Consider the following 144,179-nt stretch of genomic DNA (forward strand, 5'->3'; position numbering starts at 1 on the left):
GGGGCCCTTTCTGCAGGTCTGGTTATTTCTAGCTCAGAAATTGACTTAGATTCAAGGTACAAAGAATATAGAAGATCCTTCTTAGGTACAAGGTACAAGGTATAGAAAGCAACCTTTCCCTCTCCCTTCACTCCCTCCTCTTCTTATGAACAACCTAATACTTAGGTTCGTTCTGGGGTAGGGGTCTATAATCTCTCATGAAAGCAATCACGCGAGGTCCCATCATGCGAGACATCATCTTCTCCATCATATTTTGCATACATTGCATCAAGCAGGGCATACAGAAGCAGAAAAGCAATAGAAGCATTATTGGACCTATCACCATGGTAAATATTCTCCCCATCCATCCACCTGGGAAGATGCCGTCCAACCAAGACATATCCCAGCCCTCCCAGGTTTGTACAGGGACATGTGCTACCTTTTCAATGCTTGCTGCCAGATCACGGATAGCCTCGCCATGGTCTGAAATGTTGAAGCAACATGCTCCACATGTCAGGTTCAGGGCAGCACAAAAACCTCCTTGCTTAGCTAAAATGAAGTCCATTCCCAAACGCAATTGGAGAATAGCCGTTCGGGTTTCATCTAGCTGGGTGGCAACAAGGCGGAGGGCGGTGGCTGTGGCATTGGCCACAATTTCTACCACTGCCTGGAGCCTGATGATTCGATTGAGATTGTAAATGGGCTCTCTGGCGCCTGCTACTAGCTCATCGGGGTTCCAGGAGGCAGGATCATAGTGGGCGATTATCCGCTCAGGTGGCCATTCGTCCTTTCCCCAGGTTTGTTTACTACCCCCCGCGATGTTGGAGATATCAGCAAAGCGGCGGGTACGATGGGATGGGGAAGAGGGTATCCACATTGGAGGTACAAGAAATGCTGGAAAGCAGACACCATATCCGTTCTGTGGATAGAGGTGATAAGCTTTTGTTCCACAAATCCAATAAATATTACTGCCGCGCTGAGAAGAGGTCCAGCTGGCTCGAGAACCTCCCACCATGAGTGCAAGGTTAGTACAAGCCCCGCCACATTCAGAGATGTCCAAAGGACTACTACATGTACAGTTACATGATGACCGTCCTATAAACCTCGTATAGTTGTAGACGGCATTTCGGGTTTGATTAATACAGAACCATCCAGAGACCCTATAAACTCGTAAAGGAGCTGAATGGTTCCAATAAGGAGTTGGGCGGGATGGACTATATGTATATTGGATCTGAGAACGATTGAGGGGTATGGGGAGCATGGGCATTCCTCCTCCTCCATCTAAGGGTCCAAGGGTACAAACTAAACAAGCAGTTTTATTTGCTTCATGGGCTACTATTTCTGCCAATTGAAGCCACTTGTTATAGAGACTCTGAGCCCCTTGTTTTCTCATTTCCTGTGTGGGGAAAATGCTATTACGATTTAAGACCTGGAAGCATTCGGCCTTGGGAATAGATTCTCCCATCATAAATAGGAGAAGGATCATCAAGGGGATGGAGGGGGGTCGCTTCCTTCCAAAAAAACTATGGCGCTCGTGCCAACAGAAATACGAGAGCATCCATATGACAAAGGCGGTACATATCACTCCTACCCACCAAACCCAATAGCTCCATGGTTCCTCCCACCAATACTCGGGGTTCATTTCTAGTTTTCTTTTACAGCTGAAGGGCCCACTGATACTCGTATTCAATTATTTCCTGGGCCTCAGGGGTAACTTTCCACTTCTCTGCTGAGGCACCTACTATACGGAGCAATTTCCCTACAATCCCTTGTGGGTGGACTGGGCTCTCGTGTTGTCTCTTCAAGATATTATACCCAAAAGGGGCTCCTCCCTCTTCATATATCAGCATGCACCCACAGGAATATGTCCACCGCTGCAATGGCCTGACACTTGGGGTGACTATATCAAGGGGTTCCGGACCCAATACCAAAAGTCCGATTGGTGCCTCTGAATTTGCTGGAGAGCAAGTTTCTACGTTGGGGACGCTGCCCGCGGGCGCCCCTCCCATCCAATTCTTCAGCCGTGCGTGGAGATATCAGCCTCCGGAGTGATATCAGCAGGGCGGTTGTCTACCGGGCGTCTGGAGATGGTCAGCCGAAGGGAATTCTCTGGATCTGGTGTTACTGTCCAGTCTGAAATGGCTTTCTTCACTCGAGTATGGTGGACCCACGGGGTGATGCCGGCAACCTTCACAGCAGTAGGGGTAGAGAGTAGCACAGTGTAGGGTCCCCTCCAGCAGGGCTGTAGGGGGGCTCGCTGCCAGTCTTTCACCCACACTTCGTCACCTGGCTCGAACTGATGGAACGATTCAGTTAACACACATGGGGTGCGAGCCTGGGTCCACCTGTTGAGATAAGAAAGAACTCGGGAGAGTGACTGTACATAATTATTCAATTGCACATCTTGGCTAACATATGGAGTTAACATTCTAACATATGGAACTGGTCTCCCAAACATAACTTCAAAAGGTGACAAATGGGTCCGTTTTGACGGGAGACTGCGGACCCTGAGTAATGCCAAGGGCAACATGGTCACCCAATTAGACCCGGTCTCCTGTGTCATCTTGGACAGCTGATTCTTTAGAGTTCTGTTCATTCTCTCTACTTTTCCAGAACTCTGGGGTCTATAAGCAGTATGCAGCTTCCAGTTGATCTGGAGCGCTTTTGCCAGTCCCTGTAGGACTGCATGAACAAATGCTGGTCCATTGTCAGATCCTATGGACCTTGGCAGTCCATAGCGAGGGATGATTTCCCTAAGCAGGCACCTGGTTGCTTCAAGTGCCTTTTCAGTCTTTGTGGGCCATGCTTCAACCCATCCGGTGTAGGTGCATACTGCTACCAGCAGGTAGCGGTGCAGTCCACAACGGGGTAATTCAGTAAAGTCCACGACAAGATCTTCCATAGGTGCAGTTCCACTGTGCTGAATCTCTGGGGGAGCCAGTGGTCCGGCTCTAGGATTATTCTTTTGACACAGCAGGCATTTCCTGGAGATCTGGGCTGCCAGTTGGTAAAGGTGGGCTATATAGAAGCATTTTTCCAGCTGCTTGGTTGTAGCATCTGGTCCTATGTGGGTTGAATCATGGTATCTCTGAGTAACCTGCCGAGAAAGGGACTCTGGAATCCATATCCTGTCATCAGGGGTAAGGTACCATCCTTCGTTGGACAACGTCAACCCCTGAGCGTCTGCAGTGTCCCTTTCCTGCTTCGTATAAGCTGGCTTGTCAGTAGTGCTTAAAATCTATTGCACCCTGGTGCCTGTTCCCGGATCTGTCCATTGAAATGCAAACAGGGGCTGACTTTCTTCTGCCAGGCGGCAACAGAAGAATGCATCCTTCAAGTCCAATACGGTGAAATAACATGCGGTGGGAGGTATTAGACTCAACAGCGTGTAAGGATTGGGCACATTGGGGTGGAGGGTCTCCACGGCCTGGTTGACTAATCTAAGGTCTTGAACCGGGCGGTACGAGCCATCTTCCTTCTTCACCGGCAAGAGTGGGGTGTTCCACTGAGATTGACACTGCCTCAGGATGCCATGGCGAAGTAACCGTTCCAAATGTACCCATACTCCTTCCGCAGCTCTTTGGGGGATAGGATATTGGTTCACAGCCACAGGGTTGGCGAATGGCTTGGGCTTGACTATTATAGGTGGGATGTTCTTTGCCATTCCGGGCGGGTTGCTTTCTGCCCATACACCAGGGTTAACTTCTTGCAGGAGGTCTTCTGGAATAATCCCCTCCTCTTCTTTTACCATCATTAAGCGCCAGTGTTCCCTCAAGGGTACCTCTAAGGAGAACTCTCCTGCTTGCCCTGTAGTCATTGTCACTTCTCCTGTCGGTTGGAAGGAAAATGAAGGGGATGGTTCGGTTCCCTGTTTGTATTTTGACCATGGGCTCACGGGAACCTAAATCAGCTGGGCCCGGTCTGTCCTAGTATTCTTCCTCCTCCTCTCTCAGGCTCATCGCGGCGGGCTGTCTTTGGGCTGGAGGGTGCCAGGGAGGTCCCTGTCCACGTCCTCTACCCCTGCCTGTATTTGCAGATGTCCAAGGTCTCAGTTCTTGTCCAGGTCCCACGGGGATTGGGCCTGGGATTCGCTCTCCTCGTCCTCCTCCACCTGAGCCTGTGGGCATTCTCTTTTCCAGTGCCCTTCCTCCCTTCTCATACCATTTAACACATTCTGGCGGTAGGTAGTGAGGATGTTCTGGCCATCAACAGTCTGATAATTCCAATTCGGGGTGTTTTCTGGATATCCTGCTGCCATAGCTGGATCCTGCACTCCCTGCGCTCTCAGGTGTGCTCGGGCTTCATCATGGATTCGCCTAGTTTCTTCTGTGGTTAGCAGCGCATCCATCAAATACTGCACATCATCAAAGGTGGGATTATAAGTTTTAAAAATCCCTTCAAACAGCTTTATGATCTTCGCTGGGTTTTCCTCAAAGGATGGGTTTTGATTTCTCCAGTTACAGACATCTGCACTTGAAAAGGGTATATGCTGGACCGTGTAGGTCCGTTCTGCTTCCGCTCCATTAGCCCCTGGAGGTCCTGGTGGGTCATAAACCCTTCGGAGGGGCATTACTCTGACCCCACCCTTTTTCTGTGCCTCATGGGACTTATGGAAGGCTGCCCTGGTTGCTGCTTCTATCCATTCCCTCTGCCATTTCTTCCTTTGTGTTGAGGAGCATCCTGCTGCAGCCAACACGTGGGGGCTAACATCCACTTCTTCTGCATAGGGTTGTACATACTGTTGCAATCTCAAAGACTGATACTGAGTCCACTCTCTTCCCTTCTTTGCTAACTCAACCAATCCCTTTACAAATTCCTCATTATCCTCTTCTTCCTCTTCTGATTCGTTAGCCTTGGGGGGTTCAGGCTGGGGGCTAGCTCCTCCCGGTGCCTGGGGGCCTGGGTCCAGGGGAGGGGCAGTTGGTGGAGCATAGGGTGGAGGTGGTTTAATGACTTCCCCCTCCTCTTCTTCTGGGTCTGGTATCACTGGGGGCTTTTTCCCTGTCGGTCGAACTACACAAACTGTACTTTGTGGGGCGTCGCCTCGGCAGGCTTTCAACCACGATGGGTTCTTTTCTACATTGGTTTTCCAAGTAGAAATGTAGGGGATCTGGTCTGGGTGGACGTTCAAGATATTTTGATACAGTGGGTTGATTAGTTGCAAATCAAAGCTCCCCTCCGAAGGCATTTGATTCCCCAAGCATCATGCTTTGTGGCTGCTTTCCAGTTGTTTAAAAAAACACTCCAGAGGACTACATTGGCTTGCCCCAGACCCCATTTTCAGATATTCTGCTGCTAACAGGTTGTAAATTCTTTCACTCTCCACACACTACAACCCTACAATCGCTCGGCCAAAGGGGACACTAAGCCCTGGCCCACACTTGACAATTCAGTCACTAGAGTATCTGACAGGCAACATACAACATACAAAACACATCAATATAATTTCAACATGTAACACACTAAACACACCAAAATAATTTCAGCATGCAATACACAAGACACACCAAAATAATTCCAGCATGCAATACACAAAACACACCAAAATAATTTCAGCATGCAATACACAAAACACACCAAAATAATTTTCCCCTCTGTTCCCCTTTTTACCAAACCTTCCTGGTGGCACACCACTGCCACGCCCTTTTTTCCCTTCCTGGCTGCACCCTACTGCATAACCAGGTGAGGCTGATCAGGCCTCCCTCTTTTCCCTTGGGCCCACGCCCACGCCCTTTCCCTTGGGCTTACCGTTTTTCTGCTGCAGATTCCCTTCCCTGGCCAGTCCTCTTTCCTCCCTCAACCTGGGTCCTTGCTCCGGAGCGGTGTGGCTGGTTCCCCCCACAAATTGGCAGGGTGCGCGTGGAAGCTGCAATCACCGATCCGAGCTGTCCACCAAGGTTGAGCCTGGCTCTCCCCAGCCCTCTGAGGTGGGGCAGATTCCCGGCCAGGGAACCAAGATGTAGGCTGAGCCTAGTCCATGCCAGGGAATCGTTGGCCCGCGTCCTCAGATCCAGAGAGAGAGCAAAAGAAAGCACCAGGAAAGATCCTTCTTTGGAGGAAAGCAGTTTATTCTCTGTGCACGAGAGACAGCCAGCAGAATAAGTTCTGGAAGACTGGCTGCCCAGAAATACGCCTCTGCAGACTTTCTTATACCTTGAGAAAGCTCTCTCCCTCCTCCCCCAAACGCCCTCCAGAAAACTTCCCCAATCAACTGGAAAGTTTTCAACTTATTTTTAAAATAGCATGGCATGTCTACATTGCTAGCCCCCCTAAGCAGCCCTCCCTATTTTCCTTATACGTGTCTTTCTTAGCGTCCTGCATCCCCTCCTCCCGTCTCCTTCGTATGTGTCTTTCTTATCTTGCATTCCTAAAGTAGGAAAGCGAGGGGCCCTTTCTGCAGGTCTGGCTATTTCTGGCTTACAGTCTCCTTCATATGTGTCTTTTTTATCTTGCATTCCTAAAGTAGGAAAGCGAGGGGCCCTTTCTGCAGGTCTGGTTATTTCTAGCTCAGAAATTGACTTAGATTCAAGGTACAAAGAATATAGAAGATCCTTCTTAGGTACAAGGTACAAGGTATAGAAAGCAACCTTTCCCTCTCCCTTCAGCACCACTTTAGCTAATGGGGCCTCCCACTGCCACTGTGCTGCCACCGCACGATTTCTGTTCTCATCCTGAAGCAAAGTTTTTAACCTGAGGTACTATTTCTGGGTTAGCGGAGTCTGTAACCCGAGGTACCACTGTATTCATGTCCTGACATCATAACATGGAGCTGAGGAAAGGAATTAAACCATGTTGTGATATCAGAAAATGGGTATCCTGCCCTAAGTCCTATCTACCACAGCCAGCATGACCAATAATCAGGGATGATACGAGTTGCAGTCCAACCACCTTTGAAGGCCCACAGATTCCCATCTCTGTTATGGAGGGGGAAGGGGGAGCTGAAAACACATTTTCAGTGGGAGCTGCCAATTCAGTGTAATGTCCTATATTTTTGTGGTGACATGAAAAAGTCATAGATTTCTCATCTTACGCCTCTGCAGCAATAGACTAACAACCTAATTATGGGATCAATCATCTTTATCAGCTGCTTTAAAAAAATGATGTATCGCTAATGCCTTTTACACTGGACTGATTCCCATGTTAAATACTTTTTCCCATCCTGTTTCTGACGATGATAAGATCATTACTGTCAATTTGTAACTAGGCTGATGTTACATCACTTCACCTGTTTTATGTTATTGGCTGCAATCCACAAACCAGAGAAGTTGGCTACTTTGCTTTGAAACAATTAATGCATGTTTTATTTTATTTTTCAGGTACGGGAATTATTCCTGCAAACTCTTGTTGTGACCCTGATAGCTTGATCTGCAGGCATTAGCAGCTGATGTTGCTTATTTCCATGTTATTAAAAGCTCCACTTACTGGTACAAGTAGCAGTTGAAGGCACAGGAGCAGGTCAAAGTACTGTTTCTGCTCAGTTGGCAGCTCTATGTCAAACATGTGAATTGCGAAGCCCTTCAGAATTTTTTTACGGTGCTAATGAATCAAACCTGTGTACTAAGAAACAACATTTAACCACTGATATACATTGCAAATGGAGTTGCCCTTCTCTGTGTCCAGACTATGGTGGATGAATGCGTAGCTGGGAGAAAACGACAAAGAACCTTTACAGTGGCTGCATCCATATTGTGGAATAATTTGTCCCATTCAGTTACGGTAATTTGAACGCACATACCCCTGCCATTTGGTAAATAATTTTCTGTTCTGGCAAAGTTCTGAGGTGAACTTTATTTTCTTTTAATCTCCAGTGTGTGTTTCTACTTGGTTATTATCCAATGTTAGCCATACTCAGAGCAGACCCCTTTAAATCACTGGACAAGAAATTTAAGTCCATTAATTTCCGTGGATCTATTCTGAATATGATTGATGTTGGATATCACCCATTGTATCTTGTGCACTGGATGAAGTCGGTTTATTCACTAACCTGGGAGTAAGCTCCATTAACCTGTTCCAGCTGTGACAACAAGACACTGGATCCCAAACTTTTTAGAACTCACAGTGGTGGATTTATGGTCGCCTTACTTCGACAGCAAGGGGGGGGGGGAACCCTTCAGTTGTTGCTGGACTCCAACTCACATCAGTCCCAGTCAGCACGGCCAGTCATCAGAGATGGTGGGATATATAGTCCAGCAATATTTGGAAGGTCACAGGTTTCCTTCCTCTGATCCACACAATAATAAATTAATACCTGGATACAGAGGACTCATATGTGTAAAAGTATTTGCACAGTCTATTTAATGCATATGCAGTGTGTAAATGAAAATGCAAGTGACGTCATCGCTGGTTTTCCCAGATACGGGAGATCACTAAATGAGGACGGTATGCAATGTACAGATGCAAAAAGAGATGGAAAGTATCCTATGCAATTCACCATACTACATGCAAAGATCCCACTTGAATCATGTTATGTTTATACTGGGCGTGAACTTGGTTTGCTTTGTTTACAGAGAGAAACATCTGGTTTTAGTTAGCTTTCCAGACAATGCTGGCCAAGCATTCTTCAAGCCACATAAAAACAAAAAGACGCAACAGTCAACACCCCTCCCCCATTAAATCAGTTGCCCCTTACAGAAAGAAGGAGACATTTCAGTGCTCTTTTTGGGCAGGGCAGATTCATAACTATCAGGCCAAGCTCCTTCCTTTAAAAATGTCACCACTGAGACAAATTGAATCTAGTTCAGAGAGAGCAATAAAATTTCTTTTGTCCTAAGGCAGGTTTGTGCAACATAATGGCCGTATTCAGATAAGTTCTACACAGAGCAGATCCAGTGAAATGAATGGATGTGAGTTAGTCTAATTTCAGTGGGTCTACTCTGAGTAGGACTTACATTGGGTACAACCTACACCCTTCAGATTATGCATGTGCCAGCCTAGGTTATTCATCGCAATCCACTTGAGTGGGTGATATTTAAGACCTCTGCTTTTACGTAGCACTCAGGCCTGCTGGCATCCCTTTCAGGAAGCCATATGGAAAAACAGGGTAAAGTGTGCCTGTGCATGCGTGCAGAAAAAAGTCTGAATTATTACAAAGCATTTGTGGGGCAAAGACTTCATGCTTGCACTAGCCTACCAGCCCTTTCAAAGGAGACAGGAGTGGTCTCTGCATGAGCAGATTCAACTCCTGTGGTTTACAGCACAATCCTGGGCACATTGACTCAGCAGCAATTGAAGCAAATAGTCACTTCATAGCAGGGGGTTTGTGAGGAGGGGAAAGAGAAGACAGAGTAGAGCCACGGAAGTGTTGTGCTACTTACTGCTCATGCCTTTGTTCTTTGTGGGAAAGAATGGGAAACATCAGGTCTTGGCCCTCAGGCCCCTGGGATTCTCCACAGGCCACACCCCTCACCAGCCTTGCTTGTGTGTTTTTGCCTGACCGGATTGCGTCCTGGAACTCTGATCATGCCTCTTGTTTGCCTCAATGGAGGACACTAAAGGGTATGTGGAAAGCAGCCTATTGCACAAAGGGAACATTTGCATGCATTGCTCTGCCCATCATTGGCATGTGGCGCCTGGAAAGATTTTCAAAGAGCAATGTGGCCCCCAGGCTGGGGGTGGGGAAGTCCCCGCCTCTGCCTGTGCGTATGGGGAGCCTGCAGGGACTGTGAGTGTGGGTTATTCCCACTCTTCTTTTTAGGATTGCTGTGGGCAGTAGCTGTTTGGTGTGCTCAGTATATATCCTGGAAGGCAAAAATGCACATGAACATTTGGCCAACAGTTGCAGTGGATGGAATCGAGGGCCTTTGCTTTTGTCAGCAGAGAGCTTCCCTGCATGTGGGGATGACCTTTGTTCTCTCTCTTTGAGAAAGATGAGGGGAAATACACCCAAACTGGAACGGGTGGCAGTGGCGTAGCGTGGGGGGTGCAGGGGGGCCCGGCCGCACCAGGCGCAACATCTGGGGGTTAGGGTTAGGGGGCACAAATCCACGGGTTAGGGGGCGCAAATTACTTGCCTTGCCCCGGGTGGTGACAACCCACGCTACGCCACTGACGGGTGGGTTTTTCCCTGGTTACTAGTAACCCTACTGACAACTCACTGTTGCATGTTCTCATCTGGTATTTCTTCCAAGAGGGATTAATTATCATAGTTCACTTGAGCAAATCATATGCTCAGCTCCTCTGAGTAATGCAGCAAATTACTGGAAAGAGCCCAGATGTACTAGGATTCTCTGATTTAACCACCAGACAGGACACTGGACTAGACTGGGCATAACCTTTTGAGCCAAAAAAATGCAGCGCCCTAAATTGTAATTTTAGGAAATGCTGAAGCAAGGCTTTCATCCTATATGGAGCCCAAATTTTCAAGATGCTTAAAGGAATAGATTATTTAAAGAAAGAAACGAGAGTGGAAGTTTGCAACAAGTGTTATATTGCAATGCGTTGCCTGCTATTGAGCTGTAGAAATTACATGAATCATATAATGAATCATATTATATAGCAGGACTATCACGCCCTGTTTCTGAGTGTTGGACCAGATGATCTGATCCAGCAAACCAGTTATTATGTTCTTGTCAATGTGCAAATCCTGCTTTTGTTGGGTGTTGCTATGAGGTAAATTAGTATCGCTCAGCTTCGGCCTTTTATTTGTAAAATGGGAATACAGTAGTCACACAAACTGTGAATAGAGAGGAGATTTGCTCTCCATTTCATAATACAGTCATATCTTGGTTTTCGAATGCCTTGTGACCCGAATGTTTTGGCTCCCGAATGAGTGTTTCGGTCTGCGAACTTTTTTTGGAAGCCGAACGTCCGACGCGGCTTCTGCGGCTTCCAACTGAGTGCAGGAAGCTCCTGCAGCCAATCAGAAGCCATGCCTTGGTTTTCGAACGTTTTCAGAAGTTGTATGGACTTCCGGAATAGATTCCGTTTGAGAACCAAGGTACGACTGTATTAGAAGTCAGGGACATCCAGGGGAGCCGAATGTTGGAAGATTCAGGACAGAGAAAATAACGTAACACAGTGCATAATTAAACCATGGAATTTGTTCCCACAAGAGGTAGTGATTGGATCACCATTGGCATGGTGTGCACTGATGATGATTGGACCACAAGATTAGCAGGCACTATGCTGAATAGCTTCAAAGGACAAATACTGTAGATATAAGGATAAGGGTATTATTAGTGGCTACTAGCCAGTTCCAGCCTGCCCATGAGGCAGACTGAGGCAGCCACCTTGGGTGGCAGAATACCAAGGGGTGGCCTCCTGCCGCTGGCACCACCATCAGAGAAGCAAAGAGATCTAGTGGTGATGGCAGCTTCTGGTGAGATCTTGAGGAACTCTCACAAGATATTGCAGAAAGTTCTTCCTGATGTTTAGTTGGAATCTCCTTTCTTGTAACTTGAAGCCACTGGTTCAGGTCCTACCCTCCACAGCAAGAGAAAACAAGCTTGCTCCAACTTCTATGTGATATTCAAATGTCCTTTAGAATATTTGAAGATGTCTATGATATCTCCAGTCAGTCTCCTTGTATCCAGGCTAAATATACCCAACTCCCTCAACCATTCCTCATAGGGCTTGGTTTCCAGACTCTTGATCATCTTGGTTGCTCTCCTCTGCACAATCTCCAGCTTTTCCATATCCTTATGGACACCCAGAACTAGACATAGTAATCCAGGTGGGGTCTAAGGCAGAATAACTTCCCTTGATGGGGACACTATACTTCTGTTGGTACAACCTAGAATAGCATTAGCTTTTTTTGCTGCTGCTGCATCACACTATGGACTCATGTTAAGCTTGTGGTCTTCTAAGACCCCTAAATCCTTTTCACATCTACTGCTGGTAAGCCAGGTGTCCCCCATCTTGTATCTGTGCAGCTGATTCTTCCCATGGGTGTAGCCAGGGGGGCAGGGAGGGGCAGCTAAATAAATAAAAATCACTAAAAATACATAGCTGAGGTTCTGCCCTCCCCAACAAAAGGCATGCGTCTCCCAACGAAAATCCTGGCTACGGCCATCATTCTTCCTGTTTAAGTGTAGAACCTGACATTTGAACCTATTGAAATTCTTTTTTGTTGGTTTTGGCCCAGTTCTCCAACCTGTTAAGGTCCTCTTGAATCTCGATTCTGCCACTAACTAACAATAATAATAATAATAATAATAATAATAATAATAATAATAATAATAATAATAATAATAATAATAATAATTTATTTATACCTCGCCCATCTGGCTGAGCTGCCCTAGCCACTCTGGGCGGTTTCCAACACTACTACTGTACTACTACTACTACTAACAGTAATAACAACAACAAAAAGCAACAAAAACATTTATAGTAACACTCAGACCCAATATAAAAAGTCACAGTAACTTTAAAACAAACAATTTATATCAATTAAAGCCATAATAAATTCAATAACCCATTAGAATCCAATAGTAAACAGTAACAGATACGCAGTTTCTTCTGTGGTTTTCATCAGTGCATAACTAACTAACTAACCACCGATTGCGGGATGTTGGAGGGGAAAGCAAGCGGCAAATTCGGAGAGGCTTTTCCTTTCGGATTATTGAAAGAGGTGCTATTCCGCACTTTACGGTAGGGGCGACCCTCTCGCTCCTCCCACCCACCCCCTTCCCTCTCTCGGCCGCCGCAATCGCAGCCGGGCTTAGTGTGGCGCTGCGCGCCGCCAACTCTCTCTCCCTCGCTTTCGCGCGCGCGCTTCCAGGAATGCCCCGGGCGGCGAGAAAGGCGCTTTAGAAGATGTCCAGGCTGGAGGCAGCTTGCCGTCGGGCGGGCGGGCGGCATGGCGACGAGCGGCGAGGCGGCGTCTCCCCTTTTGCACGGCTGAGGCTCTGAGGCTGCTGCCGCCGCCGCCCGGCGCACAATGAAACTCTACTGCAAAGTGGTGGCCCTGGCGCTCTGCCTGGCGCTCCTGCTGCTGCTCTACCTCTTCGTGGGCAGCGACGCCGACGAGCCGCCTTTGAAAGCGGCCGCGGGGGGAAGCCGCCCGGCGCGCGCCTCCTCCTCCTCCGGGCCCGGCGGGGACTTCGCCCCGGGGCGCTTCCGACCCGTCCAGGCTGCGGAGCGAGAGGAGGAAGAAGAGGCGGCGGCGGCGGCAGCAGCGGCGGCTCAGGCTCAGGTTTCCAAGAGGGAGCCACGTCTCCACAGAAAAACGGGCAGGCGCGGCGCTGCCCGAGGGAAGTTTGCGAACGTGAGGTAAAGCCTTCAAAAAAAGAGGCATTTTTAAAATATGCATTATTATTTTCAATGCATTTTATGTATTTCTCCACTACTGTAATTGCATTGTCTTCTGCATGCTCGTCGGTCATGAAACACTCTAGCGATCTGTTTTTTGGCTGGGATGGGGAGTTTGCAAAGATGCGGCGGGGGGGGGGGCGTTCTTCAGTGTCATGTGGTCTCGCAGCCTCGGATCCTGAGAAACCCGCGAAAGTTTCCTTGGATTGCAAAGGGAATATAAATCGGAAGGATGTTCGGGATCACAGCTCTAAAGGGCTGCTCTTCAGGGCGCAGATTAGCAGGCGGACCTGATGCGCCTTCTGGGTACCTAAGGAAAGGTGTGAAAAGGATGTTCTGTCTGTCTCTGTCTCTCTCTCAAGCACACACGCTTTATATATAGCATGCACCGACACTTACAAGGAGCAACGATTGGTCCCGGCAATGCAAATTGTATCCTTTTTTACACCTACCTCACATTGCTCAGTTGCGTGCCTGCCAGTTTTGTAGTTTTCTCTGGGCTGCTTCCCATGACCCTTGGGGTTGGTGTAGCAGAGTAGTGCTGTCTGAATGGTGCTCCTACTTTTTGGGAGACGATGATAAGGCTGTTGACACATAGTGCTGCACACTTGTGCAAGGAGTAACACAGATTCTAATGTGAATGGAGTACAGTGGTACCTCGGGTTACATACGCTTCAGGTTACAGACTCCGCTAACTCAGAAATAGTACCTTGGGTTAAGAACTTTGCTTCAGGACGAGAACAAAAATTGTACTCCAGCAGCGGGAGGCCCCATTAGCTAAAGTGGTGCTTCGGGTTAAGAACAGTTTCAGGTTAAGAACGGACCTCCGGAACGAATTAAGTACTTAACCCGAGGTACCACTGTATATGGTTGGTGAATTTGAAAAGTCAATGCAAGGACTGAACTCCAAAAACCGGAGTACTGATTGAATGTGCTATGACTGCCCATGCGTTGAATGTGTATGATCATGTGCAGTGTTGTGCAGAGATTGGACACAGTCCTTTTCCTGCACACTGCTTAGGTATATTTTGCTGAAATGACTCTATAGGTACCACACAGGACAGTGAAAGATGCTTTGTTCTGTGGGATCTTACCATAGTACATGCCAAGGGAGGAATGATGGCTTTTAAAGATGCAATCCAGTTATAAACCCATTTACTGAAATGAGAGATAAATAATCTGCCGCCTCAGCCAACAGTGATGTTGAAAAATAGCCCTTTCCAGAAAGACTTCCTGGATCAGCAGCTGAAGTCAACCTCACTTTTAATTCATTTTGTAGAATATTTCTGCCTTTCCCTGTTTAGGTTTGCCTTATTTTTGATGGTTTTGCTACACAGCCATGATCTTCATATAAGGGCAGGTGGGCAGAATGTACACTTGTTACTTGGGAAGGGTGGTATGCAGCATCTTCAAGTATATACTTGTCCCAAAATAAACACTGGCAATTCATTTCACAAATGCTACTAACACATGTTTCTGAATGTCACGTGTGAATCAGCTTGCAGTTCCGAGTGGAACTTCTTTTGTGTCTGTTCACTAGTTCAGCAAATTTCCATTCCCCAGAGCAGAAAAACTTCTGGGGTAGGGTTGTAGGAAGAAAAAAATATTGAGGTTTCCCAGTTCAGTTTCTTTCCCTTAGTTTTATTGGTTTTATATGCGTTTCCATTTCCATTTTCTCATTCTTGAGCCTGGCGAGTCGATTGATGGCTCTTTTAAGATAAGCTTCCGGCAGAATTTTAAACAGATTCTTTAGGCGGGGTGGAATTATATTCTCCTTGCCTGGTTTTCTTTTGAAACAGTCATGGCTAGACTTATGAAGATAATGTTAATATTAGACACAAGAACACGGGCTATAAAGATTTTTTAAAGTATTTCACACAGGCCTGTTTCAAACGGAAAACAAAAACATTATTGTCTGCCACACGATGAAAATGTCTGGAAGTTAAATGCACCTTTCTGTATCTATGAAATCCAAGTAGATGAGTCATTAGAGAACTGGGGTCACCTCTCTAATAATAATAATAATAATAGTAATAATAAAGCAAAGACGGGGGCCATTTGGATATGGATAGTGGTTCTAGCAGAAGCGGGAGCATTTCCCCTTGAAAATCATGCACATAGCCCCCAAGTTGCTATTTTAGGGGGAAATGCAGGTTACAAGCTAAATTTATGCTGTCCCCCTCCCCATCGCACAGACACGCTCTAGTCTAGTGCATCAAAGTGAAGGTGAGGGAGTCATGACAGGTGTGTGGCTTTAATGTTGCTGGTAGAATAATAGGAAGCTGAATAAAACACCTTTAATCCAGACATTTAATTAAATGTGTGTGAACTGCAGTTTGGAAAACATACTGTAATTTGCTACTTTTTCTTTTTTTTTTTAAAGGTGAAACTAAAATGCTGGAACATAGCAACTTTTTAATTCACGAAAGTATAGATAATTGCTATGTGGTGTCCCTGAGCTGGGAAGCTGCTCTCCCATCCCTTTTCTAGCTCAGTGTGACCTCATCTATCAAACAAACCCTGTGTGTCTTTGATTCATGATTTCACAGAGATGTTCTGAATGAAAGACTGCCCCATTCTCCGAGGTCTTATTCTTCACCCTATTAAAGCGGCTGGTTTCTTACCAGCATTGTATCTGATTGTGAGCACGGGATGTTTATTGTGACCGGGAGTGGATCATGGACTGAATTCAAATGGGTGTATTAAGGCAGGATTATCTTCCATTAGCAACTACACCTCCTGAAGTCATTTTTCTTCAGAGCATATCTCTTGAGTTTATCGTGGACAGTACCAAACAAATGAGAAGCAAATGTGGTTAAAAACTCCCCTGTGAATGGATAAGCGAGGGTGCGATAGTTAATGCTGGCTATAAAAGGCTACAAGGATATGGCACAAAGGCCCCTATGCCTACAGAATGTGACCCAGCTGTGCTGGCTGGGGCTGATGGGTATAGAACACCTAGCAGTAGCAGAACTGTGAGAATACCCTGGAGCAACACTATGGCACCTTACCCTTCTGTGCCAAAGCAACTGTGCCAATGTAGCATCAGAAAGAGGGTGAAGACATGGTGGGTGGAACCGGGGAAGAGACAGACTTGTGCCTTCCCTTGAATGAAAGATGGGGTATACATAACAGAGCAAATAAATAAACAATGCATAGGGGAAGGGCCACAGCTCAGTGGTAGAACATCTGCTTTGTGTGCAGAAGGTCCGGGGTTCAATCCCCGGCATCTCCAAGTAGGCCTGGGGGAGACACTTGCCTGAAACCCTGGAGAGCCTCTGCCAGTCAGTGTGGACGGCACTGAGCTAGACGGAACAATAGGCCTGACTCAGTGCAAGGGAGCTTCCCGTTTTCCTTTGTATATATGCCTGGCCCCAGGTTAGGAGCACTTAGATGATAACCGTGGTGATGGGTCTGTTGCTGGCTCCTGTCTCAGGTTGTGTTCCTCTCCTCCCAGTAATAAATAAAGGAAGCACTGCACCAAGCAGCATCTCTCCATCTCTCTCTAGAGATGATGCTGGAGCACATTGCTAACACTTCTCTGCCTAGAACGCCAACAGCCAACAGTCCCACTGCCAGAGCTGGGAATGACGGGACAGAGCACCCCACACAGGTAAGCAAGGGAAGCGGGGCGGGGGGCGGGAACGTGGGGCGGGGGGCGGGAACGTTCTGCAAAAAGCGTATCCTCTGCAATCGTATGCCCCTTGCTCCGTGTGAATATTGTCTCTCGCCCAAGCTGTGCAGCTGCAACGCCGTTCCCCTGAACAGCTCAGAGCTGCGTCTGCTACATGGGGCAAGTGCTCACCCACCCCACTCCCTGCTGGCAAGCTCTCTGTCTGTGAATGCGAGGCAATCCATTCCAGCCAGTGCCAGCCAAAACACTCACCATTATTTTGGCCTTGCAAGATCACTGCCCAGATGCATGGTGGAGTAGAGCAAGCTGTTGTCATGCCATGCTCCCAGGGGTCCACTGCAGCCCCAGTCACTGTAGACTGACGCATAAGCACTCAGGGGGCCCTTGTTTCATTTTCTCTCTCGCCTCCATGCATTTATCCATTGTGCATCGAAGGCTGCTACTATTCCTGCCTGTTTTGATTGTTACCCTCTCTCTGCCTTCCCTTCCACAGGACCTTCTCCCACACGCTGCTTTGTGCAGACTAGGATGGGAGACCCACCTTGTTTCCAGCACTAGTGGCCAGGATGCACCCAGGCAGCTTTGATAGCTGTGTGACACCTGTGAAGGTGCTCACAACATAGCGCTGCAGCCACGAGGGACGTGGCTACCATCTGCCCTTTGGAGAGCCACCACACCAAGGCACAGGAGCCCTACTGCAGCGATTGGCTGGCAGCCCTACACCTGTGTACCTTTCTCTCTTGGCATTTCCTCCACCAATAAAAGCTATGACTTTGCCACACAACCTTGCTTCTTTCTTGCCAGGGACCCCTTTTCCTCGCGAGTATGACCTTTGCTCTGTTAGCCTCTGAGAGGGGGAGTGGATAGCAAGGTGGATGATTTCTGGGCTGGTGGCCCCTCCATGCTGTGTTGACACAGGCTGGTTTTACTGTGAGGGGGCAGCAAGCACAAGTGGGGTGGCCGTGCTGTATGGGGTGGTCATTTGGGAGTGGTGGAAGAATTGGTGACAGAGAGAGAGAGAGAGAGAGCGCACAAAGGGAAAGGCAAAATAGCAGGAGAGGTTGACCATATGGATTGCCAGGTGAGAGGAGTGGACAGAAAGGGCTGTTTGTGCCCTGTCTCATGCCTCCAGATTGCTAAACAGTGCCCCCATGGCTTGATTGTGACTGAGTAGTAGGTGTTCCCTTTTTGCCTTTTGGAGTGGCTATGATTGCTGGGTGCATTGGCGGCCTTGCTGCGGACGTTGGGGATGCTTCTGTTGAGATCAGGGTGTTCCTTTCATCCTGTTCAGGATGAGTGCAGGATAGACGTGGCGCAGGAGTCGTGGCTGCATCTCCCTCCCCCGGCGTGTTGGAGTACAGAACTGCTCTCCCAAGTCCCCCCGCATAAATGAATACAAACAAACTGTTCCAAAGTTTGATTTTATCTGGGTGTTATTTATTTACAGAAATTTCAAGTGCTTCTTACGAAGTCTTTGTTGGCAGGCGCCGTTCATCAGTGGAGAAAGCCTCAGAATAAAGAAGCAGGGATGCGGATTTTTTCCAACTCTCCCATCTTCTTGCGCTGTGAGAGTTTTTGCCCAAATCTTTATGGAGCAGTAGCTCATTCTGCCCACAGATCCATTGATTAAAGTGAGAATAATGCTAATGAGGGACACAGAGAAATATATCCTTTCAGTTATTTACGGTTTTCATATCAGTTAAATATGCATATATAAGACTAGGGAGGCTGATGTATTAATGGAAGTCAAGAGTTTTAACAGATCTGAAACCTAAGCTTCTCTGACATGGGTGGGGAAACTGCGGCATGCCGGCCAAATTAGACCCAGCACATGTTCCAGGTTGGGCCATTTCCCCCAAACCACACCCACCTACCATACACCTAAAATATCGAATTATAGAGTAGGGAGGTCCCACAAGGGTCATCTAGTCTAATCCCCTGCAGTGCACGAATCTTTCACCCATCTGGGATGAAGAGTCTCATGCTCCACCAACTGAGCCATCCAGCCTGATCAAATGATTGCTGTGATAACCCCTAGAGAATCCCTTCCATTGATTGCAGTCAGTGAAGCAGCAGGGACAGCAACAGGAATGCAGGTGGGGAAGAATTTAGGGCTAATTTGATTGAATGTGGGCTGGAACTCATTTTAGAGCTGGCTCAGGAGCAGCAAAAGTAGTGACTCACTCTCTTGGCTACCATTGCACTGGCTTATTGTCATCTTTTTCTGGGTAGCTGAAGAACACAAAGTAAATCGGCTTTGTGCTGGAAGGAACGAGTACTTGGTGGCCCTCTGCAATATATTTGCGTGGCACTTTGCCTATAAAATTGTTCACATCTGGCTCCGATTTGGACGCCACAGCATACTGTATTGTATAACAGTCCCGGGAAGCGTCCATGGCTTCTCCCTTTTGCAGTTGTTTAGATGAGTTTCAGTTGCTGCAGGCTGGAGATAAATGGCCAGAGTTTGCACAGCTGTTTATCCAGTGACCTGTTCTTTAGAACGTTGGCCATCCAGGCTAATTTTAGTTTGCTGGGCTGAGTTTTATGGTAAATCCTTTAGGGAGCAGTTGGGGATATTAAAAGATACGCATTTGGTGGTTGCTAGATCAGGGCTATCCCTTTATTGATGTCTTCCATAGGGAACTCCTTCCCAAGAGGAATGTGCCTGGCAAACTTGTTTGTAGGGAGTTTTTTAAATACAAAAAGGAGTAGAAGAGCTTTGTCTTCAGCAGAGCTTTTGTGGCCTGGACGAGGTGCTTATAGTTCTGTAAGTTAGTGTACATTTTGCTGAAAACTTGTTGATTCTGTTGCTACTAAAAATGACAGTCAATTGCCTATTTTAAATAGGATTTCATTGCATTAATTGAGCTATTTATTATTAAATAGTAATAAAATTTTATTTATATCCCGCCCTCCCCAGCCAAAGCCGAGCTCAGAGAGCGGCTAACAGCAGCAAAAGTAACACAGTTTACATAAAATCACAATCAATTAATTGAAATACATTCTGAAATCAATTCATTCTAAAATCAATTCAGAATCAAATTAATGGCAACCATTGGGCTAGACTTCTATGAGGATTACCAAAGGAGAGGGTCAGACTGTGCCTTGGCCAAAGGTGCTTCAAGAGCCCATTGAATGAATAAGAACAGAATGAACAAGTGCATGTAGTTCTGCACAGGTATTAAAGACCGCAATCCTAAGTATTAAAGACCGCAATGCTAAGTACACCTAACCTAGGGATACAGTGAGGCATGCTTCTAAGTAAGCATGCATAGGATTGTGCTGTATGTGTCTTCAGCCTAATATTTCAGTGAGATTTAAGAAGATGAATGTTATATAAAGCCACCTTGAATCAAGTCACCCTTAATCGCAAGTACACATGGTTACGGCTCGGCTGAAAGGTTTCTAGGGCTGCCTTTTGGCAAATAAGCACTGTTTTGTCTGGATCTGGAGTAGTTCAAGATTGACAGGAACCAAGCTGTGCTTAAGGACTGAGTGTGGTTTATCTAACCCTCCTGGCAAACAAAAACATTGCCTCATGCTTGGTCTCTTGCCACAGAGCACACACTAGGTGAAAATAATCACATAGAGTTGCTGGCAGTGGTTGGTCCACCTGGAGGCTGAAACAGCTTTTACGGCCCTTCCTGTTGCATATTTGGTGGCCAAGTATCAAAGTGATATTCTTAGGAAGTGCTCCTCCAGGTCTTTAAGCAGTGTTGTTTGAAGTGCTTAACACACAACTGCTGTCTGTTGATTAGGCTAGCAGCCAGTTTGTATCTTAGGAGATACTGCCTAATAAAGATGCTCTTCAAAGCCTCGTTTGTGTAACTTAATTCTTACCCAACCACTATTCCCCCCACTACTTTATGGTTTGTCTGCTCTACTTCCTCTCCCAATATACACCAGTGTAGGCTCTTGTTTATGGGATGCTATAAAAGGAGCACAAAACAATAACCAAATATTCCTGTTTATGTAATCTTGCTGAGTTTCTCCACCAAGGCTGTTCTTTGCTAGCTATGTCAACTCACATTCCAAAGGAGACTAGCAGCCTGGTTTTAATCACGCTTATTCAGAAATCTCACCAAGGGCCAAACCACCTGTCCTTGTCTTTCTCTTTCCCCTCCCCACAGGGAATATGAAGGGGGTGAGGGGAGCGGAAATCTGAAAATGAACACAGAACCAAAATATTAAATTCTCCTTCCGCTGTGGCTGATGGTTGCTCCTGTTTCTTTTGGCTCCCTCTTATTAATTGCATTTTTATTGTGTATTGTATTGTATTTTTTTCTAATGTTTGAAGCTGCCTTGTGAAAAGCAGAGTTGTATTTACAAAATAAGATGCTCCCACCCTCCCACAGAGCGTCCCTTCCATAGTCTTCATCCCACAGGGATGCTATTCAGAAGGAGAGCACCTAACCCAGTTCAGGTCTCCAGTGTCCATTGGAGTACCTACGGGTTGACCAGGGGCACAGGCCCAGTGGGGTGCAGAAAACATTCCTCCCCACTCTGGCTAGGAGCCAGCCCACCCACACTCTTCCTAGGCCACTCCCCTGCAGCTCTGGGTGGCTGGGGGAGGCGTGCAGGCTCCTTGGAGTGCCTCAGCAGAGGAAGCCAGTCGCTGGCGCAGGCTGTCACAGTAGCCCTGCGGAGTCATCTGAGAATTACCAACTCCCTCATGCTTTGGGTACTTACTTGGAAACAAGACATAGATGTGCAGAGAATGGAGGTTATTCCATAGAACAGAGCTTTCTAAACTTTTCATGTTGGTGACATACTTGTTGGTGACACAGTAATTCAGTTTTACTTAGTGAACTAACCCCTTTCCAGCCTCGGGAAGAGCACGCGGAACATTCACGTGACACACCTACACACTGTAGCCAACACACTAACGTGTCGCAGAACACAGTTTGGAAAGCTCTTCCACAGGACTTACCTCTGTCCTACTTCTGAGGTGTTGAGTCAAAGCCAATTTAGCAAGCGGCTGAATGAACTCATATGTTCATTTTAGTTTATTCCCCGTGTTAACCTCAAAGGCTTGTGGTAGGTAACAGAGAAAAGAAAACTGAAGATATCCCTTCTTAATTTAGCTTCAGCCTAATTAAAATAGTCAAAAGTGTGACAGATGTTATGACCTGCAGGTTTCTGCCTGGTTCTTTGCTTCCCAAACACCAGATGGAAGAAGAGGGCAACATCAATTTATCAAACAAACAAGCAAAAAAGTAGGAGGCCAGAAATAGTGCAAGCACAGCCCATTTATACATTTTTTATAAAAAAAGTAAAGCTGATCTGTAAACAATATGATGATTTTTATACTGCTCTGCAATAATGCAATTATCACAGTGGTGAATGAAAAAAAATACAATGAAGTTTGTTGGCATGCGCCTGTCTCAAGAGAATGCACCGAAGATCCATGCGCCTCAGCCTCTCTGATGTGGTCCAAAGGAAAGCAGAACGATACATTTGGCACCAGCTTGGCTGCAGGAGTTGCCAGAAGGAGGCGTGCAAAGCGTTATTCAACCTTCTTAGGGAGTCCTCCAGATTTGTGCAGGTCTTAGCCTTTTCTCCAACTGCCCCAGAACAGTGAAACAAATAATTTGCAACCTGAAATGCAGTAGTTTGGTGCCCAATTTTCCCCCAATCGAAAGGGTTATCCTCTGTATCAAACCTAAGGGAGAAAGTATTGAGAGTGGTATTGCTCAGAGGGTAAAATCATGTGGGCAGTGCAATTTAAATTGGAATGCAAAGTGCTGCAAACACACAATAAACTCAGGTGTGGACAAGTCTCAATACTTCCTGCTTAACTCTTTGTTGTTTTGGTGACAAACTACAGTCATACCTCGGGTTGAAGTTGCTTCAGGTTGAGCTTTTTCAGGTTGCGTTCCACGGTGACCCGGAAGTAACGGAACGTGTTACTTCTGGGTTTCACCGCTCGCACATGCGCAGACGGTCAAAATGACGTCGTGCACGGAAACGGTGAATTACAGGTTGCGTTCACTTCAGGATGCGAATGGGGCTCCGGAACAGATCCCGTTCGTATCCAGAGGTACCACTGTACATGCTTTGTTAGTCGTGCTTTCAAAAAAAGTGTGCTTAGCCTTTTCACTTTTATTTTGAAACCAAATCTGACCAGGGGGCCTAATCCAGGCATAGGCAAACTCGGCCCTCCAGATGTTTTGAGACTACAACTCCCATCATCCCTAGCTAACAGGACCAATGGTCAGGGATGATGGGAATTGTAGTCCGAAAAAACATCAGGAAGGCCGAGTTTGCCTATGCCTGGCCTAATCCAATGCCATGCCCTCAATCAGAGGCCTATACTTGGTTTCCTGCCTTAAATCACTCCCCTAAGTGCTATTGTATTTGCCCTTGAAGATGCTATTTGTGACGTGTGTGTGCTGTGGCCATTAAATACTGTTTGTTGTGTTAGCAGTGGTGGCCAAACTTGGCCGTCCAGCTGTTTTTGGACTACCAATTCCCATCATCCCTAGCTAACAGGACCAGGGATGATGGGAATTGTAGTCCCAAAACAGCTGGAGGGCCAGGTTTGGCCACCACTGTGTTAGAATACGTCTAGTCTGTGGCAATTGCATGTTAAATTTCAAAGTTGTTACTGTGTTTTGTAGTTGCTGAGGGGAGCCCTTAGTATTTTTGTGTGTGTGTTCTGGTTTGGTGAAGTGGATTAGTTTTGTTTCTTATGAGATATGCAGAGCAGCATTGGCTGCTTGTGCTACATCTTTTGTGGACGGCAGAGTTGGGAGCTGTGGCTATTTGTTGTGGTATTTTGTAACTGCTGCGTTTCGGCTTCATATAGCTAGCCAGGCTTCTGATCGATGTATTGTCACGTGTGGTGGGAACTGATTTCACAGTGTCTTAAAAGTCAGCAAATGTGTTTTACCTGCCGGTACAAAAGAGGGCGATTACTCATCCCCTGGTTAAGTTCATTTTCAGTTGTTCTCAGTTTTGCCACACCTCAGTCAAGCTAGCTATACCAGAAATCATTGGGGGGGGGGCATAAATTAAACCCATAACAGTTCTTAGAACCTAATTTTAGCAACCTTTTCTGATCTTCCCTGGCTTAGCACCAAAGCTTGCCTTGCAAAAATAAATGAGGCGGTGGAGAGCTTGCGCGTTGCCCTGTGAAGTCCTCTGAGGGTGAATTCCAGGGAATCCCCCTCCAGCCCACTCAGCCCTGACACAAGAAACATGGAGTGCCAAGAAAGGCTGCTTTGTTGAGGCTGACAAAGGCAGCTTTGTGGGTGGAACAGCTTTGTCTTTATCTTCTCTCTCCCATTATCTCTCCAGATCATCCTCTCTCTGCCCCTGTCCGCCACCCTCTGGTTTTTCTCTCCAGCACTCCCAGTATCTGTACCCTCCCTCTGTTACAAGTCAGTTCCTTACAGCTTCTCTCCCATCCATCCCACTTCCCTTTATCTTCTACAACCCATCTTCTTCTGTTTTAGGAGAAATGGCAAGCCTGGTGGAGTGTTGGTTGCTTCGTGCTTCACGGAAAGCTGCACTGTTTGCAGCTGTGCGGGCATTTGTCGGGTTTCACATTATGCAGTATTCCTTGTATTCTGTAATTTCTGCCTTTCGGTGCATTGTTGCATCGTGAATTGATTTTTCCTTGCTAGAATCAAAGAATCATAGAGTCATGGAATTGTAGAGATGGAAGGGACCCCCAAGAGTCAAATAGTCCAATCCCCAGCATTGCAGGAATCTCAGCTAAAGCATTCATGACATATGGCCATCCAACTTCTGCTGAAAAACTTCCAAGGAAGGAGAGTCCACAACCTCCCAAGGGAGTCTGTTCAACTGTCGAACAGCTCTTACCATCATAAAGTTCTTCCTGTTGTTTACTTGGAATCTCCTTTCTTGTAACTTGAAGCCATTGGTCCAAGCTCTACCCTCCAGAGCAGGAGAAAACAAAGTTTGTTCCCCATTCTATGTGACAGCCCTTGAGATATTTAAAGGTGGCTGTCATATTTCCTCTCAGTCTCCTTTTTTCCAGCCTAAACATACCCAGTTCCCTCAACCGTTCCTCATAAGGCTTGGTTTCCAGACCCCTGATCATCTTAGATGCCCTGCTCTGCATACATTCCAGCTTGCCAATATCCTCCTTAAATTGTGGTGCCCAGAATTGGACACGGTATTCCATGTGTGGTCTGACCAAGGCAGAATAGAGTGGTACTTTGACTTCCTTTGATCTAGACACTAAACTTCAGTTGGTGCAGCCTAGAATAGCATTGGCTTGCCCCCCTGCTGCATCACACTGTGGACTCATGTTAATCTTGTGGTCCACCAGGCTTATCACCTGTTGACTCCTGAAGCTAGATCCTTTTCACATGTACAGTGGTACCTCGGGTTACATACGTTTCAGGTTACAGACTCCGCTAACCCAGAAATAGTGCTTCAGGTTAAGAACTTTGCTTCAGGATGAGAACAGAAATCGTGCTCTGGCGGCGCGGCAGCAGCAGGAGGCCCCATTAGCTAAAGTGGTGCTTCAGGTTAAGAACAGTTTCAGGTTAAGAACGGACCTCCGGAACGAATTAAGTACGTAACCAGAGGTACCACTGTACTGCTAGTAAGAGTCCCACTGCTTTCTGCATTAGTTGTTTAAAAGGAAGCAAAGCTCTACAACTCCCAGCCCTGGCAAGCCATCAGGGCTGAAGTTGGCTCCAATGCCAGCTCTGTGGCACCAGACCCAAAGAACCTGTGGCCAGGAAGACAAGAAACCCCCTTTCCACCTTCTAGTACTTCAGGAGCAGAAGGAAGCACATTTCCACTCTGGAAAGATGCCAGGGGTAGTTTCTCTGTGATGCACATAGTTATTTTATTCCAGACTGGACCAAACTAAACACTATGTTAAGTCCCTTAAAAATAAAAAAGCAAATAGCATCAGTGGGCGTGGGAGTGCAGGTAATTTTCAGAATCACAGCAGGTGGAAAGGGGAAAGTTATTATTTATTACATTTTATTACCAACCTTATACTCTAAGGTCCTAGGATGAGTTACAACAATTAAAACACAGCAGTACACAAAAACGTTTTAAGGTAACTTAAAATTACAGAAAAAAGGTGGGTCCTAAAAATTAATGTAAATGATTTAAACCTTTCTTCTCTGATGCAGCCTATTGAGATCAGTGCGGGTTTTTCTTTCCCAGGACTCAAAACAAAAAGTAGTATTTTCCAGGAGTTCATTGTGCTGGGATGCCACTTTTGATTATTCAAGGCTATGCATAGCGTTAGTGTCCATGCTTAAGGGCTACATTGGTGGCACGAAAACACTCTTAACATCGTAACATCAAGGTAATGAACAGCTGGAGTTTTCTACCTGCTTCGATTGTAGCACGCAGGGGCGAGCTATATCAAAGCTTTCATTTTCTGTGTACAGCATGATTTAATGATGCAATTAAGAGTAAGCATAGGAGAAGTAGGCAAAAAGCAGTGCCATAAGAAAGGGGAAGGAGCACAATCCATGCAAGCAGCCAATTATGCACTTTAATAATTCAGCGGGTTTTGTACTAATTGGCTGGAAAGTAAATACTATTTGCATAAGTGTAGTGTGCCATTATTTATCCACTGCAAGAAATTGAGCTTTAATTAAGACAAAAGCCCGTGGACTTTTCAGCAATTAATGAAATATATTGCGTTCTTGAACCAGTCAGGTACCAAACGCTTGTGTCCCTTAAGGCGCGAGAAGATTTATGTTGCAATACAGAGCAGCAGCTATTGCATGCAGACTTCATTTTAGTTTGGGGGGGGAGAAGGGGGGATCCATTCCGCTTACAAATGAAGTACCCTAGTTGCTGGACTCTTTATATCCTTGCACCAAGGGAGCCATGATTCTGTGTTGAGAATAAATTGTGCAGATGGATGACGTTGTTTTGCATAACATAGTTCCAAAGAGCATGATCGCTCTTTGCATTTCCACGTAATTTTGAATTTGGGGGGAAATGGTGGTGTGGAGCAGGAGGAAGCCTTTGTAAGTAGCACAGAGGTAACAGAGAGGATATGAGGGAGGGGGGAAGTGTGATAGAAAGCCATGGAAGAAGTAGCTATCCTGGGCATATTAGAAACCCTGTCTTCTGAACACTGAGGCCTTCGGTTTACATTCACTTTGTTTTAGGGATAGTTTCTTAAGAGTTCCCACATTCTCTTTTTTGTACAATGCATCTGTTCTTTCTTCCCGTCTTGCCCACTTACATGTTGCCCCCATTACAGGGACGGTTATATCTCAGCTGCTCAGTCATTTGTCACATCTTGTTATTCATGAGTAAACGATGGGTAGCTAATCTGTGGAGCGAACAAGTAGTAATTTTGAGAGCTGAGTTGTTGGCAGAGTGAGGATTGGAGTGAACAAATGACTACTCTTGAGGCATCAAGAGGGAATCAAATAAGTAGGATGCAAGTCAGAAAGGTTCCAGTGGGGGTAAGCGTGGACCAATGGGACCAAATAGTATGGGAAACAGTCATATTAGAAAAACTAACCAATAAACTGAAACTGACACAGGGTCAAATGGAAGAAGACACCTTCACCCCGGTATGGCTCCTTTTTATCACGTACACAGCCCAACAAGACAGGAATCCACCAACAGCATACAAATCAATATGGCTAACCTGATTAAAAAACACCCACCCACCCCACTCACGCATGAAAACAGAGTACACCACAGCCAATCACAAACAAACAGCCACACCCTAGGCCAGGGGTCCGCAAACTTTTTCAGCAGGGGGGCCGGTCCACTGTCCCTCAGACCTTGTGGGGGCCAGACTGAATTTGGGGGGGGGTGATGGAAGAGCAGCACGAGCCCCGGTGGCTGATTACCTGTGTCTTGAGAGCGGCAGGGGCTGGTGGCGGCGAAGGGGCGATGAGCGGTGCGAAAGGCCTGGCTCTGGAGAGGGACTGCTTAAAACTGCACTCGGCCAACTGCAGCTCAACAAAGCCCAGCCCCCTTCCTCCTCTAGGCAGGGCAGGGGGAAGCCAAGAGGAAGGGGGGAGGAGGCGCTGGGCTGGATCCAGAAGGCAGTTGGGCCTGATCTGGTCCGCAGGCCTTAGTTTGCCAACCCATGCCCTAGGCCAACCCCAGCCTCTCTCACCACCAAAGGAACACAAGTGAATAGTAAAGAGAACCTGCACAAGCAACGCTGACACAAAACCCCACACGTACAATAAGTAAAACAGAAACATTGCCACCCGATCCCACCCCCACCCACCATGGCCCCCTCCACCTCTTCCCCCCTTTTCTGTATAAAATGTAACTTTGCACACACTTTTGTAAACCAAGAAATCTTTAATAAAAAGACACTTTTTTTAAAAAAAAAGAAAGGTTCCAGTGTTTTTGTGTTACGTCCTCCTCCTCCTCTCATGGTTGCAGGAGCTCCGGAAATTCACTCCAAAATCTCCTGGAAACTTGTGCCTGCATGTTTGCAAGCGTATCTCTGCAATCAGAAAGGGCTGCTGACCAGATGTGAGAGTCCATTCGGCGTTTGGCACCGGCGACGCTTCCTGTAACATTTGAAGCCACCCAGACTCTTACTTGACAGCCAGAGTTACATTTCTGAATTTGCTATTTGAACCTGAAACTAAAACCAAGCTGTACACAAGGAAACAATTGTGATGATGGAAGATAATAAAGGAAAGATTTTAGCACCTTAAAACTGATTACGTCACATGATTAAAATTACCCCGGCAAGCTCTTCGAATCCAGTCTAAGATCACAACTCCCTTGGAAAGTGGTGGACACTCCTTCCTTGGAAGGTTTTAAGCAGAGGTTGGATGGCCCTCTGTCATGGATACTTCAGTTGAGATTCCTGCATTGCAGGTGTTGAAATGGATGACCCTCTGGGTCCCAACTCTACAGTTCTCTGATTCTTTTTATATTTGCAGTATTGTGCTTATTTAATATAAAACCTCCAAAGATGATTATTTTTGTCTCACTCAACTGCATTTTTTAAAATGTATATATTTTTAGGAGACCAAAGGACCAGAAGCATTCTGCAGCCCCGCTCTCATCTCCACAGTGGATGCATCTTGCGGTTGTAGCATGTGGCGACCGGCTGGAAGAAACTCTGGTCATGCTGAAATCAGCAGTTCTCTTTAGCTACAGGAAACTCAAATTTCACATCTTTGCTGAGGATTCCCTGAAACCTGAATTTGAGAGGAAAGTGAGTCCCCTGCACTATTTTCTTTCTTTCTTTCTTTCTTTCTTTCTTTCTTTCTTTCTTTCTTTCTTTCTTTCTTTTTAAAGAAACACCAACCAAATCTAGATCTTTGATTATAAGCTTGCAGATTCACTTGGAAATGCTCTGACAGCCACAAGTTAATGAGCGGATAAACTCTTTTCTAGTGGTAAGCCCTCAATAAAGCTCTGCCTGAGTAAGAGCTTTGTTTTAATTTGTTTGACTTTGTAGCGCAATAGCATTTCCCACAAAACAGCCTCTCAGGAATTCTAATCTCCCTCACTTTCCTCCTTGTGCTTTTCAGCTACAGGAATGGCCCCCTTCGTACACAAAGAAGTTTGAATATAATGTCTACCCAATCGCCTTTTCAGTGGGAAATGCTCAGGAATGGAAAAAATTATTCAAGCCATGCGCAGCCCAGCGGCTCTTTCTCCCGGTAAGGCACTTGGGCAAAGGCCACAACCCTAGCCCCACTTACCTAGGAGTAAGCCACATCAAATTCAGTGGGACATTCTTCTGAGTAGATATGCTGAGGACTGCAGCCTAGGGTAGCTGAACCCAAGAAACTGCATTGGCCTTAGAAATGTTGAGACCTCCCTCGCGCACAAATTGAAATAGTCTGTTTGCTTGCGGACCTGTCAAACAGCTCCTCCTCTCCCACCGTCTTTCCAAAAGCCCAACAAGGTGCCAGTCTCAGTTATGTTTTGTTTCGTTTTATGTTGGGGAGCACTTAAAAAGCCCCTCTTCTTAAGGCCCTGGCAGGTGAGGGTTTTGCTCCACAGGAGGGCAAACCCCCTGCTGCGAGTGACCAGTGCTTCCTTCCCAGTTAATGCTTATTTGTGTTCAGTGTTCAGGTTTTTAGCATCATGGCACTAACACTCACCTGCTATTTACTGGGACATGAAGAGAAACAGACAGCAGGCAAGATTGAGGTGCTTTCAGCTGTAGCAGAGCTGGGTCGCAGAGGCTGACAAGCAAGCTGGCAGTAGCCAAAAGACCACCTCCTTCCCATAAGACCCCCTCGGGCACTAAGGTCAACAGATGGGAACACTCTTGGTTCCATTCACCCTCAGAAGCACCTCATTACACTAGCATTTGACACACAAGAATTATACGGCACGATTGCATCTTACACTTGCAAGGGTTCCATATATGTGCAAACTCAAAAAAACTCAGACCCAGGGGATTCTGGAGCTGGTGTTAGGTCCCTGGGGATGCTCTTGCAAGATCTCACAGGACCATCTGAGATTTCGTGGGAGCATCCCAGACTTGGCATGCTGAGAGGGCCTTGCTTGCCAAGCAAGGTGGAGAGCTTAAAAGCCCCTTTATTCTATGCTGAGTTTTTCTGGAGCAAAAAGAGATTTTAAGCTCTCCACCTTTCTTGCATTTAATTTGCATTTTTTTCAGTCAGCGGTCCTCAACCGCTATTGAAATCGCGCGAGTTAAATGTGCATAAGGCATGATCACACTGTATTTTCGGGAGCCACCCTGTGTTTTTTTGTGTGTGATTGAATTTTTAATTGCAAGTTTCGAAACTGCATTATAAATGGTGGAAACCTGCCCTGGTCCCTTAGGGCGAAATAGTTGTAACAATAGCTAGTCTGTAACAGTGCTCGTCTGATGTAAAGATCTGGGACCACACATCACAGGAGCCGGAGCCAAGACTTAAGGCTAAGTGGCAGGGCCTAGGCCAGAGAGCACGTAACCCAGGCTGTTCTTTCTTCCAGCACTGATCTAAAACCTACTGTGATCTGAAACACTCTGTTGTTGAACAGAGCACTGCTGTGCTTCTGAGGCCATGCACTCCAGCAAGATTGGCATGACCCCTGCTGTCTCTGGGATTGATGTGCGGCGAATATTTGACACCTAGAAAAATGTTGTACAGTGTGCTCGGAGTATGTATTTGGAAGCTTCCAGATGGAGCAGAGGTTTCTGTCTTCTTCCTCTCTTTAATCCAGCTGAGACAGCTTCTTAGCCCCATGTGTACACGTCAAGGCAAAACAAAGACGAGTAAAGGCGAAACAGCAGTCTTTTAATCTGGCCAGTTCTGTTGCTGCTTGCTACACTTATGTGGACTTGCCTTGCCCAGCTTTGGTCTTCTGCGGGCCTTTTTTTTAAAAAAGGGGGGGTATGGAAAACAGATGCTCCACCACTGAGCTACAACTCTTCCCCACAACCTTAAGTTTAACCTAAAACTATTGTGACAAACCTGCAAATTCTGTACCTTGCTAGCAGGCAGATGCTCCAACTTCTCGTTAGGCATAGCAAGCACGCAGCAGCAGCAGTTTTACACGTGATGCCTGCCCAAGCATACAGAGAACATCATGAAGTTATTAACTAACTTCCTCACTGCAAAACCTGGAACTGGATCCTTATCAACAAACACCACCTGGGATGAGTTGTAGACAGCGCCGGTCATTCCCAGGATGTATCTCAAGAGCACAAGCTGGCTCATATTTACTATAGAGAGCAAAAAGGTCCCAGAACGTTGGCATACTGCAACCAGAGATGTTTTCTTCGAAGAACCGCGGCATCAAATTACAGTTTCAGCCCATGTCCTTGCTTCTTGCTGCTTGTTTCAAGGAACGGTTCCTTCGTTTTGAAATAATAGTGTTAGTTGCCAGTCAATAAAAAGCACAGTTTGTTTCTCTCCCCTCCTCCATCCCTCCAGTATACTGTAATAAGTACTATGTGTTTTCTGACAGACATAATATGTTATTTTCTCACAACATAGCCCTTATTTTGGAGCTCTTTGAGTGGCAACCCTATCACCAGCCCATAGCTATCATATGTAAAGATGGGAGTGAATTTTGGTCATGCCTGCCTTTTAAGCAACAAAAGTCACAGATTGGTTGCCAGTGCGTGGAGTTAAAAAGAGGGGGTGTCCTCTGCTTATAGCAGCATTGTGACAGGGGAAATATGCTTTCTTCTGTCCCTGCAGCACTGCAGCAGGGAAAGTCACAGCTACTGACCCTCTCCCGTCATAAATCTGCTAAAGGCATATAAGAGCTTACCCTCTGACCAGGAGCAAAGGAACCCGTGTCATGGGGTTGTTTTAATTTTAGCAAAACCTAGTGATCTCAGAGTTCTTAGCTCTTGCTTGGCCAAATCTTTGATTAACTGGCTCTCATCCAAGGAAGAGTTTGGCCATTCTAGGAGGGGTTCGCCTTAATAAACCCATGCTCAAATACCTGTCCCTAAATTGCCTAGCCTTAAAGTTCATCCAAGAATATTCGGCTAGCCTCTAATGATGGTGCATTTAAAATGGGGTGGGGAATGGTGATATTGGAGAAGCCACGATAAATGGCAGTCGTGACTTTACTAGAAGTTTTCTAGATTCTGCTGCAACAATACATATGTGTTGGAGAGACTGGGAAAGAATCTGTGCAAAATAATGAGGGTGTGGGGAAAGCTGTGAAAGAAGCGCAATTTGTAGTTAGAATTGTGTGGCAGAAGTGACACCATTGTCATAAGTGGAGTAAAGCACATTGTCTTAATTGCAGCTTTTCTGTAGAAGTGTCTCCTGTATAGAACACTAACTTACTCTACCAGTTGTGGAGCATGTGCCGCAGATCAAAAACAAAGCCAAAGATAAAGCAAAGTTTTTTTAAAAAACCAAAAATGCCTCTCCATATCCATTAAATAGGCTGGAATATTTTCTCCAGAATAGGTTGCCTAAATTATTTATTGATGCATTCCAATAGTCTGGATCAGGGATGTCCAACCAGTAGATCGTGATCTACCGATAGATCCCTGGCTGATCCTGGTAGATCACTGGATCCTTATCGTGTACAAAAAGTTATGAGGAAAAGCTTAAAAACACTGTGCAGTCTTCCCCCCCAAAAACTCAATAACCCTGGGCAATCCACCTACCCTACACACGCTCCTCCTCCCTCTAATGACAATGGGTAGGTCACTGCCAGTTTTTTTATACTGGGAGTAGATTGCAGTCTCTTGGGAGTTGGACATGCCTGGTCCATATCTTCCAATAAAACAGATATGAATTTTATTTAAGAGCCAAAGTACCGTTTACATATTTTTGTTTATTCCAACCCTTTTCTCCCTGCCCCGCCCCCACTTTCATGCTTGGAAGCTTTGGGCAATAATATCTCGAGCACCTAATTGCAGAAGTGGAAAATGCTCTTATTAAATTTGAAATTCAAATACTGAGACCTCAAGGGTAATCTAATGACAATCAAGGCTTTTCCTCTGCTGAATATGTCCCACGAGTGTCTTTTTAGCAAAATAAATGTGGCCACGCACTTGGAGGCATGCTATTTTTATGCCAATTTAAAAGTGCATGGGTTTGTTGTATGTCACATTCTCTTCTTCCAAGGTGATATACATGGTACACCCACTCTCCCCGTTGCTGGTCTGGGGAAGAGTAGGAGACTTCCCCAATAGCACCTTGTACACTGCATAGAGTGGGAATTTCAACCACGGTTTCTTCCCACTCCTGAGCCATTCTGCTGTCCATCGAATAAGAGAGTTTTGTGGGAAAGAAGGCAAACAAAGGGAGGGATTTTCTACATCATTAGGAGAGAAGGAAAGTAAAATGGGAAAGAGACACTCTGCTGCTTTTGAAGAAATATTGAAACCTCCCCACGCAAGTTTTTTTTTTAATAATGCAATTACTGAAATTATGAATGGATACGTACAGAACCAAGTGTCCACAAGAGGGCACACTGTGAACAAGAATCAACAGCCTGGTCGTTATTATCCCTTTCGAGATATCCAGGTAACTCGTGCTCATTTCCATCACTTCCAAAGTTACTTTGAAAAGCCACTTCCAGTCAGAGTAGACAGAGCTGCGTAGATGGACCAGAGTTCTGAATATGTTCAAATAATTATCTTTTTTTTTTTCTAATTCTACATTCACACCACACAGTGGATTCTGGCTGTTTAGCAAGGTTCTTTTTTTTGGAGTAATTCATGTGATCAGGCAAGCGGTGGCAATTATCAGAAGGCAGCCTGAAAATATGAAAATCTTTATCACAAATGTACCTCTCCACAGGGTGGTCTTTCCCTTGCTTAAAATGAGGACCACCATTTAAAAACCTACTGTGCAGCCAAGCTGTTACCTGGTTATATGAGTTGGCTCCATCGTCTGTCAGTACAAACTTAAACTAGTCTTGTCCTTTTATCAAATTTTTAAAAACGTGTTTTGTTGTTTATTTTGATTTTGTTGCTATGAAGCTTCATGATGTGAGATTTACTTTTATTATTTCTTGTTGGTTATATTTAAAACCAAACTGTAAGACAGAAATGCTTCAAATGAAAATCAAGAAACGTTCCCTGTGGCAGACCCCTCATTCCACCATCTTCTCATGCTCCCTAATTCTCTTGAGCGCCAGAACATAGTAGTTGGCTCACTTCATCTAGTTGACCCTGAGGAGCTTATTTATATTGAATGTCTCTATATTGAGCAGGAATTTGGATCAAAATGGTATTTTCTTTTGTGTCTTGCATGTATACACAGAGTGAATGAGTTCTTGGCCTGTAATCTGTCTTCTTTGGCCTTCCTGACTTTGATGCCTGTTTGTTTTTCCTTGCACCCTTTACCTTCCAACCCCAAAGACGATTTTAAAAGATGTAGATTCCCTTTTGTATGTGGACACAGATGTCCTATTTTTGCGACCCATTGATGACATCTGGGGCTTCCTGAGAGCATTCAATTCCACGCAGCTGGCTGCCATGGCTCCAGAACACGAAATACCAAAGATTGGCTGGTACAGTCGGTTTGCTCGCCACCCATATTATGGAGTGACTGGGGTAAATTCTGGAGTCATGCTGATGAATTTAACCCGTATTAGGAATGCCCAGTTCAAGGTAAGAATGGCTTTTCATTTGTTTGTTTTGTTTCGGAAACACTTTTCTCTCCCACGCCAACTGGGGATTGGTTTCTACTCCTGCGTGTATAAAACTTCTTCACGGTTTTATACAAATGATTTCCCACTGACTGAAAATCCAGCTTGGACTGTTGTTTTCTGAGGAATGTGCTTTGACTGACAGAATCAGTCCACCAGCTTCTCAAATTGGCCCAGAGTAGCATAGCCAAATGATAGTTAACTTGAGAGGCTTGTCATTGTAGGTCTTCAAATGCTGTCACACTGAGGACATCACTGGTGCGCCTTTGTCACTACTGCTGGTGCGTTTCACATCTTCCTGCCCGCTCGATTAAGAATGGGCACTATCCAATTAAATTGTTGCATGCGTGGTGATTTCTGAGCGTGCCACCAAACTTCCCCTCCCTCTGCTCCCTTCTGCACCTCACCCTCCAAATCTAATCTAGGGTTCCCCAAACCTCTGGGGCAGCTTGGGGCATGGTGCAATGGGAGAGGGAGGAAGTGACGGTCTTTGAAGTCGTTCCATGTGTGCAGTGATTTAGTTGCCTACAACTCTGCATATTCTTCAGGCAATGTTCCTGCCAATTATTGAGTACCATCATCTCAGAGGACTTCAGGTTTCATCCATGGATGCAAACCTTCCTCCAAAAGATTGCAGAACCCTCAGATGTGACCTTAGTACTGGGGATCATAGGAACCTGCCTTATACCAGGTCAAGCTGTTTGTCCATCAGGATCAACTGGGGAACAGACTCCCTTGGAAAAGTGGTGGACTCTCTGTCCTTGGAGGTTTTAAGGCAAAGGTTGGGTGGCCATCTGACATAGCAGCTTTAGTTGAGATTCCTGTATTTAGGGAGGCTTTTAATGTTTGATGTTATTGTGGTATTTTAATATTTTGATGGAAGCCGCCCAGAGTGGCTGGGGAAGCCTAGCCAGATGGGCGGGGTATTAATAATAATAATAATAATAATAATAATAATAATAATAATAATAATAATAATAATTATTATTATTAGACTAGATGACCCTTCCAACTTTACACTTCTAAGTCCAGTATTTGCTCAGACTGGCAGTGACCTTTCATAACACCCCCTATTCAGTTCTTTCAAATGGAGATGTGAGACTGAATCTAGCCCTTCATGAAAAGTACATGTTTTGCCACTGAGCTGTGGCATCTTCCTGTAAAATTATTAAAGCTTCAGTAAAATAGCAGAGCTCCTCTGGAGGCTTTTTCAGGACCCAGTAGGGACCACCTGCTGAGCCTCTCTGGCTTTGAGCCAACTTTCTTCTCTATGAAATGGTAAAGTAAAAGGAAGGGCTCATGCGAATGTTGACATAATAAGAGTGAGCAAGTGTATTGTGTTCAAGCTCTGTTGCTTCATGTTTTCTTTAATTGCATGCATGTAAATCATGATACCACTTGGGGCACAGAAAAAGGAGGTTCGAATCCATGCTTCTGAGTGCTTTTGGATTTGATGGCTTTTCAGGGTCAACCAAATGAATGGTCAGTTGAGGATATGGAATCACATTATCTGAAGGGAGAGCTTGCATGCTGGCAGTCTACACGGTTCCCCTTCGCTGGCTCCCTGTTCCAGCATGAAGAGCAATTCTTCCTTTCTGTGCTTTTTGGTTCCAGGAACAGTGAGAAAGGTTGCTGCTCAGCGCTGCTACGCCTTCCTCCTGCTGTGATTTCTGCTGGTTTCTACTTTTCTTTTTTTATCGTTTATTCCTGCCTTTCAGAACAGCATGATACCGACAGGCTTGACATGGGAGGAGATGTTGTACCCTTTATACCAAAAGTACAAAAACTACATAACATGGGGAGACCAGGACTTGCTCAACATCATTTTTTACTTTAATCCAGGTACACGTTACACAGACTGTATATTATAGGCATGTGTAGATATATTATTGTTGTTGTTATTGTTGTTATTATTATTAGGTCTCGTTGGAATATGTGACAGGGTGGTGTGTATAGACTCTGCCTCATTGGCCTGTGCTGCCAATCCTGTGGATGAGAACAGATTGTGATTGTTTTATTGATGGAAAGTGATAGACAAACACTTGCATTAAATAAATAATTCCCCCTCACCCACTTCATGCATTCTCCACTTAGAATTCTTCTGTATGGTAGCTATAACCATGGTGCGAGCTGTTAGCTGTTGCCAGGCTCGAGCTCAAAGGCAATATATTGCCATGGTACTATAGAGAAAGGAAGGGCCCTGGAATGACCATCTTGCTGTGTGAGTAGGGCGAGGAAGTGATCTACCCCCTTTTTGGGGGTTCAGGTCAAAGTTGTAGGGCTTTTTTTAGGAGGGAGGAAAGCCCCATCTCTTTAGGGTGCAGGGCAAAAATGTTGAGCTTTTTTTAGGGGAGCCAAACTTGTTGAGCTTCTTTGGGGGGGGAGCCACTGATCTACCAGAGACGTCCAGTGATCTACCGGTAGATCACAATCTACCTGTTGGACGTGCCTGGAATAGCAGACACATGATTCGTTTCCAAATTGTGTAGCTTTCCTTATTTCAGAATTTCTGATAACATTTTGAAGGTTTTGTGTTTCGTGCCAATTTCTAGATGTTGATTAGTAATTGCTGTCACCCCCCCCTTCTTTGCTCAAATTGGGCTTTCTAGAGTGTCTCTATCTGTTTCCTTGCCAATGGAACTATCGACCGGATCATTGCATGTATGGCAGTAACTGTAAAGGAGCAGAGGAAGAAGGTGTTTCTATTCTACATGGGAACAGAGGTGTCTACCATGATGACAAACAGCCTACTTTCAAAGCACTCTATGAAGTGATACGTGATGTAAGTGTTGTCCCGCCCAGGGAGACAGTCTCATGCCATGTTCTGACATGTGACATGGTGCATCTAGTTGTATTACCTTATGCCTTGCATTTCTGTTTTCCTGCAAAGAGCTCAAAGCAGCATAAACGGTTTCTTCCCCCACTATTTTAGCCTCACAACACAACCCTGTGTGATGGGCCTGTTTTCACAGCAGGCAGTTTGTTGTGGAATAGCAAAACTTTTATATATATATATATATATATATATATATATATATATATATATATATATATGGGTACTTGGTTAAAAATCATTAAAAAGCATCTTCTTTGTGTTTTCCCCCTGCTCAGGTTCTGTTCTCCACCTCTCCCCCATCAGTAGTTCAAAAGACCCCTTATTTATCTAAGTGGAATAGTTGTGTAACTTCCCCAGATGTAGATCATGTTTCAGTTCCACCTGGGTTATGGCCTGTATAGATTGCGCATTCGTTTTTTCTAAATTTCCTTCCAGCCATTTCATTCACCATGCTCCACAATCTCCTCTCTAGGAACCAACTCTGCCGCTTTAACTCCTCACTTTCCCAACAGAGTTGCCTTTATTGCCTTTTCTTTTCTACCCCCCACCCTTCCCAGTAAGAGAGGGGAATCATGATCTGAAGCTCATTGAGCGGGGAACTGAGTATTTAAACCTATTCCCACACACAGTGGAGCCAGTACAGATAGACCCATGTTCTAGCTGCAGTGCAGCCCAGTAGCCTCACCAGCCTCAACATGCAGGCCTAGATCCAAAAAGGTCGAAACTCAGTTCAGTATCTGCAGTAGCTTGAGATGGCACCACACCAACTTAGACAGATTGTCCAAATTTTTAAGTACTGTGGTAGTAAAGTGGGAAGTAGGATGAGAGCTATTGGTGACCTTTTTTTGAGAGGGGAAGATGTTCAGGTTAAGATATTTGTGACAGAGTGAATCTCTCTCTCTCTCTCTCTCTCTCTCTCTCTCTCTCTCTCTCTCTGTGTGTGTGTGTGTGTGTGTCTGTGTGTGTGTGTATAAAATTCAATCTCTAGCATTTCACATTGCAATCCTGGGATAGGCCTTTCCCTAAGATCCTGTACACTATTGGTCAGAATTGATAGAACTGATAAATAGACAGATAGTGCAATTTGGTGCAGAGTTTCTTATATTTTGATCAAGAAGTTTTTTTTGGGGGGAACCCTCTTTTGGAGCTGGTAACTCTGTACAGAATAGGGTTGCATGAGAGGGGAGCACAACAGCAGCCTGTAATATTATCAACTTACCACTGCATTGTACCACAGCATGTCTTGACAGTCAAACTCCCTGCCTCCGCATTAAAATTTATAGGGAAAACTCAGCAAAGCAATGATTATCATGGATATTACTTGTCTGTCTTTTAATCCTTTTTCTTTTGTTCTTTAGTTTCCCTTTGAAGACAATCTCTTCCAATCAATGTACTACCCTCTCCAGTCAAAATTCCTTGATACTGTACACACTTTATGTGGGCGAATTCCTCAGGTTTTTTTGAAACAAATTGAAAGAACCGTGAAGAAAGTCTACGAAAGCCGGGTGATCGTTAACGTTGGAGCCAACTTCAGATTATAAGTGCAGCAATGTATTTTGATAGAGTTTTCACATTCTTATCCAGTCCTCCTAAGGGACATTAGGCTATTTTAGGCTGCAATCCTATACACACTTCCCTGGGAGCAAATCCAACCTAACTCAGTGGGGCTTACTTCAGAGTAGGCATGTATAGGCCTGTGCTGTCAGACAGTTTGCAGCTTGAGCAAAAGTGCCAGTTGGGGTGTTCGTTTATTGGTTTGGTTTTAATGGTGCACACATACAGTTCACGAGGTTGATGATAATGAGAGTGGACATGGGTGAAAGTCTAGGAATTTCACTGGAAGATGTCGGGATTTTTCCGCAATTGATTGCTAAAGCACAGAGTCTGGACGTGTCCCATTTCAGAATATGCAACGAAATGTTAATGTTCATGAGGTAAAAAAAAATTTAAATTTCAGCTGCCCGGGAAAATGAATGCCTTGAAGTAGGTAGAGACAGATATTGGGTGAACCCTGAATTTCTGTGAGAAGGTCACTTTCTTCTTCAAAGTCATTACTTTTACTTGAAAGAAATTCTGTTGACTATGTTTACAGGTATCACTTCAGTTTTACAGTGGCAGAAGAAGGAAATGCATTAACTTTTCCTCATGTAATGAACTCGTTGCTCTTATCTCTTTACTTCCTAAGATGTGTGGGGAACCTTTGGCCTTGCGGATGTTGCTGAACCACAACTCCCATCATCCCTGACCATTGGCCATGCTTGCTGGGGCTTAAGGGAGTTTTGGTCCAGGAAGATCTGGAGAGCCAAAGGTTCCCCATGCTTGTCCTAGATCTTACCAGTATTTTGGACCTTGATACTTCCCTCACAAACATCTTTCCTCCATTGTGGTTACCAAAGCTAGTGTAGGAAGTACCCATGAAATGCTAAAGTTTGTTAAGTTAACAGACTAGCACCAGAGCCAGCTACAGGGAAACAGTTTTGCGGCAATAACCATACCATAACAGCAGTCTTATCAACTGAGCATTAATTAGGATCAGTGTGCAGGCTGCTTCCTTTGAGCTGAACATGAAACTGAGGGAAATTCATCCTGGCTGTACGTTTACATTGCACTGTTATATTTGAGACTGAGCTATCTATCTTCTCTACAGCAACAGGGGAACTTGCTGCTGCAGAAGTGCACTTGGTAGATTGTAGTTAGAGGTCACAAGCCACTTGGAACATCTTCTCTGCAAGCCTCAATGGGTGAATTGAAGATGCATAAAACCCTTGCTCAACTCCTGTGCATTTGATATTCATTGTGGCTGTATAAGGGGCAGTTTATGAACTGTACAAAAATTAGGGGTAGAGTGGGAGAGATGTTAGGTTAGTAACAGATCTTGAAACAGGCTGATGGTTTTGCCTTTGGGGTTTTTTAAAGTAAGCTGTAAGTAGATTTCCTACTTGTCTAGGCCTGAGGACTTGGATCTGTTTTTCTGCTGCTAATAGCAAATGCCTACTAATTGCTATGGCACCAAGTTTAGAGAGGCCAAGACCACCTGCTTTTGGTTGCTTTTGCCATGCCCAAGACCCCACTCCCCCACAGACACATTTGTCCTCAAAAGTCTATTATGGATACCAGTACTGTATAAATTTATAGTGCCTCATTGATTTTGGATACAAGCACTCTGATTCAGCAGCCGTCTTCCATGCACAGAAAACTGTTAATGACTTCTGCTACACAAAATAAATAAGGAGCTGCTCCACTGTTCTTTCTTGCACACAGGGGATCCTGTGTAGGAAGTTCCTGTGCGTGGGTAACAAATGAGAACAAATGGTAGAATAAAAAGGCAGTAGAATAGATTCATCTATACAAAGTGTTGTCCATGTGGAAGTTGCTGCAGTGGCACAGTGCAGTACAGCTAGTCAGTCTGCATTGCCGCACTGCCTGTGCACATCTCAAGGCTCGTTCAGACCTGGAGAAGGTGAGCAAGCCATTTTCAGGGTCACACATATGCAGCCATTTTGTTTAAAGCATCACCAGCATTCGTAAGTCTCTGGCTCAACCACCTTCACTAGCGGATGCAAACTTCAATGGTGCAAAGAGGAGCATTTCCATGACTACAGCACCAACAGTGGTAAATAAATGAACAGTGTTGATATTGCAATATACGACACTGTTCCAGCACCATCTCTTATCATTTCATAGTATTTATTACTTCCCGTGGGAGAAATAATAACTTACTTTCTCTCTGCCAGTGTTTACACCACTAATGAGAATAGCAGGCACTGTTTCCTTGCCACATGTAGGTAAGATTGTATATAAAGGACCAAATGGGAAGTCTGATTAGCTATTTGTTAAGGTGGCATGGGACTCTTTGGTCATGACGCAACACAGAGTTAAGTGTTCCTACATTCATTAATATCGATGGGCTTCAGCACACTTATGTCTGTGACAGATTGTGCCTCACCTTCTTGGCAACAGGTGAATACAGCTGTACTTAGGAAGCAGAAGGCTTGCAGTGCAATAACAGCCCCATTCTTGAGTGAAAACGCAGAATGCTGTCTTTCACAGAAATAGGATTGTACTGTTCCACCTGTAGAATTTGAAGAACTGACAGAATGTCTGCTGTAATTCTCCCCTCAGCCACCCCCATGCATACTCTGTGCCGCCCCCAAACCTTCTCCTGAAGGTTGAAGAACCCTTCAGAACAGATTTGGGTAGATGATGTTCCGTCATGCAATTAAAAATCCTTCCAGTGATGGAACGTTCACCATAGTGCTACATTGAATACAACCTCAGGTTACTAAGCAGGTGTCTTTTAGAGATGTCCGATGTAGCATATGGTTTCAGAACAAATTCTGAATATGTGCAGTTTCTTTGTGAAAGGGGTTCCTGTTACCCTACGTATCTTTTAAGATTTCTGTGTGACACCTGAGAGCATGTCCATGTTTCAAGCTCTGAAAAGACCTTCAGTGTGTTCTGAAAATTCTGAAGCCTGCCATGTTTCAGGTAAAATGGTCTACAACATAGAGGGAGAAGTGTAGTACAAGTAACTGCTACATACACAAACCTAGCATTTGATTCAGGCCAGTCTGACAAATGTGTGTGGTAATCTGATCTCAGTCTCTGGAGAGGAGGACAGGTATGAAACGTCTGCTGAAATTCGGTAACAATGCTGGTCATAGGCCTTCTGCTTTCAGAGTCAAACGTTTAAGTCCTTTTCGTGTATTCAAATATCGAGTTCCAATTTCATGATTATGGTAAAGTAAAAGGGGTAATGAAGGAAGCAAAGGGCTTGAGTTGGGTGTGGAACAGGGATGGGTGTGACCCTCCAGAAACCGTTGGACTACAACTCCCATTATCCCTGACCATTGATAATGCTGGCTGGGGCTGATAGGAGTTGGAGCCACCAATATCTGCCTGGCAACAAGTCCCCTGCCCCTGTTGCAGAAGAAAGCATTCTCACTCCTGGTGCATAATAGATTTTCAGAAGCTGCAATGTTGTTTTGTATTTTGTTTTTTGTTTTTTACAAGGAAGCATATTTTCTCCAATGTCTGCCTTTGGTATATGAAGGATTTGGTTTAACATTAAAAACCATGCTGCACAATATTAATGAAATTATGCAAAAGAAATTGTTTTCCATATGCATTTTATTTGGGTTGGGAGGGTGTAGCCGCTAAAGTTCTTAAGGAGTTTTTTATATATATATTAAAAAAACAATTATATAAATGTTTACTTTTTTGCATAGTAATTTATACTTTGCTGCAATTTATGGCACTATATCACATTTCTGTTTTTAACAATAGCTTGTTTTTGAAAGACTTTTATTAACATTATGCCATACTCATTGCTGATTTCTTTGAAAAGTGCTTCACTTATAAAATACTGGACATATACAGTTGTACCTTGGTTCTTGAACAGAATCCATTCCGGAAGTCCGTTCAACTTCCAAAAACATTCGAAAACTAAGGCACGGCATCCGATTGGCTGTAAGAGCTTCCTGCACTCAATCGGAAACTGCGTCGGACGTTCAGCTTCCAAAAAACGTTTGCAAACCGGAATACTTACTTCTGGGTTTGCGATGTTCAGGAGCCAAAATGTTCGGGTCACAAGGCGTTAGAGAACCAAGGTACAACTGTATAAACCTCTTATCTCCATGTAGTATTACTATATTCTGAACTAGAATAATATTGCCAGAAGAGTGTTTTCCACCTATTGTGATTTAGAAGGAGGAGGCATCATCAGAATGCTTACTAACCAATCCAGAAAAGGTTACAGTTTAAAAATAATTCCAGCAAATGCATCCATCCATTCCAGTCTTGTTGCGGATGGGCTTGTGATGAAGCCACAGTCTGATTGATTCACCACCTACCTACCCATGAGCCATTCATGATATGATGAGCTCACTGTGCATTAAATGCAGTCAGTGAGTGAGCAGCAAAATGCTAAGTGCTCAGTGGTGAGCACATATTTTATGTGCAGAATATCTCACGATCATCTCCCCGCATGTTAAATTAAAAGGATCCCAGGTGACGCCTTTAAGAACTGTCAGTCAGAATAGGTGGTACAAGGCTAGACAGATCAATAGCCTTACTTTACGCATTCACACTGCACACCTCCAGGTGCAAAAAAATGACAAACCAGCATGTTAGCATGTGGCGCGAACAATATAATATAGCCTTGCACTCTTTAAATCTTACCTATGGAAATAATTAAACGTACAACCCTAAGCATCCTTATGTATGCAGATTTAATTCAGTTGGAGCCACTGTCCAGTCTTGGGCAGAGTTAGGCGTGGTTCTTGCTTTCAAGCTTAGATGTGCCTAATTGTGCTGTCAAGCTGCAAATATGCTTATGATTTCAGCAACTGCCCAAACCTTATCTCAAAGGGTTTGGCCATTCAAGCTCAAGAGATCCTGTCGAGGGCAAAAGAACTTATTTAGCATTAAGCTAGTGCATAACTAGCTACCTTGATCTGGGTGGCATTCCTCCAGTTGCTTTAATATACTCAGCTAGACTCTCTATGACCTCGCTGGATTCCAAATCCCCAAGTACGAGTTGATGGAGGTTTGCCGAGCAAAAATTCCTGCTTTCCCATTTTCCCTGGTGTAAAACACAACACCTTAATAACTGTGCCGCCTCAACACTTTACATAAAAATAACCCCTACAGTCCAGACTTTTGAGTAATATGCTTAGGAATTGGGAAGTCCAGTCATGAAGTCTAGCATAAACTTTGTAAGCACAAATTATTTGAAATAATTTACTCAAGAATAGTAGTTGAGCAGAACTGAAATATTCAAGGTGTTTTAAAAAAACATTCTGCCAAGGTTGATCAATCAATTAGAACCCTGGTCTTATGTAGCGATATGATTGCATGTGGAAAAACGATACAGATTTCAATGGAAAGCAAAAAATGCTAATTGCTTTGTGTATGTATAGTTGCATAAGGTATGTCTATAAGGAATTGCAATCAGTGTCATTCTACTTAAGTGTCTTGTATATTTGTATTTGACAAGTGCACCAAATTTTTATAGCTCCTAAGGAGATGATTACAGTGCATTTCTAAGTCATATGCAATTTTAGGCTTACCGTGTAATTAAATGAACTTTTGAGCAAACCTCATATTTGAATAGCCTCTTTTTTTCCCTAGGAAAGAAAATTAAGTCTTCCAATAATCAGGCTGCCTATGTATATGCAAACATAAAATTGTCCTATCCAGATACTCCCTTTTAAAATGGGACCTAATTCTTGATTTTAGTCGTTACCTGAAAAGTGTTTTATTGTTTTGTTTTTGAATATGCTTTTTATTAAGTTTTCATTTTAGATACACCAACACCAACAAACATATATATCAAATCTTTTTACATCTATCTTACTTTATGCTCCATAGAGCCATTGACTTTCCTCCTTCCCTTCCGCCGGTTTTCTTATTCCAATCTTTAATTCACAGTTTCATTAGTAAAAGACTAAACCATGACATAGGATTTATTTCAGTCCTGCTAATAAGACATGAAAGTGTTAATAGTGTAAGCAATCTGTGCAGTAGAACATACAGTGAAAGGTTCTTTACGTGTAGGCTACTAGAGAGTGTAAAGAAACAAGTCATAAGAAAGGGCAGAAGAACAGAACGTACAAGCAGAATGCATGATGCATTCGCAATATAAAGCCTTGCATGTATTTCAGGCTGTAGCACAGACTCCCCTCGTTATATGGAGGCAAAGTGTGAAGCGTGATCTCTACACTTAATCCCTTCTTGGGGACCCATCAATGCTACAGACAGATTAGATTTTACATGGGGGGAAATTAATGCCTGATTGCTGTGATGCCACCAGCCAGTATGCTGGACAGAGCCGTACTCCTATTCAAAACTGCAGGTGGGACTTCTGTGGCCAGAGCGAATGCTTGACACTTGGCCAAAAGCAATATTCCTCCCTTTGTTTTTATTCCTGCAGCTATTTGGATCGGCATTCGCCCATTACCTTCTGGCTGTCCCTTTCGCTGTCCACTGTTTTTCAAAGATACAGGGCTGAACAGAGCACGCCATAGGGTTGCCTCTAGACAGGTCCAGACTTGTGAGACTAGTGCAGAGTGTACTTGGCTATTTCCCATTCAACTGTGGGACATTCTTGCATTGAGATTGCCTACAAATGTTAATCAATACTTATTTACCTATTTAAAACACCAAGTACCAGAGCCTGCGCTATCAATATCCATAACTTGTTAAGGACAGCATGTCCCTTGGGCAAATGAGCATTCAAACCATATTCAATGTTTTTGTTGTCGGAACTGCAAGATGCACGCTCTAAATTTGGATGAGTTGGGCAAGCAGCTTGCACAGTTGTGCTGAGGAAGGAAAGATATTGAGCAGAGGAATGTGTATCTTGGAACGGGGGAAAGGAACAACATGTGGAAGAGCAGAATACCCGGTTTTGTAGGATAACTAGATGGAGGAGAGCACCTATGCTCACATTTGCTATTGTGACTTCAGAGTAGTTGGAGATAGGGAACTTAACTTGTGGCCCTCCAGAAGTTCATGGATCATGGAAGGGATCCAGCAACTCCCTGCACAGCAGGTATAGGTAGCTGGGATCAAACTTGCAACCTTGGCGTTGCCAGCACCATGCTCTAACCAGCTGAGCTATCCAGCTGTTGTTCCAGAAAACATGACCAACGGTCAGGGGTTGTGAGTTGTAATCCAAGAATATCTAGAGAGCCACAGATTCCCCATCCCCAATGTGTAAAAAAAAAAAAAGCAACTAGCTACACACACATCACAGAAAGATGCCCCTAGAGAGAGATTCTAGGGAAGCAAAGCCGTGTGTGTGCGGCTAGCTTGGAATGCATTTTCGCCAACAGCTAGATTTCTACATGCAGGGATTTTATTGTATTTTTTTTTATTGAGTCTTTATCTGAAGTGAGATACCCAGATACAGTTTTTCCACCCCGGTGTCTCCTTGCCCAAAAGAGTACACGAGGATGGACTGGAGAATTAGAAAGGCTCTAATTTAACTCCTCTCACATTATTTACACCTCCTTGGGGAAGTTCATCTCGTAGTTTGAAAACCGCTGACCCAGATCGAACCATCCATTTCCCCCATGTATCTATTAACTATATTTCATTTCCAAGGCAGCCTGCGTCTTAATTCTGCTAATAGTATATCTTATTTTTCTCCTAGTCAGTGCTAATACATGATACACATGTATCACTTTGTTTCTGTTGCAACCTATGGTCAATACAAAATGAATTGCTACAACTGCATTCATCGGGATGAGATTTAAAGCTGCTAAATTGTACGGGGTGCACACAGCACTCCATTTACCCTGGACGGAATTGCTACAACAAGCTGCCTGTATTGGACAAGTTATGGTCGCTGGAGATGTAAATAAATTGCTTAGATGAGCCTTTTTTCTCATTACACCATTGCATCTTCTATCATTATATTCCATGTTTCTGTATACAGTTCATAGATGTGGGAGACAGCATTAAAAACAGTGACAAGAGAAGAAAAACTGTTAACAGTTGTGTTCAGTGACTTCTTATCTTGGAGAAGTCCCCCTCCAGGTAAGAGTCCACGTGAACATCCAAGAGTGAGCGATAGCTGATGCTAATGTCTGCACTCAAAGCTACCAGAGCTGGGGAGGAAAGGACACATTATTCAACTTTTGTGACAAACACAACATTTCTGCTCTTCGTGCAAAGACTGGACTAGATCCATGCCCTTTGTCAATTTGCCATTGACTACTAAGGACCTGTACACATAGCCAAATAACACTAGTCTAGATGACTCTATTTCTGTTCTATTTTTGTCTGAGCATTGGTCCATAACTCTTAGTGTTGACAGACCAACTCTGGCATCTGATTAGAAAAGAAGGTTTCTGCTAGTTAGGGTTGCTGTAGGTGAAACATCAAAAGAAATAGAAAATCCATAAATTTGGTTTATACATAACATTTACTAGGATATATTACAACAAAGCAAGCTCATATACATGGAAAGAACAAGAAAATAAACCATTTCATAGACCTGGTGAAACCTTCCAAAGGATTAAACAAGCATATAAATATATTGCATTTTGTGTTGCTGTTTTTTATAGACCTCATTAAAAAGTCGCAAACATAAACATATACTAGGGGCTTAGACCTTGCCATACCTCTGTGACTCACCTGGATCACTCATTTGGGCGGTCCATCTGCTTGCCTTTCTTCCCTCTTGTTCCTACCTCACTTTGCCCTGGGCTTCCCACCTGCATCTCCACCCTCTGAGTGTCTCCTCCTCACCACACCTGTATGTCTTCTCCATTCTTCAGTTCCCTCCTCACCTCACCTAGAGCTGCCTTTCCCTCCAGATCCCTCCTCCTCTCCTTACCTGGGCTGCCCACCCAATGGTCTAGCTCAGGGGTAGGCAACCTAAGGCCTGTGGGCCGAATGCGGCCCAATCGCCTTCCTAATCCAGCCCGCGGATGGTCTGGGAATTAGTCTGTTTTTACACAAGTAGAATGTGTCCTTTTATTTAAAATGCATCTCTGGGTTATTTTTGGGGCCTGCCTGGTGTTTTTACATGAGTAGAATGTGTGCTTTTATTTAAAATGCATCTCTGGGTTATTTGTGGGGCATAGGAATTTGTTCATCCCCCCCCCAAAAAAATATAGTCCGTCCCACCACATTGTCTGAGGGACAGTGGACCAGCCCACAGCTGAAAAAGGTTGCTGACCCCTGGTCTAGCTACTAGCAGCTTCTCACCCTGTAGTTTGCAGCGCCACCTGTCTGTGGCCAAGCAAACTGCAATGTGATGGCATCCTTAGAATTTTATATATTATAGATAAGGTATCTGTTCTGAACCACAGGCCCAAGGGATACCAAAGAAAGATGTCAAAAACAGCAGAATTGTGTAAGCTTAAATCACAGTGTGCAGAGCCTCATTGCCTTTACAGACGCAGGGCGGACACTGCAACAGTGAGTGTCAAATCACCCCCAGAAATCAAGCCACAGAATGATCTCATTGGTTCTGACCTTTGGAAAGTCCCATTGTCAGCCTGAGAACTTTTCAGATTCTTAATAATAGCTGCTGCAATAGCTAGCATCCTTGCTGGGCTGACGCATGTGAGTTTGGTAACCCGCAAGGAGATTGATGGGGCCTTAATCCTTACTTTCCAAATGTGGCTCATGGATCATGACTGAAACTGGGCCTCAAAAAAGAAGATGAAAAAAATGATCACAGAATACGGCTGGTTGCTAGGTACTCGTTGGGTTTTGGTCATGAATGTGAATTGCTGGGCTCCAAGCAGTGAAACATGGATGCATTATGGGATGCCAAGTAAAGAAGAGTGCTAACTTATTACAGTGTGTCAATTGCAAATCCCCCAAACTGGAACCTCCTCAAAACAAATGCTAAAGTACTGTGTACTTTTGTGCCAGGAACCCTACTTTTGTGCCCTCGTAAGCATGTATTGACAATATCCAGCTGGTGTTCAAAGTCTTGGAGTAGGGTAGTGAAGAGGCCATGATTAGAGGTGGCAGGTGGGAATAAACATCAGAGGGGAGCCAGCTAGCAGTTGAGATGCTAAGGTGAACCAAAATTGTATTGCTGGCTAAGTTCAAAGAGTGATTAAAGGTGTGTTTGCTATCACTTCCATCATCTTTTCTACACAGCATCATAATGGCAGCCTAGTTGTCCAACATCTTCTGAGGATGTAGCTCCATCATGACTTCTGCCCCAAACAGACACAATTCTCAGCATGCAGTTGTTGGTGAGGGCTTAATATCTCCACACGGCCACCACTTTTTGGGAAAAGAATAAAATATATCGCTGCCATAGGCAGACCTCTTTCAGTCCATTGAAGGAGTTAATGAAACCCAGACAGATCTACGGCATGCATGCCTAACATTGTTCATTGTTTGCTGTTGGGTTTTTATTGAGATTTAATGCCTACTTTAATATTTATTTGATTTTAGACGTTTCTAGCATTTTATTCTGTGAACCACTTTGGCATCGTTGGATGAGAAGCTGTCTAATATACAATTATAAATAAATACATACTAAATAATCAGAAAGAAAAACCAGGCAGTCCCTGTTGGCCCTGGAGAGATTTGAAGACACAAAGAGGAATGAATGCTGAGGGAGATTGCGAAGGGCGATGCAGGTAACTGCTGGCCCCTCCAGTGGAGCTTTCTTCACCCATATTTATGGAGCAGAGGACTCTGGTGAGTGGGAAAGTGCCCTTTTTTGCTTTCTTTGCTCCTGAAATATCTCTGTACAGAGCAGAGGTTTCAAGAAACAACCAAAACCCTTCACAGCCAGCATTCCTTTCATTCTTCCCCCAAATAATCCCGGGAACTGTAGTTCACCCTCATAGAGTTACAATTCCCATAATCATAAACAAACTACAGTTCATTGGATTCTTTGGGGAAACCCATGTGCCTTAAATAAAGTGTTTGAATACTCCTTTGCCTTTACAGAGCTTGAGCAGTTCCGTTCTCTGTTTTCCCATACCCTCCATTATATTTTATTTTATCCCTTCTTCCCACCCCCATCCCCAACAAATATCTTATAATTCTGTGTCTCTGCCCTCAGTCATAGATACTAGGTTAAAATCCTAACTTCACTGACCTCAAACTAAGCACCGCTGAATTCAGTAGTGCTTGCTTTCAAAGTAGACATGGTTAGACGTCTGCTGTTAAATGACAGATAAACAGTAAAGGTAGCCATGGTAGTTCATAAGGGGGTTGGTTTAAATCCACAGTTGGGCAATACATTTTTTGGGACCAACCAAAATTTCACAAAAGAGGGACAAACTTTCACGTTTTCCATAACTTTTCATAAGGCAAGATATTACAGAAGGTACAAAAATTAGGCTGAGGTAATAGTTGTGAGGTTCAGCTTGTAGACTCCATTTCAGGTTGGAGATTGGAAGCTGAACAAATCCCTCCCAGGTGCTAGAGATATCAGGTAACACCTGGGGTTCTGAGATTAAGAAGCAAAGGCTGCTCCCCATTTCTGAGAATTAAAAGTCTGGGTTGTGGTTGTCCACATAGTTTGCCCACATTCTGGTTCCAAACCTTCCTCAAGGCAGAGATGAGAAATCCAGGATTTTTGCATAGGTGTAACTAGGGCAAGCATGTAGTCCTCAGGCAAATGGCAGAAGCAAAGTCCTTGTCTTTGATGGTTAATGGGAGTTCCCAGAGAAGGTGAGTTATCTTAATATTATTTTGTCTTTATAGGCTCAATTGCTGTCAGCATTCCCTTCCTGGGCTATTTCTTTTTTTTTATTTAAATCTTTTTGTTTTAATTTGTGCAGGGATGCTTTCAAATATGCAGAAACTATTACAGTGGTGCCTCGCAAGACGAAATTAATTCGTTCCGCAAGTCTCTTCGTCTTGCGGTTTTTTCGTCTTGCGATGCACGGTTTCCCATAGGAATGCATTGAAAATCAATTAATGCGTTCCTAGGGAAACCGCTTGCCAGGCTGGCGGTGCGGAGAAGGGCTTTTCTCCGCACCGCAAGCCTTCAGGACAGGTACGGGAACAGAGGGGAAGGCGCGCAGCGCTTTCCCTCTGTTCCCGGGGCTTGCGTGGGAGGAGGGTTTTTCCTCCCCGCCGCCAACATTCAGAACAGCATTCTGAATGTTGGCGGTGGGAAGGAAAACCCTCCTCCCACCCCAAGTCTTCAGGAAAGCCATCCGATGCCGCGCGGCGGGAGGAGGCGTTCCCCCCCCGCCCGGCATTGGAGCTTCGTTCCGATGCCGCGCGCCGGGAGGAGGCGTTCCCCCCCGCCCGGCATCGGAGCTTCGGTCCGATGCCGCGCGGGGGGGGAGGAGGCGTTCCCCCCCGCCCGGCATCGGAGCTTCGTTCCAATGCCGCGCGCCGGGAGGAGGCGTTCCCGCCCCGCCCGGCATCGGAGCTTCGTTCCGATGCCGCGCACCGGGAGGAGGCGTCCCCCCCCGCCCGGCATCGGAGCTTCGTTCCGATGCCGCGCGGGGGGGGGAGGAGGTGTTCCCCCCCGCCCGGCATCGGAGCTTCGTTCTGATGCCGCGCGGCGGGAGGAGGCGTTCCCCCTGCCCCGCCCGGCATCGGAGCTTCGTTCCGATGCCGCGCGGGGGGGGGGGAGGAGGCGTTCCCCCCCCGCCCGGCACCGGAGCTTCGTTCCGATGCCGCGCGGGGGGGGAGGAGGCGTTCCCCCCCCGCCCGGCATTGGAGCTTCGTTCCAATGCTGCGCGGGGGGGGAGGAGGCGTTCCCCCCCGCCCGGCATCGGAGCTTCGTTCCGATGCCGCGCGGCGGGAGGAGGCGTCCCCCCCGCCCCGCCCGGCATCGGAGCTTCGTTCCGATGCCGCGCGGCGGGAGGAGGCGTTCCCCCCCCGCCCGGCATCGGAGCTTCGTTCCGATGCCGCGCGGCGGGAGGAGGTCCGAGGACAGTGGGGAAGACGCGCTGCGCTTCCCCGCTGTCCCGGAGATTTCCCTATGGGCTGTCGTCTTGCGAGGCAAGCCCATAGGGAAATTCGTTTTGCGAAGCGCCTCCAAAACGGAAAACCCTTTCGTCTAGCGGGTTTTCCGTCTTGCGAGGCGTTCGTCTACCACTGTATTTGTGGGTGTGCCCATTTTACTTCCAGATCTTTATTCAAGTTAGCTATAGTGGGATTGCTGCTAAAAAGGTGCTGGTTAATATGACAGTTACAAAACCTGGTTTTGTTTTTTTTAATTAGGTGGGGGAAAGCCTGTAATTTCATAATGTTCTCATATACCAAAGTATTCCCACTCCATGGTCTGAACTAAGCAAATCTTTAATTCACTAACATTTTTATAATACATTTTTGTACCCTGGACAGCAATTGTTCCTCTCCTTATTGGACATTACTGAAGCATAATATGCGCTGTCACCCGGAAGAATGCGAAAGATGGATGAGCCTTGTCAGTTACTTCATGGAATGACAAATTGGCTCTGCCCTCCTGAAAACTGGGGAGATGGGGTGGGGAGGTTTTCTCCATCAGCCTGGAAGATGTTTGAGAAACTACTGCCACTTGAATTGTATGATAATAATCATTAAGGTGGTTCAACAAAGACAGGCTATCATCTCAAGGTGTTATCTCTAATTCTATTCAGAGACACGGTGATATATATTAACACTTCAAGGACAGTTCGTGGGTGTTTTTTTCCTGTTTACATCAGTGGTACTACATTTGTGTAAGGGAAGAAGTGGAGCCCCCGCCCCATCCGCAACAAAAGTGGAGGGGCAAGGGAGAAGATAAGCCACAAGCTGGTGTTTTAAAAATTAGTTTATTGTGTGAAAAAGCCACCCAGTACATATGGGTTATTCTAGTCACCTGATAAAGCAACTCAGAGTACATATACAGAGTTAGCTGGTGTACCAGAGTAAGAAACGTGATGGTCCTTTTTCCTTGAAAAAGACCTTCAGTAAAAACATATTGGGCAACCCAACTTAGGCTGCAGTCATGGTCCCATTTACCAGAGACTCTTGCTGGCATCCAGCTGTCTCGAGAAACAAAGGAGTGCACCTACAGGGGTGAAGTCAAACTGCTGTGTCAGGCCAGGGTGCAAGCCTGGCAAGTGTGTATGGAGATCCTGGGTTGCTCAAACAACAAGAACCACCTGCCTCAGCTTCGCTGATGTGGTCCAAAAGAAAGTGGAGCAACAGCTTGACTGCAGGAGTTGCCAGAAGGAAGTGTACAAGACACCATCCAACCATCTTGGGGACTCCACTCTGTATTTGTATAGGGTTTACGCTTTAACCTTTTATTCTCCTGAAAAGATCCTGCAAGGCAGCAGAGGTTTAGGACTAGAGTTTTCCTTCTCCTATGTGGGTTACCTTCCCAGGTTGACATGCCCCATTTGCCCCTCATTTCCCTCTACAGCACATGCAGAAACCACTTATTGACCATTGGACCCACTACAGTGGTGCCCCGTAAGACGAATGCCTCGCAAGACGGAAAACCTGCTAGACGAAAGGGTTTTCCGTTTTGGAGGTGCTTCGCAATACGAATTTCCTATGGGCTTGCTTCGCAAGACGAAAATGTATTGCGAGTTCCTGCGTTCCCCCCCTTCCCCCTTTTTCCCAAGCCGCTAAGCCGCTTAACAGCTGATCCGCTAAGCCGCTTATCAGCTGATCCGCTAAGCCGCTAATCAGCTGATCCGCTAAGCCCGCTAAGCCGCTAATAGCGCTAATCCGCTTGCTTCGCAAGACGAAAAAACCGCAAGACGAAGAGACTCGCGGAACGGATTCTTTTCGTCTTGCGAGGCACCACTGTATTGTCTCATCGGTTCAATCCACCGGAGCCTGTCTTTACATGCAGAGGAAGTTCCTAACTCACTGAGGGTTTGAGACCCATCAGCTATCCTCACTTGGTTTAGCTGGCCAGCCAAAGCTGTTTCCCCGGGTGTGCTCACTACCACATGCTGACACCTAGGAGCTACAGGTGAGAGCTGAGTACAGGGTGGGGACCAAAGGTGAACAACTACCCCAGAAGGAGCATGATGTGCCCCCCTAGGCTCCACTGAATTCAATAGAACCTGCTTCTGAGTAGGCACAGATAGGATTGTACTATAAATTACCAATTTCAAGCACTAGCTTGCCCCCCCCCTTTCGGCCTTACTAAATTAAAATTACATGTGACCTGCTATTTTGTCTTGGCAGCAGGATATGTGGATTTTACCTCAACAGCAAAGTGTCACAAGCACCATTACACAGATGTAGGGGACTGCACCAAAGCCACCAGAAGAGAATCCATAGAGCTAGATGAAACTAGGAGGAGGTTCCCCTCCCCAGTTATAAGCAAACTCTTTTGATGTTGGAGACTTGCTGCTCTCATGCAGGGTCTCAAGAAATTATAGGGCTCAATGGAAATAGTAGGAACCTAATTCAGTCCTTGCATATGTGGAAGGTCCCATGCTGTACTTGGAAGAAAACTGTCCTAGGCCAGTTCAGGTCTAAGATCACTAAAGATCTAATTGAAGCTTCATTACTTAAAGCAAAGCTGTCTGTGCCACCACTCAGCTAACAGACAGGGTCTCAGATGACATCAGTAATGCTTGTTGTTGTTTAGTTATGTCCGACTCTTCGTGACCCCATGGACCAGAGCACGCCAGGCACTCCTGTCTTCCACTGCCTCCCGCAGTTTGGCCAAACTCATGTTGGTAGCTTCAAGAACACTGTCCAACCATCTCATCCTCTGTCGTCCCCTTCTCCTTGTGCCCTCAATCTTTCCCAACATCAGGGTCTTTTCCAGGGAGTCTTCTCTTCTCATGAGGTGGCCAAAGTATTGGAGCCTCACCTTCCAGTGAGCACTCAGGGCTGATTTCTTTAAAAATGGAGAGGTTTGATCTTCTTGCAGTCCATGGGACTCTCAAGAGTCTCCTCCAGCACCATAATTCAAAAGCATCAATTCTTCAGCAGTCAGCCTTTTTTATGGTCCAGCTCTTACTTCCATACATCACTACTGGGAAAACCATAGCTTTAACAATGCAGAACTTTGTTGGCAAGGTGATGTCTCTGCTTTTTAAGATGCTGTCTAGGTTTGTCATTGCTTTTCTCCCAAGAAGCAGGCGTCTTTTAATTTCGTGACTGCTTTCACCATCTGCAGTGATCATGGAACCCAAGAAAGTAAAATCTCTCACTGCCTCCATTTCTTCCCCTTCTATTTGCCAGGAGTTGATGGGACTAGTGGCCATGATCTTAGTTTTTTTTTTATGTTGAGCTTCAGATCATATTTTGCACTCTATTTTCACCTTCATTAAAAGGTTCTTGCAGTCTACTATAAATGTGGTCCTACTATAATTGACTGTGACCAGCCCCTAAACTATGTGTATATGTTTCTGTGTGTGTGTGTGTTATGAACTCAAAGGTATGAGAGGAGACAATTCAGCCCCTGATGCAATCTCCATGGTGCTGATCATAAATGTGTTGTTTGTGTGGAGTGAAATGGAAGGCACTGTGGTATAAATGGGGCTTAATTTGATACTGGGATGCACTGGAGCTTAATCCAGGGACCTGTTTTCTTTAAAAATGCACAATAACGGCCTTCCATTTATTATTGATTTTAAACAATCAGTCAGCACATTTAGGATTGACAGTAGGATTTACTTATCAAGGGATAAGAGCAGGATTTACATTCCAAGGGTACTTTACTTTATCTCTGTCCATCACAGTCCATAAGCTCCGATGGTTGTTATTTTAGAAATTAAGCACTGGGTATATAAGAAGGTTATTAAAGCCTATCACCACAAATCAGAAGATGTGGCAGCAAATCTGTGTCTGGCTTATACCACCACAGGCTAACTTGGGACTCTCTTTATGCAATGCTATTTCATACAAAAAAATAACTGCTTATGGAAAATAGACTGGCAGGCTGATAACCAGACTAGAACCGTTCTGATGACATTTTCTGTTTACAGACTGACAGACAGACAGGCAGACAGACGGACAGATACTGTATATTCAACCTGAATAGGCAGAGCTGGCCCAAGACAGTTTGGCCCTGGAGGCGAAGGGTGAGTGAAAATCTACAGCAAGAACAAAGGGAATACTGGGATCTGCTGCCCCTGTGGATCCTGCCACCTGAGGTAGTTACCTCACCTTGCCTCATGGGTGGGCCAGCCCTGTGAATCCACTCAAGATTTACAACCTCATGTGCCTGCCAACTAGGCCTGAGTCTGATATAGCGAGGGAGAAATAGTAATTTACAGAACCCTTTCTTGCCTCCATAACTACGATATGAAATAATCCTCTTTCCAGCCCATGTTATAGAATTAGCTGGATGCTGTAGCTGCTATTCATCAATTTATTGCCTTTCAAAGCACATGGGGTGTTGTTGTCTTTTTATTTTACTCTCAATACATTATGTATTTTGTGTTTTATGCTGCAAACCTTCCTGTGGTCTATTGATAAATGGTGGTATATAACAAAATCTATCTCTGCCCATCACAGGCCATTACACAACGAAAACAAATTACAAAAAATACTGTGTGTATGTCTGTGATGAGTCTCACTACTCAGCACCATTCATGAAACAGTGAACGAATTCCAGGTATAGAATGATGCAAGAACTGAAGTTCAGCTGCCCTCAAGTTTTACAACTTTATAGACTGTCTAAATACCGTAATTTTAGCGCCATCCAGCGTGAAATCCCCTCTCCTGTGTAGCTCCGTCCTTAATCTGCAAGGCGATGCGCCATTATATTCTGACGGTTGTTTTATTTCAGCTCACGCAAAAAACCGGGACGAGCACATGTGGGTGCTTTGGGGGGCACCGAAAGGGGAAAGACCCTTGTCTGTGAGGTGGGGTGGAGAGGGGTCGTGTCTCATAGAGAGGCCGACGTAACGCCCGACGCCACCCCGCACCCAAAACACTAGCAAGGCGGGAGAGGCGCCGAGAGAGAGAAAAGCCGCACGTTTGCATCTCGGAACGTGACGCAGCCGGGAGAGTGGGCTGGGCCAGCCGAAGGTGAAAAGCGCGCCTTCCGACCAATCCCAAGCCGAGCTGCTTTGCCGGCGATGCGGCTCTCCCTGCTCGGCTGGTTTGCCCCACCCCCCCGGCTGGGCGGTGACGTCATGACCGCGGTCCCTCCCCCGCCTCCTCCTCCTCCTCCCCTCTCGAGCGCGCCCCCGCCCCGGCGGGAAGAGGAGAGGCTCGTTTCGGTGCGCTTGCGAGAGGGCGTCGGGGGCGCGCACGGCGACGGCCTGGGCGCCATGTTGGAAGGTTGCTGAGCCCGGCCGCCGGGGTTTCTGTGTTTCTCTCCGTCTCTCTCTCTCTCTCTCTCTCTCGTCTCTGTCTGTGGTGGAGGCCGTCGCTCCCGCGGCTGCTGGTGCCTGCTTCCCGTGAGGGCCCGGGGGGCGGCAGGAGGAGGAGGAGGAGGAGGAGGTGGTGGTGGTGGAAGAAGAAAAGGAGGCAGCAGCGGATCATGGATATCGAGAGGCTGCAGGAGGCGCTGAAAGGTGAGGGCTGCTTGTTTTTTGATGGGTTGGGGGGGTTGGTTACCCCGGGGTCACCTAGGGAAGGGGTGACCCCGGGGTAACCCACCCACCCACACCCCTCAGAAAACATGTAAGAGGTTGTAAAGGAAACCCTGAGGGAAGAGAAGGGGAACGGGGGGGGGGCAAGATGACCTGTAAAAAAGGGGGGGGGGAAGCTGTGTGTGGATGTGGAGGAAGTCTAGTCAGAGTCTGATCAGTCTTGCTTTCCAGGCCCCTAATTTCTGGGGTGAGGGTGGTGGTATGGGGATCCTGAAACGACCCAGAGGTTTCTCTGTCTCCTCCCCCCCCCCGCCTTCCTTCTATCTTGATTCCCCCCTCCCTTAAAAAGGCCCTCGGAGATCCCTCTCCACTCTCAACGTGAACTGTTTCTTCTCCACAGTCCGTGGCCCCCAATGGATTCCCCGTTTCCTTTCCCTTTCCCATTTCCTGTTACTTTCTGCTTCCATAATCCCCCAGCCCCACCTCCAACCCCACCCCCAAGAAATCTCTGGTTTACACTGGCTACAGCTTTCACCTCACCTGAGGCAGGTGGCCTAGTATGAGAAACCGGCTTTGAAAGGGAAGTTGGATATGAACTTTCCAGTCATTGAAGTGTATATGTTGTCCTTTGGAGGCCTATAAGGCCCTGGCCTTTTGTGTGTGGGAGTGAGTGTGTGTTTCTTTTGCACCTTAATAACCTTTCTCCCGTTTTTCTTTACCTTTTTGCAGATTTTGAAAAGAGGGGGAAGAAGGAAGTGTGTCCTGTACTGGATCAGTTTCTTTGTCATGTTGCCAAGACTGGAGAGACAATGTGAGTGATTTTTTTAAATTGACTAACAGCTTCTTGGTGTGGTTTTGGACATGACAGAAAGTTAGTAACCAAGTGTTTTTCCATTATAGGAATACTTAATCAGTTAAGTTTCTACAGAATTCTACACTAAGAACTCTGCAATCTGAGTTTCTCAAGTTTTTCTGTTCGGGTAACTTACTTCCAGACTTAAAAGTTGCTGCACATTCATTGAAGACTGAGAATTATCTAAGTCCCTGTGCTTCCTTATAGTATTGCTTGTCAGCCTTAATTGATCCTACTGAGTACATTAAGCCTGCTGTTTTTTCCTTTTAAGAAGACAACCATCCACACTTCTGACCTCTGCTTTTATAGTTAGAAACCAGAAAAGCATGTGTTTTGCAACCAGTTTTTGGAATTGCAAGTTAATGAAAAAGTACAGACGTTGGGTCTCAAGCCTCTTCTAAGTTTGGTTCAACTTTTCACACAAGGAGCCCCAGTGTGATGCTTCCTGCACACAGCTGTACACAAATGATGGCTTTCTGTTCTTTAATAGCTCTTGATTCACTAGCTAGCATGAGATACTGTTTCCCCCCAGATGGTTGTAATTGTGCATTGGGGCAGTGCTGGCCCTGTTTGGTAAACCCAAATAAATTTTGAGACAGTTCTACTTTAGTTACCAGCACATTGGGAGTTGTTCACACAGTAGCTGTTTTGTGCCAGTGCATCTTGATCCAGAAGTGTACTTAACCACACTTCCCAAGCCTTTGTTGGTCACCTTCAGTCCCAAGGCAAATATCTATGCTTTTCTGTTGGTCTGCCTTTTTCCTCCACACCACTTCCCTCTAATCTCTACGAAATCAGGGAGCAAATCCCTCTCTACTAGATAAGATATCCACGATTGCCTCTGCATAGGTTTTTTTTAAATGAATAAAATGTTTCTGAGCAGAATTACAGTTGTTTATTTGTTAAGATGAGAATGCCTACTATTATCTGAATTGCTCTTATTTGCCCAGGAGGATAATTTATTGGCAGCCCTCCTTCTCTAACCAGCCCTTTGAAAGGACATTTCTTCCTCCCAAAATGGCTAGCCATGTGCCTGGGATCTACAGGACTGAGATTCCAGGTAAAACCAAGTGCTTGGTTTTCCCAGATCTCTCAGAACAATACTTATTTCATACTTGTTCATATCACCCCACACAACCAGGCAGTGGCTTCTGTTCTGGTGGTCTCCCTTGTATCCCTGTTTTATCTCGTACCTTGTACCAACTTCCAGCCCTGCCCACTACATCAGTTTCCAGAAGCAGTGAGGTTGAATTTGGATCCCTTCCATTTTAGAGAGTGTGGGTAGTGGAGATTGGCATAGTCCTGTGCATGGGACAGCATGCAGGTCATTTGTAGTAGTGTAGGGTGCCAGCTGCCCAGAGCACTGAAGAGTCTTGTCAACAATGCTCCTGGACTCTCCTGCTTCTCTTTAAGCCGGTGTGATGCAAATCCCTGCTTCTTATACTACTTGTGGCACATATGTCTGGCTTGAGGCAATATGGTCAGTTGTGTGTTATTTAATATCTAAAATAACATATTTATTGTTGTTACTATAGTGTCATCACTCTGCATGATCCTTTATAAAGTACAAGTCCTTGTCCCAAGGGGGTTACAGACTAATTCAGGACAAAGGGACTGTAGAGGAAGAGGCAGTAATTAATTGACAGTAGGATTAATTAGAGGAGAAATAAATATTCCATGCATAAGGGTAACAAGAAATAAACTGGGAAATAATTTGATGGTGCACAATGCAGACAGTGAAGAGGTGTGGGGCAATGCCATGGTAGGATTTGAAGATAAATATGAGAAGCTCATGCTGGATACCAAGAGAGTACAGGAAGTCAGGATAGGAATTTAAGAGGAGCTTTATGTGGTCAGAGCAACAAGAAAGGTGAGGGGTGGGTGGGAAAGATGAGACAACAGAAGACTAGAGAGGTGTTAGGACCATAGGAAGTTGCCTTACACAGAGTCACACCATTGACCCATCTTGCTCACTACTGCATAGGGTTTCAGGCAGCAGTCTTTCCCAACCTTTCCTGGAAATGCCAGGGATTGAAACTGTCTTTCTACATGCAAAGGCTCTGACACTGAGCTGCAGCCCTTCCCTAAGGCTGCAGTAGAAAAGATGAGGAAGCACAGTTATTTAACACACTTTTTATATATCTTAAGTTTTTCTTTCCTGTATTTATTATTATTATTATTAAAGTTATAGACTGCTTATATACTTCACTTCTCTAGAGCTTCCCTGACTTCCTTATTGTCTCACTCTTTAGCATGAAGGGGAAAGGTCTCCAGTGTGCACTGTTAGCGAGTACTAATTTTCTTGCTCCCAACCTATCCTAGTGGGGGAGGGTAATGCAAGATGCAGGCTTCAGCAAGGAATGTTTATTTCAGTGAGTATCCTTTTAGAGTTTATGTCTAGCTTACCAGAAAAGCTTTACTTCCCTTTGTGACTGGTTTCTAGGGAAAGCTGACGTCATCAGTTTTATTTGGCTCTTTGAATTAAAGGGTTCAAGCTCAATAACAAAAGAAAGTTGCTCATGTCTTACTTTAATATATATTCAAACTAAACTACAAAGACATTATTTTTCTATACTTAGCTTCACCAGTTTAAACTTCGTTGTTTTGTTTTTTGTCATCCTTCCATGGTTAACTGTTGACAGTGTCGCTTGCAGGATCAGTTTAATGCAATGGATGCCAGACAATTATGTCTCTACTCATGTGATGAGTCCTCCTCTCACCCCCCAGGCATCCTTCCCAAATCATCTCCCATGGTTTGGAGAACCTTCCAGAGCAGAATTGTATGGATGTGGAGAGGAGGACAGGGAAGTCCCATTGCAGAAGCAGGAGTCATAGAAGCATAGAGTTGTAGAGATGGAAAGGTGGCTCAAGGGTCATTTAGTCCAACCCCCTGCAATGCAGGAAACTCAATTTAAGCATCTGTGACAGATGGCCACCCATCCTCTGCTTAAAGCCCTGCAAGGAAGGAGAGTCCATCACCTTCTGAGGGAGTCTGTTTCTGTTCCACTATTGGAACAGCTCTTACCATCAGAAAGTTCTTCCTGATGTTTTGTTGGAATCTCCTTTATGGTAGCTTAAATTCATTGGTTTGAGTCCTACCCTCCAGAGCAGAAGAAAACAAGCTTGCTCCATCTTCCATGTGACAGTCCTTTATACATTTGAATGTGATTATCATATCTCCTCCCAGTCTCTTCTTTTTCATGCTAAACATACCCAATACTGAATTCCCTCAGCTGTTTCTCATAAGGCTTGGTTTCCAGACACTTGATCATCTTCGTCACCCTTCTCTGCACGTTCCAGCTTGTCAAAATTGTGCCCAAAATTGAACGCAGTATTCCTGGTGTGGTCTGACCAAGAATGGTACTATTGCTTCCCTTGATTGGAACATCATACTTCTGTTGATGCAGCATAGAATAGTATTACCTTTTTTATGCTGCTGCATCACACTGTGGATTCATGTTAAGCTTGTGGACTACTAAATCTCACACAATTTTGCATATTAGCCAATGTCTATTAAAATTTGTGTCAGTATGATAGAATGGAACAATGATTGTAAAAACTTGCATACAGGCAACCCTTGATTTGTGCAGGGGTTATGTTTTGGGTCATTTTGCGCAACGGTGGAGCATGTATAAGTTCACTCATGATGCCCCTTTTCCCTGCCATTTCTATGTTCGCAGCAGTGCACATGTGCACGGTCGCGCGTTATTTGAACGCACACAAAATGATCATTGCCCTGTATTTCTTATTTATATACTTAATAGTAACCTGAATCCTATGTGGCCTTTCTTAACAAATTTTATTTGTATTTGCTTTAGTATCAGAATTAGTCCTCTTGAGAGTTTGGCTTTAGAAAGTTCATATCTAGCATCTTAACATTTTGGTAACCTTAGACTACATTAGCTTTCAGGATAAAATGCCAGGACATATTTTCAGGATTATTGTTGTACCTTTTTAATGAATATTAGCCTGTTGGTTGAAAGTCCACTGAAGTAAGAAGCACCAGTATTGAAAGTGTGGCTGTTAAGTTTTTTTGTTTTAAGAAACACTTGAGAATTTCCCGATAGAAAAATGTTCTGTTGATGGTTGGCACATATACAAATGATTGTATACATGTCAACCATGAAAAAGGGTTGTATAATAAAAGAGGTGGCAAACTTGTGCCTTATAGACCATATATGCCCCTCAAGACATTTTCAGTGGACTGCAAAGACCACACTTTTCTTTTTGATTTAATAATATGGGGGATGTGAGTGGTTTGTGGCATTATTTGTGGGTCTTACAGTCTTAGCTAAGTGCCCCAGTGCTATTTTGTGCTTTCCTCTGTTTTCATTCAAGCTTTCCCCAAGAGTCTGCTCTGATTTTAAGTGGTAAACTTCTGTATTCACAGGATTTCTTGAGCCCTCTTGAACACAGCACACGGTCGGTCGTAGCCTTGTCTTTGGTTGTTTCCAGTAGCTGCAATGTGGGGAGGGGGCAGCTTGGAGCCCCATCATGGCAGGATTCCATTCATTCCCTTTTCCCTCCTCACCATCTGATTCAGTGAGCAGAGACATCCCCTTTAACTGCACAGGGGGCTGCATTTTCTCCTCCCTCCCCCGATTTCTTTAGTGTAGCCACCAATATTGTCACCACTGTTGTACCAAAGGAAAGGTCACTTTTTTTCTTTACCAGTGCTCATCAGGGCAGAAGGATTGCAGAGACCTCGGATCTTATAAATCCAATGCTACCATGCTTAGTGGCCATACTGGGACCTCCTTGAGACTTGGTTCTTGAACCTTGAAGATATTGGCAGGAATACAGCCAGTAAAAGTGAGGGCAGGGAAGCATAGAGAGAGTAAGGAGGCAGAAAGTGGGGAGGAAGTGGGTCCTGCTGAGGGATCTGTTTCTGCTTGCTTGTTTCCTTCCCCCACCCCCTGTGTGTCATGTCTATGTGCTATGTGGGTTGGGGCATGTACACATGAGATATGCATGTTGGAATGAAGCCTTTGAAGGTGAGGCCTGTACTTTGAAGTGAAACAGGCTAGGCAAAGGCTTGTAACCTCACTGAGAATTGCGTATCTGTGCTGCAAGCGTTCGTAGGATGAAGATGTGCAGTTCCCTTTCAACAGTTTGAATAGGAATGTGTTGTATATTATTAGGTAGTACATTGAATAAAAGTATGGCCTGCTTTAACAACAGATAATGCACTTACTGGTTTCCATGGGTTAATCAATTAGGAAAAATGATTGTTCTGGAAACTTGGTGGGGGCATAGCAAAGCTTGAGGCAAGACCTGTTCATAAAGCCAGTTATTGTCTGACACAGAGACTTCACAAAATTAATGCTTTGTTGATGCTCTTGGTTAGACTTGTACAATGCATTCTGTTGTGCATTCTGCAGACATTTTGAAGGAAGATAAACAGATAGTAAATGTGTATGTTTAACTGTGGTGTTAAGCCATAACAACAATTCAAAAAAAGTACAAAATTTCAGTCACTCAGTTTAGTTTATTTGGTCTTCAGACGATAAACAGCAGATACAATACAGTGTTAAGACAACCATAGGGAAGAAACACAGCATGAATGCACACATACTGTGCCTTTAAAATAAGAGTATAACAAAATCCACGAGCAATCAAAAGTAGTTTAAAAATGCAGACATCTTTAACTCTGAAAACATCTAGCTGTGGTCTAGTTTTAATGGCTACAGCCAGGGACTTTGCTATATTTTCATTAATTTTGGGGTTAGTGCCTGTCATTAAAATTGAAACATAACATTCATCTGAGTTCCCCAAGTGTAAGGAAAGTACTGGGGAGATAGAGTAGGAGTTTATATTCTTATAAACATTACAGTACAGAAGAGCATTGGCCATGTTTCAGCTGAGCCAGTTTCACAAGGACAAACTATTAAATGCCAGGGCAGCATGATAAATCAACTTTCGTAACTGTTTATGGTGAAACAATGGATTTTTCATTTCTTATATATTGTATTGAATTACAACTTGAATTCCAAAGAATTCAAATTATAGTGCAATAAAATACAACATAAAATATTAAAAAGCTAAAAATACAATTTAAATGTATATGAATTTAAATGTGATGGATATTCCATGTCCTGTCTTCAACCACAAATTCATATACGGTACATGTCATTGACCACTGAATGAAACTGGTTGGTCACTGCTGGTCTTCAAATCAGTTTGCAAACCCCTGTGTAGATCAAGGTACAGTAGTGTGCAAACCCTTTTTGCCAGAGCTAATGAATTTTGCAAGTTAATAGCTAGAAATTTAATGTACAGTGGTGCCTCGCAAGACGAAATTAATTCGTTCCGCAAGTTTTTTCGTCTAGCGAATTTTTCGTCTTGCGAAGCACGGTGTCGGAAAAGTTTTGGAAAAGCTTCAAAAATCACCAAAAACCTAAAAAAGGCTACCACACCGCGTTCTATGAGTTGCTCCTCGAAGTCAAGTCGCAACTGTATTAACGGTGTTAAGAAAAAGGAAACAAACTTGCAAAAAACGCAAGACGTTTTCGTCTTGCGAAGCAAGCCCATAGGGAAATTCGTCTTGCGAAGCAGCTCAAAAACCGCAAAACCCTTTCGTCTAGCGAGTTTTTCGTCTTGCGAGGCATTCGTTTTGCGGGGCACCACTGTAGTTGTTTCTTTTTCTAACCCAAGTGTCAGAAAATGGGATAGTGAGTAGCCAATGGTATGAGGTTTGTTATTAACAAATTTCAGCCAAGAGCAAGCAAAATTAGTAAGCAAAGCCAGGGATAGGTAACTCAAATGGGTTGAGGATAAATATAGGTGAGGCCAGTAACATATTACAAGGAATAACACTAATATTTCCAAAGAAAAAATGCCTGCCTCAAGTTGTGCTTCCAATGTAGTTTTACATCTAGCTGCACAGAAGAAGCGTCTTTTTCAAAAAGTGGTTTGCCTGTCTTTAAGGATCAATTAAGCCCTAGTATCCAAAGTTGATAATCTTGGTAACTGCTTTGACTTAATACAACTTCAAAACTGAAGGTATATGCTGTTGTCCTGAAACCTTAAGAGCAGTACTTCTTTAGGAAACTTACTATGAGTTTTTTAAAAAATGAACTGCTCCCCCCCCCCCACTGTTTCAAAGCAATACAGTGGTACCTCTGGTTACGGATGGGATCTGTTCTGGAGGCCCGACTGTATGCAGAAAAGTCTGTAACTGGAGGTGCCCTTCTGCGCCCGTGCAAGGCACGATTGAGTGCTTCTGCACACACACATGTGGCACGCAGATCGCCTGTGCGCAACGCGCAGGTCACTTTTGTGCATGCTTGTGCTCAACGTGAAGATTACGTATCCAGAGGGATACGTAACCCGAGGTACCACTGTAAAACATATGCAAGCAATTAGCCTTCATAGGTATCCATTTAACTTTTTTTTTTTTAAGACTAAATGGGTGAATCCTTTTCCATACATAATCAGTTATGTAGACACAGCCCCCAAAATTAACTTATTCCCTTGGAAATTATAGTAGCTCTCTTATCCTCACCTGCATTAGTCATTTGTGGAACATTGTGGTTAGAGTGTTGGACCTGGGAGATGAGGGTTCATATCTCAGCTATGAAGCTCATTGGGTGATCTTGGATTTTCAGCCTAGCCCTACCTCATTGTGGGGATAAAATAGGGAGGAGAGCAATCTATGCAAGTGTGAGCTCCTTGAAGGAAAGATGAATTATAAACGTAATAAATAATATTTGCCTGGAAGTGTATGGAGGGAGCAGGGGATGGTAACATTTCCAATTTCATAAAGCTTCTTTTGTTAGAAGATTCTCACATCCCATGAATGACTAGGTTGGTGTGACTATTTACAAGACTGCATTTAATTATTAAGTATCTTAGGCAAGCTAAAGTTCATATGTGAAAGTAGATAAACAGGACTTGAGCTGCCAAGTGTTGCAAAATTATGCTCCCTAGGAGTACCTGTTAGACTTACAACTCCTTTCAGCCTTTGCCTATATGACCAGTGATCAGGAATGAAGAGAGAGTTGTAATCTGAAGCATTTGGTGGGCATCATTTTGGGGAAGCATGCAGCACACGGTGTAGTTTAAACTTGCTTGATTTCTTTGGCAGTGTAAACATTATTGCTACCAAAACAATAGATCAAAGCTTCATGCATGAGGACGTCTCTCCTGTGTGCATAATAATGTCTTTGGGTTCTGGCTTTTAACTACAGGATCCTTATTTGACAAGGTTTCTTAGAAGATGATTATCCAACTTGGATGCAAAATCTGTATTGTCTTATATTATTTATTGAGCTTATAAACCACCCTTTCTTCAAAGGAATCCCAGGGTGTTTTACAACAGCAATTTAAAACAATAGGACAACATATGCAACGAAAATCCAGTAGCAGACATGATACTCTAAAACTTTGCAGACTCTAAATTAGTATCACCAGAAAAGGGTGAAAAATTGTGTTTCGGTTGATTCTGGAAATCCATGAAAATTGAGGCTAACCATACCTCCTAAGAGGAAGGAATTCTGTAAATGGAACGCTGTCACAGAGATGACCCTGTCCTGTGTCACAGCACAGTGACCTATCCCCAATTAAGGGCACAACAAGAAGGGCCACCTCTGCCAATCTCGGAGGATATCTGTAATTTCATTTTAGAAACTGAAAGTTTGGATCACATTGAGATATCACTCTGCTTTTTGGACAATATTGGGAATAGCTCAGTCGGTAGAGCATGTGATTCTTAATCTCAGGATCGTGGGTTCACGTTGGGCAAAATATTCCTGCACTGAAGGGGGTTGGACTAGATGATCCCTGGGGTCTCTTCCAACTCCATGATTCTTAGGTCCCATGGTAGCATGTAAAACTCCACATAATCAATAAATAACAGTAGTGACCATGTGGTTGATGGGGGCAAACAGGGTAAAGGGTGTGGTTTTTTTGGTTACTTTCACATCGCTTCAGATACTTTTGTATTTGATGCAGAGTAACTTTTCTCTTATCGTGAACATTTTTTCAGCTGAACTGTTGAACAGCTTCCATTATCAAATTGTTGGTTTCTGATAATGAGCATATGCTTTTTAAATGTACTGTAGTTTTTTAAAACTTAAAATGTTGCCAGTTTGCTGCTAGTGAAGCATCAGTGCAGTTCTTCTAAATTGAAGGCTGTGCATGTGGGGAATGTATTTTTAATCTGTCAGTCTGTTTTATCAGCCACATTATTTCAAGGGAATGTGTGAAAGGCATGTCACATTTTGTGCTTTTATGCACTAGAGGATTTCCTTGCACATAAATGAGCCTCAAGTGATAGATGCTTTGAAAAAGCGAACAGACCCAATGCTTTTGCTGCTGTTTCAGAGCTGGTTGCTGTACCAAACACTATTGAAAATTTGTTTTGTGGAATTTTTCATTTTGGCTCTTAATTCTTATTGAGGAAATAAGAGCATTGTAACAAGTTGTTCTGATTCACACAGCTTTCTTTAAGTATAAAGGCATTTTCACAATCTTTGAATGAAGTTCTTGTTTGTACCGGAAATAAAACTGCATGCCTGGACATGTCAGTGAGTTGAAGCTCTGCCCAATTTTATGTTCCTTGTAGTTGCACATATTGTGTCTTATGTTCCTTGTAGTTGCACATATTGTGAATTATAGAGCAGCATGTGACAAAACACGAAGCAATCAGAGCACCTCTCGTGTCTGCTAATTTAGTTGCATGCTAATTCATTCTCTTTCATTCTCCTGCACTTATTTGACTCTAAGAATGAACATGAACAACTTGTCTATCTTGTATCTGTTTACTTCTGTTGTTTTTTTTAACTACTGTATTTTAACTATCATGTTGGACTTTCAATGTACTTTTCAATGTTTGTATATCCAGATGGGTCAAAATTAACTGCCAATGGTGGGTATTTGTCAATTTTACGTTTACTTATGCTGCCCAGATACTATTGAGTGCAGTTATGAGTTCAGATGTTGTGAGAAGACACCTTAATAGTGTTTTTTTTAATTGACTGGCAAGTTTCCTTCTGCAGGTTCTAGCATGGAGCTGGAGATACATTTCAAGTTGTACTTGACAAAATTATCCTGTTTGAGCAGCAGAACTTCCTCTCTTCATGTGGCCTCCCCCCCCCCCCCCGATCTTATTTGGAGGTGGGGGGGACCAGGGTATATTGGGTGGATGAAAGGGAGGGGTTCTGTTGTGCAAGTGGAAATTGTTGTGGCAAAAGTACAATTTCATTGGATACAGCCCTTAGTGGTTTTCCTTATTTATTTAACACGTCCTTTTCCCAGTAAAAACTTGAAAATAAAATGCAGCACATAATAATAATTTTCAGTGCATTTTACAAGAAAAGTTTCTAAGCAACTTATAAAGCATTAAAATTTCAAAGATGCCCTAAATGTTTTAAAAATACAAAATATTAAGAGTGTTTATCAACTGACAAGACAATAACAATGAAAAATATTCTTCCCTATCCTACTTAAAGATTAAAAGAAACCCTACTAAAATCAGTTTGCCTTAATTCCTAGTATTGCTTAAGTTGAGGTACTATTCTGCCTTAAATGCACAGAACCCATGCATGTGCATGCAGTACAACAGGCCATCTTGTGATCTGGGAAGTCTGCGCATGCTTCCTATGTGCACTCAGAGGTTCTCTTACAATCAGGTAGTATATAAATTTAGTTAAAAAGAAATCCCCATTTTGCCTTTTTCTTCTCAGCCTTGTTACATTATAATTATTATGTTTTAGTAGCTGTTGTTATTTATAAGCTACCCTTCAAACAAGGATCACAGGATAGTTTACAGTATAAAAAGACAAAATATGTAACATAGTAGCAAACAGCAATAACACACACACACACACACACACACACACAGAGAGAGAGAGAGAGAGAGAGAGAGAGAGAGAGTTTAAAAGGCCACCAATTGTTTAATTAGCCAAAAACCTGGGAGAAGAGGAATGCTTTTTCTTGGCACCTAACGATAATTGCTTGGAGTACACATTATCATCATTATCATTTACTTGCCCTTCACCTTAAGTTTCCAAGGTGGGTTGCAACAATTCAAACACAATATTGAAAGACAGTTCAAACAACTTAAACCTGATCATGCGGAATAAGAGGATTGTATAGGGATGGGGGAAGTATGCACAGATGTTTCATTGTCTGGCCTTACATGCTAGGAGGGGTGTGTGTGGAATAGAGCTCTTTTAAGCTCAGTGGGGATCCTTCCACACATGGGCAGAGATTATCATTAATTATCACTCTAGATACTTACTTTACAGCATTTTGTTTGCTCTTATCCTTCCATTGGATCTGTTTATGCATTTTATGAAAGCTTTAATCAATTGCAGTAATTCATAATTAGGTGTAAGAGAAATTACCACAGAACATATGCATATTACTGAAAAAATTGGTAGTAGTAATAGTACTATCTAAAGCTCATGGATTTGGTTCCATTTGAAATGATCCCACATGCTGCAAACACTGTCTAATCAGTGCCTGTATGTCTGTGTTCCTGATTACCCTTTGTTCCAGAAATCACAGTTGCACTCTGACGTTTTCAGCAGCTAGTGTTAATTTTTAATCTGACCCCCCAAAATATGTGGTTTTCTCAGATATTGTATGGCAGTCGCAGGTGGCACTGTGGTGTAAACCACTGAGCCTTGGGGTTGCTGATCAAAAGGTCGGCGGTTCAAATCCCCACGATGGGGTGAGCTCCCATTGCTCAGTCCCAGCTCCTGCCAAACTAGCAGTTCAAAAGCACACCAAAAGTAGATTACCGTAATAGGTACCGCTCCTGCGGGAAGGTAAACGGCGTTTCCATGCGCTGCTCTGGTTTCAGTGTTATGTTGCGCCAGAAGCTGCTTAGTCATGCTGGCCACATGATCCAGAAAAACTGTTTGCGGACAAACACCGGCTCCCTCAGCCTGTAAAGCAAGATGAGCACTGCAACACCAGAGTTGTTCACAACTGGACTTAACTGTCAGCGGTCCCTTTACCTTTACCTAGCTGGTGTTGAAGGGATTGTAGATGCTCATTCATACCTGTAAACTGCTTATCCAAAATAATTGGTATTAATAAAAATTGTCTTAGCCCAGTCTATTAAAAATGATAATTTAGATAGTCCTTGGTAATTTGCTTCAGTTTCTTCAATCTTTGAACAAGGAGGCTTGTATTAATGGAGTGTGTCCCAGAAATGTGAATGCTGTATTTGGAAAGTTAGTTCTTCCCTGTTGTCATAGATTTCATGCATGTGCACAACATGTGAAACAGTAATTTACCGGTAATTTGGACAACTATATTTGGTGACCAATTTTGCAGGCTTTTATTTCCAATCAAATAAAGTAATATCCCTTAAGCCAGTGAACTCTGAGTAACTTCATTAATCTATTCTTCTTTGTCAGGTGATTTGCAGCCTAATTAAGGTGCTACTTAGAAATAGTGGCCACTTCTGTCACAGTGGTTTCCCCACTTGCCCCAACACTTCAGAAGCAGAGAACTCTGGGGCTCAGAGATGAAATATCACAGTATTGTTTGAGAAATGAGGAATTTACCATGTTCACTAATAGCACCATCACTTTAAGCACAAACAATGATGAAAGTGACTGTTTTGCAACGTAAGGGGGAGTGACTGAAGAGAATGTTTAATCAGTTTTGTCATCTAGGGGACTAAATCCTTCTGGTCAAGAATCTTTCACTGACAACAAAGAGACAATTCAATTTAAAAAAGAATGAAATTTGAAGAAGCTGGCTCAGATAAGAGAATGCAGAATATCATCTGCTGCCACATTTTTTGTTAAAATAAATAAAATGACCAGCATGTGCAAATTCTATCCGAGTGGCATCTCAACATCTACAAGAACATATAGGGAGATCACAATTTAACTTGTTTGCTTTAAAATGCTTGTAAAATGACTTGTTAAGGTGGTTTAGAAGTCTGTCAATTGGTGGGAATGTGTTAGAACAAGGAGATGTAAAAATCTTAAAACTTATCTAAAGATATAATAAGCTCCTGTAAGACTTGATGAAGGCACATGGGGTGGATTCTCCCCCCCCTCCACCCATCAGTGTCTAAAAGACAGTTGAGGGTTGTTACGAAACTGAAGAGACATTGAGGATTCAATCTGAATAAAAAGGCTTGATTGCTAGAGTATTGGGGATCTTGTGATAAACTATCCAAAGCTGTCAATATAAGGGAGTAGTTAATGGAGCCTTTGTTGTGGCTGTACTTCTGTCTCTTGCTATTCTACAGATTTCCATTGGCATATTTATTTTACTTGCACACAGCAATCCGTAATGCTGAAATGAATAGGAAGCCTTCCTTCGCACAGGAACTTCTGCACATCATAGCACCAACGTAATTTTTAAAATCAGGATGAATGAGAATCTAATCTTTAGAATAGATGGAAATGAAAGCAGTTACTTGATAAATGAGACTCAGTTCCCTTTTTCTAGGATGAATGAATTACTACTAATTATGGTGCCAGCCCAATATTGTTATAAGTGGGAAATATGTCGAGCTTTTTTAAAAGATGTATTTATTATACATCCTCTAAATGGGGCTCCAGGGGCTCTTATGTAAAGAGGCAAATTGCTACAGCTAAAGATTCTTCCAGACCGCTCACTGGATCACTGCTTTCTTTTAATGCTGTGTGTAAAACTGTTTACACAATATGTTGTGTAAAGAATATAATACCACAAATTATACTAGCTAAGATACTTTGAAATCCTGAATTCACAAAAGGTGCTCAGTAGTCACTGCCATATAATCCAACTTAACTGTTGCCTGCCACTCTCATAGACACCCACCAAAAGGTGAGAGACCCCTGACTCCCAATTCTGCATGAAGCCTGTGGGGAAAGGGGGGGGGTCTCTCACTTCTAAGTAAACTTTAAGGAAAGGCAGAGCAAGCAGGCTTGCGGGTTTCCAATCTTTGCTGATTGCTGGTACAAGTCACTCTCACTTTGAGTGATGACAGAACAGGACAGCCAAATTTTGGGAATCCCTGCTTACAATACAAAGCAAACATCCAACAGATCAAAGTTTTAAAGATATAAATACTCTATACCTGCCTTGTAGAAGAAGCTGTGATGCAACTCTCCTACCACTACTGAACAGGGAAAATATTTTATCTGCTAGTGAAGACAAAATTACCTCCCCGCCCACCCAAAAAACCACCTTTAATGTGGGACGCCCACCTTATTCCTGTATGAGATTATGATGATTTCATCACCCCCACAAAATAGCCACAGATCTTACTGTGGTGATGAACAGATCCCTGGCAAATACATCCACAAAAATACGATCTTGGTGGTAAATAGCTCTTTAGACAAATTGTACATATTTTTAATCTGAATAAATTAAAGAGGAAAAACTAAAAAGTTAGAAATGGATCTAGTGGCATAGTTACAAAGTATCAGCATTCAGAAAGTTCAAATAAGATAAGGAATAAATGGTGGTACCTCGGCTTAAGAACTTAATTTGTTCTGAAGGTCCGTTCTTAACCTGAAACTGTTCTTAACCTGAGGTACCACTTCAGCTAATGAGCCCCCCCACTGCTGCTGCCATGCCACTGCTGCACAATTTCTGTTCTCATCCTGAAGCAAAGTTCTTAACCCGAGGTACTATTTCTGGGTTAGCGGAGTCTGTAACCTGAAGCGTCTGTAACCTGAGGTACCACTGTACTATTAAATGTTGGAATTATATGTGCTGAAATATACTTGACTTCTCTGCTACATTATTTTCATTTTTCTTCCATGGAACTTGAGGATTACCAGGCAATCTTCCATTCATGCATTGACAAAACCAGATATGCTTAGCTGCTTCATCACTTGCCTTCTGACGATGCCCAGAAACACTAAAATTAGTTCTCTGTTGGTGTTCATTTAGATCTGGATGGGTGGTTCACAGCAGTTCTTGCTTCATGCTTCCAGGGTTCTGTGGTGTTGATTATAGTTTGGTAGTACTTAATGACTTTTGATGTATATTTCAGCTTTTAGGGAAAAATGAGAAATAATAAAAAGTTGGCAGATATTTTAAATTGCTTGCACATCATGAAAATATGGGAAATTAATACAGATCATGTGACTTGCCCAAAGACTGCCACAGTTACTCTGTAGCAGAATCATTAGTCTTTTACCCGTCTTTCACATCCCACATCTAAACTTGACAATTCATTATCTATATATGCTCCTCTTCACCATAGTATGAACTGTATTCTGTATAGGCTTTACCCTGAATCTTCTCACTTATCACATTAACTTTGACCATGAAAACCATTGCATTCTTCCATGTAAAATATATATAATAGAAGATAACTAAAGAAGATATTAATGTAAAGCATTTTAGGCTATTTTCAGGATTATAAAGAGCAGATCTGCTGTACTGACATGAGGCTGAAAAATATTAGTTATCTGGAAAATTAGCATTGCCAATGACAAATCGTAAGATCTAACCAAGTGAAAGAAGCTTCCCAACTTTTCATCTTAGTAACTTGTAAGGATAGCAGTAGGGCTTTCCCCATAAGATAAAAGGCAAATAAGAAGGAACTTTTCAGTCTGTAAAATTTAAATGAAAAACTTAGAAGCCTCAACAGCTTAGAAGCCGGGGGTATGCCCACACCCTCTCCTACTGCCACCTCGTTACCCCAGTTGCCTAAAGAATAGGAGAATAGCAGGATGACAAGGCTCATTGTATGTGCAGTGAAACTTAGAATTTTCTATATGCATAGGATAGCATCATGCATTATGCATGATCTGGCCAAACTTGGGGATAACTCTGAAAAGCAAGTGTGGTACACAAAGAATTTGTGCTAATTGTTTTTGCATTAAAATATAGCCCTTGGTTGCTGAATAAGCTACTGTACTGTTTTCCATGCATTCCTCTGAGAGGCTGGTTGCAGCATTGTTGTGATGAAGCCATGGTAACAAGAAGAATGAAAATGTCAGTAGGCAGAATCAAGTTAAGGGTGAAAGTGGCCAGCAAGGAAAACAGTCTCTCAATCAAACTGATAAAACCGCTAAGCTGGTTTAAGCTCATGCTGGCGCTGACAATAGCTAAAAGTTTACTATCTTCTAATCGGTTTTTGTAGATGTTAGTGTTTTGAGACAAGCTGGATTACTTTTGATGCCTTCTAAAAATGCATGTTCTAAAAATATTGCTGCTTTCTTGTAGTTGAGTCTTGTGTTGCATAAAATTCACAAGTTTGTAAGATCATGTGCCCTTGCACAAGTGCACCACAGGTGTTGGTGCTGCCCCAGTAGAACACACCACCAAGGCTTTTGCATGGGTGCAGCAACCTGGTTCGGTTCACATGTGGACAAAAAGTGGATAGACTGCCTCTTTCCTTGTGGGACTGCAAGTATGATGCTAAACACAAGTGCCAGCTGCTCAAACCAGGCATTTATTTTAGCTTTGAAGAGGCTGGTATATCCTCCTTCCTACTAGTTGCAGAGACTTAGGAGCCTTTTGATACGCAAACTGCAAGGGAAAAATCAGTAGGCATGTACTTGCCCCAACACTACCCTTTCCCTTACAGCCTGAAGGAGATAGAGCAAGGATGGGGGAATCTCTGGTCCACAAGATTGGCAGGTGAGTATGGTTCTGGGGAACAATCAGCTGTCATCAGGGAACTGTGATGGGTGCTGTTTCGCCAACACAAATAACTTGGAACATATTTTGGGGGTTGCAGGTAGAGGGAGTCTTCCCGGACTCCAAAGCTTGAACCTTATAAGTATAGCACAGGATAACCACATGGGGGAACGACAAGTCATACCACCTGTTGGATAGATTGCCTGGATTAAGTAATTCATCAGAATTCACCCAGAGTGGGTCTAAACTCTGGCATGAATGGCATTGGGTAGGTATGCTTCCCTATGCCACGGATCTCCAGAACAGATACAGCCAGAAAAAGTAATACTGGGTTGGTTCACAACATCTGATAGAAGTTAAAAATAACCGTCTTGATTGCTCATCTGCTTAGCTCTGAAAAAGGTTCAGTTCTGACTCACGCTTTAGAAATTAAATGTCTCATTTTGTGTGTGAATAAATTACATGCAAGGTAAATATGCAGGTTTGTACATGTTGAATTACAAGTATATATGAAATTGCTTTTCAGCATTAAAAACCTAAGGCAGGTAAGTAATGGGGTCACAAAGAGTCAGACACGACTAAACGACTAAACAGCAACAGCAACAACAAAGTGTCAATGGGGAAGATATGAACATAAAACCTTTTAAAAAATACTTCTGTTCCTAAGTGTTTCCGGCAACTGGATAGCACTTTTTTTTTTTTGCATGATGAAAGACCAAATCAAGTTAAACTGCCTAGTTTGTCTTCAAAATAGGAAACCCTCCTAATTGCTTCCTACTAGATAGACATGCTAACAATAGTCTTGCTTGAGTACCCACTGCAGAGTGGCCACTATTGAATTTTCAGCTTTTATTGCCTTTTAGCTTCTTTAACAGAAGGTTTTTGGTTAATATATTGTACTATGAAGGTGGCAATATCTTTAATAGGTTCCTTTTTCTGTACTTTTACGAGAAATAGCTTTGCTAAACATGAGACAAGCTAAATTTTGAAAGTTGCGATTTCCATGGCAAAATCTACATATTTCTTCAGAGTGTTAAGAAAATCACATGAAAATTAAAAACAAAACAAAACATTTTCTCATCTTCATCTAGGTCTTGGACTCACAGCTCAGATGAGCTATGCAAAAGTCTCGGAAGTGTGGTTTCTAGGGTTCTTGGAAGCTGTACATTCCCTGACGTAGCTATTGGGGGCACAGCTCAAGGAAAAAACATCTGAGATACTTAACAGAGCCCTTAGAATTAACATGGTTTAGTAGTTTAGTTTACTAATACAGGACATGAAATCTGATTGCAATAGAATTAAGGAACCAGAAATAATTTCCAATTCAAAATTTTCCAGAAAGCTCACATCACAGCTTGCATTCCTTCTAGTCCATGTGATCACCTATTGCTCAGAACTTGGATGAGAAAGACAAAAATTTGAGGGCAGAGTCAAAAGTACATAGAAAAGTTTAGGGGCTTTTTGACAAAAGCAAAACTTAAAGCTGTTCCATCTTTGAAGAACCTCCAATTTCTATTTTAAAAATTTCTCTTTTTAAACTTGGGTGATGGCAGAAAGGTAACAGGCAGGTAGTATTTATCATTGGATATATGATGTATGAATATGTATGTGTACAATGCAAAACTGCTTCCGTATTGGTCTGTGCATTAAAAGTTCTGTAATAGGTATGACTTAACCTGTGGCCCTGAAGATGTTGGATTTCAGTTCCCACCACCTGTGTAGCATTGGCCATACTTGCTAGGGTTTGTGGGAGTTGGAGGATCACAGGTTTTCAAACCATGTTCTAAAACATTTGCATCTTACTCTTGAATGAGTCAACTAACTTTTTCTCGGAGAAGACCCATTGATATTACTAGATCTAGGTTAGCCATGGTCATTAATTTAAACGGTCCTATTCTGAGTAAAGGTTAGCTGAACACAACCTCTTGTTTTTATCTGGCCTTCATTGTCTTTTATCTCTTCTTAGCCATAGAGTGAACAGGTGTCAGTGCCTGCCCTTATTATGCATCTCAGATGCTCACTTCTGTGTATGAGGCAGACACACCAAGTGGCAGTGAGCAGCAGAGGTGGAAAGAGAACCTCAAAGAGCTCTTTGCCTGTGGGTTGGCCTGCTCAAGTAAAAGTGGATGAACTACCTAATAGGAGGATATACTTAAGTTGGGTGTTGGTGGGGATATGCTAGATGGAAAGACCCTGGAAGTGAATTGAGACATGGGTTCTGATTTAGCCATCCATAATTTAAAAGCTAGCTCTACCTACACAAGAATAAATGACTCATATCTAGTCAGGTGATTCCCCCCCTCTCTTTGTAAGTACTGTGTGCTTTAGTTGGTTTAGTTAGCTTGAACGTGATAAAATAGAGACAATAAACCTTCCATGTTTTCTCATATGTTAGAGAATATGCTTTGTGCTGGGCTAGCAGGCACAATTATTTGAGGATACTTGCGTGCATTATGGTTGAAAGTCAACAGAAATCTTAATTTGGGCTGTTCCAGGCACAGGGAAGTAGATTTTCTGTGACATAATTCTACAACTGGTGTCTAGATTAGCTGCCAGTTGCAAGTGTGATACTGGAGATTTATATCCCTTATGAGAATTCAAAGTGGTTTTCAGTGAGAGAATACATTAATCCCTCGTTCAGCTCTTCTTTCCACTGAGAGTAAGGACAGTCATGCCCCTCTGCATACCAACTGGTCTTCAGCTGGATAAAATTCATGCATCACTGGAACAACAAAGGAGCTGCTTCTCTGAACCTGCTCCTAAACTACTCTGGTAATGCCTGAATGGAGGAACCACATGAAAGGTCAAACAACTTTGTGTATTGTCATTTGAATATCTGGAGTAAACCAAGCTTGACTGGGGGGAAGTGAGTGGTGGACAAGAGTTTTATTAGAAAGCAGAAAGTGCCCTTTGACTTGTATCCCCCTCTTTGTGTGCTAAATGATGAATGCATTTGCGTTCAGGATTGAGGCATCCCTGCTTTCAAGTCTTATTTGAGCCTTGTTTTCATCTGATGTTTGACCTTATTTCTCTTAGCAAAATTTAATACCACTACCCTTTACTATCACTTGCATCTTCATGTAATAGTTCTGGTTTTGGGGGCATAATGACGAAACCTGCCCTGTTTGTCAGTGATTTAAATTTGGTATTATGGCTCAGGTATAACAGAAAATACTTTTTATTTAATCACTGCTTGGAAGGCAGCTATACTCACCACTCTACCCAGGTTCAGATCTAACAATCCATAGTTTAGAACCTAGCCCTACCTACACAGGATTGAATAAATGGCTCAGATACCTGATCATGTGATTTTCTCTCTCTTTCTCTCTCTCTGTTTGTCTTGTTTTGCCTGCAGGTATTTTTAAAGCTAACTGTGCTGTGCATGCTTTATTGCTTTAATATAAATATGGTTAGCATGTGGTTTTTTGTGTGCTGTTAAGTAAGCTGTGTGTGTTTCTTTTTTTAGGATCCAATGGTCGCAGTTCAAAGGCTATTTTATTTTCAAATTGGAGAAAGTGATGGATGACTTCAGAACTTCTGCTCCTGAGCCAAGAGGCCCTCCTAACCCCAACGTGGAGTATATTCCCTTTGAGGAGATGAAAGAACGTATTCTGAAAATAGTCACTGGCTTTAATGGGTATGCAATCTTAGATCAAACCTCACTTGTTGTTCAGACCGCATGATTTATTATCAAACTTAGACATTCTGTTTCTGTCCTTCATATTGTAGTAATTTTCTGCCATATGTTCAGCAAAATGAATAATTTCTATAAATAAATGTTTCTTGGCAAAGTTCAAACCATTGTGGTAAGCTTTCTGAATTGTCCTCATGCAAAAATCACTTGCTTACATTCTTTCAGTTCATATCAGGCTCTTCAAAGGTTGCGCCTTCTAATTTGCATGATAGCTTTTAAATAACTTGCTAGATGACTAAGTTCCATGTGAACCTGCAGTGAGGACAGAATAGGAATCTAAGCTACTAATTCTTCTAGTTAGTATTGCAGGTCAGAAAGCTCTGTGTTCTTTTCCACTACAGCTCAGACTATGAACATAGCTTCTGAAATTCACTTGGTTTTAGTTCATAGGAACAAATGCAGGAAGCTACATTATACTGAGTCAGTCAAGCTCAATGTGGCCTGTGCTGACTGGGGAACTTCACAGTCATAGAATCATAGAATTGTAGAGCTGGAAAGGACCCTGAGCATCATCTAGTCCAACCCCCTGCAATGCAGGAATATGAAGCTGCCCCCTATGGGGATCAACTTTCAAGTTTGGTATTATCAGAATCATACTGCAGATTGAACCTGAGACCTTGCTAGGCAAAGTGGGTGCTCTACCAGCGAGCTGCTGCTCTTTTAATGATTTTGTGCCTGTTTTTAAGGCTTGCATGTTCAGGTACAGTGGGCTGGTGCGGACAGAATGCTGACTTCATGTTAAGTGTGGTTAAGAAATAAGGAGACAGCCCCTGGACTGCGAGTCTCTTGCCCTTAGCTGTGGTTAAGCAGTTTTTGATACTACTAGGCACAATTAAGGTTAAGCAGGATGTCCTCTAACCTCCTCCAACCTCAAACAATGGGGTGATAATGGTTAGTCAACCCCAGAGTAGACCTATTGAAGTCTGTGGACTTCTATTGAAATAAATGGGCTTCTCTGGTTAAATGAAACCCAGACTAATGTTGGTATCAGTGAGCAGCATAAACATGGTTAAGGGGTGGGGGTGGAGAATGTTTTGTGAGGAAAGAGCAGGTTTCCAGTATTGGCTCCCAGTTGTTAGTGCAGTTACAGTGGTACCTTGGTTGTTGAACTTAATCTGTTCTGGGAGTCCGTTGGCTTCCAAAACGTTTGGAAACCAAAGCACAGCTTCTGGTTGGAAGCCTGGGAAGCTGTGCCGGATGTTTGGCTTCCAAAAATTGGAACACTCACTTCCGGGTTTCGATTGTTCGGGAGCCGATTTGTTTGGAAGCCAAGGCATTTGAGATCCGAGGTACGACTGTATCTTGGAGCCAGAGTTGTTGTCTCTATACCAGTCATTTGTAGCAATATATTAAGCATCTCCTTGAATAGTATTTGTTTGCTTGAGGTGTTCAGATGTTTGTGGCAGTTGAAGCCAAGTTAAAACTGAGCTTCTCAACCTATTCTCTGATTTAGAAATCCTTCATCAGTATTAAATTTATTCGACCATACTAGCATTGAATTCTGTCCACCAAGAACACCATCATATCCAATTAATATTGCAGCTTCCTGGCTCAGCAAATCCAAATACCAAAATATTTTATTGCAAATTCTAATTGGGATCCCACTGGCTTAGCTCAGTACTGGAATTATTATCTGCCCTTATTTAATAGAAGAATGGATCTTAAGGCATCCTATAATGCGCAAACTCAGAAATGCATGAGCCTTTTATTGTTCAAAATTGGACTGTCTTGCCATAAGACATGAAACAGTGGTTAAGAAAAACTCGTGTTATTTTCTAAAGTATTCTTTGATCTTGAAATTCAGAAATTTTAACCAGCAGAGGGAATAAGATTCTATAAAACATAGCCTAGAAGAATTATAAAATTCAGAGCATTTGGAACTGTGCAGCTAACAGTGTAGAGTTTAAAATAAATATTATAGGGCTAAGTTTTTCTAGGTTTTTCATGAAAGGCGCTGACATCCTTTTTGCAACCCTTCCAGAAATGTAAACTCATAAAAAATAATATTTACATTAGGATTTTGGGAGTTGTACTGTGCCACATACATTAATAATTGGACACAAGTTATTCAGTTCTTCTACATTTGAGATTTATATGGAGAGAGAGAGAAACATGCTTTGAGTGATTTGGTGTGGTAGGCATTAGACAAATGTAACAATTTTTTCTTGCTTTTATTCAGGCTGCAAATAGCTGATTGCCAAGTAATTCTTTCTCCTCAGTTTTAAGCAATATGGCTTACACTTTCAAAGAACTATGACATTCAGATTGCAGTCTGCTGACATCTTATGACACTTAGGAGTCCAAAAGAAATTAGCAGTTTTGATAGACCCAAATTCCATTTTCCCTATTAAACTTTGGAGGAATTTTGTGCTGTCTTTAGAACTAAAGTGGTACCTTGGTTTGCAAACGGCTTAGTTGTTGAACAAATCAGCTGCCGAGTGCTGCAAACCCAGAAGTGAGTGTTCCAGTTTGCAAACGTTTTTCGGATGTCGAATGTCCAATGCAGCTTGCACAGCTTCCAATTGAGTGCAGGAAGCTCCTGCAGCCAATCGGAAGCTGCACCTTTGTTTTCGAACAGTTTCGGGAGTCGAACAGACTCCTGGAATTGATTAAGTTTGAGAACCAAGGTACCACTGTATAAACACCACTTGCAATATAAGAAAATTGCGAAGATTTTTGGATCCAGTGACTCTGCCCTGTGTAGTACCATTCTCTTCAGGGTCTAATAATTTGAGAATTGTGTTGGCACTAGTATATAAACCTTTGTCATGTTCTTTTTTTAACCTGGCTTCATCCAGCTCTCATTACATATTATTGCTGACCTTCTTTTAAAAATGTTAATCTCAAAGTAGAAAGTGTGTGTGGGGGATTCAATTTCCATTAGCCTCATAGAGCAAGGTTTTTTTGGGTATTTTATGTGGTGGGGTTATTAGGCTCAGATATCTTTGCACATGTTTTTCAAAAACAAACAAACAAACCAAATACAGTGGTGCCTCGCAAGACGAAAATAATCCGTTCCGCGAGTCTCTTCGTCTAGCGGTTTTTTCGTCTTGCGAAGCAACCCTATTAGCGGCTTAGCGGATTAGTGCTATTAGCGGTTTAGCGGCTATTAAAGGCTTAGCGGCTAAAAGGCTATTAGCGGCTTAGAAAAAGGGGGAGGAAGCGAAAAAAAATGGCAAGACTCGCAAGACTTTTTCGTCTTGCGAAGCAAGCCCATAGGGAAATTCGTCTAGCGAAGCAACGCAAAAACGGAAAACCCTTTCGTCTAGCGAGTTTTCCGTCTTGCGAGGCATTCGTCTTGCGGGGCACCACTGTACCTGTGTGGTGGAAGATCTTGTTTGAAACCAGTAGTCTGTCCTTTATATCGTTCTTTATGGTACCATTTGTGCCTTGAAGTTTACACTGTTAGCTTATTATTATTTGTTTGTTTTTTTAAAAAACCCTAATGAAAACCCTGGGCTGCTTTTCACATTTATTTAGTGTGAGGTGTATATGAGATTTTTAGGCCTTACCCTTTTCCCACTAAAATTTTGAACAATCTTTCAGAAGAAGCAGGTGATGAGGACGTTATCTAATTTATGATGGAGGCACCCAAATAATGCTTACTGGTACATAACTCCTGATCATGTGAACCGTTTCTGATTACCTTGAGCATCCTGAGGAATTCTGAAGTGAATTCATTGGCCAGCAAATGAGTTTGTGGTGCTACAGTGCCATCTATTGTCCATAAAGCCTAGCACACTCCTAGAGGTACTAAATGGGAAAGTGTTGAATTCATGTGTAGTTAACCACTCAGATAAGTGCAAAGTGATATACAGTGGACAAAATTATCAGGGTTGTTCCTTCTCCATTAATTAAAAATAAAATTTAACTAGTTTGTATTTTGTTCTAGTATCCCCTTTACTATTCAGCGACTCTGTGAACTTCTGACAGATCCAAGGAGGAATTACACAGGAACAGACAAATTTCTCAGAGGAGTAGAAAAGGTAATGTCGTCTTATGGCCAAAATTGCAGTTGTACCATTTAACAAATATCCTCAGGATGGCTGTGTTATGGTCAACAATAATTTTACCCCAAATGAGTGGTTGTCTTTAGCCATTGTTTAGAGTTCGGCATTATTTGCCTTCTACTTTGTGGTTCATTCATGTTCAATATTCTCATGTACAAAGTGGTATGGAGGAGGTAGCATGTGACTCCCAGGAGCAAGCCAGCAAAAAATTATAACACTTCCTTAGCAAAAGCAAGATCTGCCCTGGAGTGTTAGGTCTAATGAGCACAGCAACTCATCTCCAGCAGGTCTTGCCCCCATGAAGCAGTTACTCATACTGAAGGTCCCCACCTCCCCACAGTTGCCTGTCCCCTCCTCTCCAGGGTTTCTCTCAAGCAATATGAGACTGTGCCCGCATGCAGCTATCTTCTCTGCCCTCTTCATGCCTCTCCTGGTTCTGGGAGACCAGCGGGGAGGGGAGCTTGTCGCAGCAGGAGACACCCTCGCCTCTGCCTCTTGACCTCCTTCCTCTCCTGTTTCAGCTTCTGATTCTGATCCTGGACTACTCCCTACCACAGACTGTTCCCGCTCACTAAGCCCTGTTACTTCCTCAGTTTCTGACACCTCCTCCCAGTCTTCCCCCTTTTTGTCGTCCCACCACCAATCTCCTGTCTCTGAGCCTTCTTCACTTGGGGTTTCCCCAGCTACTTCCTCTTCCCTGGGTGGGCCAGAACCACCAACCTTCTGGTTAGTAACCAGGCGCACTGACCCATTGTGCCAGTAGTGTAGGGTGGAAGATGAACGTTGCTTACATGTTTGAAGAAACTAGCCAGATTTTTGCCTGCAAGTTTCTAATTTGAACTGTCTTCATGGTTTGTAAATTCTGTTTTGACTTTCCAATATTACTGAAGACTTTTTCCTCGAAAGACTTTATTTAAAAGATGTTGTTCAGGACCTCACATGGGGCTCTGGTGTTCATTTCTTGAAGAAGTGTATGTTGCAAAAGGCACGATCACTCCATAGCAAGGATGAAAGCCAGAAATACTTTCCTTTGTCTAAAAATCCTGGCCTCTTGTCTTTTTTTGTCTTACAGAATGTCATGGTTGTCAGTTGTGTATATCCATCTTCAGAGTAAGTGTGACCTTGTTTTCCGTAGTTTGACTAGGCACTGCATAAAGAAATGCTTTCTTTTATCTTCCCTGAATCTTCCAGCAGTCAGCTTCATGGGATGTCCATGAGTTCCAGTGTTATGAGATGGGGAGAAAACCTTTTCTCGACTTTCTCCATGTGTGCCATGGACAATTTTATAAACTATCATGTTGCCTCTTACTCACCTTTTCTAAAAAAAAGACCAAAAAGTCCCAAACACTGCAATCTTTCTTCATAGGGGAGTCGCTCTACCCCTTTGTAATTTTGGTTGCCCCTTTTCTGAACTTTTTCCAACTCCACAATGCTCTTCTTTGGGGGGGGGGTGGAGTTGAGGCAACCAGAACTTTACACAGTAGTCTGAATATGGTCTCACCATAGATTGGTATAATGGTATTATGATACTGGCAGTTTTGTTTTTATTGCAAATGGGACGACTTGCCACATGGAGCTGCTTGCATATTTGCATGCGTTTCATCTTTTGTCTCGTGGAAGGGAGCATTTTGAGGCCCAAAAGCACATAACTTGGAGAGGACAGACATTCAAAATGTAAAAATACTGGTTGGCAAATAATTACACTGTTTTGATATGTGTGTGTTAACATAAGGAATGAAGAGAGTTCTGAAACTCTGGAGGTTTTTTTGTTTTTTGTTTTTAAAATCATCTTGGTTAGAAGCATTCCACAAGCAGTTCGCAAGACTTAACAACACTTTCATTTATTGTAGGAAAAACAATTCCAATAGTTTAAACAGGATGAATGGTGTGATGTTTCCTGGAAACTCGCCAAGCTATTCTGAGAGGTAAGAGAAAGTGCTTAAGGAAAACAAGTACTCTGAAAAATAAAATCTTCTGATCTTTTTTGATCAGTCCTTTATCCTGTCATTCCAAGGTAACCTCTGTGAAGGACCAGGTTTATTCATTGCAAGGGCTATTGGTGTCCTATTCCTTTTATAGCTTATTTAGAGTCTCTTAGATTGAAAGAAATGTAAAACTCCAAAAAATGGTTTGACATGTTGAAAAAAATGATGAAAATTTAAATGCAATTAGACAAGATGAGTCAGGGAGAAAATTTTTAGATTTCAGAATAATAATATAAAAGTTAAAAGAATGGGAAGTGGCTTCATCTAATAATACAGCAATACCTCTGCGAACATCTGCCGCGTCTGAAGCGTCCATTTCGGCGAACCTAGAAGTACCGGAACGGGTTACTTCCGGGTTTGCTACTCGTGCATGCGCAGAAGCACAAACCGCTCTGCGTGTGTGCGCAGTGCGGCACTTTGTCGAGCGTCCCTTTCGCCAAGTGTCCGGGGCTCCGGAATGGATCCTGGACTCAAAACAAGGTACCACTGTAGTATGTTTGGCACTCCAGACATTTTCTAAAACATTTCCATTGTTTCCTGAAATTAAGAGATCCATGCTGCAATCTATACTCGCTCATTAGGTGGAAGTCCCATGCAGTGCAATGGAACTTACTTCTGAATAGCTGTACTTAAGATTATACTTTTAGATTCTCCCTGCTTCATTATGTGATCATATTCAAAACAGTCCAGATACAAGCATGTAGCTATCGTTCTGTCAAAAATAGTATGAAGCAAAAGAACCTCCTTGTCTTGAACCACAGATCCAACATGTCTTGGGATTCAGTAGCAATTTGTTTACTAAGATGTAAAATTTCCCTGCTTTTGCAGATCCAATATAAATGGTCCTGGAACACCCCGACCCATCAATCGACCAAATGTTTCTTTGTCACCTCCAATGACAACGAACGGTTTACCAGACAGCCCAGAAAATAAAGATTCAGGTCTCCCACAAGCAGAAGAGAAAATCAGCAGGTTTGTAAGAGGAGTATTTGGTTGGTTTTTGTGTTTCCCATAGACAGGTTTATAACTTTCAATCCACCTTCAGTCAAGCTGTATGTTTACTTTCTTTCGAACTCTTGACATGCTTGTGCTCTGAACTGGATGTACTCTGTATACACGCAAAGATTTCTTGTGGACATGGGCTATCCCTAAAGTTGAACCTGTTCTGTAAATCACTAGATACCACGAACATCAGTACGGTTACTAGATTACGTCTGAGGATAGTGAGGAAATTTATAAAGTGTTAACTGAAGAACTAATAACCTTAACTATTGAGATCCCTAGCAGAGTTTTATTGGTAGATAGTCCTGTCATAGAACTCAAACTATGCAGATGAGACACCACAATCTTGCTTTCATCCTTTATAAATTGTAATAAACACACATTTGAGCAGAGTAGCAGATATTGAAACGACCCAAGGAGACTAGTTCTGTAAAAGCCACATGCCTCTGCCTGCCTGTTGATAGGAGATATGAAGATTTTTGTCCACATCAATTCTTTGTCTTTCAGTGAAACGTCGGCATCTGAACCCGAAAGGGTCCTAAGCAGTTCTGTGAAAAATAAACACCCTGAAGAAGATCCGGCCGAAGTTGAGGGGCGCGAGGTAAAAAGACTGAAATTTGACAAAGAGGAGGAAGCTGAAGGGACCTCCAACCAAAGTGGCTCCAGCGAAGTTTGTTCAGCGATGGTAGAAGAGACCGAGACGCCCTCTGCATCTCAAGAGAAAGAGAAAGAAACCGTTTGTGAGAGGCAGCATTGTAAAGAAGAAGAGGAAGAGGAGGAAGGTATATCGCTAATTGAATATCACTATTTTGTATAGGGAAGTTTCTTTGTATTTAGGAATATGGCTTGAATTCAGCTTTTAAATTTTGCATCTCTTAGAAACTCCATCACTCTAACATTTGAAGATGCTTAACATTGAATTAAATACCTAACTGTGGGGAAGAAGTGAAGGAATGAGAGGATCTTAATGTTGGTCTTGTTGCTAGGCTATTGTACATATGTTATGTGTGGTAGTGGAGAAACCAGTATTCATAGAGACTGCCCCTTAAACTCTGTGCAGAATCTGTTGCATTCAGTAACTTATCCAAAATTACAGGTAGCTCAGCTCATGCCAGCACACAAATTTGAAGGTATGTTTGTAGATTAGGTTTGGGAATATGCGCCTCCAGTAGTATTCCCACAAACCCTGAGTTCACCCAGGTATGGTTTGCTACTTGGTCACCCTGATGGAGATTTTCCCCATCTTGGCCTTACGTCACAGTGCAGCTGCAACAGATTAATTCTTGCCTCTCCTTTCCCCTGTTGGGTAGGTTCAGAACTGACTTTACCATTGGGCCAGGTGAAGTGAACCACCTCAGTTGACAAGCTGCTATTAAATCACAGCAAATTGTCAAGGACTCCCTTTATTATAGTTCTATCACTGAGGGGCAGTGTAGAATTTGCTTGCTCAGGCTACAAGATACCACGACCTATCTCTGGTTGAGCGACTCAGTGTGTGTATGTGTGCTGCAGGAAACTCACAATTTACGCAGGGGTTACGTTCCGAGGCACCACATGTTTAAGTGAAATCGCATATACCGTATTTTTCGCTCTGTAAGACGCACCAGACCACAAGACGCACCTAGTTTTTGGAGGAGGAAAACAAGAAGAAAAAAAATTCTGAATCTCAGAAGCCAGAACAGCAAGAGGCATCGCTGCGCAGTGAAAGCAGCAGTCCCTCTTGCTGTTCTGGCTTCTGGGGTAGCTGTGCAGCCTGCATTCGCTCCATAAGATGCACACACATTTCCCCTTACTTTTTAGGAGGGAAAAAGTGAGTCTCTTAGAGCAAAAAATATGGTATTTGAAAAAGCTTGCAGACACCCTGTTCTGCCCCCACCCTGTTCTGCCCCTTTTTGTGATGTTTCTGGGTCACTTCTGGGTTCGGCCCAATGCTCGCAGTTGTGGTCGCACACAGATGTACCTAAAACGGTCGCTGTGCTAATTGGTTCCTTTACGGCAGAGATGATGACAATGGATGCATATGCATGGATAGGGAGGAGAGAGCTTTATTGTGTGTGTACTGCACACAGTCGCTACTTTGGTGAAGGAAAATAAGGAAATATTCCTGGGTATAACAAGTATACAGTGGTGCCTCGCAAGACGAAATTAATTCATTCCGCGAGTTTTTTCGTCTAGCGAATTTTTCGTCTTGCGAAGCACGGTGTCGGAAAAGTTTTGGAAAAGCTTCAAAAATTACCAAAAACCTCAAAAAAGGCTACCACACCACGTTCTATGAGTTGCTCCTCGAAGTCAAGTCGCAACTGTATTAACGGTGTTAAGAAAAAGGAAACAAACTTGCAAAAAATGCAAGACGTTTTCGTCTTGCAAAGCAAGCCCATAGGGAAATTTGTCTTGCGAAGCAGCTCAAAAACCGCAAAACCCTTTCGTCTAGCGAGTTTTTCGTCTTGCGAGGCATTCGTCTTGCGGGGCACCGCTGTATATCGCTTGGGTTGAACTTGAACTCTCGATACTTAACGCTGAATTCTAACCCTATTCCAGAATCCCTCATGACGCCCAGAGAGATTATTCCGGAAAGAAAAGATCAAGATAAAGACAATAACACATCCTTAACTGTGAAAGAAGACGTTTCTGAGGAGAATAATCAAATGGAGGAATCTGACGAGACTCAAGCAGAGAAGGACTTGCCTTCTGAAGACAGTGAAAGCAGTGAGTCTGTCAGTAGCAGAGCTGGCTGCAGTGAAACGGAAGAATTGGGCTTGTATGCCAGTGAAACTCCTGAAATGGCGGCAGAGACCCCTATGGAAAACAGCGACGAAGCCACAGAAGCTGCAGAAGAACCTATGGAACAGGATTAATATTTAAATACACTTAGAGGCAGTATTTTCCATAAGGCTCTGGTTTTACACTGTATAAATAATTTTATGTAATAAAAGTGGACCTTTAGTTTTACAACAAAAGCAGGCTGTAAATTTAACTTGTCAATGAATTAAATCCTGAAGAGCTGTACTAATTAAGAACTGTGAAATACCAGCTCCTTTCAGGTCCTGCTTTACCGCTGAAATTTCAGTATGGTCAAATCAGTGGTCTGTGTATAGTTTTTTTATTTAGAATTAAAAGTTTTTAAACTGGAAGGTAATTATAATTTTGACAACTTTTTGGAGATTACCATGCTTAGCTATCTGTATGCAAGGAAGCTTTTGTCCCATCTGTCTCTTCTTCCCCCTCCCCCCCCCTCCAAGTAATAATAATGCTATAGCAATTATTTTTCCTCTTCTTTGGTTAGAGTTTCAACATTCAACATGTGAATTGTAGGCTTCTTTTTGGTTTTCAGGTTTTCATTTGACTGCATTGTGTACTTTTTTAAAAAGCTACACACCTGACACACAATACTTGAAAACATGCTAATCTAAAGAGAACCTATTATCGCACTCTTACGATGTATGGTGTTGTTGTTTTTAATGGAAATAATTGAGCTCATTTCACAGAAGGCAACATTTTCACCTCTGAATAAACCAAATAAAATTTGGCCCGCCTGGAATCCTGAAGATCCGAAAGCCGTTGAAAGTACCGGGTTTAAATACATTCCAACAGAAATGCTCTAGCAAAACACTTGTGTACGTTTCTGAGGTGCCTGAATAAAAGTTTTAATTCTGAGAAAATGTGTTGAGGACAGCCTTCAGTTTCAGCTTTCTGTGGGGGGAATGTTTGCAAGCCTGAGGAAGACAGTATCTCTGAACTGGAGCATTTTTTTCTGGCCTTTCTCAGATGGCTTTTTCAAAGTAGGCAGATCAGACTGGTATAAGAGACTGCAACATTTTCAAGACTATTCCCCTAGTTATGTACCTGAGGTGAACGGCTGACTAGCGTTTGTAGGCGTACATAGGAAAACTACCATAATTTGTACATCATTTTGAAAGTGCACTAAATATTTTTAAACATGTTACTTTGACAGCCAGTGTTAACCCTTTCTTTTCCAAAGCCAGCTCAAAGCACAATGACTGCTTTAAATTCTTCATATTGTCTCCCCTCCCCCCTCCGCCCCCGGCACCAAATGTGTAAAAACATTCAAGACGCAACCTCCAGTCTCATTTACTGGCTGCCAAATTTATACCTGTTTCTTCAACTGTACCTTTTTGATATTTAGAATTTTTAAATTTCTGTAAAGTAGATTTTTGTAGATTGTAAAGAGTGCTCACTGCCATTGTGAAACGGTATATAATTGTATAATTTGTGTGTAAACTGAATGCTTGGGCTTTCAATACAGTATTCATATAAAGCAATAAATATTAATGTTATAAAATGTTTGAGTACATTTTAATCGAAATATAAAAGGAATTCCCCCCTTTTGGAGGTGAAGTCACGTTCCATGGAGTACAAAAATAACCATCAAAAATGCATGCTGACAATTCTTGTACTTCCACGGTGTGCTTCCTTTTGGAGAAGGGTGGGACTGAATTCTGTTTGTATTCCAGAATAATTTGGCTGAGCTTGCATATTTATATGGTGGTAATAAACTGTGCTGTCTTGTCAGGTTCAGACAAGGGGATGCTTATGAAAAAAAGTTCAGTTGCTGTTCTGTATACAAAGGAAAAATCAGTTATTCTCCATTTCCTCTTCTGCAGAGGGTTGGGTGTGTGTAATAAGCATTAAGTAGCACTAAAACCAAACTTAGAAATTAGAATTTCTTTCCAAAAGTCCAAGGCTATAAAACATTTTTCTCCCCTCACCTTCCCCTTTTTGCTCTTTTTTTCCTTCAGGGATATTTTGCCAATGAGAACAAATTTTAAGTTTTAGAGATTTCTGATTTTTTCTTTAGATGTTTGTTTGTGAAAATATTGTTAATAAACCTATTCTTTAAGCACCTGTGCTCTTTTGACATTGTTATTTTTAACAGAACTCACTGATGCCAGATTTCAACTGTCTTGTAAATAATGAATTTATAAATGTACTAATGCAATGGCAGCAGGAGCTTGGAAAATAAATTCTTAACAGCGCAGTGTTGTAAATGTCTACTGAGAAGTAAATCCTGTTGACTCAAATGAGACTTCCCCCCCCCTTCTAAGATGGCAGCCTGAATTGAGTCCACCAGTATTAGTTAGATGGCGGAGCTAATTTCAATCAGCCTGCCTTGGGCAGTACAGTTGAGATTTGGTTTTGAAGGCACAATTTAGTTGCTGACTCCATACAAACTAGTTGGCACCTGGGAGCTTGCATTCATTGTCAGTGCTTAGTCTCTGTCGATTTATGTTCCTATGGCCTATCTTTGGGATGGTGGTTAGAGTCCATGAGTTCTGCTGCCCAGGCAATCCCCATTCTCTTATTTGCAGAAAAAAGAATTTAGAAAGTGCAGCGCAACGTTCCCTGAAGCACTTCCTCCTGCAAGAGAATAGATTGCCCAGGCATCGACACTGGCTATTCACAAAGATGGCACCTTGTTATTGAGCAGTTCCATTCAAACCAGGGGCACTTGCTTCCAAGTAAATGTGTTTAGATCTGGAGCAAGTCAGATCCCTAATTGCAATGCAATTGCAATGCTGGGGTGTGGCTGTGTTCTGTGCAACTTAAATTAATCACAATGAGTTACTATGGAATGTAGCCAAGCCACAAATGCTATTGCCCTGTTAAAATGCAATGACTCCTCCTGACAGTAGACAGCTATGTAAACTGCCTTACACACAATTCATATTTCGTTTGGAAATAAAAAAAAAGCCGTGATCTCTGCAATTGGGAACGAATCACAACATATCCAGGCTGAGATATTTCTGTGTGTTCTTGACTACCACCTTATATAGGAATGCTGGGGACACATCCAAGTTAATTGTTTCTGACTTTTGGTGATCGTCTGCATTGCTTCCAGTGGATCACGTCCAAAGCTTCTGTTGCACAAGCAGTCCAGACTTTGCTTGTGTAACAGAACTTCCTCTCCTACAGTCTCAAAACCTGCTCCAGAGAGTTGGGGGACCCTCTAGAACAGGTGTTTTGGGGGTTGCAGAGGTAGAAGTAGAAGTTGTTGGCTTACAACCCAATATGGGTTGCAGTCTTCCAGGGAGACGTGGCCTACCTTTGAGGCATGGTGAGGCAACCCCCTCTGCTTTGCCCTCCTCCGCTCCTGTTGCAGTGGCAGTGCTGTGGTGAACCCCATGAAGACCAAATCTGTCACCACCTCAGCAGCCCCCGCCCCCAATGCTGCCTCTACAGTGGGCTCTTGCCACAATAGGAAGTGCTGCTGGCCTCCTCCCACAATTGTTCCCATTGCAGATCTTTATCCCCCCCCCCTGTTCCTTATGTAGATCTTCACTCACCCCCTCTCTTCCCTGGAGGAAGGGGTGCCATTTTATAGTTGCTTTAGGTGCCAAAAGGTATTGTGCTGGCCCTGCTTCCAGGGTATTCTCAACCCCTGCCCTAGAATCAACGAACTGACCTGCCACAAATACTACAAGAAGAAGAGGAGGAGTTTGGACTTGATATCCCACCTTTCACTCCCCTTAGGGAGTCTCAAAGCGGCTAACCTCCTTTCCCTTCACAAACACTCTGTGAGGTGAGTGGGGCTGAGAGACTTCAAAGAAGTGTGACTGGCCCAAGGTCACCCAGCAGCTGCATGTGGAGGAGAGAGAAGCGAACCCTATTCACCAGATTACAAGTCTACCGCTGTCAGGGGTACAGGGACAGAGGCACAGGGAAGGCAGGAAATGGAGAGCGATGGAGAGGAATCCCAGGATAGTGAGGAAGAGGATAGCAATGACGCAGGGGATTCCATGAGTCTCTCCAGCGAATCACAGGATTCCCAGAAGGGGGCGCCTGTGGTAAGGGCAAGGGGAGCCCCAGGGGGAAAGTGTCAGGAGCGGGGGGCCAGCAGGGGACCCCAAAGCGGCAGCTGGGAATCAGGGCCAGCCTCCCCACCAGAGCGCAGCGAGGGAGGGGGAGGTTCCAGTGCGTCAGAGGGAGCAGCTCCGGCGACAGAGAAAGGGGAAGGATCAGAGCAAGCCGTTCTCCCGGAAGGGGAGGAAGGCAGTGAGGGGAGTAGCATAACTGTCAAAAGGAAGGTCAGAGGTTGGGCGCGCGCGCCAAGTTCAAATGAGGAGGCGCGCGGAAGAACAGGGAGCCCGGAGGAGGAGGAGCCAGGTCCCAAAGCCCGCAGGAGGGGGCAGGAGCAGTCTGGAGACTCCGCTTCAGGAGAAAGCAGGAGGGGAGGAACCCCGGCGGGCAGAAAGACCCTGCGGAAAAGGAAAGAGAGAAAAAGGTGGAGCAGCGTTAGCTTATTAAACTGGTGTAGGGGAGGGACCGATTCAGAGGGGACTTCTAATGTCTAAGGAAGAGACGCGGGGCTGCGCGCCTCGGTTGTGGAACCGATAATGAACTGCAATAAACATCCTTGTATATAAGAAGAACTTGGCGTTGGTCTTTTGTGAGCTGAGACCTGAGGCAGCCCTGACAACCGCTCTTAACCATTACACCACACTGGCTCTCAATGGTCAGGAGATGTGCATAAAATGCCAAGCTTTGAGTTAATCTTCTGTATTTTCCTGTAAAACTGTATTTTCCTAAAACCAAGAAAGATGCAAAGTCTAGGTGGTAAAAATGAATCCAACAGCATCCGCTGGAATTTTTTTAAAATTTAATAGTCTCTTGCGGAAGAGTGAAAGAAAGCAAGACTTGTGTGTATCACTGACCCATTTTCTCGCATCTCAGTAACAAACCTGTTGCTGTGGCATATGGAAGAAGCATAGCCGATTCAAACAGGACCATTCTGCCCTCTGCTGGGAAATGGGGCTCTCTTCAGCCAGAGAGGCGCCTCACTAGTTTTGGTGACTGCATATGTTTTCAGTCAGCAAGCAGTTTTGAAATCCTGACAGTTCAGTCAAAACAATATAATTCAAGGGACTTAAAAGCAACCACAACAGAGGAGCCACAGGGAGCATTCAAGCGGGGTGTGTGTGTGTGTGTGTGTGTGTTTTTAGTGCAAATGCTTGTTTTATTAGAGGAGCCAAAATATTTTTGAAAGAAAAGGGAAAAAAGAATGCTGGAAAGAAAAGAAAAGGGTTGTATCAGCAAGGGAGAAGCAAAATGGGATAAGTTGAAGCCCTTCGGATGTGAAATAAAAATTTCCGGACCAAAAGAAAAAAAATGCAAACCTTCCAGGAAGGATAAAAGTGTGGGAAAGGGGGTCTCAACAAGTAGTTTCAGTTGTGTGGGGAGACACAGACACAATCCTCCCCTCATCACTGATCCAGAAAAGCAGTAAACGAAAAGCCTAGTTGAAATGGCTGCCAAATATTCCAGCTAATGCAGTATTCTGCCCCATGGCTGCTAATAACTGGAACTGGTGGGTGGGAGTGTGTCTCACCAGGGCTCCACTGGCCTCCGGTCTGTTTTTGAAACCTTCCATGGCTCAAGAACTGGAGACCTGAAAAAAGTGACTATTCCCACATCATTGTGTCTCTGCACGTAGGTTCACTCACTGTTGTTGTTGTTGTTGTTGTTGTTGTTGTTGTTGTTGTTGTTGTTGTTGTTGTTGTTATTTATTAAATTACTACGCTGGCAGCAATGACCAAGAAGTTTTTAAAAATCTCAAAACGTTAAAAACATTTTATTTATTTATTCATTCATTCCAGGTACTGCTTAATATTCAGAATTTCTCCATATGCTTTCTTTAAAGAATAAGAGCAATTGAAATTCACGACAGAGTCAGAAATCACCTTAAAATGCTTGCTGAAATAGGAATGTCTTTGTCCAGCACACTCTCGGTTGAGAGGGCCTTTCACAGGTATGGGCCACAATATATGAATGTATGGGGGAACAGTTTCTTTCAGCCATCAAATGTCTGGGTAAACAGGAATATTTTTAAGTTCCTGCTGAATGTGAACAATGAGTAAGACAGACGCATCACACCAGGAGGGCATTCTATAAGTGGGGAGCCACCACCAAGAAGGCCCTGTCGTGGGTTCACACCAACTGAGTAGCACAATCACCAACAGGGCCTCTCCGGCTGATTGTTAGGGCCAGAAGTGGTTGCTGTTGAGGCTCTCCACTAGTTGCCTCTACTGCCTTGGGTGAGCTGGATGGTGGCTTGGAAAGAGGCTCTACCTTCCCTGTTCTCTTTTAGGGCTATTAGGTGTATGGGGGCAGGGAGGTGGCAACATTACACGCCACAGAATCTGGTTGCTTCCTGGAAGCTGTAGTCTCTGCCTTACAGATTACTAATGTTGCCAATGGAAGTTCTCTCTCTCATCTGAAGCCAGCCCTGTTTAGGGAAGTTTTTTAATGGCTGATGTTTTAATGTATTTTTAGTCTCCTGTTGGAAGCTTCCCAGAGTAGCTGGGGAAACCCAGCCGGATGGGTGGGTTATAAGTAAATAATAATAATAATAATAATAATAATAATAATAATAATAATATCTGACTTTTTGTGTAGAAATAAATTCTCAGCACACACAAAAATAAGTTTTAAAGCTTTACTTGCAGAAACTTGGCTTAAATGTTACAATAAACGGCACATTGTCTCAGTTATAAATTTCTGTTCTTGCATGCATTGATTCCAGTATAAGGCACAAGAGCAAATCTTTGCCAAAAACCAGCATTTTCAGCTAAAAAGCAAAATAACTCCTGCTTTCCCAACTTGCTGCATTTTGGTCAAGGCCCAGGGAGATCTGTGCCTGCTTGCAAAATGACTCATGACTCTTGAGGGCTGTGGGCTACTTCATTAACATAAGTAAACACTTTGAAACTCTATCCATAAACCTGAGACTCAAGTCATATGGATTAGCTCACCCCACCTTTGCAATGGAAAACTACAAGCCTTCATCCTTTGTTCAAACATTCTTCACAGTAACTTGACTACAATTATAATTATACACCATTTTAAGTAACATTAAATAATTTCAACTTGCCCTACCTGCCCCTGCCCCTATTCTGACTTAGTTGTTGAGGTTACTCAGCGTTGAGGTTAAAGAAAAAAATTATTGGAGACAATCTAGAATGCTGAGCTGGGAGGCCAGACTCAATCCCACTTAGCTGTGAAGCTCTCTGCCAGACAGGAATTCAGTGCTATTTTTCTAGAAAAAGAGGTGCCAGAATTTACCATGAACGCCTCCCTCCTTCTCTTGGAATGACTGGTACCTATTAAAGACTGGAACAGACTTAGGATATTTGCCTAGGTTAATTAACTCTTCACAGGCTAATTGCTGATGCTCAGAAGTAGGTCCACACATTCCAAGACACATGGCTCTTGATTATATCCTCAAAGTCTGACACACGGTCTCTACACATAAACACTAATTAAACCCCCGAACCCCTTGCATAGCTGCCTTTCTAATACACACTGAGACCGTCTTATATCCCAGTAATAACACACAAGTTCTAATTAAATCCTAATATTTAGTATACCTAAACATTTAGCACCACAGATCTACTACAATGTTTTCTCTATTTATTTTTTTCCATTTCTTTGCTCCCTGCTGCTGCAGTTGAAAATATTCAGTGGTGAACAGGCTATAAAATACTGTAGAGAAATAATAAATAAAAACTGGGGGAAAGAAATATTGACAGACGCTTCCATTACTACCTGAGACCCACAGAAAACGCATGAAATATGAACAGAATAAATGAAGTTACCCTGCTCAAACACACTGCTTAGGACTCCACAGGTTTCAAGCCCTGCACTTGAAATTGGTTCCTGCCTTTGAAATGGTCTTGGTATTCATGCCAGCTGGGTAGAAACACAGGTTAGACTGTGACTGTGTACTCATTACCATTTTACTCTGGCTACAGTGTGCTCCCGTCGCTGGCTTTTGAATCCTTGTACACACAGCGTTACCCACAATTCGGTGCTATCCTGTAGTTTCTTGAGAAATACTGCTGTTTGGTGCATTTTCGTTCAAAGCAGCTTCCAAATGTTATAAGAAAAAACTGCTCCTTTCATAGAATCATAGAGTTGGAAGAGACCACAAGGGCCATCAAGTCCAACCCCCTGCCAAGCAGGAAACACCATCAGAGCACTCCTGACATATGGTTGTCAAGCCTCTGCTTAAAGAACTCCAAAGAAGGAGACTCCACCACACTCCTTGGCAGCAAATTCCACTGTCGAACAGCTCTTACTGTCAGGAAGTTCTTCCTAATGTTTAGGTGGAATCTTCTTTCTTGTAGTTTGGATCCATTGCTCCGTGTCCGCTTCTCTGGAGCAGCAGAAAACAACCTTTCTCACTCCTCTATGTGACATCCTTTTATATATTTGATATATTTATATATTTAATATATATTTTATATATTTGAACATGGCTATCATATCACCCCTTAACCTCCTCTTCTCCAGGCTAAACATGCCCAGCTTCCCCTTATGGGGTACCCAAGAGCCCGTATAGAGTCCTTATGTAGGTTCTCTATGGGTAGGAGAAAAATTAACCGAGGCCAACCAGAGAATATTGAGAAGCAAAGCAGCTAATCTTTATTAAACTGTTGCAACAGGGTGCTCACCCCCCCCACGCAGGAAATTGCCCACCCTTTTGAAATTGCCCACCCTGTAGCTCAAGGCCACTCAGTCCAGGGGTGGGGCACGCTGCCTGCAGGGGCATGACGCATGTCCTGGGGGGCGTGACGTGTGTCCTGCAGGGTGGGGCACGACTGGAGGGGGGAGCCACGATGGCACCCTGGGGATCACGCTGCCAGGGGCAGTGCGCTGCCCCCACACTCTTCTTCCTCCGCCAGTGAGACCACCCCCATGAAACATCATACATACATCACTGAAGGAGGCGGTCAATAGCAGAGGAGGCAGTCTACAGCAGAAATTGTGTCTGTCAGATACCTGATAATGGTCACTGATTGCATTTTCTGGGCAGTCTGGGCAGTCTGGGCAGTATGGCCATTCTTTTGTGATGGTAAATACTCCGTTCCTGAATCTCTTATGCATATTGCTAGTGTGCTCAGCTTAACAAATACTTGCCAGCCTGTTTTCGAAAAGGGAGCTGTGAGCCCCTACAGTCCAAAGGCAATTAGAAAGCTTTCCCCATTTCCTTCCTCCTTGCAGAGAAATATTTGAGGTCAATTTGGGAGTCAAAATGGCTTCAGGATTGTTCTCCTGTACTATTTGGGGCACATGGTTTATATACTTATGTATGTGTTTGCCTGGTACATTTATTAACATTTATTTTATATCTTAGACTTTATAATTCTCCTAATACAAGCAAAAGGAAAACCTGAGCCATTGCACATGCACAGATGAACAGCTTCGTGAATAGAAGAAGAAGAAGAAGAGTTTGGATTTGATATCCCGCCTTTCACTCCCTTTAAGGAGTCTCAAAGCGGCTAACATTCTCCTTTCCTTCCTCCCCCACAACAAACACTCTGTGAGGTGAGTGGGGCTGAGAGACTTCAAAGAAGTGTGACTGGCCCAAGGTCACCCAGCAGCTGCATGTGGAGGAGCGGAGACGCGAACCCGGTTTCCCAGATTACGAGACTACCGCTCTTAACCACTACACCACACTGGCTCTCTATATAGGAGAGGGCTGCTGGGGGAGTTCAGAGGGCTGCTGGGGGGTGGAGAAACTAAGCAAGAGATGTGTATCGGGTGAAGACCCCCCTGTCCCTTCTCTGGTGTGCATGGCAATGTGCAAATATGCCTTGAAACACAGCTAATGTGTGCATAGCCTATATGTCCATTGAGCCCAATATGACATGATCAGTTGTGGCTCTCGAGAGTTTTCCACAAAGGTCTTCCCCATCACTTGGAGGAGGGGATTATTGGGTTGCTCTTGTTTTTGCTTTTATTATGTCTTTTGTGTTTCTACATTGTGATTTTATGCTGCAAACCACCCTGAGACCTGTGGGTATAGGGCGGTACACAAATTTAATAAACAATAAAATACTATAATGGCTCCCTAAGAACATTTTACTGGAGGCTGTGAGGACTGAACTTTGGGGCTCCCGGCACATAAAACACCTTGTTATGGCTCCTCTCATAAAGGAGTAGGGGAAAGGCCACAGCTCAGTGGTACAGCATCTGCACTGCCTGCAGAAGGTCCCAGGTTCAATCCCTGGCGTCTCCATGTAAGACTGGGAGAGAACCCTGTCTAAAATCCTGGAGAGGTGTTGTTTGTCAGTGTAGACAATACTGAACTAGATTAATAATAATAATAATAATAATAATAATAATAATAATAATAATAATAATAATAATAATAATTTATTTATACCCTGCCCATCTGGCTGGGTCCCCCCAGCCACTCCTCGCAGCTTCCAACAAAACACTAAAATACAATAACCTATTAAACATTAAAAGCTTCCCTAAACAGGGCTGCCTTTAGATGTCTTCTAAAAGTTTGGTAGTTATTTTTCTCTTTGACATCTGGTGGGAGGGCATTCCACAGGGCAGGAGCCACTACCGAGGAGGCCCTCTGCCTGGTTCGCTGTAACTTCACTTCTCGCAGGGAGGGAACCGCCAGAAGGCCCTCGGCGCTGGACCTCAGTGTCCGGGCAGAATGATGGAGGTGGAGACGCTCCTTCAGGTATACTGGACCGAGGCCGTTAATGGTCTGGCTCAGTATAAGGCAGTTTCCCATGTTCCTGACCAGGGCCGTCTTAAGCATATCTGACGCCGTGATGCAAAGCTCCCTCCGGTACCCCACCCCCCCATTTCCCAGAGTTGTCAACCTTTTCCCAAGCCTCTGCGGGGATCACTCTCCTCCCACGGAGGCTTGGGAAGGAAGCTGCATGCCCACCAGCCATATAGTTGGCGGGGCGCCGCTTCCATCCTAAGCCTCTGCAGGGATCGCTCTCCTCCTGTGGAGGCCGGGAGGCAAGCTGCACGCCCACCAGCCATATGGTTGACGGGGCGCAGCTGGCGGACTGGCAGGAGGGAAAGGGGAGGCCACCGGCAAAGCCGCACAGCTCCCCCACTCGCTGGGGTGCCCCTGAAAGGCTGGCGCCCTGGCGCAACACGCCAGTAAACCCAATGGGAAAGACGGCTCTGTTCCCGACTCTTCAGTGAAGAGCTGAGATGTTGTCACAGCAAAAGAAATGTGGAACAATGCAACTGAGGACCAGGAGCAAAGTGTCTCTTGCTGCCGATGAATGGCACGAGTAGAGTGTGTTGTCTGGCAATGCTTATTCAGCCAAGCCATTGACAGGTTGACATTAAACAGCCTGTAAATCAAGAACATCTCTCTGATTTTTTACAAATAACCTGTCTGGTGCCTGCGCCTTTGTGCACTCCCTTGGGTGACGGCTGGATGGCTTAGTAGCAGCTAATTATTTAACTAGAGGAGAAGTTTGATCTCCGTAATTGTCTGATGGTATCAGGACGGTGTTTTGTGTCTCCCAGCAATTCTCCAGGGAGGTCCGTGTGGCAGCGCAGCAAAAGGCACACTGTAGTTTGCTAATCCAGAGTTTGGTTCCGCAATGCACAGAAATAAGTGCTTGCTACTTGCTGTTTAAATAGGTGAACTGATTAATTCTGGCACTCCGTTTAAGATGGTGAGTAATAGCAATATGTACATTCTCAACAAAATCTGAAGCTAAGGGATTAGCAGGGCTTTGTTAATACTGGCAGTGTTATTTTGGAAATGCCTGAGAGGCAGCCATACAAATTTGTATTGAAAGGCAGCCATTGCTAAGCCTACTGACAGACCACTTGTGTTGTATTCCTTCTCCGTCTTTTTTTAAAAAAATGTTTTTTTTAAAAAAAATTAAGAATAACATGAAGCAATGCAAACAGCAAATAATGGGTATTGGTTAGCAGAAAGTCATGATGTGTATAAGGCAGAAAATAATAGCAGCATGTTAGGTTAAATAACCAAGCCAAAAAGATGTTTGAGTTACTGGAGGTCTAGGTTCTCTTCCCCCTCTTTTATGGCACCATTTATTACAAAATACTGATCTAGAGTAGAAAATATTCTTATTTCAGCGGATTTCATTCCTTTGACTTGCAACACTGTGCTCAATTATGTGCTTGGAAGCTCCACCAAGACCAGCGCAACTTAGCTGTACATGGAACCATAAAGAATGTGCAGGTCTGGATTGATTGCAACAGAGTAAATACAGTGCATTAATACACATGTTCCTGGGGATAAAATTCATATATTTATTTATTTATCTACCTGCTGAATGGACAGCTTCACACACTTTTTTCTGGTTCTGGATATGGGAGCTAAATTTACATAATAATAATTTATAATAATAATACATCTGGCTGGGTTTCCTCATTTCAAGTATAGGCTTGCCATACGTCAGGAAAATTCCTGACATGTCCTGGTTTTTGGGTGTAAAAATGGCGTGGGGGGGGCAATTTCGCTGAATCGGCAAAGTGTCAGGGAAAACCCAGATGTATGGCAATGCGATGGAAGAAGCAGCAGAATCAGCTCCAATAGCTGAAAATCACTTGTTTTTTTGGGGGGGGAGATGTTTCCCCCAAAAAGCTCCACAACTTTGCAGGTGCCAGAAATTTTACATGGCAACCCTAAAGTTACATCCCCACTCCCAAAAAATTCAAAATACTAAAAGTATAAGCAGGAAGTCTATTTTTACATGCCATTACCAATGTATGAACTGAAAATGACAAGAGGTACCTGCAACAAAATATGACAGCATAGAGTTCATTGTTCCAGTCAGTCAGCAATGCCTTTCTTCAATTTGTTGCAGGATTCCATCTTCCATCTGGTTTCCCACCACATAACCACCAGTTAGCATTCTATAACCACTGAGTATGCTTATACCTTACTGGACTGTTTTGGGGTTCTGTCTTGGAGTTTTTTCCTATAGCTTTTTTTAAATCTTCTGCAAACCTTGCACTTCTCCCAAGCCTTCTGACACCTCCCTTTCTGCATGAGTGCTGCTATTCTGGCTATGTAAGAGCAACACTCACCCCTAAGCACTGTGAAATAGATGAAATGATGTGTGTAAAATTATTGATAAGGAATTCGACAACTTATTGAATACTGGACGGTTTTGCTATCTGGATGGCTCGCTCCCATGCACATAAAAGGGTGCTTTCCTCATTTATTTGAACGGCTTTTGCTGGGCAAGTTCACCAATGACCAGTAGAGGGAGCACCATGTTTGGAAATTGGAGGAAGAATGATTTGTTATGCAAAAAAAATCACAAGGAACATCGAGGCAAAGAGACGTTTTCTGCCTCCTATGTCCTAAACCCAAGAAAGTATGTAAAAAGTATTTTTTTGGATTACCTGGCATCATGAAGTTTATGCCTTTTCCCCTGAACCCCCTCATCTACCTATGTCAGGGTCAGCCCAAGACATTTTGACATCTGATGCAGACTCCCAAATGATGCCCCCTCCCCACCAGGGAAGAAAGAGTGAGGAAATACCTACATCAGGAGCAAGAGAAGAAGGAAGATTGACATCTGGATCTGCTGCCCCTGTAGATCCTGCCGCCTGAGGCAGCTGTCTCATCTTGCCCCATGGGTGAGCCGGCACTAACCTATGTAACAGGTGGCAGCTTTTCGGCGAGCTGGGGGCAGTATCCCCCAGCTGTTGGCCTCTTGTTAACATGCACACCTTGCCAGGTTTTCTGGCAATTACTGGCGGTGCCGACTTTTCTAGAACTTCAAGCTCTGCTTGTTCCAGAAGCATGCGACAGAGCTTGCCACAAGTTAAGTGTGTACCTTTCGGTGCAACTGTTGTGGATGCCCTGTGCCCAGTGCACTTTTGGAACTGTTTTTAAACTTATTTAAAAAGTACACAACAGTGTGGGATCCATTTACATGATTGATCACTGCGCCAGTTCAAAAATGGGTGTACACAGAGTTAATCCTCTAAGTAACACCCTGCCATTCCAAAACATTTTAATTCCCTTATTACTTTTCTTAAAGCATCTCTTAGGAGCATGGAAATTAACTAGATCAGAGGCTGATTATAACGTGGTTTAGCAAAACACATTGACTTGCATGAGATATTTAGAAGTTGGTGCCATGAGTCCTTAGAGAAATGGGTCAAACTTCCTTCCCCTCTGCACCTCCCCCCGCCATACTTCCCTCCTTTTGCCGAAGAATTGATGCTTTTGAATTATGGTGCTGGAGGAGACTCTTGAGAGTCCCATGGACTGCAAGAAGATCAAACTTATCCATTCTTAAGGAAATCAGCCCTGAGTGCTCACTGGAAGGACAGATCACGAAGCTGAGGCTCTAATACTTTGGCCACCTCATGAGAAGAGAAGACTCCCTGGAAAAGACCCTGATGTTGGGAAAGATGGAGGGCACAAGGAGAAAGGGACAACAGAGGACGAGATGGTTGGATAGTGTTCTCGAAGCCACAAACATGAGTTTGACCAAACTGTGGGAGGCAGTGGAAGACAGGAGTGCCTGGTGTGCTCTGGTCCAGGGGGTCACGAAGAGTCGGACATGACTAAACAACTAAACAACAACACTGTATGCTGCTGTATTTCTGCTGCTTCATACAAGCATTTAAACATATTTAAACCACACGGCTCCCCTCAAAAGAATCCTGGGATCTATAGCTTACCCCCTCACAGAGCTACAGTTCCCAGCACCCTTAACATAACACAGTTCCCAGAATTCTTGGGGGGGGGGAGTCATGTGCTTTAAATGCATGGTGTTTATGTTGCCAGTGTGTTGTTTTCAGGCAGAGTGAATCAACAGTGTGGGGAGAGATTCCTACCAGAAATCCTGGAGAACCACTGCCAGTCAGTGCAGACAATACTGAACTAGATAGATCAATGGTCTGAGTAGTATAAGGCAGCTTTCGATGTTCTTGCCCCTTAAGCCCAGTCTTGCTGTTCCCTTAGTATGTTTTAAATGTTTTCATTTTATTGAAACCATATCCTGTCCTTTCCTTTAAAAACAAACAAACCCTCTAGGCAGCTAATGAGAAAGGAAAAATACAAGAGAATTTTTAAAGCAACCAGCCATCTGCACTATACGTTTAAAGCATCATCATTCCACTTTAAAGAGTTGTGACTCCCCGCCCCCCCCCCAAATAATAATAATCATGGAAATCAAAGTTTGTTAAGGGTGCTCAGAGATCTTGGGGACCCTTATTCTCGTCACAGAGTTAAAATTCTCAGAGTGGTTTAACAGTGAATCGATCTTCGCAGGAAACTCTGGGAATTGCTTCTCTGTGAGGGGAATAGGGGTCTCTATCAGCACTCCCAGCAAACCATAGTTCCCAGGATTCTTTGGGAAGTGGGGAAGCCATGATTGTGGCATGTGGTGTGATACCACTTTAAATATACAGTGGGACCTCGGTTTTTGAACAGAATCTGTTCTGGAAGTCCGTTTGAGTTCCGAAACGTTCAAAAACCAAAAACCAAAAGCGGAAGCCTCAGAACGCAAGCCTCAATATGGAAAATTCAAAATGGAAGCCGTGTTTCCTGTCTGAGTTCCGAGGCACTTACTTCCGGGTTTTCGGGGTTCGAGTTCCAAAATGTTCGACTACGGAGGAGTTCAAAAACGGAGGTACCACTGTATAGTAAAGGCGGGGCCTCTATTATAAACCTGTTTAATTATAAACCTGTTGTATTGTTGCTGATTTTGATTTAATTTCTTGGTTCCTACCAGAGAAAGCCTCAAAATGACCTTCAGTGTGCTAATGCAATTCAGCACAAACACATTGCTTAAAAAGCAGTAACAACACACCAAAAGCATTCACCCACAACAATCAATTTAGGAATAAATTATCTTTCCCATAAAACCCCATGAAGAACATCAAAATATAAGCCAAAATAGTCACAGAAACAACAAGGCTATATCTGCCCACATGTCTGGGAGAATGAGGATGTTATCTACAGGGTGAGTCTTTTAAAAGAGGCTCCATGGAACATGTGTACTCTGTATCCACTCTGTACTTTACCAGACAAAGCTGGCCATTCCTGTGTGAGGAACCGGACTCCATTAGTCAAGGTTCAAGAGGCAAGACGCACGTTCCACCCCATACATTTAAAGCACATGCCTTAAAGGATCCTGGTGACCATTGCTTTCCCCTCCCAGAGCTACCATTCTCAGCAACCTTCACAAGCTCCAGTTCCTAAGATTCTTTGTGGGAAGCAATGTGCTTTAAATGCATGGCGTAGATATGACCTCAAACTACTCGTGTTGAATTAGAGCAGGGCCGGCCCACCCATGAGGCAGGGTGAAGCAGCTACCCCAGGTGGAGGAAGATGAAGAGGCAGCGCCTCCAAGGGTGCACCAGCGGAGAAATGGCTCTAGCAATGGCACTGGTTTCTGGTGAAACCTTGCCCATGGGGCACTGCCTCTTCAGCTTCCCAGGTATGGCTTCCCAGAGGTGGGGAAACTGCGGCACATTCCCATTTTGCCTCAGGCGGTGAAATGGGATGCAGCCCCTCTGGATCAGAGCCAGCACTGCAATGGCGTTAAGAGGCGGAACGGCTTCTGTTGCTCCACCAAAAAAGCTTGCCTGTCCACAACCTCGGTTTCCTCAGGCTTAGACATCTCTTACTTTTGCAGGGCAAACTCGCCTCACTTGTCATGCCGGTGAAGTATCTTTGAAAAGGCGCAGGAGTGTGTTGAAAAAACCCTCTGAATAATGGAAAAGCAGCATTCAATCACCAACTCTGCCTTATACAGGAGCAGCTAATGAGATAAACCTTAAGGGCTCTTCTCTAACACTTTGGAGAATTTTTAGCATAAACACAACCAATGTGCATACATTAGCTGCTTTGAATAATTAATGGGCAGAGTGTAACTATATGAGTAAGGTAAGATCCTTAATTGTTCAATGTCGAGATGCATACTTATCGCTTAATGAATAAATGAAAGGCCCCCTGCCTCACAGGTCTGGCTGTTGTGCCGCGCAAAGTGTCGTAAACAAATATCAATTAATATCAGCTTAACATGCGGTATCTCAATCTGATGATCACTCTCATGGATTTATAATGGCTGTTCAGGGACCAGTGTGGGGCGAGCTCTTGGCTGAGAGCAAAATGTGTCTGTTGGGTGTGTGGGTTGAGAGCCAGCCTCGCTCGAGGAAGGACATCCAGGAGGAATGAGGAGGACTAGAGCAAGTTTGGGAGACCCACGGCCTCCCCAATGTTGCTGAACTATATTTCCCACCATCGCTGGCCATGCTGTCTTAGGCAGATGGAAACAAGCAACCTGTGGAGGGACACAGGTTTCCTCAGGAGTGGAAAAAATGGATTCAAAGATTGTTTAATGGGCTGTACTTTCAGTGGGTGATACAGGTCAGCGGCTACACTGGGTGAGCAGTGAAAGGAATGCAAGTTGTGAATGGATTGTATGGTGGGTATTATGCAGGTGAAGGAATGGCTGGGTAGTGAATGTATCTTGCTTGCTTATTCAGCACTCTTATCATTATAACGCCTGAAAATTCCTGTCCTCATAAAATCGCCATTTCAATATGAAATCTGGCGTGACTGCTCAGGTTTCCGTGAAATGACAGATTGTAAAAAGACCTCTTAGTTGAACTCTATTAAAAGGTGCAGACTCTCCAACATTCCTCAGGTGAAAATTGGGACACTCCCCACCAACTGACACCCCCCCCCATTTTTTGCCCCCTCATAGCATTTCCCATCAGAAGAAGGGCAAGTGGCGCCACCACTGCGCCCATGGGACTCAGAAGTAAGTCCCACTGAGTTTAATGGGATTTACTGTCCGGTATTTTCCCGATCATTCTCACACTTTCCATTATTATTATTATTATTATTATTATTATTATTATTATTATTAGTCTATCCTGCCACAATGCAGCTTACAGTTGAAATTTTATTTCATTCCATTTATCTGCAGAATGTGTTGTACACGATCCCTTCCCTCATACCTTTCTTCTTTATGGCAGTCCTGTGAGGCAGGTTAGGCTGAAAGGTTGTAATTGGCTCAAGGTGACAGAGGTATATATGTGTACAAGGCATGTGTGTGCGTGTGTGCATGTGTAGCAAGTTGAAACGTGGGAGAAATCTCCTGATGTAGAATAGGATGTCCCTATTTTCATCAGAGAAATGTTGGAGGGCATGGAAGGGTTATGTCTGGTCTTGGGCTGCCCACCAGGCATTGAAATCAGTAGGCCTCAGCCTATAGGCCCTTTCTCACCCAGATCTTGCCTAAAGCTCATAATACTAAAATGGAAGACCACAGTCTGAGCAGCACTTCACAAAAACCTCCTTCCCTTTGTCTTCCATGTTTATGCTACACACAAACCCACAGCAATACTCTCTGCATTTTGCATTGCAGGGTATTAGCTTTTCACCTGCCCTCACTTTAGGACCACAAGCAATCGGCCTCTTGCCGACCATTATTTAGATGGCTTAAAGCTTTTATTGCAAAAGGGCAAAGGATCGTTTTTATATTTACATTTTTTTTATTTTTTAAAAAAGCATGTTCATATATTTGGGGCAATAAAAACTGGGAGGTGACAGGATGACCAGTAAGGAGAACATAGTTAGCACCCTGCTGGCCTTTATGGAAAGCTTATGGAAAGCTTATTTATACGCTCCCTCTCAAAAGGCTTAGTCTAGTAGAGTGGCTCTAAGGTAAGCTATAAAGTAAGGATAAGAAGTGCCCGAGTGGTGAGCTGAGGGCTCCCAAACCTTTGCCGCTTGTGACCTTAGCGGGGCTTAAGTGTAGGCCTCACAAGGTGAAAGGTTAGTTGCCTTCGCTCGGCGCTCGGCAGAAGCCAGCCCTCTGCCATTTCATTTCCTGACATGACATTATACCAAGGGTTTTTGCAGAGCGTTTTCCTGAAAGTCACACTCTGCTGTGAAAGGTTATTGTGGAGCTGAAATTATTTTCAGAGGCTCAGCTGGACTGTGTCAATAAGATGCACCATCGGCTTTAGCGGTGGCAGGCAAGCATCCTTCTAAAAGCTTGTAAATTGGGATCACGTTTACGACGTGGCAATAGAAGGGCTCGGGTGGCGTGAACCGTTCCAGCAATTTATCTTGTTTTCAGAAATGAGGTGTGCCATAAGCAGCCAAGAAGTAATTTGATGTATCACCGTTTTACTCTTTAGACAGGACTAAGAGCTATGTATCCTAACAACATGAGTGAGAGTTATACAATTCCCAATGAGTTTTAACTGGCAGGGCCAGCACCTTGTATCTTTGGACTCTTAACCTCCCCACCCCACCCCACCTTAGTGATCCAATTAGTACTGAGCAGCTGGGTGTAGCTGCCATTTGAATTCCCTCCTCTGATACCCCTAATTCAAGGGCATTGTGGGAAATTTTAATGGTGGCCCCTCCAGCCACTACTCCTACCTGCCACTACTTTCTGGTAAGTGCCTCACAAAAAGAGAACACTGGATGTCGAGAAACGAAAGTCACTTTTCCATTTCCAAGGAATGTTGCTAGTCTAACAATAGTAATAGCCATTGTCATGATGATGATGATATCATTAAGATATACAATAAAAAATACAGGCAACTATGTATAATTCACAGTTTTAGCATGGACTAAATGGACTAAAGGTTTTCCAATGCTACAAAAATACCAAAATGCCCTTGTCTTTGTTTTGCATTTACAGAAAAAACAGACACCCAGATTGCTTTTAAAATGCTGGTGGTGAGATTCTGCCTGTGGTTAACCTAGAACAGACATAGGAGCCAACTCCTAGGGGCCGAGTTCCCTTTGGCCACCCCAATAAAATATCTGAGGGGCCGCCCTCCAAAAGTTGATGAGCATTGCCATTCAAATGGTGTGCATGTGATCTATTATGTGGGGCAGGGCTTACCTGCCCCACTATATTTTACTCAAGTTGGCACCCCTGTAGACAGGAGAAGCGAGAAACTGGGGCATAATAAAAGTGTGAGAATCTACATAACATCAGTTGATTGGCTTTTCCTGGATTTAGCAGTTATTGGGGGTGTCTTGATCACAAATACAGTCAGAGGAAATGCTATCCAAGGCAGGTTGCTGCTACAATATTCACTTGACACAAGAGCACAAACTGTGTGCAATGTTACACTTAAAAGGACATGCATGAATTTGCTTTCATTTTGCTTTTTGCTTTCGAACAGCTGTGTGTATTCATGCACTGAAAAAGGTGGAATATATTTCAGAAGCGAACACTCTTTTAATCAAGAATAATTCCTATCATTAAGTGGTGGGAAGATTTGTTTACATTCGGTGACAGGTTTCATGGGAGTTAGAGAAGAAAGGAAGAGAAGATGAACAGTGTAACCCCTGTGCATTTCAAAGAGGGAGATTACACATTTTTCACTAGGGTTACACAGTTGCAACCCAGAGAACTGCACTATGCCAGAACACTCACCACAGACATCTGCTGTTGCTTCTGCTGCTAGTCTTTTCTTACACCTTCCCTCTCCACCAGTGGCGTAGCGTGGGTTGTCAGCACCCGGGGCAAGGCAATTTGCGCCCCCTAACCCGTGGATTTTAGCACTCGTGTCTCTTCCGCGCCCCCCCCGATGTTGCGCCCGGTGCGGCAGGCCCCCCCTGCACCCCCCACGCTACGCCACTGCTCTCCACCTATTATAAACAGCTCCAAATGGGTAGAAAAGTATGAACGGGGAAGGGAGGAGCCGGATAGCAGCGGCCACTGCTGTCAGGCCCTGATTCGGTTGAGGAAGTGCAGTTCATAAGCCCCAGCCCAGCAGTCTTCAACCCACTGGCGGAGGAAGAGGGGTGCGGGGGCAGTGCACCGCCCATGGCAGCACGATCCCGGTGGGGTGCCATTGCAGCTGCCCCCCCACCCACACTGGGCACTATGCCCCCGCAGGCCCACATCCTCAGGATGCGCACCATACCCCCAGGACTCATGCCACGCCCCTGCGGGCAGCGTGCCAAGCCCCTGGGACAGGCGCCATGCCCCCACCTGCTCTCCACCCCCCAGTGCCAGAGCATGAAACTCCACCACTGCTTCAACCTTTTCAGCCTTGGACCCACTTTTAAGCCAGCCATGCATTTGACATCCCTTTTCTTCTTCTTTTTAAATTAAGTATTGATGTGGTGGCAGTGGTCTTGCTGCAACCTATCATAGATCAGGCTGCAACCCGGGAGTGGGTCCCAATCCACCGGCTGACGACCAGCGAGTCTGTCTTAGTTCCTCAAGGTTATCTCTGCACCAAGGTTTTACTTTTGCACGATTTATTTGCGCAAAGAACGTACTTACAAAAATGCATTTGGTGTCGTATTCTGAGTTGTTGCCCCTTGCTTAGAGCAGACATTGGAACATGAAGTCAAATCGTATGGTTGTGTCAATGCTTTTTAAAATGACTTTGAAGGCAATAAGAAGACAAGGTAAAGCGATGAACCTGAATATAGCAATAGGACTAGCAAGGGGTAATTTTGTTGAAATATGTTAATTCTTGTTTATGTCTATCTTCATGGTTCCCCTGGTCAGCTTGCTCCATCAGTATTCTTTTTATTTATTGGTTTTACAACTGGTGACCTTTAGCCACCTTTGCATGTAAAGCAACAAGATCTCTGATGCAATTTGAACACCTTGTGGCTTGTTCCTTCCCTCAGTGGCCTTCTTAAATGGGCCTATCCCTCAATCTCATGGCACCTTTTAAAAAATATATATATATTGAAATTAGATGATGTTTCTGTCAAGTCTTTCTCTGAAACTGAAGCTTCCTTGCTTCTGCTCTGCTTCTAACCTGTTGGCTTTCTGTGGGTTTTTAAAATATATATCTGTAAAGGCACCTATTGGTATAAATATTACTAATGCTGGCAGTAATTGAAGGTGAAATTGTCAAATGCATGTACCAAGCAGTTTCACGAAGTAATCATTTATGAACATGGCTCTATTAATTTGTTTAGTCAGATGCAGGGAAGCAATAAAAGTGATTGACTAAAAACAATTAAAACAGTAAAAGTAAATTGTGTCCATTAAAACCTGCTGAGCCTGTCAGAGGGAAATTGTGGGTTTAAATGTGAAAATTAAAGCTATTGATTTTATCCAGTACATTTGTGAATATCTGAGTTCTAATTTGTTTTACTTTTCCCTACCAAAAGCCCCTGAGGTCAGAATGAAGGTGTTCCCCTAAATTAGCTTCCGCAGATGCTGCTTGTAAACCTTCTAAAAGTCACACATGATAAATAACGTCTTTAAGATGGGAATGTTTTTTGACAGGGGAGAGTTATGTTTGTTATCAGTATCTGTGCTTTGCAGGACTGAATGCAAATGTTTACCAATAATGGTAATTTATTGTGTGTGTTTTTCTAGCGCGTGAGGAAGAAGAAATTGACATTCGAGAAATATGACAGCTAGAGTTTAGGGCTCTTTATAAAACAAAAATAAAAAAAGTTTATGTGCCAAATTTTATGGTTGCTTTATTTTTTTTATGCCTCGCACTAAATCTTGTATTCACCAAACTATTATTTGTTAGTATTCAATTAAAATGATAGTATAAATGGAGTTTTAGACAGTTATCTAATACTTGAAAAATGTGTGGGGAGGGTGACAATGAGAGCACCAGAGCCTCCCTGGATTAGACCAAGGTCCTTTCTCTTTCTGACTCCTGTGACCAGCCAGGGGATTTTGAAAAGGTCTGAAAACAAGGCCACAGTCGCTCCAAATGCCAACTAGTTAAATCAATGCTTTCAAAATCTTTTGGGCCACTGCCCCCTTGGTTCCATAAACTCATCCCCAATTCCTCCATCCTATTTAGAATAGTGGTTTGCACAACCCACTAAGGAAGATAACAGCACAATAAAATTCAAAGCAGTAACAATTGACTGCACATTTATTCAAAATCCAATTAAAACTATTTAGTTTAATTAATTCAACAAAATAGATGGACTTGACCCAGTTATACCAGCTTTACAAAGTCTGATAGTCATTTACATCTCTGCTGTACCCTTGCTGCTTGGCGCCCCCAGAGGTGGGCATTCTTTTGTAGGAGAAGCCCTACTCCGTATCAGGCTCCAATCCAAAGCTCAATCTGTTTTTTGGAAAAGGAATCGATGTCTTTAGACTTAGTCATAGATCTTCTCTCATGTTTCGCTTGGCCTTGAGTCCAGTGCTGTAACAAAGATGCAGAGTAGCAGGTGTGATGCTTTGGAACAAGATCTTCAGGAAACCTCCAACTGTTTGCTACCACAGTTGGATGTAGAATATTGATTTAATGGACAGTCGGAAACTTAAGTGGGGCTGGGTGGTTGCTTAGAGAGAAATTGTCAGAGAGGGGAGTCTATACCTTGAGCAGACCAAAGCAACAATCTGTGTCCAGTACAGAAACATCAGAAGGGAAGCTGGGCTCAATAAATTAGGGCTGCACTCATCACAGTGTCTGTAACATAAGTTGGGTGCCGCCCTCCACTCTCTCTGCCAGATTCCAGGGGGGTTCCAGGCACTCACCCAGGGTCTGTGTTCCTTTGGAGAACACAGGCACGGTGGAGACAGTTGTAGCTTTAAGTAATATGGTTTATTCACCTATTTACACCTTCATTCTGCGTGGAGGGACTCCAGATCTCGCAGCATGGTCATTGTAGCCCACAGTAGTGCAGCACTTCTGCTGTCCCTAAAAACTCAGCCTCCTTTATTCAGTTGCATTCCAATGGTCAGTTTTGTTGGTGCTTTGAGGTAAAGGTAAAGGGCCCCCTGACCATTAGGTCCAGTCGTGGCCGACTCTGGGGTTGCGGTGCTCATCTCGCTTTATTGGCCGAGGGAGCCGGCGTACAGCTTCCGGGTCATGTGGCCAGCATGACTAAGCCGCTTCTGGTGAACCAGAGCAGCACACGGAAACACCGTTTACCTTCCCGCTGGAAGGTATCTAACTTGTACTTGATGTGCTTTTGAACTGCTAGGTTGGCAGGAGCAGGGACCGAGCAACAGGAGCTACCCCATCATGGGGATTCAAACCGCTGACCTTCTGATCGGCAAGTCCTAGGCTCTGTAGTTTAACCCAAAGCGCCACCCACGTCCCTGGTGCTTTGAGGTACTGCTGGTTAATCTCCTCAGGTGTCACCTAACAAAGGAGTTCCGCTTACTTCATCAGCATTTGTGGATTGACTAGGATTAAAGACTGGAGCACACTAAGGATATTTGTCTAGGTTAATTAACTCTTCACAGCCTAATTGCTGATGCTCAGAAGTAGGTCCACACATTCTAATACACATGAATCTTGATTACATTCTCAAAGTCTGACACACGTCTTTACACATAAACTCTAATTAGACAACTTGAACCCCTTGCGTAACCCCCTTTCTAATACACATTGAGGCTGTCTTACAACATATCCCAGCTATAACATACATGTTCTAATTAAATCCTAGTACTTACTAAAGCTAAACGTTTAGCACCACAGATCTATTATAATGTCTATGAGGCAAATAAGTGGCCAGTCAGATTATGTGTTCTCCAAAGGGTGTGAGGAAAGAGATGGAGAAGGGGCAATCCAAATGTGGGTGTGTTATTGAATAACCCTTGTGTTGAAAGTTAGATTTGACAGGCAGCGTCCTAAGAATGCAAGAAGAGCCTGCTGGACCAGCCTAATGGCCCCATCTAGTCCACCATCCTGTTCCCTGTCTAGTGACCACCCAGATGCCCGTGAAAATCCCTCAAGCAGGACAACCCTCTCCACACTTGAGATCCCCAGCAGCTGGCACTTTGATCGCCTCCGACAGTGGGTGTAGAACATAGGCATTGTGGCTAGCAACTGCTATCCTCCATAGATTAGTCTAATCTTCTTTTAAAGCCACCCAACTTGGTGACCACCACCACTTCTTGTGGGAGTGAATTTCAGAGCTTAACTGTGCTCTGTGTGAAGAAATACTTCTGTCTGCCCTGAATCTTCCAACATCCAGCTTCATTGGATGTCCCTGAATTTTAGTGTTAGGCCACAAGGTTAGGCTGAGAGCCAGTGTGGCACAGTTGTTAAGAGTGCTGGATTGAGACCTGGAAGAATGGGGTTCTAGCCCCCACTCAACCTTGAAGCTCACTGGGTGACCTTCTGCCAGTCGCTGCTGTTGAGGTTCACCATCCCGAAATGCTGTTCCTGAAAGCTGAGGAATTGTTCAGACTCCAGAAGCAGCATGAGGTGTTGCAGACCATGGAACTCCTGGTGTATGACTGAAGTTTCTTCCTTAAAGTGCAGTGGACCCAGATCAGATCAATCTACAACCATGGCTGATCAGGAAATGAATAGAGATAGCAGGTGCAGTGAAAGAGTTAAGTTTCATGGGTCTTCATGCAGCAGATGTTCTGACTGTGCATTTTTATATAAATAATCATTTATTCACACAGGTTTTATTTTGCAGTCTTAAAAATCTGACATGTTTTATGCTTTGCATTATCACAGGAGGGGACTTATTCCCTTGGTGGCCAAAGCACGGTGAATTTTTACATAAGCACCGTCCCAGCATATCCTTCCTTGGGAAGACTGCAACATTCAGCATTTCCAATTCTGCTGGGAACCATAAAGCAGTGCCATTATAGCAAATAATTCGAGCAGTTATGCTCCTAAGTAGTGTTACCAGCAATTCCATGCTGAGCATTTCAGGCAAAAAAGCAGGTGTGGATTTTATTTCTGGCTTAAGAACAAGAGGGTTTCATTTTATTTTTTCCTCCCCTCTTCTCTTCCTGAAGATGCATCAGGAGGCAAAATGCAGAAAGGATGAAAAAGAGCACACACCTGATGCTGGGCTGGAGGAGGGGTCTCCCCCCCCCCCCCGAATAATGTATAGACTGCAGGGGAGAGCAAGGGGAATAGGCCAGAATTTTGAATCTTTCATAGGATACAGGCAGGTTGCTTTCCCCCACATCTGATTCTTTTTCATTGTTTGCTTAACATCCTATCAGCTGTGATGGAAAGGTCCCTGCTACTAGGCTTCTATCTCTCCTTCCCTCTGAGACACAGAGCTCTGGCTGATCTGTAATGCTGTTTCATTAAAAATCTTAGCTGGGTTGAATGCACAATTGTGGCGATCACACAGGGTCCCCGGACATTTAACAGTCTATTGATCCCTGTGCCACCACTGTGCTTGCTTCCCCGCTGCCACCAACCAGTTACTCTCTGGTAAAACACTGAGTCTAGTCAGTTGTTAAAAGTGAACCAAAAAACCAAGTTTATTTTACAAACTTGTAAAATAATATTCCTGTCAGTATCTTAACTTTAGTTTCTTTACCGGCCTATACCTTCCTAATACCTTCTGACTGATTATCTCAACTGTTTGACTGACTCCTCTTAACAAATTCTCTCACTCTCTCCCACCAGACTAGCCCAACCCACAGACTTATCTTCTCTATCTCATCTAAATCCAGACTGTCTCCTCAACCACTCTAACCCACTAGAAACCTCTGTGCTTAAAACTTATACACAGTTAACTCTGCCCCCTGGGATCCCATTGATTAGTCATTTTACAATTAGTTAACCCTTTCCCTATGAACCCAGTATGATGTCACACACATAGGAGGGCAATCGCCACAATGATGTAACTTAATTCAATTGCACTGTGTATGATGCAGCCAATGACATCAGAAGGCTGGGGTTGACACAATGCAATGTGATTTGAGGTCACATGATGGAGGACAGAGCAGGGCCAGTCGAGCCATTAGGCAGGGTAAGATAGCATCCCCGTGGCGCCCCTCTGCTGCCTGCATCAGTGCCATTTTCAAGAAAGAGCTCGACAAAATTGCATAAGATCTTGTGGAGTGTATGAGATCTCCCTGAAATCAGCGAGATCTCACCCAAAACCATCATCGCTTCTCTGCCAGCGGCAGTAGGACTGGCAGTGAAGGCAGCAGCATACCAGGGGGGGCTGTCCCAGGAAATAGATGTATTGGGCTTTATCCAAGATACATGGAACGATGGCTCTGTTCTTTGTTTCTTGCTATTTTTTGTTAGAACAGGGCCTCTCTATCTGTCCCCAAAGACCATCACATCCCTTCCGTGGCCACAACCCTCACCAGCCAGCTTTGCATTCTCCTTGAGTGTTTTTGCCTGGCTGGATTGTGACCTTGAACTCTAATAAGGCCTCCTGGTAAAATGTAGAATCATAGAATCATAGAGTTGGAAGAGACCACAAGGGCCATCGAGTCCAACCCCCTGCCAAGCAGGAAACACCATCAGAGCACTCCTGACATATGGTTGTCAAGCCTCTGCTTAAAGACCTCCAAAGTAGGAGACTCCACCACACTCCTTGGCAGCAAATTCCACTGTCGAACAGCTCTTACTGTCAGGAAGTTCTTCCTAATGTTTAGGTGGAATCTTCTTTCTTGTAGTTTGGATCCATTGCTCCGTGTCCGCTTCTCTGGAGCAGCAGAAAACAACCTTTCTCCCTCCTCTATGTGACATCCTTTTATATATTTGAACATGGCTATCATATGTACATGTGTAGCTCTGCCACTTCTGCCTCTGGTCCCAGCCACCGTTGGCTTGTGTCCCTCAATTGGTTGTCTGTGAATAGATGAGGCCCAGTGCAGTCAATGGACTAGGGCAGGCTTCCTCAAACTCGGCCCTCCAGATGTTTTGAGACTGCAATTCCCATCATCTCTGACCACTGGTCCTGCTAGCTAGGGATCATGGGGGTTGTAGGCCAAAAACATCTGGAGGGCAGAGTTTGAGGAAGCCTGGCCTAGGGAGACTAGGCTAGTTCCCTAACTGTTCCTGGTAAATTGGAGTATTCAAGTATTAAAGCCTGGCACCTTCTTCCCAAAGCCCGGAAAGCTTCTGCTCAGCTTACAGAGAGAGGAACAAGGCTTACACACATGATGTCTCTCCCTGATCGCCCTTGCAAGCTGGCGCCTCTGACCCTAACTGTTCCCCTACAAAAAAAATCACCGCACTCCACTGATGTGGCCCTTGAGCTGAAAAGGTTCCCTTTCCCATAATGAGACCCTCAGAGGAGAGCAGGGGCAATCTAACCCAAGGACCACTTCACACGGTACATTTTTCCATGGCTATCTACAAAGGGTTTTAAACAGGCCCTCTACTTCTGTGTATATCCAGTTGAGCTACATCTGATTGGTCAAAATAAATTCAGTTTTGCCATTTACAGCAAATGATCTGTCTGAAGTCAGTGAGATTTTTTTTTTACTGGTATCACTGGAAAGCTTTCCCTTCACAGGCCTGTTCTGAGGACACTTTAAACCTCAGCCTATGGACAAGTATGGAATGGTTCCCTTCTGCTGTGAAGACCTGCCTGTAAAAAAATAGCTTTGAATGGTGAAAAAATATAATGTATTCCTTGGGAAGGTTGAAGATGCTGCAAACGATGAGCCAACTGCATCCTACAGAACAACAAAGGACATAAAAAGGGGTAAGTCTATTACTTTAGTTCTCTTTCCACTCAAAGGATGAGGAGGGACCCATTTGCGCAAGATGCTGTAAAAAGCGATAATAGAGGCATCCCCCACCCGCTTCTCCCTTTGGACCGGCCATTATTGGGAGCTAATGTGTGCTACTTTCAGCAGTCCTGTATAAATGCATGCTGTGACTAATGTATATGCAAATAATTTGCTTTATAGAAGCAAAACTTCATATAAATTAAAGAGATAATTAGCGACACAATTTGGGCAGTGTAATATGCACCATGAAATTCTCCATTAAACATCGGATATTGTTCCATAGCCAAGGCGAAAATAAATTGAAATGGTGGCTGTGGGGGTTGGGAGCAAATCTTGGTAAACAAGCATATGGTGCAACTTGGTCCCATTGAAACAGAGAGCAGAATGGACAAAGCTCCTTAATTTAGAATTTATATACGATCTATAAACATACCAAATTAATACAGCATTAGGGTTTACAAGCTGGCTCTGACGAGATCTATCTTTTTGTCAGGGTTTTTTTACATATACATAATTGTGCCGTAAGTGTCACACTGTAAGTCAATGGGGAAATAGTTGAGTTGCTGATTTTGACAGATCTTGATTTGAATCAGGAGTGCAAAATTTAAATGACTCTGAGGTCCACTTTAATATTTTTATTAACTGAAACCGCATTGTGACATCAACTACAGGGAAGCATTTTTGTTGCAATTCAAACAAAATTTTATGCTTGACGTGTTTACTTCAGTCTTTTCTCTTGGTGTCCCTGAGTGTTCTCTCTCTCTCCTCTCCCTCTCTGCATCCTCAGGGTGTTTGAATCCCTCTAATTATTAACTTTCCCTCTTTTTCTTTATCCGCTCTATAGCACTCTTTCTCTAAGGGAGTTCACACAAGTGTGTGTGTGTGTGTGTGTGTGTGTGTGTGTGTGTGTGTGGATTCCAGATTGACCCAGGATCTTACTTCATGTGAATGAGCTGGACCCTTTCTCACGCTCACTGAACATGTCAGATAGCATTGCACGTAGGTGTGCTGGTATTGCAAATCTTCATATACATTATTTTAGTGGCATTTGTCTGAAGCTGACTTCTATTTACAGTGGTACCTCGGGTTAAGTACTTAATTCGTTCCGGACACTGTTCTTAACCTGAAGCACCACTTTAGCTAATGGGGCCTCCCGGTGCCGCCGCACCACCAGAGCACGATTTCTGTTCTCATCCTGAAGCAAAGTTCTTAACCTGAAGCACTATTTCTGGGTTAGTGGAGTCTGTAACCTGAAGCCTATGTAACCTGAAGCATATGTAACCTGAGGTACCACTGTATTCATAGGTTCAGATTGCACATTTGAAGAAGAAGAAGAAGAAGACCTGCCCATGCTTTCATTGATAATTCCCTTATAGCAGCCCTAGCTACATTCACACCTTTAAGGTTTTACCAACTTTGGCCAACAATATTTGTTCCTCTCCTCCTACATTCTGGCCTGTGAACATCTAATGACCTCCTCCTAGTGCCGCCACACAGTCTTGCCTTTCTTTCATCTTGTGGCTTCCCAGAGCAGGGCCTTATGTGTGGTGGCACTTGCTTTTTGGAAGAACCTTCCCCTGAAAATAAGGCATGCACTCACAGTTTTTCTGGTGCATGCTAAAAACATTTTCCCCCCATCCAGGCTTAGTTTTCATTGCTGTTGTTCATCACTGCTTGTCACTATGAATATACAAAAGTTTTTGTTTTGTTTTGTTATTTTGACATTTGATTTTTATGATATAATAGAATCATAGGATTGTAGAGTTGGAAAGGACCACAAGGATCATCTAGTCCAGCCCCCTGAAATGCAGGAATCTCTTGCCCAGCATGGGGCTCGAACCCGTGACCATGAGATTAAGAGTCTCATGCTCTACCAACTGATCTATCCACTGTTGTTTTCACTTTTTGCATGCCACTACGGTATTTTTAATGCAAAGTGATTTACAGATCATTTAAAATAAAGTTCCATGTGGAGTAAATTCACAGAAATGGTGTGGGATGATGGCACGCCCGCCCCGTGCATACAAGACTCTCTGGTTGATCTTGATTTTTCTGGCTGGAGGCAGAGACTGAGGCCAGGAACAGCTGGTGCAGTGCTGCCTCTTTCCACACACTGAATCTACATGGAACCTGAAGATCTGAAAAGGGCTTCTGTGATGCAGGCAAGAGAGAGGTCACAAAACAGACCTGCATACCATCCAAACCACAGTCATCTAGTTTTAAGTTTCTCTCTTGGAGAAAGACTCACTCTTACATCTTAATTTGCATTTTCATTCTATAGTGTTTCCGTATTGTTATTTGGTAGAGAAAAAGGAATAGCTATGTACAGCAGCTTTAACTGTACACCTGGTTGGGGACAAGGTTGGGGACCTCCAGATGTTGCTAGAAGTCAACTGCTCTCATCCCCACTAGATGTGCTGGCTGGGGCTGATGGGCACTGGAAGTCCAACAACATCTGGCAGGTAACAAGTCCCCCATCCCTGCCCTACACAGTACTTTGTGTAGTTTAATAACACATCAGTCAAGCTCAAGAATGTTTTGGATCTTCACGTTGCTATTTTAAACCACCTTTAACTCCTCCTTTGAATTTGGCATGTGTGTGTGTATATATATATATATTTCCAGCTGCAGTTTTGATAAAAGCCACTTTGGTAGCTTCAATGAAGTTGTTTTTATGGATCCATATAACATCAGCACTTTAATTACTCCAAATGGATAATAAACCCTTTCTCATATATGAGAATGGGAGACACACAGAGTGAATGTCATTAAGAACAATTGGATTTTCACTTGATAATTTAGTAAAAAATGTAAATACTACAAGCAAATGCCTGAGGGGAGGTTTGATAACTGCACCAGGAACCATAGAGCATAGCTAATATATTTTTTTTTCATGGAGACTGTTCTTTTTGTTGTCTGTGTGTACCATATGAAAAAGGCAGAAACCCACTCCCATTCACAGAAATACATGTTTCTGAGGTTCCCCCATCTGCTCTGGAGAGTCCCCATGTCCTGTGGAACACAGGAGGTTACAGAGGGAAAGGGGGTCTCCATGCAAACTGTCACCTCACTTACATTCATAGAAGCCTCCACTGGATCAAGAGCCCTTCTGTGAATGGAAAGACAAGACTGAACACAGCAGTTGCATAAAAGCAAATAAAGCCGCCATTTCTTCTTTTAAGAACAGGGCTACCTGCGGTGTCTATGTTGTTCTGTCCAGTTTGCAAGGGCGGGGAACCCTTTTCCAGGCAGAGGGCCACATTCCTTTCTGGGCAACCGTCTGAGAGCCACGTGTCAATGGTGGGCGGGGCCATGAATGTGAATTTTAGTTCTGTGCAGTAGGCTGGTGTCCACATGTGGTCACAAAGCCCTCTCTGCCCTCTGTCAAGGAGCATTATCAGAGTTCAAGTGCCAGTGTGGTGTAGTGGTTAAGAGTGGCAGACTCGTAATCTGGGGAACCGGGTTTGCGTCTCTGCTCCTCCACATGCAGCTGCTGGGTGACCTTGGGCTAGTCACACTTCTCTGAAGTCTCTCAGCCCCACTCACCTCACAGAGTGTTTGTTGTGGGGGAGGAAGGGAAAGGAGACTGTTAGCCGCTTTGAGACTCCTTTGGAGCGGGATATCAAATCCAAACTCCTCCTCCTCCTCCTCTTCCTCCTCCTTCTTCTTCTAGGACAAATTCCAGCCAGGCAGAAACAGTCAGAGGCAAAGGGGAGAGTCACAAGGGCCAAACAGAAATGCATAGAGAGCGCTGCACTCCTCACATCCCTGGGGTTACCCTTGTGTACTGGATTGCAGACCTAATCCCCACTTCTGCTAATGGCTGATTTGTATCATTTTTGTGACAATATAGAAAGTGCATCTTACACAGGAGCAAGCTGTACTGTATAGGCTGAACGACTCATTGGACAGATCTTTAAGGAGCAAGTGATGCTTCTATTCAGGAAGGCAAGCCTATATTTCCACGGGGGCTCTGCTAAGGTCGTAGCTGGAAGTTCGTGCAGAGAGGATTAGCCGTTGTGATAACTGCCTAGGTGTACCCACTCACCTCGCCTCCCTGCCTGCCTCTTTCCCAGCTCTGTCAAAGGCCGCCGCTGCATCCCTGGTAGGCGGACGAAGGCTCTGTGTGTGGTGGTGACACATATTGATTTTTCAAACGACAGTTGTGTTCTTTTTAAGTGTCCCTTTCTCTACCTCCTCTCCTTCTTCTCAGCCTTTCAGAAACCCACTTAACTCGCTATGTAGCTTTTCTTAGCTGCTTCTGATATTTCCCTTCTAAGCAGCATTTCGTTTCATTCTGGGCCCTAGGTGTTCGCTCTTCCATATTTAGCTGACACTTGTCTGGTAGAAAGTGCAAACAGCCCTACAGGGAACGTGTGGATCAATACTTTAGAAAAACAGGCATATTGGTGGAGCAGACTCTTGTCCTCCCGTGGCGAATGAAGGCAATTAGCGCTTAGGGCAAGTGTTGCTGGGTGAACTTTTTCTTCTCTCAGCCCAATGCCTTCCTTGCTCTGTTCTTTCCTTTTGATAAACGTAGCGGCATGGTTGTGTTTTTTACTGCTTTTCCATGGACGCTTCCTAGCTTAGAAATAACCTTAATGGCCCATCAGTATCCTTTTAGCTTTTTCTCTATTAAAAACTGAAATAGTTCAGCACAAAACACCGAATACGGTTTCTTAAAGGAAGTGGGGTGCTAAAGCACATGTTCTTAAAAGCTGGTGCAGATGCAACATACATTTAAAGCACATGACTTCCCCCAAGGAATACTGGGATATTTACCCTTCACCAGGATATAGTAACAAACTATAATCCTCAGGTTCCTTGGGGGGGGGAAAGGGGTGCGTTTTAAATGTATACTACTACTACTACTACTACTACTAATAATAATAATAATAATTTATTATTTATACCCCGCCCATCTGGCTGGGCCTCCCCAGCCACTCTGGGCGGCTTCCAACTGAATATTAAAAACAACACAGCACCAGATATTAAAAACTTCCCTAAACAAGGCCACCTTCAGTTTTCTTTTAAAAGTAAAATAGTTTTTTATTTCCTTGACATCTGAAGGGAGGGTGTTGCACAGGAAGGCGCCACTACCGAGAAGGCCGTCTGCCTGGTTCCCTGTAACCTCACTTCTCACAGTGAGGGAACTGCCAGAAGGCCCTCGGCGCTGGACCTCAGTGTCCGGGCTGAACGATGGGGATGGAGACGCTCCTTCAGGTATACAGGACCGAGGCCGTTTAGGGCTTTAAAGGTCAGCACCAACACTTTGAATTGTGCTCGGAAACATACTGGGAGACAAGATCTTTCAGGACCGGTGTTATATGGTCTCGGCGGCTGCTCCCAGTCACCAGTCTAGCTGCCACATTCTGGATTAATTGCACAGTTGTGTGCACAGTCTTATCCACAGTTTTAAAAAAATAAGTGACAAACCATGGGATTCCATGCTCCATCTCTGAAGTAAAAATCCTTCTTTCTGCCTCAAAGGCTGATAAGAATCCTTGGAAAGCAAAGAATTTGCTTATTGCACACTCATGAATTTAACTTGAGTGAGAAGGTGATGATTTATATCATTTAGCAAAAAATAATAAAATGGAATGCTCTTTATACTGATTGATATTTGATGTTCTACAGACTCTGAAAGAAGCTTGCCAAAAAGATTCCTGTGCAGGAATTTTTTTTGCGTGTAAGCTGAACCTGAGAAACAGGTTAGGTAGTCCAAGAATGTTGCTTAATATTTTCAAATAGCGAGTAGGCCTCCAGATGTGGTTCTTCAGCTAATTTTTTAGAAAAAGAGGTTCACTCACTGTTATGTACTGAGTTGAATAGGATCCAAACTGAAGCAGTCTGATTGGTCCTAGAACAATAGGATCCAAATTGCAGCAGTCTGATTAGTCCTAGAACAATAGGATTCAGAATGCAGCAGTCTGATTGGTCCTAGAACAATGCAGCAGTATGATTGGTTGGCAGGAACCACCCAATCCTGCTCCAGATAGAAGTGAATCCACAACCTGATTGGCTTACAGTAGAATTCCGGAATTAGCCAATCATGTGCAGCCCATTGTGTAAATAATGTATATAAGCAGATACTGTGAGGGGACTTTCATTCATTCCTCCTCACCACTATGAGCTGAATAAAGAGCATGAAATCACTTTGCGACTCTGAGTATATTTCACTGGCGACGAAGGTGGGATCCCGCTGAGCTGACTGCCACACACAGCACCGCAGCACCGCCACCTGCCGCACCGCTGCCTCGCACCGTGTATCCAGGCTTCAGCTCCGGGACACAAGGAACTCAGAATGGCAGCCAACAGCAGCTTCTTGCCATTCAACCCAGCATCTGGAGACTGGGAAGCGTACGCCTCCCGTTTCACCTTCCTCCTAGAAGCCCAAGGGGTCACCGACGAAGAAGACGCCAAGAAGAGGGCGATATTCTTCAGCGTCTGCGGAGAGGAGACGTTTGAAATCGCCCGGGCTCTCCTTGCGCCTGAAGACGTCGCTACTGTTCCATACAAAACAATAATGGAACAGCTGAAGGGGCACTTTTCGCCACAGCCCTCAGTGGTGGCTCGTCAAAATGCCTTCTACGCTAAGCGACAAGCCCCTGGGGAAACCATAACTGGGTTTGTGACCTCTCTCCGCCAAGCCGCCCGGTTCTGCAACTTCTTAGAGCTGGAGAACATGCTTCGTGACCGCCTCGTCGGTGGCCTGAAGGATGAGAAGCTGCAACGACGCCTCTACGCTAAGAAGGACCTAACGTTCCAGGTCGCTCTGGAGGAGGCCCTGGCAACGGAAGCTGCCGAGAGGTCGATGCAAGAGGCACGGCCGAGCCTGCCATCCCAACCGAGGGTCCACCACGAAGACCTCACCGACGACTCAGGATCCGACAGGGAGGAGGTGCACCAAGTACAGCAGTGCACTGAAGCAGCGCACAGACCACAGCTGCCTCGACGAGAAGGAGGAAACTGCGCAAGCTGCGGGGAGAGTCACGAGAGGAGGACCTGCTGTTTCCGCAACGCAGAGTGCAGGCAGTGCAGAAAATCGGGACACATCGCCCGGGTGTGTCGGGCTCGGCCCACCCAACACCAGGCATCAGATGACCAACCCAAGAGCCCCAGGTCCCGGGGCCCAACGCACCAAGGCAACTCGACGGAGCTCACGGACTGCCAGGTATACCAGTTGCCCCACCCCAACGTAGAGAAAATTTATGTAGAGGTACAGATAGAGGGGGCCCCATGCCGCATGGAGCTTGACACGGGTTCAACTCTATCCATAATCTCGGCAAGGACCTTAAGGAAACTGTGTCCTACTGGGGGTCCCAAACTCAGGCCGGCCCCATTCACCCTACGGGACTTCCAGAAACGTAAGGTCCCCACAATGGGGGTGGGGACCTTCAGGGTGCAATACCGAGGGCGGACGCAGCAACTGGACTTGCTTGTGGTCAAGGGCCCCTACATTAGCTTACTGGGATTGGCATGGTTTGGACCACTGGGGCTAGCTGTCACTGGGGTGAACCACACTAGCTTACAAGTGGACGTGGACGCCATATGCAAGGAATTTCCAGGGGTTTTTGACGGGAAATTGGGACAGTATACGGGCCCCCCCATTGCGCTACAGCTTGACCCCGCAGTACGACCGGTCAGGCTCAAGGCCCGCCGGGTCCCGTTCGCCTTGAAACCCCGTATAGACGAGGAATTGGACCGACTCGTGGAGCAAGGAGTGCTGGAGCCGGTGCCTAATGCCCCCTGGGAAACCCCAATCGTCACACCCGTCAAGCCTAATGGTTCGGTCCGCATCTGCGCAGACTACAAATGTACCATAAACAAGGCCCTCACGGCCCATGCATACCCAGTGCCAGTGGTCAGCCATGTCCTTGCCACCCTGGCTGGGTCGAAAATTTTTGGCAAGCTGGACTTGGCCCAAGCATATCAACAGCTGCCAGTAGATGAGGCCACAGCAGAGGCACAGACGATTGTGACGCACAGAGGAGCGTTCAGGGTAAAGCGGCTGCAATTCGGGGTCAGCGTGGCACCAGGCATATTCCAGAATCTAATGGACTCTCTCCTTAAAGGGATTCCTGGCATCACCCCCTTCTTCGATGATGTGTTGATTGCCGGGCCCCCACCAGAGGAGTTTGAGGACCGCCTCCGCACCCTTCTGCACCGTTTCCAGACGGCGGGTCTCAAGGTGAAGCGGGAAAAATGTCTACTAGGAGTGCCTCAGGTGGACTTTCTGGGATTTATGGTGGACGCAGAAGGGGTTCACCCGACTGGGGACAAGGTACGGGCCATTTGTGATGCCCCAGCACCCAAGAGCAAGACTGAACTTCAGGCCTTCTTGGGACTATTGAACTTTTACCATTCCTTCCTTCCCCACAAGGCGGCAGTAGCGGAGCCCCTACACAGACTCCTGGACAAGCGGGCCCCTTGGGTGTGGGGCCAGCGCCAGGAGGCCGCATTCCAGGCAGTCAAGGACTTGCTTGTCTCAAACTCTGTCTTGGCACACTTTGCCGAGAGGCTGCCGGTGGTGCTAGCATGCGACGCCTCACCCTATGGCATTGGCGCTGTCCTGGGGCACCAACTCCCGGATGGAAGAGAGGTACCGGTGGCGTACTTTTCCCAGACACTCAACGCAACCGAGCGGAACTACTCGCAAATCGACAAGGAGGGTCTGGCAATCGTGAAGGGAGTAAAAAAATTCCATGATTTCTTGTACGGGCGGCCCTTCACCGTGGTGACTGACCACAAGCCGTTGCTTGGCTTGTTTGCCCCCGAAAAGCAGACCCCCCAAGTGCTGTCTCCTCGCGTCCTCAGGTGGTCAATTTTCCTTGCCAGCTACCAGTATGCACTGATTCACCGACCTGGGAAGGCGATGGGCCATGCGGACGCCCTCAGCAGGCTACCACTACCGGAAACAGGCCCTGACCCAGCACCTGCACAAGAGGTTATGAGCCTGGAGCTGCTTCCCGACCGCCCCATTCAGGCACAAGAAGTTGCACACCATTCCAAGAAAGATAGGGTCATCTCCCGGGTCCTGGACTGGGTGTGGAGGGGATGGCCCAGCAGCAGCCCCGGGCCAGAATTCGCCGGCTACACAACCCGCAAACATGAACTGTCGGCCCACAAGGGGTGCCTGTTATGGGGAAGCAGAGTCGTTGTTCCCCAGCCCCTCCGCAAAAGGGTCCTCACAGTCCTACACGAGACACATCCAGGGGTAGTAAGAATGAAGGCCCTTGCCAGGAGTTATGTGTGGTGGCCGGGGATCGATGGAGAGATAGAGGCCTGGGTCAAACACTGCCAGGCCTGCCAAGAATCCCGCCCAGATCCCCCAAGGGCCCCAGTCCAGTCCTGGGAGTCCGCCCGAGCACCATGGTCACGCCTGCATGTGGATTTCGCTGGCCCCTTTCAGGGGAAAACATTCTTCATAGTGGTGGACTCCTACACCAAATGGCTGGAAGTCGCACTGGTACCGTCCACTTCCACGTACGCAGCCATCCGGGTACTACGCAGGCTGTTTGCAACCCACGGGCTCCCTGACACTCTCGTCTCAGACAACGGGACTGCATTTACGTCAGGAGAATTCCAAACCTTCACAGCACAGAACGCCATCCGCCACATCCGTTCGGCGCCGTTCCACCCTGCCACCAATGGCCAAGCAGAACGCATGGTGCGGACCACCAAGGACACCCTTCGCCGCATGACGCAAGGGGACTGGGAGTACCGCCTTGCCACATTCCTTCTAGCACAGCACAGCACCCCCAGCTCAACGACTGGCCGGAGCCCCGCTGAACTACTAATGGGTCGGCGCCTGGCAATCAGATTGGACCGCCTTCACCCCGATAGAGCTCAGGATGAGGTAGTGGTGGGGGAAGGCAGGAACCCCCGGACCTTCGAGGCCCAGGACCCAGTGTACGCAAAGAATTTTGGGTCAGGCCCAGCATGGGTACCCGCCACAGTCACCAGGGTCACTGGCCCAGTGTCATACGAGGTGCTAACGGATGGGGGGCAATGCTGGCGCCGCCACTGCGACCAGATACGGTGACGATTCCCGGGAGAAACCCAGGAGGACAGGTCAGAGGAGTCCCAAGGGAACAGCGGGGCAGTGAGGCCCATAGAGCAGGAGGGGCCAGCAGGAGAGACAGAATCAGTAAATACAGAGAGGACCCGTGAGGCCGAAAGGACACCGGAACCAGAACCATGACTGAGCGAGCCGGTTGCACCAGACCAAACAGCCCCATCACAGCCAGCATCCTTGGAACACGAGCCAGAACCTGAACCCCGGGCCAGGGAACACCACAGGCCGCAACGCACACGTAGGCCGCCGGCGTACCTCGAGGACTATGAATGCGACCTCCCGGGCAGGACTGGAACTTAGAGGGGAGGGGTGTTATGAATAGGATCCAAACTGAAGCAGTCTGATTGGTCCTAGAACAATAGGATCCAAATTGCAGCAGTCTGATTAGTCCTAGAACAATAGGATTCAGAATGCAGCAGTCTGATTGGTCCTAGAACAATGCAGCAGTATGATTGGTTGGCAGGAACCACCCAATCCTGCTCCAGATAGAAGTGAATCCACAACCTGATTGGCTTACAGTAGAATTCCGGAATTAGCCAATCATGTGCAGCCCATTGTGTAAATAATGTATATAAGCAGATACTGTGAGGGGACTTTCATTCATTCCTCCTCACCACTATGAGCTGAATAAAGAGCATGAAATCACTTTGCGACTCTGAGTATATTTCACTCACCCTGAAGGCCTCCTCCCTTGTTCTTTTATAATGTCAATGGGCGCCCACCTGAGAGGTGCTGGAACTGAGTTCTGTCTGAAAAAAAGCCCTGCAAATATGGACTGGTAAAAGCTGGATAGCTGGGAGGAGTAAGTTCTGCAGGGGATTGAAACCCAGTCCCCGTCCCCTAGCTGGACCAATTTTTAGATCTTCAAGTACCACATTTCTTACCCGTTTTGATTCTGCAATCAAGAGGGCTACTAACTTGCTTTTTTGGGGTGGGGGAATGATCCTGGAGATATCAGACCTCTTCACATGTAGGATCCCTGCCTCCAGACAAACAGGTGCGCACCCAGAGGCTTTCTCAGAGTCAGGGCTGGGCCCAGCTATCACAGCAACCTCTTTACATGTGATAAATGAAGGAAGGGTGGCCAGGAAAGGTGGCTTGGGTTGATGTACTCAGGAAGTGGAGAAGGGGAGACGGCCTGCTTTTATATATCCCTTCACCTATTAATATGCAGCGGTTTTTCCTAGAACAGACGAAAGCTTAGGATGGCAATCCTAGTGCTCTTGCTTTGGAAGCAAGCCTTGCCGATGTGAAAAGAGATTTAGCACCAAGTAAATGTGTTTTAAGACTGAGGAGCAAAAACTAATTTCTCATCTTGATTCGCTGAAGTCAAACATAATCGCTTACAATATTTCTGGGGAAGGAAAAAGACAAATGTGATTCTAGTAAGCAAGGTGATCTATCATATTATTTTTATGCTAGTCACCAGGAATTACAAGCTTGGAGTAAGCCCCTACTTACCATTAAAGAATAAATGAACCATAAGTTTGATAAATGAAAAATTAGACAAAAACATACTGATGTCCCCAAGGGGCTTTTCTTAATGAAAACCAATAGAGTGTGTTTTCTCATTTAAAAAATAGTAGCAATTTTTGAGTGGGATATTATATCTCTTAGCATCTATTATTGCCTTGGTGTAGGATTTAATGGATATTCCTTTCCAAGGAGAAATGGAAAGCTTTTGTCTAGAAGTAAAATTATTCCAGGGCAGATAAAGAAATACAAATAAGCTGCTTCTGTGCTTTATTTCTTATTTTGCATTGTACCCTTCAAATAGGTTGATGACAGGCCAGTGGTTTGTTTTGTCTTTGGCTTATTGATTGTCCCCTTTTGCTCCAAGATTAGCAAGCAGGCAATTTGAAATTTGCATTAATTTAAAATAATTTATGCAAATTATTAATGACCTTTCACCATGGATAATAAAATGGCTGGGGCAGATGCCACGACACACCAAAGTGTACATATTCTGTATGAACCCGTCTCAGCAGCACACTTCAAACCTAGGCATATATGTTTCCCAAGGCCAGTGCCCAATTCACATAGCAAAGGAACAATGTGACCCTGGTTCTCGACTGTGCATATAAAGCCTGTGTGTACATGGAAGTGAGTGGTGGACCATAAAGAAGGCTGATCGCCGAAGAATTGATGCTTTTGAATTATGGTGCTCTTGAAAGTCCCCTGGACTGCAAGAAGATCAAACCTCTCCATTCTTAAGGAAATCAGCCCTGAGTGCTCACTGGAAGGACAGATTGTGAAGCTGAGGCTCCAATACTTTGGCCACCTCATCAGAAGAGAAAACTCCCTGGAAAAGACCCTGGTGTTGGGAAATATGGAGGCCACAAGGAGAAGGGGATGACAGAGGACGAGATGGTTGGATAGTGTCTTCGAAGCTACAAACATGAGTCTCACCAAACTGCGGGAGACAGTGGAAGACAGGAGTGCATGGTGTGCTCTGGTCCAGGGGGTCATGAAGAGTCGGACACGACTAAACGACTAAAGAACAATGACAGGGTAGACCTGTATGGTCTGTGCGCAAACCACCATCAATGTGTAAAGGTCAGTGGTGGGACCTGCCACAGCAATCCGATTTACCCTCCATGTGTGTTCACTACCATATAACTTGTTTCCACTCATCTGAACAGGACCTAAAACTTATACATATAATAAGATCAGAAGAAAAGTCTGTTGGATCAGGCCAAGTTCAGGATCCTGTTATCCCAGTGGCCAACCAGTTGCTTGTAGGAACCATGTGAGCAGGGCCCAAGCACAACAGGACTCTCCCTTCCAGGGGTGCCAACTTGAATAAGTATTGCGGGGGGTGGGTGGGGTGGCAGGTAAGCCCCACCCTGCATAATTGATCGTAGGACACAGTGCACACACACCGTTTGAATGGTCTGAAGTTCATACTTGTCGGCATATTTGGGACATAAACATCTGTAAAGGTAAAGGTAAAGGTACCCCTGCCCGAACGGGCCAGTCTTGACAGACTCTGGGGTTTGTGCGCCCATCTCACTCTATAGGCCATGGGCCAGCGCTGTCCGGAGACACTTCCGGGTCACGTGGCCAGCGTGACAAAGCTGCATCTGGCGAGCCAGCGCAGCACACGGAACGCCGTTTACCTTCCCGCTGGTAAGCGGTACCTATTTATCTACTTGCACCCAAGGGTGCTTTCGAACTGCTAGGTTGGCAGGCGCTGGGACCGAGCAGCGGGAGCGCACCCCGTCGCGGGGATTCGAACCGCCGACCTTTCGATCGGCAAGCCCTAGGCGCTGAGGCTTTTACCCACAGCGCCACCCGCGTCCCTAAACATCTGTAGGTCTCTGCATTATTCGAAATCCAGAAGGCCAAGCAAGTGACAAATGAACTAAACTTTAATAGCAAAAAGGAGATATCAGGTTACATTATCCACAGCCCAAGTTGTTGCCACCAATACCTTTCCATATAAACATGTTACCTGTATATATCTTATACATGAAGCGGTGTGAGTAATGGCTCACAAAAGCCATAAATACATAATGCAACATCACCTTTGAACTTTGCAGCTTACGCCAGGGTCAAAGCTTGTATGGACTGTAAACATGATTTATGTAGCAAGTCTTTCTATCTATCTATATTGTGCTGTTCTAAGCCACATGGCCATTTAGCTTCATTTAAATTGTGTAATTAAATTATTAATATTATTAACCAACAAGCTTCTGAAAACTTCAATATCCTCACCACTTTGACTTTTGAAAGGGATATGTTCTTGTCCTCATATTTATTTCTATAGTTTATATGTTTTTAAGTGGGCAGGTGCTTAACCCCCCCCCCCGAATTTGCTCTTTTTAGTTAGAATTAAAAAATACTATTGCAAGTGGATTAAATTCTATGTAGTGCTTATTTTCAAGCAAAGCTACATACTGGTTAATCTTCATAATCACCCTTTGTATTGTAAGGAAATTCATTAAATAATGCATTTGTGTTCTTATCCAGAAATCTCTGCCTAGAATGCCTTTCTCGTTCATTTCAGCTGAGAAAGCCAATCCACTTGGCTTGTTTTGAAAAGCTAACTTTGACTAACGGGTGGTGAATGCATAACATGGATCACCTCCAAGAACAATATTGTTTGAATTTAAATGACATTGGTCAACGAGCATTTCTTTTGATGGCATCATTTGGTACAGGCATAGGTTTATTTTAGACAATGCCTTCCAATGATTTGGCCCTGTGCCCTGGTTACAACAACCTGCCATTTAAGTAGCTCTGAGAAATTGCACCGACAGACAATGTAAATGTCTACTTACAAAGTTAGCTTCACAGAAGTGTTGTTCCATTGCAGGTTGGACTGATTAGCAGGTCAACAAAACCATTCTCTTCATTCTGCAAAGGTCTGTGTGATGGGACTGTAGGATAACCAGCCTCACATAACCAACACGCTTAAGTCTAATTAATGCATGAAGGGGTTAATACCATAGAGTAAGCTGTCCTTCCAGGCTTAGCTATGTCACTTCCTTGGGAGGAAATAGGTAATCAAGCCTTTGTTCCCCACCTTGTCTACCTGTGATTTCAGTCTATGAGGAGGTCTCAGCTGGTGGCTCCAGCTCAGCTGCATGGCTCTCTTGTGTTCCTATAGCAATAATTTAGGAACTTTTACCACTTTGTAACTAAGCAATGTTTTACTGCCTGTGCAACTTCTCCTGACTGATTTATGGAAAAGCACAGGACTCTGGCATCTGGAGAGTTTGTAAGTAAGCCATTTTTCAATTTACCAAACATGTTCATTTCTTATGCTTGGGAGAAGAGGGAAACTTTGGGAGGAACTTTTAAAGGGGGCAATTTTGGAACTCACTTGGAAAGGCATATCTTGTCTGTGAGTCCTGGAAGACCAGCTTCCTGACTTGCAACCCTTTTCCACCTGGCCAAGGAGGTAACCATAGTTTCCTAGTTTGGACAAAATGGACACTGGTGGTTAATTAGAGGCTTCCTTGTTTAACTGAGGCCCATGCATGTCTCAGCTTAATAAGAGCACCTGAAACAGCTCACTGAGTGAGATCCTTGCTTTATCCAGTTCAGTACTATTCTGACTATGTTCCAGAATCCCAGGCAGGGGTCTTTCCTATCATCCAGTGTCTGATTACTTTAGATTGGTGATGATAGGGATTGAACCTGGAATTTTGCATGTGCAAAAATATGGTTATGAGCTGACTAACTCACAACATCCAATGGAGAAGGCATGTAGTTGGTGGTGTGTTAGCCAGAGTATTTGGGTGTCCCCTTGTTCGTCTTGTATTTATTGTGTCAATATGCGTTTGTTATTTTTAGTAGAAGTCTGCTAGGTGGTATAGGCCTTTGGCTTGCCAGGTTTTCATCTGGAAGTTTTGTGCTGCGTGATGGAAAAACGGGTGGTGTTCCAGGGGGATTGGTGGGGATAGGGTTGGGGGCAGTTTGCCTGCTTTTTCTGGACTGTGTGCATCTCTTTAGTGTTCCTAAGTTTGTTTTGGAGGAATGGGTATGCTGTGGTGGGGATATTTCCGAGTATGTCTCCAGGTGTACCCATTGTTTTCTCTTGTCTTCTAGTATGTATGGGATCATGTGGCACACTTGGTTGGCAATGTAGTATCATTCTATGTTGGAGATTCCCCATCCTCCTTCTGAGGAGGAGAGGCACAGCTAATTCTTGGCTTTTTGTGTGAGAAAATAAACAAGTTTTCTGCCATTATACTGTATGCAACACTAATGTCTCACATCAGATATAACCAATCTGTAGAAAAGACTCTAAAACCTGAAAAAGAGACAGTGCACGTGTTATGTACTGAAGTTCTCACCCTGGGCCAGCATATGCAAATAAGGGATCGAAAGTGACGTTCAGTGATTGGATAGTTACAGAAAGTTGTTACAGTTACGTTGTACTGGAGCTTTATATAAGCAGGCTGGCTGTGTCGTCTGATATCTTCACCCACAACTTAACAGCACATACTTTTGTAAATGATAAAATCTTTGTAATAATAATAATAATAATAATAATTAATAAATAAAAAACAACTTTCAATGGAGATGCCAAGGGTTGAACCTTTGGTGTTATGTGTGTGAACTGCTGTGCTATGTATGGCTTTGCCCAAGGTGGAGTAATCAGCAAACATATTTATCTCAGATTGCATTTATAGAGTACTGTATATGAGTCACTGGCACAGTACCTTCTGGTGGAGAGCACTGTGAAAAATGATGCCATGCTTGTTTAGCGGCATGCTTCCTGCATTGCTCCCGTAAATGCCAAAATGATTCATTGTGCCTGCCAAATTGACACCATATAATTATGGCATTTTCATTTCTAAAGCATTTTTGAAAAGTAAACAGTGCTTCAAAATTCTAACCTGTCTTGGAGATCACCTACGCAGAGCTAACTAGATGCTTATCCTGTGGCATGTGAATTCAACAAATGGGAGCTAAGATGGAGATCCAAGTGGTTTGCTTTTACAAACTTATGCACCAAATGTGACAGTGCACCCTTACATTTTTATAAGCGCTCTTTGAAACATTGCTGTTGTCCACTGCTGTGTGTTGGATGCAAATAAACTGGACTGTGGGGAGAGGTAGAACCCAAAAATGGAAGAACAGTGGAATAGGCAAACCTCAAGCTAATGAAAAAATAAAAAAATTGTCTAGTAGTACCTTAGAGACCAACTAAGTTTGTTCTTGGTATAAGCTTACATGTGCATGCACACTTCTTCAGATACTGGTTGATGGACTTCCATTTCATGCGACTCAATGTGGTGCCTTCCGTGGTTCTAGATTCAGGTAGGTAGTTGTGTTGGTCTGATGTAGTTGAAATATATACCGTATTTTTCGCCCCATAAGACGCACCGGCCCATAAGACGCACCTAGATTTTAGGGGGGGAAATAAAGGAAAAAAAATTATTTCCCCCCCAGGTGCGCTGCGCTAATCCAGAAGCTTGGGGCAAGCTGAGGTCAGCGCGCCCCAAGCTTCTGCGTGCCGGCAAGCAGTCCGCTGCCGCCCCAAGCCTCCCGCACCCGGCAGGAGGTCCCGCCGGGTGCGCAAGGCTTGGGGCGGCAGCGGACTGCTTGCGCGCACCGAGAAGCTTGGGGCGGGCTGAGCTCAGCACGCCCCAAGCTTCTGCATGCCGGCAAGCAGTCCGCTGCCGCCCCAAGCCTCCCGCACCCGGCAGGAGGTCCCGCTGGGTGCGCAAGGCTTGGGGCGGCAGCGGACTGCTTGCGCGCACCTAGAAGCTTGGGGCGTGCTGAGCTCAGCACGCCCCAAGCTTCTGCATGCCGGCAAGCAGTCCGCTGCCGCCCCAAGCCTCCCGCACCCGGCAGGAGGTCCCGCCGGGTGCGCGAGGCTTGGGGCGGCAGCGGACTGCTTGCGCGCACCTAGAAGCTTGGGGCCAGCTGAGCTCAGCCCGCCCCAAGCTTCTAGGTGCGCGCAAGCAGTCCGCTGCCGCCCCAAGCCTCGCGCACCCAGCGGGACCTCCTGCCGGGTGCGGGAGGCTTGGGGCGGCAGCGGACTGCTTGCGCGCACCGAGAAGCTTGGGGCGGGCTGAGCTCAGCTGGCCCCAAGCTTCTAGGTGCGCGCAAGCAGTCCGCTGCCGCCCCAAGCCTCGCGCACCCAGCGGGACCTCCTGCCGGGTGCGGGAGGCTTGGGGCGGCAGCGGACTGCTTGCGCGCACCGAGAAGCTTGGGGCCAGCTGAGCTCAGCCCGCCCCAAGCTTCTAGGTGCGCGCAAGCAGTCCGCTGCCGCCCCAAGCCTCGCGCACCCAGCGGGACCTCCTGCCGGGTGCGGGAGGCTTGGGGCGGCAGCGGACTGCTTGCGCGCACCGAGAAGCTTGGGGCCAGCTGAGCTCAGCTGGCCCCAAGCTTCTAGGTGCGCGCAAGCAGTCCGCTGCCGCCCCAAGCCTCGCGCACCCAGTGGGACCTCCTGCCGGGTGCGCGAGGCTTGCAGACACTCGCCCGAAGCAGGGGGAGCCCTCCAGAGGGCTCCCCGTGCTTCGGGCGACAGGCTGCCGCCCCAAGCCTCGCGCACCCGGTCGGACCTCCTGCCGGGCGCGCGAGGCTTGCAGGCATTCGCCCCATAAGACGCACCCCGATTTCCCCTTCATTTTTGGAGGGGAAAAAGTGCGTCTTATGGGGCGAAAAATACGGTACTAAGTTTGTTCTAGATATAAGCTTGGTATAATCTGAAGAAGTGTGCATGCACACGAAAGCTTATACCAAGAACAAACTTAGTTGGTCTCTAAGGTGCTACTGGACAATTTTTATTATTATTTTATATATTTCGACAGCGTCAGACCAACATGGCTACCTATCTGAATCTGAAGCTAATGGACAGTAAGAATTTTAATAAATACAACTTTTCTGGGTGAGTTTTAACTGGTGCTCCAGAATAAGACGCATGAAAACCCTTTTCCTCTGAGGATCTATGGGCAAAATGCGCTGGGGATTCTTCAAATAATAAATCACTATATTCAAGCACCATCTTAAGTCTTGTCTCTTCCTTTGCTCTCCCCATGGGAAGGGACAAAATATCCTTTCAACACTGGCATATTTGTTTCCCAGGCAAATCCTTAGAGAAGGGGTTGTGAGTTTCTGTGTGCTTCTGTTTCTTCTTCTCCCCCACCCCACAAGAAAAATGATTGGGGAGGGTTGTTCGGCTTCGTGTAAGAAGGTTAACAATATCAGCTGCATGGAGGGGGAGTGGGCAGGATGGATTTGTAGAGGGAGCGAAGGCACGGGATTGGGGTGAGGAGGTTTAGGAGCATGAAGGTATGGAGCAGCAGAGCTTATCCCTCATGTACTACTGCCGAGAGCCAGGTCTGCCCCTGAGACGTTACTTAGCACATTACTAAACCACATTGTGCGAGTGCAGAGCTAGTTAGTGGCGTGGAGCAGAAATGAAAAGAATAAGTTTTGGCGTGGACACCCATATTTTGGCCCGAGGCAATTGTGGCAGATGTAGCATCGGTTCTAATAAACTACAGGTCCCTGTTGTCTGTATTGTTATATAAGAAAAGTAATAATAATGGTCTCCGAGAGTGAAAACATCCATCAAAGGCCGAGGAAAAAACCTCTGACATAATTTAGAAGGAAAATAAAGAAGAGACTTTAATTTTGAGGGAACTGCTCATAAAGAAACCCGTGGCGGGTTTAATGAAACATCATTTTGGGCTTAGCAGTTCTTTCATGTGAAACTATTTTCTGAGAACCGAGCGTTGTTGGAAAGGGGTGTTTGTAATTATGGAAGCATATCGCAATAGCAGGACAGAAAGGAGCGGATACAATAGCAGTAGTGTATTCCTAGACAGAGATTTGCTCCGAAACATTGCCGAGAATGAATTTACACTGGTTTTATTTTTAACAAATGGGCCGTGCCATATTATTAACCTCCAAGAAAACTTGGTTAACAAGGGCCCCTTTACAGTGAAGTGTGGGTGGGCCATGCCAAAAAACGTACACTTTTTTTTTGTCCTTAATCAAATGACAACTAAACACAAAGGAGCATACGTGGGAATTGTATCGTGTTCTAAATATGGAATATGAGCACCACTCTGCCACATGTAGCATTCTGATGATCAAAACATTCAGACGTCTGTTTAAATCTTGCTGATTTCTATGAGAGAGTCACAAGGGCATGCTAAATCAGTGGGAATGAACTGTGCTCAGTTTGGAGAGGGGTCCTGTAAGCACATAGCCATGTCTGTATAGGTATTTTCTGGGGATTCCAAACCCGGATCTGCACTGCAGTGTGTTGCTGAGATCTGGCAGAACGGATGTCCCTCCCACTTCATGGAATTTCTAGCTGCCATTTAACAGTGCAAGTTCTTTCTGCACCTTTTCGTGGGTAGTTGTTGTGCAGCTGAGCTCAACATGCCTCGCACATCTTTATTTATCTTTTAAAGGCCGCTTCAGATATCATTCCCGCCCCCCACTCACATTTTTCAAAACCTTCCATATGTGGCTGCAATATTCACCTTTTGCAAGCCTCCTGGGGCTTCCCACCTCAAGTGTGAGTCCCCATACTGCTAGCTGACATTTCCAAAATCAAAGAGACGTTCCTCTTTGGCCCGTTTACTGTATGCTTTTTTTTTTTAAAGTGAGAGCAGAGAAATATAATACTGGAATAACTCTCAGAAGGTCTTTGATATGCAAACGTATGCCGTCCCATATAGTGGGAATTGCAGACGATATATTTTAAAAATCCTTAAAATTAACCAATTAATTAAAACACTCAATCTACAGCTTGGGGTGCTTCCACACCACAGTTTATTGTGTGGTTTTTTGTGTGTGCTGCTCCTACTCAGAATATTTTTGCAGTGTCCACATAACATTGTCCTAATCAAAATGCCAGTTTCTACTTTTTCTTCCTTTAATTATTTTTCATTATTTTACTACAGATTACAGAAGGCATGTGCAGTCCTCTCTCCCAAATTCCTTCCCCAACTAGCACCCAACTGCAGCTTAAAGCACCTTTTAAACCACCATTTTAAACCACAATTGCTTGGCTTGTACATACTGCTAAGCCACGCTTCTGTGAAACTGAGTCACTTAACTCTGTTAGTCACCTTAGCAGCACTCGTTCGGGGAGAACCACACCTTCTTTTAAAAACCAATTTACGCTAGTAAATCACAGCGTTTGGGAGCCCTGCTTTAGATATTGTAATACACTGCATTTTGAATATTCCTATTCCCTTAAAATGGATAGAATTGCCAGGCTAGGGTTCTAATTTCAATTGGAGAATTAGGCTGTAAACATACACACTATGTTCCGTTGTGATAGTGGAATGCTCAGGGAAGAAGTCTCATTAGGAACATTGGTTCATTGAATTCAATGTTGTCTGCACTGACTGGCAGTGACTTTCCAGGGTTACAGACAGGTGGCATTTCCAGCCTTACCTGATTGGACCATCTGGATACAAAGCAGCTGCTCTACAACTGAGCTACATCCCTTTTCCTCTTCATTTCATACAAAGAAGCAGAGGATGTGAAATGGTCAGGTGTAGCCCAACTATCCACGTGATATTATGCATCTAACAAAGTTTGAACTCAGAGGACCTCACTTTGCTAGTTGTGTTGACGCCAAGTGAGTGATGCATCCCTCTGCGCCTTTCCATCAATTTAATAGCATCAGAATGGAACCCTCTGCTTTCTGAAGCCAAAGGGAGACTCCATTTTGGCAGCCCAAAGCAAGCGACTGTTATTCATCTGCCCACATGGAATGATTTTTCTGAAAAGAAGCTTGCAGATCGTATTTATATTTGTGGTCCCAACTGATTTCCAAATGGCCAGCACACCTGCAATTTCCAGTATGGAGTGTTTCCATTATGGCACACTTTTATCTGGTGAAGCTAATACATGAATTTCCCCAAAGGATAGTTGTGGTCTTTAATTAACTTCTTTCCCAATGGTCTGTGTTAACGCATTATACAATATTTGGCCAATTCCTTAGCTTGTCTTTCCCCTCCTGCAGAGGAGTTATTGGTTCTCATTCCCGGGGGAGGCGCATAAGCACAAAGAAGTGGGATGAATTAAAGAAGGACTGGATAGTGATCATTAGACTCCCTTCCTTCCTCTTCCTTCCTCCTGTTGTGATATTTTATGTAAATATTGCCCCTGAATTGTTCACTTTTAGGCTGATTTAAACGAAATCTGCTTTCACTGGTAAAGCTTGAGAGCATTTGCACTTCAGAAACAGATGCCCATACGTCAGAGGTGGGTAGGAAACATTTTTCAGCCTGAGAATTGCACTACTCCAGTGGAAAGCTGTCGGCTACTGCGTTCCAGTACTGGATGTTGGCCAGATCCCCACACAATCACACACCTTTTAATAAACACACACACACACACACACACACACACACACACACACACACACAATATTTCCCATGGAAACATTGACAGGTACTCTGCCTAACTCTAAAGCAGTGGTCACCAGTCTTTCTAGACCAGTGGCCACATTTTGAAATTTGAGAGAGTGCTGTGGGTGCCAGTCACAAAATGGCTGCCATGGGGGCGTGGTAGAACAGAAAAAGGCTTCCATGGGAGTCATGGCATAACACAACATTGTTGCCAGTGTTGGGGGCATAACACAAAATTAGAGAGAGTGTAGCCATTGCAGACCCTCCAAGTGTCCCTATTTTCCAGGGGCAGTCCTGTATTTACAGAAGCCTTCCCGGTTTCTGATTTGATCCCAGAATGTCCCACTTTTCCTTAGGATGTATGTCTCTATTTTCATCGGGAAAATGATGAAGGGTATAGAATAAGACATCCCTATTTTCATCAGAGAAATGTTGGAGGGTATGTCATTGCTGCTTCTCCTCACACTCACACGCCAACAACACCATGGGTACCATGGAGAAGTCTTCCTAGCCCCACTTAGTTACTACTGTTAAATGCCCAAGAACCCAGTTTTTTGCAATGCCACCTTTTAAACCGAAGCCTAGGCTGTCATCCTCTACCCACTTTCTTGGGAGTAAGACTGGTTAACCCACAGAGATGTCTGAGTAGACATGCATGTCATTGTACTGTAAAGTTAATTATACTGTACAGTGAAATTTTTGCAAAGCTTCTTTGCAAAGTTATCACATTTTGAAATTGCCATTGGTGGAGGGAAATACTTAATTATTGTGTAGTATTTGCATAAAACAACTTTTGAGGAAGGGTATCTGTCTAGGCTCCCATTCAAAGACTTGGACTCTTGGTTCAGGAAATCCTGAAAGCTTCATTGGATGAATTCAGCACACAGTCGCAGCATCAGCTTTTCATACAGGATACTGATTCACTGGTTCATGAGAAGATTTATAGAAAACATGGCTAGGCATAAGCAGACATTGTCCCAACACTTATCCTGTATCTAGAAACTTAGATGTGTGGATTGGCCCATAGTGGATGCTGATATAGGCCCCCACCCATAATTTTGTCAAGATTAAGAGAACCAAAGGATTTACCACTGAAACTGCCAAGTTAAAGCTTCACTAGTCACAGTTCTGCACAGTTCCTAAGGGGGTCCAATGCTTTCAACCATCTCCAACATATAAACTACACTCCCACCCCCAAAAATATGAAAAATCAGTCTCCAGGCTCTCTTAAAGTTTGGCTGAGATTGTTGGAAATATCCCCACATGCTTCGGAAAATCTGGCTTCCATTTTTGCAGCAAAGAGGAAACAATCTAAGTCCAGGGGAGGTTTATTTCAGAGTTCTCAACCTAATATTCCAACCTTTTCCAAGCCGTGTTTCCAGCAAAGGGGGGTGCGATAATGTATTACTGCACGCTACTATCTCATTCTTGAGCCTTGCACTATTTGATTCTTGAAGTAATGTAATGTCAGCCCCTCAGTTTCTTTGAAATGACAGCGATTGGCAGTGAATGGATATTGCTGTTGTCGTCACCATTACTATTAAAACTATGTATGTTTTTTTAGCATGTTTCTATTTAAAAGCAGGTTTCTATTTAAAAGCAGGCAGAAACCATGAATAAAATTATAGATTTTTTTTAACTTTTAAAGTTTGCATACTGTTTAACTTTGGCTGGTAAGGAAATGAAATTATTGTATGCAAATCTGACACATTTCACAGAATGCCTTTGCTAGTCCCCCACAATTAAAGCTGCCTGGTGGAGATGGATAGGGAGCTAGTGTAGTGTGAAGTTGTTGGGCTTATGCAGACTTTGGGGATTAAAGATTTACAAGTTGTGTGCAATGGGTGCACATGCAATGCTCTTTCCAATGAGAGCCAGTGTGGCGTAATGGTTAGAGTGTTGGACAATGACCTGGGAGAGAAGGGTTCAAATCCCAGCTCAGCCATGAAGCTCACTCCATGACCATGGGCCCGTCACCATCTCTTAGCCTAACCTACCTCACAGGGTTGTTGTGAGGAGGAAGTGGGGAGGAGGAGAACCGCGTACACTTCCTTGAGCTCCTTGGACAATAGAGGTGGTAAAGGTAAAGGGACCCCTGACAGTTAAGTCCAGTCACGAACAACTCTGGGGTTGCGGCGCTCATCTTGCTTTACAGGCCGAGGGAGCCGGCATTTGTCCGCTCCACAGACAGTTTTTCCGGGTCATGTGGCCAGCATGACTAAGCCGCTTCTGGCACAGCGGAACACTGACACCAGAGCAGTGCATGGAAATGCCGTTTACCTTCCCACTGGAGCGGTACCTATTAATCTACTTGCACTTTTTGGGGTGCTTTTGAACTGCTAGGTTGGCAGGAGCTGGGACTGAGAAATGGGAGCTCACCCCATCGTAGGTTTTCGAACCGCCGACCTTTTGATCGGCAAGCCCAAGTCTCAGTGGTTTAGACCACAGCGCCACCTGCACCCCATAATAAAGGTGGTACATAAATCTAATAAATAAATAAAATTTTAAATGATGAGTGCAGCCTCTCCAGTGCTGCACCACTTGAACTCAGGTCTACGACAGCTGCATACATGTACTTCTCTCTTCTTTCCTTGACTCCCTTTGGTACTAGCAGAGGGAGAACTAGAGTCAATCGGTTCTCTGTGTCAAACAAAGGGCAACCCAATTTCAGTTGTATGAGTGGCATGCTCTTTCTCTGTGCTGGCATTAAGATTCCAATCCTAAACATACTTAGTGAAGAATAAGCCACATCACACGCAGTGGGAGGGCTGCTAATGAATAAACATGTATAAACATTAAAGTGCACAGCTGTAATTCTAAGCCTCTTTAATAGTACGTCCCATTGAACACAGTGGTGCTTCTGAATAAACATGCATAGGATTGCAGTGTTAAAGAGCTAATAATAATAAGAATAGTACTTAGCAGTTGTTGAGGGCTTTAGAGTGGTCTTCACAAACAGCAATATCACCCCCGTCTTAAAATATAGTATTGCAATATAATATTGCAACATTCCATATAGTAGCCTTTCAAGGAGAGAGAATTGGAGCAGAATGCGCCACCTAACTGGTACTATTCTTTCTTCCCCTTTTGAGAACGTCACTCATAGGTTCTCCCTTGTCTTAATGGCTTCTTGCACAATAGCTGCATTTCCATATCATGGTATCAAAAATATTTAGTGGTTTACTGTGAATGTGAAGATGGTTCTTGCTTTACTCCTCCCCTAGTGTGAGCTGAAGAAGCAATTCCATGATTTGGAATTGCATACAAACTGAGGATCATTATTTATTTTGCTCCAAACAACCAAAGGGTAAAGACAAATTTGTGGTCCATTTGCGTGAAACAAACCATGATTCCCAGTTTGGCTACAACACCAAGATTGTGGTTTCTTGCTCCTGCTCCTGCTAGGTGAGGAGCAAAGCAAGAACAATTTCTCACTGTCTGAGTGCAAAATGTGTGGATATTGTGTCAGTTCTGAAGGGCAGTGTGCTTATTATTTAACACTTCTGTTCTAGGATACAGAGAGCATGAGGTCAGTCTTTTAAGAAGAAGAGTTTGGATTTGATATCCCGCCTTTCACTCCCTTTAAGGAGTCTCAAAGCGGCTAACATTCTCCTTTCCCTTCCTCCCCCACAACAAACACTCTGTGAGGTGAGTGAGGCTGAGAGACTTCAGAGAAGTGTGACTAGCCCAAGGTCACCCAGCAGCTGCAGGTGGAGGAGCGGGGAATCAAACCCGGTTCACCAGATTACAAATCTACCGCTCTTAACCACTACACCACACTGGCTTTCACTTCCCGATACTGTAAAGAAATGAATGATATATAATACATGCACTTGCTACATGCTGTTCCATTGGTTCCAGGTGCTCACACAGGCTTCTGTTTCCTTGGAATGAAGGACAGCTTTAGGTTATGAGTGGTGTCTTTAGGATCTATGGTTTATTTACACATGTATACAACCTGAGCCTACACTAGAGAGGCTCACAGCATTAACACCCCTAGAAGGTCTTGTTTCTCCCATAGTCACGGCCTTGGATTCAAGCAGAAATCAGGCATGTCTCTCAGCTGCCCAGCCTGCAGCCTGCTTCTAGCTTCTAGCTCTCTTACACAACTCTGGCCTTGGTCTTTCTAATGACCCATACTCAGGGCCATCACCAATAAACTTCTCTGGCTCTTCCAGCAATTGAATCCTTTTTGGATTCAGGAATTAGAAGGGACTCGGGCATACAGTCTACCCTCCCCTGCCCCCCAACAACTCACAACAATGCCATTGCTGCATCATGCGTGCAGTTTGCGCTGCAAAAAGTTGCATAAGGAGGAAAGCTGCACAGAAACGCTTAGCAGTGTCCTATATTGACCATGATTCTTCCTTCTACACTTATGAGCTTTAAAGGCAGAAAGCGACAGAAAGACAAGGCAAATTAGTGATGTGCTCAGCAGCCTTGAGCCAGCTCCATGTGTCCCCTCTCTCCAGAAGACAGAAGCATACCTAGCTCTCCTAAAGAATTATTTGCCAGACTGGAATACGTTAAGCAAATGCATGCAAATTTATCCAAGGCAATTCTCCCTGAATACCCCACTGTGGCACTGACGTTTTTATAACCACAATTCTAAACCATCTTTTTGAGAGCCTGTCACTGGTTGTATTTTTCCTCAAAACTCTGTGGAAATGTAGCTATTTCATGTTTCCTCTCATCTGCTAGAAAAAATCTGTGGTCTCTCTCTCTCTGTGTTTTTTTAAACGTGACAGAAGATGCAGCAGTCCTTGGGGAGGGCTCTGGTGCCAAGTGTCAGCTCTCCACAGATCCATTACAAAGACGAAGGATCATGCTGTGGTGCACATGTACTCAAAACCTACTAATTCGGATGTGTCTGTCTACTGGTGAAAAAGTCTCTGGAGGCGTAAAGGTCTTCATCTAATATGCCCTGGTGTAGCATCCTCCATCTGCTGCCTCAGTGGTTATTGCGATGCATTAATAATAATCTGATGAGTGTCAAAATTAGGATCCAGTCCAGAAATCTGGCCCAAAGCCTAATAACAACAGTTTTTTTCAACATGATACAACGGGCAATCTATTTATTGGGTGCAGGCTCAGGTTAATTTTCTAACTCAGCCCTCAAGCAAAGGAATATCTGACAGTGTAGCTTACCTTACAGGGGTATTGTCAGAGAGAAAAGTGCGCTTATGTAACCGTGCAGAGCCTATGCATGGCAACAGGATCATGTCCACTTCCTGCTTACTCGGGGCTTCTGAAATGCATGGAATATGACAGTTTGCCTTTTGCCAGAGGTGGATCACATT

General features: G+C 44.4%; 2 protein-coding genes across 2 annotated transcripts; both read left to right on the forward strand.

The window, feature by feature from the left end:
- Positions 1 to 12,631: 12,631 nt before the first annotated feature.
- GXYLT2 (glucoside xylosyltransferase 2) lies at positions 12,632 to 44,837 on the forward strand. Its single transcript, XM_081184783.1, has 7 exons — positions 12,632 to 13,188; positions 28,829 to 29,021; positions 29,341 to 29,472; positions 34,614 to 34,865; positions 36,622 to 36,745; positions 37,513 to 37,685; positions 39,098 to 44,837. The coding sequence occupies exons 1-7, from the start codon at positions 12,857 to 12,859 to the stop codon at positions 39,278 to 39,280; spliced, it is 1,389 nt and encodes a 462-aa protein (XP_081040909.1). The 5' UTR covers positions 12,632 to 12,856; the 3' UTR covers positions 39,281 to 44,837.
- Positions 44,838 to 57,426: 12,589 nt separating this feature from the next.
- Positions 57,427 to 89,820, forward strand: PPP4R2 (protein phosphatase 4 regulatory subunit 2). Its single transcript, XM_081184286.1, has 9 exons — positions 57,427 to 57,658; positions 58,406 to 58,487; positions 78,553 to 78,723; positions 82,673 to 82,766; positions 83,863 to 83,900; positions 84,641 to 84,715; positions 85,604 to 85,747; positions 86,285 to 86,559; positions 88,316 to 89,820. The coding sequence occupies exons 1-9, from the start codon at positions 57,625 to 57,627 to the stop codon at positions 88,630 to 88,632; spliced, it is 1,230 nt and encodes a 409-aa protein (XP_081040412.1). The 5' UTR covers positions 57,427 to 57,624; the 3' UTR covers positions 88,633 to 89,820.
- The last annotated feature ends 54,359 nt before the right edge of the window (positions 89,821 to 144,179 follow it).

Source organism: Podarcis bocagei, assembly GCF_964188305.1.
Source record: "Podarcis bocagei genome assembly, chromosome: 2".
NCBI classification, from domain to species: domain Eukaryota; kingdom Metazoa; phylum Chordata; class Lepidosauria; order Squamata; family Lacertidae; genus Podarcis; species Podarcis bocagei.

Excerpts from the sequence above, each read along its gene's own strand:
- GXYLT2 (XM_081184783.1), top strand. The coding sequence starts at position 12,857 with ATGAAACTCTACTGCAAAGTGGTGGCCCTGGCGCTCTGCCTGGCGCTC. Across the intron at positions 13,189-28,828 it reads GGGAAGTTTGCGAACGTGAG|GAGACCAAAGGACCAGAAGC; the intron begins GTAAAGCCTTCA and ends ATATATTTTTAG. Across the intron at positions 29,022-29,340 it reads AACCTGAATTTGAGAGGAAA|CTACAGGAATGGCCCCCTTC; the intron begins GTGAGTCCCCTG and ends TGTGCTTTTCAG.
- PPP4R2 (XM_081184286.1), top strand. The coding sequence starts at position 57,625 with ATGGATATCGAGAGGCTGCAGGAGGCGCTGAAAG. Across the intron at positions 82,767-83,862 it reads TTCTCAGAGGAGTAGAAAAG|AATGTCATGGTTGTCAGTTG; the intron begins GTAATGTCGTCT and ends TTTGTCTTACAG. Across the intron at positions 83,901-84,640 it reads TGTGTATATCCATCTTCAGA|GAAAAACAATTCCAATAGTT; the intron begins GTAAGTGTGACC and ends CATTTATTGTAG.